The sequence below is a fragment of the Microtus pennsylvanicus genome, chromosome 5, assembly GCF_037038515.1.
Source record: "Microtus pennsylvanicus isolate mMicPen1 chromosome 5, mMicPen1.hap1, whole genome shotgun sequence".
Classification (NCBI taxonomy): Eukaryota; Metazoa; Chordata; class Mammalia; order Rodentia; family Cricetidae; genus Microtus; species Microtus pennsylvanicus.
Window position 1 is genome coordinate 81,454,533 of NC_134583.1, and position 139,823 is coordinate 81,594,355.

Below are 139,823 nucleotides of genomic sequence, written 5' to 3' on the forward strand. Positions count from 1 at the left end.
AGCAGAATACAGGTGACTCCTGGGCCAGTCAGGAGTCACCCCAATTCCCCTGAGTGGTTTATTCCACTGTGGCCAGTGGCCCCTGGCTGGGCTGGAGTCGGGAAGAGCAGGAACTATTTCTCTTCCTCAAAAGCAGGCACCCTTAGGTGTCCTCTTAGGTTCAGAGACTAGTGAAAATGCTCACACAAGGCTGCGACCAAAAGAGAAACCAAGGCTCAGGTAGATGGGAACCTTTACTTACAGAAAAGCAACAGAGTCAGAGCCCCACCAGGGGCCGGGGCATCAGCGGGGTGCTTTGGGGCAGGAGCACAATCACTGGGTGGAGAAGCATCAGGAGGTGCGAGGATCAAAGAAGCTGGTGGGGGTCGCTGTGAAGACAGAAGTGTCAGGGTGAAAGGGACAGAGGACTGGTGTGCTGGACAGGAAGGCAAGCCCTGTACGCAGACCTGGAGGTAGCCTCAAGAGAGGGTGCACAGCTGGGTAGGTTTCTGGGACTGGCGGGAAGTGAGGGATGTGGGGAAATGGGGGGAGGGTGGCGTGGGGACAGGGAAGGGCGGGAGAGATGGGCAGGGCAGGGCAGGGTAGGGCAGGGCAGGGCAGGGCAGGGCAGGGCAGGGCAGAGCAAGCCTGTGGCCTTTGAGCTAGCCAGTCATTGTTTAGGCAGAACACACTTACCCCAGTCAGTGGCAGGAGTGTGTGTGTGTGTGAGGGGGTCGGGACGACAGTCACTGGGGGGCCTGGGACGGCACGCCCTCCGCCTTTTGTGGGTCCTCTTTCTCTTTTATGGTCAATGGCTTCCCTGATGGCTCTGTGCCCGCTGCTGCCGTTGCAGCTGCAGTGGACACAACCACTGTCGCTGGGGTGGGACCCTTATGCTCCCCCTTGGAGGCCCGGTAGTTGTTCCCCCAGGCAGCGGGCATCTCGGTGCCATGCTTGCGGTTCATCGGGTAGGCGCCCATGGCTGCCAGGATGCTGCGGTGGCGCTCGGGGTCCATCTCCGTGTAGTACATCTCCAGGGTCAGCGGGGTGCAAATCTTGTGCTGCAAAGGCATATTCCGGACCGGTAAGGGGCCAGGGATCATAGTGAAAGAGGAAGACGAGGAGGAGGAGGAAGAGGAGGAGGAGGAGGAGGACAAGGAGGAGGAGGACGAGGAGGAGGACGAGGAGGAGGACGAGGACGAGGAGGACGAGGAGGACGAGGAGGAGGACGAGGAGGACGAGGACGAGGAGAAGGGTCATAATTAAAAACCCACAAAGGCAACTTTGGCTTCGGGTCACAGGGTCAGAGCCTGAGGTTCTTTGGAGAAGCGGGTGGTGTGAATTGGGGCCTTTGCCCGTGAGGAGTCTCTTAGAACCATGCTGTGTGGGAAAGGCAGAAAACAGATTGGTTTGGGGACCATGTCTGTAATGCCGGCACTGGGAAGGCTGAGACAAGAGGATTGAAGTGAATCAGAGGCTAGTATGGGCTACATAGTGAATTCCAGAACAGATGAAGCTAAAACTTTATGTCTTTTCTTCCCCCCACAAAAAAGCCAGCCAGACTTCAGTACCCCTGTGAACTCCATCCCAGAGACCAGAGGATTAAGGGAAAAAGAGGAGACTACTTCTAAAATATGAAGCACTTTAAAAATATTAAAAAAAAATTTAACTGTCATTAATGGAGTTGAGATTTTTAAAGTGGAAGGAAATATTTGTTAAATATGCAGAAAGCATTAATGCCCATAATACATTTGAAAGCCTCCTGCATCCAGCAGTGGTGGCACATGCCTTTAATTCCAGCACTTGGGAAGCAGACACAGGCGGATCTCTGTGAGTTCGAAGCCAGCATGGTCTACAAGAGCTAGTTCCAGGACAGGGCTGTTACACAGACAAACCCTGTCTCAAAAAACCAAAACTAAAACTACTCCCTCCCAAAAAAAGGCCTCTCGAATGGGCATACACTCCTTTCATCCCAGCACTTTGGAGACAAGATATTTCTGTGAGTTCCAGGCCAGCCAGGGCTACACAGTGAGACCCTGTCTCAGGAAAAGAAAAAGAAGGAGAAGAAGAGGAAGAGGAAGAGGAAGAAGAAGAAGAAGAAGAAGAAGAAGAAGAAGAAGAAGAAGAAGAAGAAGAAGCCAAAGAAACAAACCTCTTGAAGTCTAGGGAAATGACTAAGGACTAAAGGGCTCAGTAGAGAAACCTGCTGAATGCAGGCAGGTCTCCTCCCCAGGAGCTGGAGGGCACCAGGGCACTGAAGAGTTCTGCTAGCACCTCCTACTTCAGTTTAGATTAAAACACAAACACAAACAAACAAAAACCCTTCTCTCTTTTCCGTTTTTGAGTTTCGTTTTGTGTGTCTGTAATTGTGCTTGAGTTGGCCAGAGGAAGTCTCCTTGAGATGGGGTCTCTCACTGAACCTGGATCAAGCCTTAGCAACTGTCCTGTTTTTGTCACCCCACGGTGCTGGGGTACAGGCAGTCACATCTGGCCTTCTCTATGGGTTCTCATGCTTATACAGTATGGCCCATATTGAGCCATTTCTGCAGCCCTAAAACAACCTTTGCCTGGGAAAGTTTCAAAAGATGGGCTCTCAGTATATTCTAGGAAGTAAGGGAATTAATCACACAGGGTCAGCCTTGTCATTTAGAAGAAAACCTAGGGGTGGGAGATGGGAAGCATCCATTGTTGCTGCTGCCCCAGAAAGCCCTCCACATCCTGCCCTGGGCCTTGGTCCCTCAGGCTTACCCGAAGCAGGAAGCCATCGGGGCAGGAGAACTGGTCATACCAAATGGCCTTGTACATGATCAGCACACAGCCCATGAGAGCCATGACGAAGGCGATCATCCTTGCAGTCGGCACCTGGCAGAGGGAAAGGAGCAGAGCTTAGTGCAGGTGAGCTATGGCCAGGCCAGCCTCCCTGAGGGGACAGTCCCTAAGAACTGGAGATGGGCACAATACCGCTGCCCCTACCTACATCTTGTCTCCTTCCTTGAGGTCAGCTCCGGGACCAAAAGTCCAGGAACTGTTTTTTTTTGTTTTTTTTTTTTTTTGGCAGGCCCCAATTTGCTGGGATTCTGTAAACATCTATGATCAAGTAAACTAACTGCTTTGGCCAGTTAAATTGCATGCAGCCAATTGATCCAGAAGTTACTACTGGTTTGCCCTGCCCATGTGGCCTACAGAAGCTGGTGGTTGTCACAGCAGGAGGACTGGATGCAGGAAGCAGTGTGTGTGTGTGTGTGTGTGTGTGTGTGTGTGTGTGTATGAGTGAGGTAGGAGCATTAGTACCACCCCGGGTGAATACAAACAAAGGCCTCAGCACCTTTGATGGGCACAACCACTGAAAAAGCTACAGGAAAGGGCAGGTGTTGCTTCTGCAAATGAAAAAGCACTAGAAATAGTCAGCTAAAAGTGATTATTAAAACCATCATTGGCGTGGTTAAAAGAAGACAAAGAGGAGACATTTTCCAGATAAAAGGTAAAGCTCCCATCTGTTCCATAAAAAGCCTGCAGAGAGGTAGACAATGACGGGCTGGGAGACAGGCACTTCCCATGGGAAATGTCTCCCAGGAGCTCAGGCTGCTCAGAAGAAGGCTGGGTAAGGAAGGACAGCTAGCTAGTGGCCAGCCAGCACTAGAGGCGACATCTGAGTAGGATTGATCCCTTTTGTCCCTAGGAGACCCAAGTAGGACTCAGTCAGGCAAACACGCCTGAATTGCTCGCCTGGCCTCTCCCCTGCTCTAACTTCCCTTAGGGAGAGGTGATATACTTACTTTGCGTCCTTCCTCTGGGTGGCCACAGGCCAGCCTTTGACCCTCCAAATCTCCAAACTTCTTTGTCTGGTCTGAGGAGGAAAGCTGATATTCTGTCTGTGTTTTGATGAGCACCTGAAGGAAGAGATGGTCATGATATCGTTGGACAGCTGGTGGGGACCCAGGAGAGCCCTGAACTGAGGGGGTTGGGAGCTGGGGAGACAGCACTGACCATCGGTCTGTACTGTTTGGTGGCCAGTAATCTGTAGCATCTCAAAGCTGAAGCTAAAAGGTGAACACTGAAGGTCTGACGGCGACCACACCTGTTCAAGGCCTAGCCAGGCTCAGGGTGCTGGCTCTCTGGCGGGAACTTCTCCTACTGCTCCATAATCTGGTTCCTCTCCTTCAGGAGGTTTGACCTGACTCCTATGACAGCTTCTAGAGTCTGGAGTCCCCAGCCACATGGGACTCAGACGTGGACAACTCTAGACTGTGTTCTTGAGGGGCGAAGGATAGATCTGTTCTCAGCATTCACTGTTAGAGTAAGTGCAGCTAAAACTGACCCAGATCACTGGGGAGCTGCCCTGGGTTCCTGAAGGGCCAGACTAGGCCAGCCTTGGGCCACTTTTTGCTTCTCGCTGACTTCTACTAAAAGTCACCAAGCCCCTCAGTCACCTGCCTAAGAAGCCTTTTTGTGTGTGTGTGTGTGCCCTAACCTAGAGTCCTGTCCAGAAGAAAAGAATGATGTCCTAGTTAATGTCCTATTGCTGTGATGAAACACCAAGACCGAAAACCAGATGGGGAAGAGTTTATTTGGATTACACTTCCACATCATTGTCTGCATTGTATGAATCAGCACAGGGACTCAAACAACTGGAACCTGGAGGCAGGAGCTGATGCAGAGGCCATGGAGGAGTGCTGCTTACTGGCTTGCTCCTCATGATTTCTTATTAGAACCCAGGACCGGAAGCCCAGGGATGGGAGCATCCACAATGGGCTTGGTCAGCCTCATCAGTCCAGTCGTGAATTAAGAAAATGCTCTGTAAACCAGGCAGTGGTGGCACATGCTTTTAATCCCAGCACTCGGGAGGCAGAGGCAGGAGGATCTCTGTGAGTTCAAGGCCAACCTGGTCTACAAGAGCTAGTTCCAGGACAGGCTCCAAAGCTACAGAGAAACCCTGTCTCGAAAAACCAAAAAAATAAATAAATAAAAATAAATCAATTTAAAAAGCTCTGTAGGCTTGGCTACAGCCAGATCTTAGGAAGGCAGTTTCTCAGTTGAAGTTTCCTCCTCTCATAACTATAGCTGGTGCCAGTGTCACATAAAACTAGCCTGCACAACTGGTAACTGCAGCTTGCTGGTCTTGTTAGATTACATCACAGTCTGAGTGTTTCAATTCCGAGGAATCCAGTGGTCAGTTTACCCTGGTTCAGATGGGCAGGGGCTCTGGATGTGAGAGCCCTAACAGGGAGGTCCCTATTGCCCACGGTCAGTTTGGATTTCTGCCCAGCTTGGCTATCCTCAGGGCACTTTGGGGGAGGTGACATTGACATAAACCTTACCCATCCCTTTTCGTCCCTAGGCAAGCTGAGAAGAACTGCACCGCCTCAGGCTACTCACCTGGTCAGAGAATGAGGGCTGAAGCTGGCTGACATCTAGGGGGCTGATCAGAGGGACACTGTCCATGGCAGCCCCTTCGTGGCCTCCCATTTCCTTGCCTGACTTCCCAGAGAAGCTGCAGCCCAGCTTCACCATGGCGGGTGGCGGTCCTTGTCCCAGCCTAGAAAGAGAATTCGAGTCACCACTTACCAATCATGCAATGGACAATCATACATCTAGTTCCGGAGTAAGGACTCAGAATGCCCCAAGGCTTCTCATGCAAAATCCAGGGATGTGCTGGAAGAGGTCCAGCTCTTGGTTACACATTCCCTCCTAGCCCCTCAGCAGTGCAGAATGGAGACCTCCGACCAGAGAATATTTCAAAATAGAACCACGATATCGTCCTCCGGCCAGCCTGCTCGGGCATGTGCATATTCCACCAGAAGGAAAGGATTCAGGGAGGAGGTGGGAGAACTGGACTTAGCAAAAGGCCCAGGGCAATGTGAATCTGTTAACTGTTGGTACTTTAAAACAAAACACAACAAAGATGTCTATCCCATGCAATATGGGACATGTCACTGTTAATTGCCATTGGTTCTCTATATGAACTTCTAAGGAAGGTGACAAAAGTATACAGTTCTGGTGGTGCAGGAAGACCAGCCCTTTGCAGGGCTGAGAGCCCATCCTGCCAGTCAGGCAGCCATGGCAGTCTGGAGGAGGGTGCAAGTCCCACTGACTCTGGTAAGTCAAGAGTAAAAATGTTCAAGGATGGAGAGATGGCTCAGCAGTTAAGAAGTTAAGAGTGCTTAATGCTCTTGCGGAGGACCGAGGTTGGGCTTCCAGCATCCACATAAAATGCCTTCACAGCCTCCTGTAACTCTGGCTCCAGGGGATCTGCTGCCCTCTTCTGGCCTCCACAGGCTTCTGCATGCATGTGTTGCACACACATACACAGATATATACATGTAGACATGATAAATATTTCTTTAGAAAAGGAGTATATACTCTTGTAGTGGCATTTTATTTGTATTTTAATAGATAAAGCTTGCCTAAAGATCAGAAAAGTAAAACAGCCATACTGGCCAGCCTTACAGAACAGGCAGCAATGACACACACCTTCAATCCCAGTAGGTACAGTATCTTGCCATAGAAACCAGGAGGTAGCGGTGCACACCCTTAATCCCACAACTAGAGAGGATTATAAAATGGGAGGAGACAGCTATTACACTCAGTCACATTCTGAGGTTTCCTGGAAGGCAGGATCGCCATTTTCAGACTGAAGTCGAGGTAAGAGGCAGTGGCTGGCTGTTTTGCTTTCCTGACCTTGAGGTTGAACCCCGATTTCTGTTTCTGAGTTTTTATTAATCATGCTTCACACTCTCATCTTGTGGTTCCTCTCAGAGGGGGAAGGGACCTCTAAGATGACATATGGAAAACAAAACACATTATTATTTAAACCGTCTCGGAGCTGTGTGTGATGGTGCTTGCTTTTAATCCCAGCTTTTGGAAGGCGAAGGCAGGCAGCTCTCTGAGTTTGAGACCAGCCTGCTCTATATAGCGAGTTCCAGCTAGTGATGCACAGTGAGACCCTAGCTCAAAAAAAGAAAATAAAATACTACAAAACAAAACAACTCCCCCATCTCACATAGAACTTCAATCTCAGATAAAATCATGCCAATATAACCATTTTAAAAAGGAAATACTGCCAGTGTGTTGCAAAATTTCCAGAGAAAGAACAAAAGAGCCTTTATCGGCTCCTGAGGCTACCCCTCTTGCCTCCCGCCTACAGCTCTCAAGCACATTAGGAGGAGGAACTCCCAGGTCAGTCCCATCCACGGACAGCAGAGACCTTAAGTGAAACTTGAGCAAGCCGAGTTCAGCAAAACAGAAAGATCACCAAGGCTGTGTTTATTCTGGGTGTGAAATTTTGAAAGCAGTTCCATGAGGCTGGGAGACAGCTCAGTGGGGAAAGTGCTTGCTGTGCCAGCTGAGGACCTGGTTCAGATCCCAGCACCACACAGAAGCTGGGCCATGGCTTGCTTCTGCAACCACAGGGCTGGGGGGAAATGGGCAGAGAGGTACGGAATTTGGTGGCTCACAGCCGATTGCCAGCATAGCAGAAATGGAGAGGATGAAGCTCAATGAGAGATCCTGTCTCAAAGCTAGGTGCAGACGCACAGAGAAGACACCCAAAGTGAGCTACGTTCACACAGATGAGTGTACCCGAACACACAAGCACGCATCACAAACACACACACACACAAACACCCCACACCACACACACATACACTACATACACAACAATACACCACATACACACACATACACCACACTATACACACATACACACCACACACACCACACCACACATCACACCACACACACATACACACCACACACACATAAACACCACACACACTACATGTACACACACCACACACACAAAGCACACACACCATACCCACACATACACACCACACACATCACATACACACATACCACACCCACACACCACACCACACACACCACACCACACACACACCACACCACACACACCACACACATACACACCACATACCCCATACCCATCCCCACCTCCACACATACACAAATATACACCACAAACATGGCACACACACATACACTACATACACAACATGCACACACATACACACAAAAATACACCATTCATACCACACACACATACACACCACACACATACACATCACACCACACACACTACACATACACACACTGCACCACACACACATACCACATACACACACTACACACACATACCATACAACCACACACACACCACACAGACACATACACCACACATCCCACACACATATACCACATACACACACGCACATATACATACACCACACACACATACACCACACACACCACACATACAAATACACATACTACACACATGTACACACATACACCACACACACACACAAACCCAACAGATTAATGAAGGTAAGTTTTGTTGTTATTTTGTTTATTTTTTGTTTTGTCTTTTGAGCTAGGCTGGCCTTGAATTCCTGATCCTCCTGCCTCAGATTCCTGAGTCCAGGATTACAGGTGTGCATCATCACCTTGAATCTGGAATCTGGGTCTTCTGTTTTGGCGACCATGGAGACGTAGATGGCCTAGACTGATGTGGTGGTTTGCCCAACAATGGCCTGCTCATATATTTGAATGCTTAGTCACTAAGCAGTGTCACGATAGGAGGTGTGACCTTGTTAATGAGAAGGTGTGTCACTAGGGGTAGCCAGCCCCCCCTAACCCCCACACCCCCGCCTGTGGATCAGCTACTTCTGTCTGCCATGCCAGGCCCCCCTTTATGATGATAATAGACTAAACATCTTAACTGTAAATAAGCCCCCCATTAGTTTATTTTATAAGAGTTGCCTTGGTCATGGTTCTGCTTCACAGCCGTAGAAGAGTGGCTAACCCAGCTGATGAAGTTCCAGAAACTGCGGTCCTGAGTACTCAGCCAGCACACTTTTACCAGGCAAAGAAACCAGGACAGAGGTTCAGAAAGTAATACAGATTATTCGTGGATGAAATAGCTTTTGTATTTAAACGCAAAAACAAATTCTCCACATATTAAGTATAAAAATTGAAAGCGTCCAGGGTCAGTGAGACGGATCAGTGGGTAAGAGTACTTGCTGCCAAGCCTGAAAACCCGAGTTCAATCCCCAGAACTCACGTGGTGAAAGGAGAGAACTGCCTCGTGCGGGTGTGCTGTGACCTCCTCACCTATGCTGTGACTTAAGGCCACTCACTCACACGCAGTCAGTAGGCGCGATAAAGACTTTGAAGGGTTCAGCGGTTAAGAGCACTGGCTGCTCTTCCACAGGACCGCTGTTCAGTTCCCACCACCCACACAGCAGCTCACAGCTGTCTGTAACTCCAGGCCCAGGGGCTCCATGGCCTGTTCTGAACTCCAAGGGCACCAGAAATACATGTGGCACACACACAAATATACATGTAAAACACTCATACACACAGAAATTTTTAAAAGTCCAGTTAAATTTGAGTTCTTAGAAAGCAGATATACTTCTATATGTCGGTGGCAAAAATATTTTTGAGAAAAAAAAGTGTGTTAAAAATTTTTATTTTTAATGATGTGTTTCTATGTGTGTAATTTCTTCTATTATGTTTTGCCTGCACGTATGTCTATGCCCACTTGCAGAGGTCAGAAGAAGGTGCCACATCCCCCGGAACTGGAGTATTATGTGTGTCTGTTCATGCAGCTGTCCTCAGAAGTCGGTGTCAGATCCTCTGAAGCTGAGGTTACAGGGAGCTAGGAGTTGCGTGGTGTGGATGCGCAGAATACAACTTAGGTCCTCTGTGCCCTCAACCCCTGAACCATCTCCCCAACCCAGTTTTTTATTTTTTTTATAATAAAGTTGGGTCTCAGTATATAGCCCTCTATAGTTCAAGGCTGGCCTTGAACTTAAGATCATCCTGCCTCAGCTTCTCCGGGTGTGAGCCAGGTAAGGTTCTATTTAAACAGTTCCAAAGTCCAGGACAGAGATGGTGTGCAGTTGCTCCATATGGAAGGTCACGAAATAGTGACAGGGACCCAAGGAACATCTGAAATCCTTCCTCAGGTAGGGAAGCCTCTATAGTGCAGATTTGTGGAGGTCTTTATGCTTAAATCCCCTGACTGTATTTGTAGAATTAACAACTTACAATCAAAATTCTAACAAATTTATGAACTTGAAACATCAAAATTGCATGTACAAGGTAGAAAGATAGGAACACACAAGATGTCTTGACAAAGGAAGTCTGTCTGCTGGGTGTCTGCCTTGAACACAGCAGTGTACACTGGTGGTGTTGATGCCTTGCGGAGAGAAACCCATTTGACACATTCTATAATTCAGACCTCAGTTAACAGCAGAGAGGCTGGTTGTGTCTTAATAATTAAGGCTACTTGGAGTGAAGCAGATCCCATCACTCCAGACATATCTGAACACACAATATGCACACACACAGGTGCCCACGCAATGCACACATGAACACAAGAACAAAGCACTTCAGAGACAATGCAGGAGAATATTTCCAACTCCAGGAAGAGAAAGAATTTGCCAGCAACGCTCAGATTTCACCAGACTTCCTTTTATAGAAGAAAATCTCAATCAATTACCTTCCATGTTGAAATAAAAAACCCTTGCCTAGCCGGGCGGTGGTGGCGCACGCCTTTAATCCCAGCACTCGGGAGGCAGAGGCAGGTGGATCTCTGGGAGTTTGAGGCCAGCCTGGTCTACAAGAGCTAGTTCCAGGACAGGCACCAAAGCTACAGAGAAACCCTGTCTCGAAAAAACCAAAAAACCAGACAAAACAAAACCCTTGCCTATCAAGACAAGACCTTCAAAGAAGGTAAACAGAAACTCTGAGAGATATTTGCAACACACAAGTGACAAGAGGTTGTTGAGGGTTAACTGATGACCTCACAGAAAGGACACTGAGTTTTAACTCTTAGTACCTGTGAAAGAGATTTTATTTGAAACAGTCCTTATCGTTGTAATGGAGTTAAGATGAGGTCATATTAGAATAGAGAGGGGGCGGGTTTATTCCACCGTGGGCATCCTTATAAGAGGGCTTGGACCTCAGAGGAACGCCTTCTGCAGATGGAGGCAGGCTGTTAATTACACAGCTGCTACCCAAACACTGCTCAGGACAGCAGAGACTGGAAGGAGCACAGGAAAACCCTCTCCGTGAAGCTTCATCTAAAGCACGGCTCTGCTGAAATCTGATTATGGACTTCTTGCCTCCAGGATGGTAAAGTTGGGGTTCGTTTGGACAGTCACCCTTGGAAGGCCAGCTGACCTCTGCAGCCCTGCAGATGGCCACTGCTTCTCCTTCTCTATTGGCTGGGCCCCATAGATGTGACAGGCCCTGAGGAACACAGAGAAGATGGTATTTCAAAGCTGTCCAGTGTTAGGGACAGCTGGGGGCAGAACTTCCCAGGGCAAGAAAGTAGAGAAGGAAGGCTGGGTAGGGGGTGAGGGAGGTATGGCTATTTGGAGGAGGACAGGAAGCGGCATCAACACTCCCTCCCCCATCTCAGCAGACCCTCTAAGACCCTGCTCTCTTTGACGTGTGTTACACCTGTGACCTTCTGCCTGGCCCAGCCTTTACAGAAACCACGCAGTTGCCAATAAAGAGCCTCTTTAAGAGGTGGATTCGGCCCTAGGGAGGAAGCGGGCTCTACGTTGGCCAGAGAACGTGGGCAATCGGATGGCTTGGGGGCAACCTGTTAGGCATTGCGATAGAGACGGACCGGAAATTATTATGAAGAAGATAAACGGCGGGCCAGGTGATACGCGGAGGTAAAATAGCCAGGAAAACGGGAATCGACAGAAGATGGCGTCCTCCCCACTCATCCAAGTCTCTACGACGGTCCACAAGACTCCCCGCCCTCACCTCGAGCTCCGCCTTCGGTTGCCACGGTGACACAGCTGCTGGCTATTTACGTCACCCCGGGTTCCCATGGCAACGGAGGCAGCCCCCCCCCCCCGCCCCCGAGTTCCACGTCAAGTTTCTAGTCCTCCACCGCCACAGTCAGAACATCGCAAACGAAGGGCTCTGTGTGGAAAACTCTCCCCTCCTCTCAGCACACAAGAAGAGTCCACCCTGGATCTTGGGGGCACCGCTGGGAAGATGGCAGGGATCATAAAGCTTTAGAACTGAGAAGGCGCCCCAACATCGTTCACCAGTCCTTCTCTATCCTACTCTGTCATTTTGTCTCCTGAGGGTTTGCTGCTCATTCGCAGGGCCCTCGTGGAGGTGGGGCTGGGCATCTCTGGTCACGATCTGGGGTTTGTGAACAGACAAGATGTTGACGGACAAATAAATGAAGGCGGATGCGGACTCTTAATTGACAGCCCATAAAAGCTGGGCCAGAGGTCACAAGACTCGCTTGCTCACGCACTCTTTCATGCTGCGTCACGAGAAGTGCACACTGGTGCGGACTCGTGCCCTCCCTCCCCCGCCTCACCACCACGGCCCTGCGGCAGAGCCCACCCTGGTCTGCTTGCATCGCAGCCTTGTGGGTAGTCGTTTGCCTCTAGTTTTAAGGGTTGTTGTTCTGCGGGGCTCAAGCAAAGGGGGACGAAGAGGAGGTGCACGGTTGATTTTGGCTTCCTACACTCACCAGCCACCTGTGGCCCAGCATCCGGAACCGGGCCGCGGCAGGTGGTTTGAGACAAGTGGCTGCCCTATCTCCTACCCTCCTCGAACCTTCACGCAGCGATCCCCATCATGCCCTCCCATGCGCAGACAGCTAAACACTCAATACTCTGGTCAACGCCCCTTCTGCTGACCCCTCTCTCCCCATCTGGCTGTTTTCCCCCTTTCTTCACCCTACCCCCACAGACAACCCGAACAGGAGCTAGGATTTGTGCCCCTGGGCCAGCTTGACGATGTACAGCTCCCACTGGCTCTTCCGGACCTGCAGAGGTGGAGCCAGACCACAGGGAGGGGGTCTGCAGTCACCTTGGACTGGGTGGGCTGAGGTTCAGCTGTCCCACTGCCTCTGCTACCCTACTATGCCCACGACTGGGAATTCCAGCCTCGTATGAGGTTTGTGCTGGCTGAGCAGCCATAATTCTTTCTAATGTCCAGGTTGCCATTGGCCTGTAAAGGTTTCTCGACATACCTCGAGGTCTAGGGACCACTCCACCTCAAGGCAGCAGAGCTTCCCCCAACTGTCCTGAGAGGTCTAATGACCATCCTCCACCCGAGCCAGCAGGGCCAGCCTGATTTCTAGTGGAGACCTCAGGGAGGAGATGGTTGTGCTCCACCGCTCTGGCAGCCATCAGGTTAGCTAAATTATTCCCACATAGACTCTCAACCCCTCCACCTGTATCTTTGCACATACATTCCACACGCGCACACTCGCACACTCTTGCACCCGCCTCCCCCCCATCCTCGCACCTCTCACATCCCTGTACCCTTGAACACCCACGCACACATTCTGGCCCCCTAGTCCCCATTCCAAAAGAAGAAACGTGGAAATGGCTCACAGGCAGTTGCTGCAGGACGCAGTCGCGGGAGGACAGGGATGCGGTGTGGATGCGGAGGATGCAGTTCCAGACGCTTCGCCACCAGGCGGGGCTGGCAAGGGGCTGGAGCCTGAGAACGAGGCTGTGGTTGCCATGGAGATGCAGGCTGGAGGAGGGACCACTGTGGCTCAGGTAGCCTCACACCCCCTCCCACAGCAGGTCTCTGCACTGTCTCTCATCAGCCACACACCTGACACACACATTTCACATACACTTCACATACCTGATAAACACTTCACCCCTCCCCATATCACATATGGCTAAGGCACACTTCACACACATTTTCACCCCTGACACGCACAGCATGTAGAATCATACACCACGCCAGCTCTCACACTTCATCACTTCACTGTACAGACGCCAAACCTAGGAGCCCTGGCTGCTCCTCCAGTTAGGATTCCCGGGTTTAAGCAGGAGCCAGATCCTTTCCCTGACATCTCACAGTAGAACCTGGGGTCAGGATAGCTGAGGTTGGCTTCTCTCCTAGAGGGTACTCCTCTAGGTGCCAGCATCTGAATTCCTGGGCTGGAAGCTTTCCTAGGATTGGCTCTGTCTATCTTGGTCACTGTTGTTTGTGGCATGCCGGTATGCAGGTGGCACGGACAGACGTTTGGTTGAGTGTATGCCATGCTTCCCACAGGCCATCTGTAGCGGACATGTTCCTCCAGGTCTTACACTCAGCAGTGCTGGTGAACAGTGGTGAGTCATGGCATGGAGAGGTGTCTGGGTTGTTCTCTTTTGTGTCTGTTGCTCGAAATGTAACAATATTCCTGGCCAAGTCTTTATAAGAAGTGTGCTTTTATTGCTCGGGTAGATGCTGGAAAGTGCCACTGTTGTGAACAGCCAATGTGGGTGCTGGGAACTGAACTCTGGCTCTCTCCAAGAGCATCAAGTGCCATCTCTCCAGGCCCAGTACTGTTTTACATTCCTGTCAGCTGCATAGAGGAGCCCTAGCTCTCCACAGTCACCAGCATTTGTTATTATCTGGTAATAACAAACTGGCCATAACAAACTATGGATGGTAAGTCTTACCATTTTGGAGGCCAAAGCTCTGAGATCCAGGTGCTAGTGCAGGTCCTGCTGATATCGTGCTCCTAGACTTGTGTAGACAGGGTCTCTTCCAGAGTCTTCTAATTTCTTCTTAATAGGACACCAAACAGACTGAATTAGGGCTTACCCAAATTACCCCCTTTTAAATTAACTACTTATCCACCTCTGCCTTCTTTTCCTCTTTATCTCCCTGTTCCTCTTTCTCTTCTCCTTCTTGAGACAGCATCTCATGCAGCCTTGGTTGCCCTTGAATTCTCTGTATAGCCTAGAATGACAACGAATTCCTGGTGGTCTTGACTCCACTTCTTGAGTGCTGGGATTAGAGATGTGCACCACCGTACCCATTTATGTAGTCCTCAGAAAAGGGCTCAGGGCTCTCTGCGCATGCCTGGCAAGCATTCTACCAACTGAGCTACTTCCTTGTACGGGTCAGTGTTCTCTACAGGAACATAACTGGGAGAATGAATAGACATGTATATATGTGATCTCTTACATTGGCTTAGCGTATGTGATCCTGGTCGTCCAACAATGACTGTCTCACATTGGAGGCTGAGAATCCAGTGATTTTTCAATCCATAAGGCTAGATGTCCCAGCAGTCCCAAGTTGGCCCCAGAAGCCTTGGGGATTCCTGAAAAGCCGCTGATGTCCGGTCTATGTTGGAATCCAGAAGTTAATGCCATAGCAACAGGATAAATGAACTTGTCATTGAGAGTGAGAGCAAACAAGCAAAAGGCTAGCTTCTCTCTTCCATGTCCTTTTATCTGGATTGCCTTCGAGATCTAGGATTTTTCTTCTTGTACTCAGTAGCTTGGGTAATAATCGATCCCAGATGCAGCCAAGTTGACAACCAAGATTATTCATCATAATTCTCTACTCTTATGCTGGCTAGATTTATGTCAACTTGACACAAACTATAGTCATCTAAGAGGAGGAAACAACTGAGAAAATGCCTCCATAAGATTGGGCGGTGGCCAGCATGTAGAGCATTTTCTTCATTAGTGATTGATTGGGGGGGGGGGGTGTCCAGCACATTGTGGGTGGAGTCACCCCTGAGCTGGTGATCTTGGGTTCTAAAAGAAAATAGACTGAGAAAGCCATGTGGAGTAAGCCAGTAAGCAGCACCCCTCCATGGCCTCTGCCTCAGTTCCTGCCTCCAGGTTCCTGTCCTGTTTGAGTTTCTGTCCTGACTTCCTTCTGTGATGGAAGCATAAGTCCAATAAACCCTTTCTGTTGGAGCCTTCCGACGAGTCAGTCAATCTGAGTACCTGGAAGGGGGCAGGTGCGAGGGTTGGAGAAAAGGCAGGTGAAAGAAACTGAGGCAGAAACACAGGATAGATCCGGGAGGTCTTTTGGCCAATACCAAACAGCCCAGAGTTTATTTCAGAACTTGCTTTTATACAGTTAAGAGCAGAAAGCAGAACAAAGAGCCGTACGGTCAGTTAACCACCTCCCTGTACTGTCCTTGGGAGAAAGTACAAGCGGGCTCGCTGTCTAACGGGTGAGTCCTGCCAGCAGCAAGCAGTTTCCTTTTCTATCTATATGTGCCTTTGGCTGGCATACACCAGCCTGTGTCTTAATAGATAATGTATTCCCCCCCTCCCCAGTGGGCTCAATCAGAACTTTCTTCCAGCCCTCAAGGAGACTGAAACAAGCAAGCTTAAACTCAAATGATTCATAAGCAGAATAGACTCTGGATGGAAACCGAGTCCCTTGTGGGCCACCACACCTTTCCTCCCCATCTTGTTTTTTGATCATGGTGTTTCATCACAGCAAGAGAAGCCCTAACTAAGACAGCCCTTAACAGTCTTTTAAAAAGATCCTGTCTACAACTACAGACACAGTCTAAATGATTAGAACTTCAGTGTGGACTTTAGGGGAGACCCAGTCCACCAAACAGGCATGCACGGTGCACTTCGCACCTTGTACGTATTGCTCTGGTGGCTGAAGCTTGGCATCTTCTCATGGGGCCATTAGTCATTTGTGTGTCTTTAGTGAAAGATCAATTCAGATATTCTAAATGTTTTTCAAGCAGGCTATTTGTCTTCTTGTTATTGAGTTCCTAAGAGGTTTTTTTTTTTTTTAAACAGTTTCATTGACCATTGTTAGGCTATGCAAAAATCTAGAAATAATTTTGGGCACACACACACACACACAAAATCCCGCCAAATAAATAGTAGTGGGAATGTAGCAACAATATGTAAATTTGATACTTTTTCCATAATATGAGATTAGCAACGTTTCAAAGGGCACGTCTTGTGTCAGGGTAGGTTTTGCTCACTGGCAAAACCCTTTTGAGCCATCAGAGTGCCTGGCAGCTCCATAGGCTCTGGCCAGAAACCTTTGAGATTGTCAAGGGAGGTGCTCCGATGGCAGTCCAGGGCTATGCTGCGCCCCGTCCATTTCAGCTGGGAAAGCATCGTCCAGCTCGTAGCCCGCAGATTTAATGGAACTAGTAGCATTAATCTACTGTCCTCTAAAACCAGATGCATGAAACAACTAAAATTTATTATGAAAATCCCAGGTAGTATAAACTATACATAACCAAATTTGAAAAATTATATTTATACACTGAGTTTCATTACCCATATAAATAGGAATTCCTTGCACTCCTACAGTATGGTTTCTAATTTCCTTGCCCTCTATCTCAGGCATAGAAGGTCATTAGTTGGCATGCCTTTCTTGCTAGGATTAGTTGATGACCAAAGGTGATGATTAATTCCTTGTACCCATTTCTGCCCTCAACCTCCTGATATAAAAAACTATTAATGAGTGGGTATGCATCCTAAAGATTTATAGTATCCTCGTTGGTATAGTGGTGAGTATAAAAAAAAAATAAAGATTTATAGTAGAGCTGATTGATTGTTTTTCATGTATAAAAGTTTAGGTTTGTGATTCCTTTAAGCTTTCTTACGTTCAAGATAAGTTATAAAGTGATTGGCCCTTTCTTTGTAACCACAAAATACAGTCTACCAGTAAAAGAATACCTTGATTGTTCATAGTCTGTTAATCTATAACAAGTTGCTTGGGGATGAATGTACATGGGTTCTTGGGATAATTTGTTTTTCACCTGTAATACGTAAAATGTTTATTTGTGTTATGGGAAATGGAAAGCATGTTGTTTCCTACTTGTATTCATTGTAATCATTCACTTGGAAAATAGAATGTAACCACACTGTAATTTTTATATGGCCTGGAAGATTTTGCTGGGGTATATAAACTGTAAGGGAAAGAATAAAGACAGAATTAGAAGGAGTTAGAAGGAAAACATCAGGAATGAGAGAATTAGGAGGAGAACATCAAGAGAGAAGAAATACATCAAGAGATATAGAAGGGACATTTCTGGATAAAGGAGAAAGGAGAATAAAGAATAACAAAGAAAGAGACCATCAAGAGCATGTGTGAGTGTCTTTCCACTAAGTTCTTCACAGACTCCATGAATTTCCCTTTGAGCCCTGCGCTGCTGGAGGCTGGCCCCAGGCAGCAAAAGGTAAACAAGAGAATTCACTGATCACAACAGGAATATCTCTGTCTCCCCAACTTACTCTTTTGTTAATTGGAGAATTATGAATATAAGCCCAGTAAGCATGTTTAGTCTCTGTTACCTGGACAGTTACCACAGACAGCACAGCAAGGAACAAAGTTGTCACATTCAAAGGTTTCCTAGCCAACCAAATTACCGCATCTCCTTCAGTCAATTTCTTAAGCTGTCCCCATGTAGGAAAATCAGCTGTCTGCTTTAAGGACTTTCTGTATCTCTTTCTTCCACAACTTTCCATCTCCTGCAGAAACATAAGCATACCCTTGGCCCCATCTTAACACCTTTTCTGGTTGTCATTCTGCTGTTAAAGCATCTGTGTAGTATACAAGCTTACTCCATTCAGCAATTTTTTTATGGTTCAATGCTTTTTGGTAACTGTTGTCCCTGTTTCATTAGAATTCAACAACTGGTCACTGTTGTCCCTGTTTCATTAGAATTCAACAATTTAGAGTTAGTAAAGCATTATGTAAAGTATCTCTGGGAGTCCTCATATCCCCCTCATGTTTTATTAGCATCTCTTTAGAGTGTGAGTGATTAGATATTTTAACAATTGTTTGTCCTGTAGGATTATATGGTATTTCTGCAATGTGCTTTATGTTATGACATGTAAAAATTTGTTTCATTTTACTGGAAACATAAGCAGGGGCATTATCAGCTTTAATTTTTATCAGTGTATTATAGCCATTGTACCTAATAAATGTATAATTATACAATCAGCCTTTTTAGAACTTAAGGCAGATGTCCATTGCAATCCAGAGTATGTATTAATAGTATAATGCATATATTTTAACTTTAAAAAGTTTGTTACATGTAATACATCCATTTGTCAAGCTTTATTTTTGAGCATCCTTAGGATTACTTCCTGTAGGTAAAGGAATTTGATTATATAAAGAACAAGTAGGACAGTTTTAAAAATAATTTTTTAGCTTGTCATCAGGTTATGAAATAATTTTAAGCCTTTATTATTAACATTATGCTTTAAATGAAATTTTGAAGCTTTTAATACAGTTTTATTAATACTCAATCAACCTCTTTATTTCCTTTTGTTAATGGCTCAGGCAATCCAGCATGGGGCTGAATGGGAGTAAGATAAAGTGGGCAATCCCTTTCCCAGACTGCCTGTTGTAGTTCTATAAATAACAAAGTTAATTCTGAATTATCAAGAATAAATTCCTTCTGCATATTGAGAATCAGTAATTATATTAAGATATCCATTTGGGCACCAGATATCAGGTGTTCTGTGTTGTGTGGGTTGGCTGAAGAAAGGTCGCTCCAAGATGAATTCCTTAGGCCTGTGTGGCGACAGGGAGGGACAGTGTCTGATGAACTGAGCCTCAAACAGCCGTTCAAAGGCATATTATTGATTATCACACAAAGTTGCTTTCTTTTTGGTTAAACAAGTTCCTTATACCAAAGTCCCTGATCTAATCCGTTCATCTTTTCTGAATGAAAACATCGCATCCCCACCATTTTAGTCTTTACTGTGTTCCATGTGCAGTGCCCAATTATCCAAGAGCCTCAGGTGTGCCAGAAGAGTCTTGTGGTCAAAGCCACACAAGGGCTGTAAAGCTCCCTCAGAGAAACAATTCTATAAACCATGGAAAATAATCACTGTTTTCACCATGATTTCTTCAAAATACATCTAGAAAACAACTATTTGTTCTAATGCTTACCCTAGATACAGCGACTCTGCTAGATCCCTATAACAGAGAGAAAGATGGGAGAGGGAGGGAGGGAGAGAGGGAGAGAGGGAGAAAGGAGAGGAAGAGAGATAACTGAGAACGGCATGGGCCTTATAAACCTCAAAGTCTACCCCCAGTAACGCCAGTAACAAAGCCACACCTCCTAATCCTTCCTAAACAGTTCCACAAACTGGGCCCAGAGTATTAAAATATGTAAGGCTGTGCAGGGGATATTCTCATTGAAATCACCACACAAGATAACCTTGGATTCACAGAGGGAGTGTTGGACCATGGTAGGATGGTGTACGTCTTCTTTCAAGGCTGCTGCCTGTCCCCATTACTTTGAGGAGGATTGTTATAAAAGTATTTCTGGTACTGTGTATTTCAGTACTTTCTCAATACTGTCTCTTTTTTTTATTAATTTATTTATTTATTAAAGATTTCTGTCTCTTCCCCGCCACCGCCTCCCATTTCCCTCCCCCTCCCCCAATTAAGTCTCCCCCCAGCCCGAAAAGCAATCAGGGTTCCCTGTCCTGTGGGAAGTCCAAGGAACCCCCACCTCCATCCAGGTCTAGTAAGTTGAGCATCCAAACTGCCTAGGCTCCCACAAAGCCAGTGCGTGCAGTCTGATCCTAATACTGTCTCTTTGAATTTCAACCATTTCCTTAGTTTTGGGTCTCCCGGAAGCTCTGGCTATCTGCAGTGACTGCCTGTCCCCACCAGGGGGAGACCAGCTCCCTGAGCCCTGACTGTAGTTGCCTCTTTGAAAGTGACTCATTTATTTAGGGTTTGCCTCCCCAAAGTGCAATTGTTTCTTGGAGTGACAACTGCTCTATCTTGAAGTCCCAAAGGAAAGGGGTGAGGCCAAGAAGCCTCGAAGAGCTTGGTGTTTTTATGATCTTTACTCTGTTCTATAGAATCCCACCCTGGGCCAGCTCTGGGGACACTTGGGTATTGTCGTTGTTGGTCTGAAGCTTAGCCCCGTAGAGGGTCGAGGGGTAACAGAGCCAAGTGCCTACGCATGCAGAAGACTTCGGCTATGGTGACCAGGGAACAGGAGCTAGTGGTCCCGTGGCGGGTGGTCCAGTGCTAAAATGGGCAGGTCATGGTAGAACTGCCAGGTGAGAGATCCAAAGTCTCCTGGTGGCTCAGTCTGTGTTCACTGCTCAAGTCATATTGTGGGGCAGGATCACCTACTGCCCAGTGATTGCTGGTTGCTGGCCCCTGACCTCTGATCAGACACACCCATGTAGGGGCAATAAAACCCTAAGCAGCCAGGGTTGGGAGAAAGAGGACCAGGCACCTGGAGACTGGGATCTGCAGCTTCTCCACTCGCCTAGAGCTTCTTGGCACCGAGAGGGAGCACCAGTCATGAAGAGGTGATGTCATGGCCCCCAGGCTCTAACTTTCCTATCCTTAAAAGTTGGCAGTAGGGCACTGGCCAGGGTGGGCCTGAATGTGTGGTTAGGGTCACCCTGAGTCTGAGTTCAGGTGTTCTGACTTAGAGATAAGCCCTGGGGGTTAGTCTATCCCCATTTGAAGCCTGATTCCAGAGGAGTATCTTAGGGGAAGAAGGGAAGGAAGGAGGGATGGGAGGGAAAGTCCCCCCCTTACTGCAAAACACCCACTCTGGGTCTGCAATCCAGGGTTGATCTCTAAGAGCATCCCAAGTGGCCTCCAGATAGGCATGAGGGTGAGTTGTCCTATGGGGACCCTGAGCCAGTAGACCATTCAATCCTAAAGGACCCCTATGAAGAGGCAACAATTCCAGGCTGTGATGGCCCAAAAGAAAGGGGACAGTGGCAGGGTAGGGGAGGCAGGGGAATATGTAGCAGCCTTTGAGGGCTGGTGGGAGTAGAGGCAGGAATCAGACAACCTGATTGTTGGTCACCCTGGAGCTAGGGTTTCATTCCCAATGAGACCTAGGGCCCCTGTAGAACAAGAATCATCACGGAGGCAGAGGACAGAGAGGACAAAAGCTAGGGTGAGGTTCTCCATGTTCATCTCTCTGCCCAGCATAAGAATAGGCCTCTGTCTAGCAGTTCTGAGGTGAGACAGGGCTACTCAACCCTATGTGGCCAGATCCTCACCTGCTGTCCTTTATCCCTATCACAAAGTGCTGAATTGCAGAGAAGAGGAAAGGTTTCTCTTCTCTTCTCTTCTCTTCTCTTCTCTTCTCTTCTCTTCTCTTCTCTTCTCTTCTCTTCTCTTCTCTTCTCTTCTCTTCTCTCCTCTCCTCTCCTCTCCTCTCCTCTCCTCTTCTCTCCTCTCCTCTCCCCTCCCTTTTCTTCTCCCCTCTTCTCCCCCTTCCCTTCCTTTCCCTTCCCTTTCCCCCCTCTTTTCCCTTTCTTTCCTTACCTTTCTTTCATTTTTTCTTTCGAGACAGGGTTTCTCTGTGTAATCCTGGCTGTCCTGGAACTCACTCTGTAGACCAGGTTGGCCTTGAACTCACAGAGATCCACCTGCCTTTGCCTCCCAAGTGTTGGGATTAAAGGCATGTGCTACCACTGCCTGGCTGAGAGGTTTCTTTGAGGCTTTAGTACACACAAAGACAGACACACAGAGACACAGACACACACATGCATGTATACATATGCATACCATATAACACAAACACATGCATACTTCACACAAATGAATACCTTTCTACAACTACATGTTCAAAAATACCTGCCATTCCTTCTGTTTGTATGGTGGGGCTGGGGCTACTGGCCACTGGGAGCCTACTAGAAGTTACCCTATTCCCAAGACCATGGGTCACGGATTCTCAGGAGTACTGTGATACATATGGTATTGTGCTAGGGCCTCCATCCATTCTGCTAATGTTGTCATGCATACGTGTATGCAGGCCCATGTGTGTGTCTGTATGGCCTCTGGAATCCTCGGCACTGACTGGCAGTGTCCTGTCACATAGGATGTGCCTAGAGCATGTGGTGTCTTGTGGAGAACTTGGCATCGAGACAGAGCAGGTGTGCCCTGAGCATCTTGTTTGCTTATTCTGCCTGCCTTTCCTGTGAAATCAATCAAGAGCTAATGGATCAGCAGGGACCTCCCCTTGATCCTTCTGCCCAAGACACATGCCACTGGCCCCAGCAGGTCTTGACTGGCTCATCAGGAGCTGAGGTGACTCTTCACCACCTCACATTTTCTCTCTGGTCCCCCAGGTTTCTCCTGGCCACCTGTATGGTGGCTGTGCTGCTGCAGGAAGCCGGTGCAATCCCAGCACGCCAGGTATATGGGGCTCCTCTACCTGGCCTCATCCCTGGCTGCCCACCTCTGCCCCAGTTAGTGGGGATTATTGGAAAGGACCTCTTTTCCTCTACCCCACGCTAGGCAAGGAGAGGGGAGGCAGGGTAGAGCCACATGGCTAATGTGGTAGCAACATCGTGTGAGTACTAAGGAGGGGGCCTCAGGAAGAGAAGGGCATGGGCCCTTCTGGGGTCTAGTGGGAAAATCTCCATGACACCCAGGTCACCAGGTGAGGATATGGGCTTCCATAATATCCAGGTGACCTGAAGGACATGGGTCTCAATCATACCCACATAACCACATGGGGATGTGAGCCTCCATGACACCCAGGTGACCCCAGGATGAGTGAACATGGTCCTCCATGGCACTCATGTTACCAGGCGGGGACATGAGTTCCTATGACACTCAGGTGGCCCCAGGGTGGGAGGGTTTGGGCTTCATGACACAAATGATTACAGGTGAGGACATGGACCATCTAGGATGACCCTGTGTGAGGTGGGTCTTCTCCACACTGACCCTGGCATACTCACCGAGGGCATGGTCTAGCCTGGTGACAGAGGGCCCAGAAGGAAATGAACTGAGCTTGCCCCGTGCCAAGCAAACTCGGCCTGCGCACATGGCAACAGAAGAGGTTGAGGGAGGGCCACCCTTTACAGCCAACCTCAGCTTCTTGGAGCTGGGCACTTCCCCAAGGTCGCCCTTTGCCTCACTTCTCTCCTGTTACTTTGTCTCATAAGGTGTTACGTTCAGAGGCGCCAACTACCTTCTGGGCCATTAGCCAGGTCGGGGAGGGGGAAGCACAGCCTTAATTGGTGCAAAAGTCCAGGGTGTAGTGAGGGTGCAGAGTCCGAAGTGAGTTCCGGGTACCTGCTGAAGGATTCTCCTTTCTTCAGGCCAGGCATTCAGGTAGACTGGTCATTTAGGGACAGGCTGGTGTTCTAAATCCCCTACCTGCAATCCTGATATCCACAGTGACCCTTATCCCTTAGAGTTAAACACTGGTTGAGAGGAAGCCCTGCCTGTGGGTGGGCCTCAGGGTGGCCTCTCCCTGGGTGTCCTCCAACCTTGGACTACTAACTGGAAAAATCCCCACCCATGACCTACTCTCCTAGGTCCCGGTCAAGACCAAAGGCAAACATGTGATCCTTGAACAGGAAACAGAGAAGTAAGTGCTCCAGAAGGCAATGTGGGCTGATGCACTGGGGGATGGAGAACATGGCAGTTCAGAAGCTTCGAGAAGGAGTTGATACTCAAACCCTACAGATCCCTCCTTGGGAGTCCCCCCCTCCAGGAGCCCCAGGTCATCTCCCAGGGACCCCTGGGCATCTCCCAGACTCAGCTCTCCCTGAAGCCTGCAACGGACTAAGTTTTAGAACAGCACAATATCCTTGAGGACCCTGCCCAGGGAAGGCTCTGACCCCCTCAGACCTCACCCCTGCACCTACTGCATTAGAGACACTGGGGGCGCAAAGCCATGTACCAGGTCTTACAGGGCAGTTGATGAAGTGGGTGGGTATGGAGTGGCTTCTAGACCCGGCAGCTGCCTGGGGGCAGAGAATGTTTTCTCAAGTGTCTAACTTTTCCCACCTGTGCGTGAACCTTACCCTACTCATGCTGGCAGGGCGTTGGGTACCAAAGCCATGGAGGCCCTGGAGAAGGACAACCAGTTGGGGGCACTGCTGCCTGTGCCCAAGCAGAAGCTTGCAGCCGCTGAGGAAAAGCTTGCAGGTCAGAGTGGGACCAAGGCCACCTCATGGGGTCCAACTGTACAGGAGGCTAGTGGGGAGGAACTTGTGAGGGAGACTGAGGCCACACCTACTTCTGCCTCTTCCCAGATGCCATGACCTTGGTGGAGACTGTAGAAAAAGACCTCCTGAGCCATCTTCGGAACCCTCTTCACGGCCCAGAACCGGATCTTGACAGCCTCCTCCATCCGAAGTATGAGGAGGTCCAGGATGAAGCGGTGCCCCGGATGTTGCTCAAGATACATCGTCAGGTGCTCCAGGGGCCAGAGAAGGACCTTGACCACATCTCTCACTCTCTGGAGGACTCCAGCAAACCCTAACCACTCTCCCACTCCTGTCATGAGGCCCAGGCTGTTATGACCACTGACTTCCCCCAGCTAGCAAAAATAAACACCTGCAAACAGGGTGAAGCCATGAGCATCTTTGAGGCCAGCAATCCCGGGGCACAGCAGCTAGGCCCAGGAGGAAGAGGTATCACTGCCAAATATGGCTCATCCAAAGCTTCGTAGGCACAAGGTCTAGCTGACCCTCAGCTCATGAATAGTTCTCCTTGGGTCCATCTTTCCACAGGTAGGGATGAAGTGATAAGCATGTCAAGTGTGGGGACCAGTAAGCAGTTGTAGACTCAGCAGGGAAATGAAACCTATCCTGGAATTCCCGCTGAAGAAGCTGAGAAAGGACATGTTTATGAAGGCGTGGGAGGTTGGGTGAATGTTCAGGTACATAGGCACATAGTTTCACATGTGTATAGGTACACACATGCAGAAATGCATAGCTAAATGTGCAGACACATAGGTACACACATGAATAGGTCTGTAGTTACAAAGATGTATGCAGGCGGTGCACAGGTGTATAGTTACACAGGCACATAGGTACAGAGTTGACAGGTACATAGGTTTGCGTATACACAGGTATAGAGCTGTGTAGCTATGCGTGTGCTTGGGGACATAGGCAGATAGATACACGGGTAAACAGGTGGACACACATGGAGGTGCTCAGAAGAGTGAGTCAGAGCTCAGACTTCCTGTCCTAGTTTTCTGGATCTTTCTGGGGTGCCTGTCCTCATGGCCTTGCTCAGGCCTCAGCACCTAAGATGAACTACCTCACACGTGGCATACAGATACTGGGGTAACTACCAATCCTACCCTTGCAGTGGAAGGCACTAGGGGCCACAGAGCCACACATTCATCAGCCCCAGTAGCTCAGGCAGAACAGACAGCTTAAGAGAGGTCATCAGCTCTCCATCCCAATGCACCCAAGCCCCATGCAGCTGTGTAGGTCACCTATCAATCTCACGCACCCTAGAGCTTCATGGATGTTTCATGTCCCCAGGACATGAGTGGGAGGAGCGAGGGTTCGTGTGCACCCAGACCTCTAAGCCCCACGAAGCAGGAGCCAATGCTCCATCTCAGCGATGAACCAGGGGTCTTTATATTACTTGAGTCTACTGCCCCCACATTGCAGAGGAGTACACATTGTAGATGAATCTAGGCCCCCACAATACAGTCAAGTCCAGGGTCCTGAAGATGAATAACATTGCTCTGACAGCTGGACGATGGTGGCGCATGCCTTTAATCCCAGCACTCGGGAGGCAGAGACAGGCAGATCTCTGTGAGTTCGAGGCCAGCCTGGTCTACAAAAGCTAGTTCCAGGACAGGCCTCAAAGCCAAAGAGAAACCCTGTCTCGAAAAAACAAAACAAAACAAAACAAAAAACAAGAAACAAAAAACAAAAACACACAAAAAAAACCACACACAAAAAAAACCCCATTGCTTTGATAGTGACCTCAAGGGGCAGCCCTCATCTCCAGGTGCGCTGCCTGCCATCCTAATAAGAATCTGAATCGAAATGAATCTATTTATAGTCCCTAATCAGCAGAGCAGAGGTGCCCAAATCCTATCCAGGTCCCAGGTAGAACCAAATCCCACATAAGGACACCCAAGTGCTCTCCTTTCTTTCTTTATCACTTCTGGCCCCTAGCCTAATCTAGAGATTCAGGTGCAGGTGGTCAGGAAGCAGTGCCCAGTGAGTCTCTGCCCAGTGCCCGTGAGGTCAGACCCATGGTCAAGATTTGAGCTGTTCCGTTTTCACATCCCTGAATCTAAGCAGAGGACCTGCAGATGCTGGGGTTCCAAGAGCCCAGTGTTGTATTGGGACCAAAAGTATCTACTGACCCAGGGTAGTGCTATGGCCAGGTTTCTTTCTAGCTTTGCCCGAGCCAGGAACCTCTGTGGGCATTTCCTCCTAGAGGGGAACTGGGGCTGGAGATAGCTCAAAAGTTAACAGCGCTTGGGCATCATAGGGACTGTCTACTCACCTGCTCAACTTTTGGTTGTTTGCAACTTTTGGCCAGTACAGAAGAAGCTGCTATGAACATTCCCCAATAGTCTGCAGACATGTGGTGTAGACACATCCAGGTTTTCACAAGGGAAACTGTTTCAGGCCCTTCTAAGTTCCTCCCCTCCAACCTTGCTATTTCTGTGTGCGATTCTGAGCCCCAATTGATCCTTTACCACCCGGGACAACTGAAGAGTCAAAGTTAGGAGCAGCCAGGTTGCATCTGAGTTCCTGGACTTAATAGCTGCTCAGGCATAGGTAGTGGGTGCTCAGCCTGCCAAGTATAAGCATGGTGGGCTCCGTCCACACCCAGACCTCTCTGACCTTGAACCAGGAAGGTCAGCATGACCCTCCCTAGCAGCTGAGCAGTTACGTCTGGGCGTCAACATCCTTCCATTTAAAGTGTCCAGTCCAACTCTGCCACTTTGCCCTCTGGCCTAGAGTTCAGAGATTGGCCCTAGTCACGAATCAACTGTGTGTTGCAACCCAAGTGAGGAATTCAGAAACTCCCAATTCCCACAAGCATCGTGTGCAGCCGCCTCCAGTCCCCTGCTGTGCAGCCCACCCAACATCAACTACACCTTAGCCCTTCGTCTAGACCCAGGCCACAGCCACAGACCCAATTCAGCTCTCAGGTTCCTACCCAGGCCTAGCTCCTGTCCAGCTCCCAGCCCTCAAGCAACCTCCAAGCTTCATATTCCATACGGATTTTCCACCTGAGGACGCAACAAAGATGGGTGGGTAGCGGGTGCTTATTTGGAAGTTAATGGCCTCCCTGGAACTGACCACAAGACAAGTTCATGAGTACAAAACCTTTAAAGATTGACAGTGACTTCTCTCCCCACCCCCTCAATTTCACATATCAGGGGAGGGGGAAAATCTCTGTCAGGGTCAGCAGAGTCTCTCAAGATCTGGGGTCCAGGTCTGAGTGCTGTCAAAGGGTACCGGTGGTCTCTATGAGGGTCCGAGGTCAAGCGTTCCCTTCTTGAGGATGATGTTTCCATAGAGTGCCGTCTCCCTGCCAGAGGGTCAGGGTGCTGAAACTCTAACTTTGCCCCTTTCTACTTCTATCCCTCCTGCTCAACAATGTTCAGGAACTCTGCAGCACAAGTCCCTCCTGTCTTCCTGGGCAGAGCAGAGGTAGAGGCAGTTCCCGGGGCCTGGATAAGGACTTGCCCAAGTCACCTGGACGCGGTAGAAACTCACCCGGTTGCGACCACAGCAAAAGCTTTTTTTGCACGTTCATAAAACTCAAATCTCTCTATCTTCATCAGAGCTTTCTGGAAGATAAAATGGCACGGTTGGAGGGACCTTGCCCGAAAGTCCTCTGGGTGGCTTCCTGAGTTGAGTACTCCACCAGGAAATAGCTAGGAGGTAGCAGCAATGGAACCCTGTCCTTCTAGGTTCTATTCCTCTGGGAGGAGGAGGAAGCAGAAGAGGCTTGAGTGGAGAGGGAGGATGCTCAAAGGGAGGTGGCCACAGGCTCAGATACACCTCTGGCATCTGTACCCCCATGATTGACTTTTCCTGAGCCTCTAGGAGACAGAGGGGCCCATTCTCGGGGCTGCACTCACCTTGCAGCCAGCTGTGAGCAGAAGGGATTCATAGAGGTTCCATATTGGGGTCTGCAGGCCCCTCTCCTTGTCACTGGGCACCAGCTCCATCACAGCAGCCTGGGGAGACAGGGATCAGCTCTGTGGCCCCAGGCACCTCCAGGGTTCCCCTGAGACAGGGGGCCCTTTAGGGGTGTGGGGTCATATGAAGTCTGGCAAAGAGGAAACTGAGGCTCAGCTCAGCGCACAGCTTTTGCTCCTCACCGGGCTTTCCACATAGGTATCCAGGGGCAGCAGCTTCAGCACAGCCTCCAGGAGCTGTGGGATGGCCAGGCCTAGGAGGACACGGAGCTGGGGTCAGGCCTCTGTTCTCATCATGACCTGTAACCCCGCCTGTCTCAAACTTTCATTTTGGGTCACAGTAAGCAACCAGTTAACAGGAATGAGGGGCCAGGACAGAGAGGGCACAGAACCAGGACCGGGTCTATCTACAGTGCTCACCATCTGCTCGGATCTCTACGGGCCCACACTGGCAGATGGAGGAAGTTGGGAAGTTTGCATCTGCAAGAACTGAAGGGAGAGAAGGTGGTGTGGTTCTCCCTCCCAGATGATCCCCTCACGTATCGCACCCACACATCCTTGTGCATTATCAACACAGCCCACCATCTGGGATGTCCAGATGCCCGGTCAGTATATCCTTCCCACTCCAGTTAGTGGGGACAGATCATGGGTTACTCCATTAGCTCCCTTCAGAGCAGCAGAAAAAAAGACACTATATAAAGGAGGCAATGAAACCAGTGACTGGGAGGAGGAACCAATATTCTCACCCCAGCCTTTGGCGGTCGGGTCTTGTCCTAGGGCACCAGGCCAGGGCCAGAGAATCCAGCAGACCTCAGGGCAGCCTGGGAGACCACGTGGGAGGTCTGGGAACTATCTTGCTGCTGAATTTGGAACCTGGTTTGCCCTTTCCAGAATTCTGCGGCCTGAGCCAATGGTAGGCTTCAATTCAGCCTTTTTTCTGAAGCAACCGGATGCTTCCTGTTCTGAAGAGCAAGGTGACGTAGTGTCCCAGGCATTCCTGGACTCTGCCGGTCAAGGGCTCCCCGTGCAGACCGCACCGCTGCTAGAGGCCACGCTGCCGGCTTGTCTTTCTACAAGCTCACCTATCTCGTCTCCGTGACCCATCCGAGCAAGTGCGAATAGCAGCTCCGGCGACAGCACCTTCGGGATGCCCTTGAGCATAACCATGGCCGCAGAACTGGCGGAGTTGGGGGCAGGGCGGTGCCACACGGATAGGGGCGGTGCCAGAGGAGAGGTGGATCCAACCGCTGGATAGCTGTGTCTGGCCCTGGGTAACGACGCAAAACTCTGAGGCCTGGCAGATTGTGGGAAAGTTCAGAGAGCAAATCCGTGTGGGGAGGATAAAAATGCCAGAGAAGCACCCTTGGCCCTAGGATATCTGGTGCCCCAGCTCAGACGGCTCTGATATGGCCACTGCTGCCCAACTTGGTGGCAGTGATGAGTGAAGGGTGAGAAATAACATTTCTGCTTCAGTTTGGAGGCAAACCAGGATAAAGGCAAAACCAAATCAAAATTCCCAAATTGTACTGGGGCCAGAAACCAAATAGTTTAAAGAAGCTGAGAGCTTCATCAGGGTTTGAGGGAGCTCCTTTTGGGGACAATCTGCATACACTCCATTTGTCTCGAACTCTCTGAAGCCAAGGGTATGGTGGGTTCCTGTCCCGCCAGGGTGGAACCAGTGAGTTTAGCGCACGCGTGTGCGTACACACACACACACACACACACACACACACACACACACACATACACACGTCTGGGTGTGCTATGTTAGGCCCAGTGTTGAAACAGAATCTCCCACCGAACATCTTAAACACTGTTTCAGTTTTCAGGACAAATAACTGAGGTGTATGCTGAGAGCAGGAACGAAAATTAAACCAGCGAGAGGTTGGAGAGATGGCTCAGTCGGTAAGAGCATAGGTTGCTCTTCCATAGGACTGGGGTTTGGGGGCTCACAACTATTTGTAACTCCAATTCCAAGGGTTTTATCGGCCTCTTCTGGCCTCTGAGTCATCAGGCACACATGTGGTACACAGACATAATTGTAGGGACACCATTCATATGTATTTTTAAAGTTAAAAACAATTAGCTAATAAACCAATTAACTCGATTTCAAGGTTTCTCCTGTCGAGTGGTCACCTCCTTGGGCCAATCAATGGCTAACACACACTTCTCTGAGTGCCCAGGTTTAATAAGTGAACATTAGGACTGGAGAGATGGTTGAATGGCTAAGAGCACCAGCTGCCCTTCCTGGACCTGGGTTTAATCCCCAACACCACAACTATCTGAAACCCTAGTCCCAGGGAATCCAATGTCCTCTTCTAGGGGGAGAGTGGGCTTTGCCAGGAGAAAGGCCCTGAGACTTGGGTTCCAGAATAGGGAGCTTTGGTTGAGAGACAGTGTGGAGTGATCGCACCAGTTACCATGGTCTGGGCTGTGTATTAACTTCATAAAACAAACTTTGAATACTTGGAAATAATGTATGTTTTAATCTAGAGTTCAGATAGGTCTCAACTCTCACCCCTCCCACCCTTTGTTTGTTTGTGTCAGGATCTCACTATGTAGCCCCAGCTGGCCAGAAACTTGCTATGTAGATCAGGGTGGCCTTGAACTCAGCGATCTGCTGGCCTTGCTGCCTGAGCGCTGGCTGGGACTAAAGACCTCCCCTCTCCCCGCACTAGGTGCCTTTTATGCAGATGCCCAGAGGCTCAGAACTGGAGAGTGCTCCCGTGCAGATCTCCATTCTCACACTGGCAGGGGCTGGAGAGCAGCCCTGATGTTATATTGCCACAGGAAATAGATGGCCATTTCCCCACACTGAAGCTCTGGGCAAAGCAAACGTCAGGGCTAGTGCAGGTCACTGTCCTACTGTCTGTCCATTTCAGCCCGGACAGTGAGAACCTGGACACTGTCAATATGTATGACCTGGCTGGGGATGGTGGCTTACAACTCTAGTCACAGTTATCATGAAGGCTGGAACAGGACTGTCCACAAGCTCAAGACAAATATATAGTGAGCAATATATTAAGATGGCTTAAAAAAATATATTACATAACTGTGAGAATGGCAAATCCCCACATCAGCATAAAACATCAGGCTTTTTCTGTTTGTTTTGTTTCAGTTTGTTTTTTTCAAGACAGGGTTTCTCTGTGTAGCCCCAGTTGTGCTGGAACTCAGTCTGTAGACCAGGCTGGCCTTGAACTCACAGAGACACATCTGCCTTTGCCTCCTGAGTGCTGGGATTAAAGGCCTGCACCACCACTGCCCAGCAAACACCAGGCTTTAAACAAATGTACCACATCATGAATGAACTCAGACAGTATTTGTCTTAGTTTAGGCTTCAACATGCTTCAACTTAAAGGCTTGTTGTTCTGGCCTCTGTAGTTCTAGAAGTTGAAGCAAGGCAGATGTGCTGTCTGGTGAAGACAGACTTCCTGGCTCGCCTTCTCATTTCATCTTCACAGGGAAGGGGTTGCAGGCACTCCCTTGGGGCCTTACAGACCCTCGTATGAGCTCCACTCACCTAGCATTCTAAGCCCACCACTTTTAGGATTTTAACACAAGAGCTCTGGTGGGGGATGCTGTTCATAGCCTTGTGCAAGTGAAATAAAGACAAAAGAACAAATACTCTTAATTCCACTCATGAGGAACCTGGAGTCATCACATTCTCATAGAAAGTAAAAATGCTGGTGTAATGGTCTGTCCTGTCCCTTTAAAAGATAAGCCCTGCCCCCTCTTTCCCCGCTCCCCACAGGCTTTCCTTTCCCTCTTTCTCCAGAAGAGGCAGTTTCTGCCTCTCTCCCTTCTTCCCACCTCTCCCCTTCCCGTTTTTCTCTCTCTGCCTTCCCGTCTCTCCCCTTCCCTTCCATAACCCACTAAACAAATATCCAACCTCACACTGCATGGTGTGCCTATCTGTCTCTGTCTCTTACCAGCCATGCAGCTCCCTGCCTGGGACCACAGCTCCTTGTGGCCCGCTGTCCACTGCAGCCACTCGGGGGAACCTGCGGTGTTTTATTTTTACCATAACAACTGGTGCCAGGGGCTGGGGGTGGGGTAGGGAGTCAGTGTCTAATGGAGACAGTTTTAGCTTGGGAAGATGAGGTTCTGGAAACTAATGGGGGGATGGCTGCACACGGATATGAAAGTGCTTGATGGTGTACTCAGATGTGGTTAAGATGGTAAAGTTAAAAACGCACAAATAGCCGCCAGGTGGTGGTGGTGCACGCCTTTAATCTCAGCACTCAGGAGGCAGAGGCAGGCAGATCTCTGTGAGTTCAAGGCCCATTCTATATTGTAAGTTCCAGGCAGCCAGGGCTACGTAGTGAGATGCCATCTATAAGAAAATAACAGCAATACGAATTAGAAAACACATTCATGCCGGACGGTGGTGGCACACGCCTTTAATCCCAGCACTCGGGAGGCAGAGGCAGGTGGATCTCTGTGAGTTCGAGACCAGCCTGGTCTACAAGAGCTAGTTCCAGGACAGGCTCCAAAACTACAGAGAAACCCTGTCTCGAAAAACCAAAAAAAAAAAAAAAAAAAAAAAAGAAAAAGAAAAAAAAGAAAACACATTCATTCTCCAGAGACAACTATAGGTGAGCTGAAACTGAACTGACATAGTCGCTTTAATTGAATTATTGTGCACTTGGAATCAGCAGACAGGGCAGGGTCACTTCCCACTTGAAGCCACATCCTGAGCCGTGCACTGTTGACACTGTTGACAGCGCACAGGGGTATGTATGGGTGGCCCAAGCATGCACCTGCCTCTGAAGTGAAGTAAAAAAAAAATAAAAAAATAAGAAATCAAGACACCTTGAATGCTTCCCAGATTTCTGATTTAGACTGTGAGAGATTGACTTCCAACACTGGGGAAGGCTGCAGGCCACACCACGGGTACCTGAGCTGTGGTTACAGCTCCGAAGGCTTTGGTAGGAACTGTGGCCTACACTACCCATTAGGACAATTTATTTGCCTTTCAATTGACAGGCTAAGCTTTCCTCTCCAACATGGCACAAGGCTCAGCTGCCAGTTCTCAGTGGTCTTTGAAGTTGGCCTTCCTTTTCTCCACAAATGCAGACATTCCTTCTCTCCGGTCATCCTGGAAGGAAAAGGAAGAAGGGAGGTGAAGTCTGCATCTTCCTATTGGGCCCCGTGGATGACGCCTGCATCTCCAAGGTTCTCTTATGTTCTCCTCCTTGCCTGTTTGCCAAGCTCATCGACAGGGCAGTGATTCTGCAATGGGCCCACCTGCTGCCCATGAAAGATGGTATTCTCCACACACAGTGCTATGCTTAGGGACAGGGAGGTGTATACCACACAGGACACAGTCCTTCAGGAGGCATGACAAGAGCACCAGTAAACCCATGTCCATAGCCCCTCTGGATTGGGCAGGGCGTGAGCTGGGACTCTTGGGACTCTTTCACAGAACTGTGGGGCAGCAACAGAACTTTGCTTTACACCTGCCTCTTCCTTAGCCTGTGGATGCACGATGTGCACACTTCTTCACTTCTTCCTCAGGGGCCCGAACCATTTAAAATCTTTTTTTAATTTTTTTTAAATTTATTTAACTTTATTTTATGTGCATTGGTATGAAGGTATCTGATCCCCTGGAACTGGACTTACAGACAGTTGTAAGCTGCCATGTGGGTGCTGGGATTTGAACCTGGGTCCTCTGGAAGACCAGCCAGTGCTCTTAACCACTGAGCCATCTCTCAGCCTCCTCTTTTTTTTTTTAATTTTTAAGTGTGTGTGTGTGTGTGTGCGTGTGTGTGCGCACGCGTGTGCTCGTGCATGCACGCAGACAAGTGCAGGTGCGGCACAGAGATCAAAGGTGTGATATTCTGGAGCTGGAGTGGCAGGTGATGGTGAGCCAGCTGATGTTCATGTTAGGAAGTAAACTCAGGTGCTCTGGAAGAACAGTACATGCTCTTAACTGCTGAGCCAACTCCCCAGCTCCTTAAATGCATGCGTGTGTGTGTGCGTGTGTGTTAATAAAACACTTAGCGCTGGGACAGTGGTGCAATGGATAGCGCATCTGATAATCAGAAGATTCTTGATTCTTTCTTTTTATTTTTGGTTTTTCAAGACAGGGCTTCTTTGTATAACAGTCCTAGCTGTCCTAGAACTGGCTCTTGTAGACCAGGCTGGCCTTGAACTAACAGAGATCCACCTGCCTCTGCCTCCCACGTGCTGGGATTAAAGGAATGCACCACCACTACCTGGTTAATCAGAAGATTCTTTAAAACATCTAGACATGACCTTCTGATAAGAGGTAAACTGTAGCCAAGCAGGGTACCACACTCCTTTAATCTCAGCATTCAGGAGGCCGGGGCAGGCAGAGCTCTGTGAGTTCAAGACCAGTCTGGTTTATATAGTGAGTTGCAAGCGGTCAGGACTACATAATGAGACCTTGTCTCAAAGTAAGCAAACAAGGAAAATAAAAAATAGGGGTTGGTGGTAGACAGCAGTTAAAAGCACTGCTACTCTTGAAATGGGATCTGGATTTGGTTCCCAACACTTACACAGTGGCTCACAACAGTCTCTAACTTCAGTTTAAGGTGCCCTAGTGCCCTTTTCTGGTTTCTGCATGCACCAGACATGCATACAGCGTATTTACATACACGTAGGGAAAATGCTTATACATATAGGATAAGCAATATTTAGAGATGGTTTCTCTGTGGCAAAGGCTGGTCTCAAACTCCTGGACTCAAGCAATTCTCCTTGTCCCCTGGCTCCTAAGTGTTGGGACTACTGTGCCCAGCTATGAACTCCACTTTAATACAGAAGCTGCTGTTCAGTGGTGTAATGCAAGGGCCCCTTTGCAGAGCTACATTCTCCACTGCTTCTGCAACAGAAATGAAGTGGAATGCTAAGCAGAATACTTGGTACTCACAGTGGCAAAGGTTGAATAGAAGAGCTTCTTCTCCAGCTTATTCCCTTCTGTTAAGGTCATTTCGAAGGCTGAAAAAGAAATCCTGAGGTCACAAACTAAAATGCTGAATGTGGGGGTACCCATGTCGGACTGTGACCCATAGAAAATGAAGTGTGGAATGTGGGGGTACCCATGTCAGACTGTGACCCATAGAAACCAAAATGCTGAATATGGGGGTACCCATGTTGGATTGACTGTGACCCGTAGAAAATGAAGTGTGGAATGTGGGGGTACCCATGTTGGATTGTGACCCATAGAAACTGAAATGCTGAATGTGGGGGTACCCACGTCGGACTGACTGTGATCTGTAGAAACTGAAATGCTGAATGTGGGGGTACCCATGTCGGACTGTGACCCATAGAAACTAAAATGCTGACTGTGGGGGTACCCATGTCGGACTATGACCCATAGAAACTGAAATGCTGACTGTGGGGGTACCCATGTCGGACTGTGACCCATAGAAACTGAAATGCTGACTGTGGGGGTCCCCACGTCGGACTGACTGACCCGTAGAAAGGGCTACAGGCTGTGTGGCCTCCATGCTGATTTAGCTCTCCTCACTTTTCAAGTGCACCACCCGTGCTGAGGTAGCCGCGGAAACAAACTGCTCTCCTAAGCCTCCCAAACACCTTGGTGGCGTCCAGAGTCCTCAGAAGGCAGAAGCACCAGAACTGAACAAAGGACAAACAGCAGGATCTGTCCAGCTATGAGGACCCGAGGTAGCTGATAAAGCTGAACACAGAAGCCCAGGAAGCACGACAAGCAGAGAGAATGGCTAGGTAGCAGGGACAGCACCTGCCTGGGCTTCTGTGCCAGCACAGGACTCAGATGCTCCCTGCATGCTCCACACACAGCTGCCTCTATAAACATCAGTGCATCTGCTCATGGCCAGCAGCAACCCTGAAGGGCTGCTGTCCACTCTGGAGGCAGCACAACCTCCACATCTTTTGCCCCCAAGCCGATTCTACAGAGCAGAGACATAGTAAATGCTGAGATAAACTATTACATTAAGACTCCATTCCTGGGGCTGGAGAGCTAATGCAGTGGCTCAGAGCACTTGAACTCTTGCAGAGAGAGCTGGCGTTCCCTTCCTGGAACCCACAGGGAGGTAAGGACACAACTGTCTGTAACTCTACTTCCAAGAGATCCCTTGTCCTCCACTGCACCATGCAAACATGATGTTCATACCCATATGTACCCAAACACTCACACACATAAAATAAAAATCAATAAAATATCTAAAATAACCACAAAAACTCAGGTTGTTGTACCTATTTGACAAGCTGGGTATCCCACAAACCCTTGTGACTAAGGCTCTGCGAGATCTGACGCCCTCTGCTGGCCTCTGTGATGGGGACCAGTATGTTCAGGCTCTGCGAGATCTGACGCCCTCTGCTGGCCTCTGTGATGGGGACCATTAGGTTTAGGGGAGAAATTAACTGTGGTAAGCTTGTAAAAACAAAATTACTTTTTAACTTGTATAAGCCATGAGGAAGTTGCTCCTACCTCAAATATACTCTGTCAGGTGGCCCGAGGTGGCCACTTCCTGGTGCAGTTGGACTATTCTTAAAAACTTGCTGAGCCGGGCGATGGTGGCGCACGCCTTTAATCCCAGCACTCGGGAGGCAGAGGCAGGCGGATCTCTGTGAGTTCGAGACCAGCCTGGTCTACAGAGCTAGTTCCAGGACAGGCTCCAAAGCCACAGAGAAACCCTGTCTCGAAAAACCAAAAAAAAAAAACAAAAAAAAAACAAAAAAACTTGCTGATTGTTGCAAAAAATATTTCACTGCCTCACAGGCTAACTGTTCAGTTCTGCTTTTGTATGAAATGCTTGCTTGCTTGGAAGGCTGAGGCACCCGTCTGTCTGTTACACAATCAGGCCTTACCTAGAGAATTCTCTCAGGTTGGGTCCTAGACAATCTCTTTTTGATACAAAGTCTCTAATTTACTAAAACCGAAACTTGAGTCAGACTGGTGACTCTCTGAACAACCCCAGAGCCACAAAAGCCTCCACACGCGAAAGGTACACATACCCACACACACATACACACATGTATATAGTCTCATACACATGCTAATAAATAACGTAAACAAGACTCCAAGCTTGGTGTAGTGATACATGCCTACAATCCCAGCAATGAAGCAGGCGGATCCAGAGTCTGAGGACAGCTTCAGTTATAGAGGGAGACCCTGCCTCAAAATCCAAACAAAGGGCTCTGCCACAGGGCTCGGTGGATAAAGCCATCGTCGCCAAGCCTAACAACAGCTGGAATTCAATCTCTGGAACCCATATGGTGGCAGAGACAACTGATTCCTCATGTTAGTCCCTGACCTCTACATGTGCACTGAGGGATGACCTCCTTAATAAATCAAAACGTGAAATAAAGAGGTAAATAAATGGGTACATCTAAAGAGAGGAAGAAAAGGACGAGGCAGCTCTGAGGAAGGCCGGTCAGGCCAGCTTCAGGAGCTGAGGGAACTGATGAAGATTCTTCATGTGAGCTGCGCTACTGCAGACAGCAGCGACAGCCCCTTTGCATAACCAGAGCATAGGTGAGGAGGGAACCCATTCAATCCAGGCCCCCAGAGACAACTTTCCCTTGAACCAGTGACTTCCTATGGCTCCATTCTTGGTCTTCCCTCTGTACCTGACGCTGCATTGCCAATATGTCTTAGGCCTGGCCCCAGTCTTGGGTCCTGGTATAAAAAGATACTCAGAGTATCTTGACAGAGATTTGAATGACCAAAACCTGGAACACTATGGCAAACTGCAATCCTGAGAACTTTCCCTTTGCTGCCTGGGACAAGGTCGGGAAATTTGGAACCTCCCAGCTTCATCTATGCAATTCTGAGGACCCTCCCACTTGCTGCCTGGGACAAAGTGGGGTGATTTGGGACCTCCTAGCTTCATCTGTGCAGTTCTGAGGATCCCTCCCACTCGCTCTTCCCAGAAGACTCCTACCTGCATTCACAGATTCTTTTGCCATGGCTACTATAATTTTGGAATTGCCGGCGATTTTTTCTGCACATTTGATTGCCTCTTCAACCAGTGTTTCAACAGGAAAAATCTTGCTTACAAGACCTAAAAATAGGAAAAGTATGACTAGCACACAGAAACATCATTGTCCACTTCCTTTGGAGCCCAGTGACACTGAAAGGCCAGTTCTGAGTCCTAAACACGGGACGGCTATCCCTAGCAGTGGGTGACTGGGCTCTCCATGGCCAGATTCCAGTCCCTGAACTCTTAAGTTGCTCAGGTCATGTTCTCTACAAGAGAACCTGAGGTCTATGGTCACTGCCAAGGGCAAGGGAAAAGACTGGCCTTTAAGGGTCTTCGAGGGCAGTGGGAAGAGAAGTTATTGTTTCTTTCTTTCTTCCTTTCTTTTTTTGGGGGGGGGGGGCTTTTCGAGACAGGGTTTCTCTGTAGCTTTGGAGCCTGTCCTGGAACTAGCTCCTGTAGACCAGGTTGGTCTTGAACTCACAGAGATCCACCTGCTTCTGCCTCCCAAGTGCTGGGATTAAAGGCACGCGCCACCGCTGCCTGGCGAAGTTATTATTTCTTTTTTTTAAAAAATATTTATTTATTTATTATGTATACAATATTCTGTCTGTGTATATGCCTACAGGCCAGAAGAGGGTACCAGACATCATCACAAATGGTTGTGAGCCACTATGTGGTTGCTGGGGGATTGAACTCGGGACCTCTGGAATAACAGGCAATGCTCTTAACCACTGAGCCATCTCTCCAGCCCCGAAGTTATTATTTCTAACCTGAACATATGTTGCCACTCTCTTGTGCATAACATATTTCAAGATATAAAACTCAGTGCCAGAACCTTAGGGCTCCAATGCCAGGTACCCATGGGGACACCAGATGTAGCCCGAGCCTCCCCCAACTCACAACATCAGATTACCCACCTGCTTGCTTAGCATCCTGGGCTGAAATGCGGTCACCAGTGAGGACCATCTCCATTGCTAATGACTTGCCAACTGCACGAGTGAGTCTCTGAGTGCCCCCTGCACCTATAGGGAGAGATTTGTGGTCTCAGCTGGCTCTTCGTCATGAGCCATTGAGAAGAAACCCAGGTCTGGGAAGCAGCTCAGTGACAGAAGGTTTAGCATGCATGAGACCCTGGGTTCTTTCTCAGCATCAAAAAGGAAGAAAGAAAAACCACATTGGCTCTTTTCCTACAACCCTGGATGGTTCTAGGTTTCCCTGAAAACACGTGCTAGACCAGATCCCAGTATCAGCCTCCTTCTTTGCAGACCTGAACAAATACACTGAACTCACTGCTCAGGATCTCAGAACAAGCCTGGTCAAGCCCAGAGAGCAGTAGAGGCCTCCTCTGAGCATGGCCTCTTCCCTTGGGGCTCAAATCCATTCTCTTTGAGGGTTCACCTTCTACCAGGTCTGTCAGGTGGCCCCTGAAGAGCAATGGGATTGTTTTCTTACAACATCTCAAGGCTTTCCCAGACAGCGGGGACTTTGCTACAGTCTGATAGGGACTCAGGAAGGCCACCTGACCTGCTACGCCAGTGACACAGGAGTGGACAGAGCCAGAGTCATATGGGACAGAGTTTTTGATGCAAGCCCATGGCTAATCACCTCTGTTCCAAGCTTCAGGTATATAAAACTCTTAAAGGTATATGAATCACGAGCAGAAAGAACCGCCGTGGCTAAAAGCCAGTGTCAACTGTGTGTGATATTGTCAGATTTAGGATGAGAATATTCATAAGAGCTGGGCACGTCTGAGGCTTGCAGGCTGTGCTGAGCTTCATGGGCTCTGTCCTTCAGGTGCTGGTTGGCAGAGAGAAAACTGAACAGACAAGAGTCGTCCATCTGGGGCCTGTGGTTGGATGCAGCCACGGGGCTGAGTCTCAGGCTTGCCTTGTTACAGCTGACACATTCTCACCTGGGATGGTCCCCAGCAGGATTTCTGGCTGTCCAAACTGGGCTTTCTCACCGGCATAGATGATATCACACATCATGGCAAGTTCACAGCCCCCACCAAGCTGAAAAAAAAAAAGTTCAAAAAAAGCAGGTGGATTTTACCAGAGGAACCAAGGCAGAAAGTCACTCTATTGGCTTAAATAACTTTTCAAAATCCATGAAATAGTCAGATAACAGCAAATGTTAACCTAGCAGAAGGAAACTAGATTAAAGTGGTAGAATAAATAGAAGAGAGATATTGCTTAACAGGGACTTGTAGACTTTTATAAAAAGGGCCAGGCAGTAAATATTTTTGGCTTTGTGGTGAATAACTCAGCATATCATAGTTGACTCAAAAAAAAAAAAATCAGCTAGAGAAGACAGGGGCATGAATGTGTGTGGTTGACCAACTCCTAGGGATGGGTTTCATTAAATAATCAGCGTGTGTAATAAATCACACGGTGTTTCCATGGGTTAAACTAGCCCTGCATGTCTCAATGGCCTAGTGAAGCAGGAACCCTAGTGGGCATAGAGTACTCACACATGTAGTATCGCATTCTGCAGCAATTAAACAGAAACAGAAAAGCTCATTCACACATCTGGGAATTAGTCAGTGAGACTCCATCAAACAAAGCAGTTCCCGAAAGACACCGTGGGCCTTTCAAAGACACAGGTCTCTGCTATACTTGACTTGCACAAGCCCAGCTCCGTCCGCCCTGCACAGGAGACCTCTGGGACTACTAACACTTACAGCATAACCATTGACAGCTGCAATGACCGGCTTCCTGACCCGGGTGATCTGGTCCCAGTGGCTCAGGAACTTGCTGGAATAACAGTCCTGGAGTGTCCGGTTCTGCATTTCCTTGATGTCCGCTCCAGCTAGAGGCAGAAGTGAGGTTTCAATTACCAGACGTCAGAGAACTTCTCAGTCCTGTATTCTGATGTGCCAGCCCTGGGGGCATTTCCCATAACAGTGGGAACAGCTAATACATGGACTAACAACTCACCAAGCTATCTGTTATGAGAAGGTGACACTGGGGGCTGTGGTGGGCAATGGATGCTGGATACACTCGGAGGAAAACGGGCTTATGCCAGTGATTTCACCTGGCCAGTAAGGACCTGAGCATACCTGAGTGTTCAAAATAGAGACCTGCTCTTCTACCCAGCCTACTTAATATGTAGTATATCCTAAGCCACCCCTCCCAACACAGAGATACTGGTCCATCTTGCCGCTTGCCACAGGCCACAGCATCCCCCTACCCTCTACCACCACGGCTGCCCAGCATACCTGCAAATGCCTTCTCCCCACCAGTGAGCACAATGGCCCCCACAGCAGGATCCTCCTCGAAGGTCTCCAGCGCTTGGTTGAGCTCCTCCATCAGGCCATTGCAAAGTGCATTGAGCGCTTTGGGGCGGTTTAACTGGATCAGCCCCACACTGCTGTTCTTTCCTTTTTTTTCTGTGACGATGTACTGAAAATTAGCACCTAGATCAAGAGGACAAAAGAGAATTGCCATCATAAAGATATTAAAGGCACTGTGGTGGCTAATCTTGGTTGTCAACTTGACCACATCTGGAATCAACTAGAACCCAAGCAGCATTGGAAGTGAGAAGACCCAACTCTAAATCTGGGCCACACTTCCTGGTGGCAGCCTACATAAAAGGACATAGAAGAAAGCTTTTGTTTTTGCCTTTCTGGCCCTCACCCTCAATGACAAGCTCATCCAATCTAACGGCTTTCCTTCTGCAGTTTTTGAACCTACTTCTTTGGAATTACAATGTACACTGAAGACCCTCAGCTCTCTAGGACTTCCCTGGGCTCCAAAACCAGATTGGGTCTGCTAAAATCTGCAGTCTCTTGGACTGAAGGCCTCCTGAATCCTTAGTCTTTCGCTCAGGAGACAGCCATTGTTGGACTGCTCAGACTACCACCTATAAGCCACTCGAATATCCCCCTTTAATAATTATGTATATTATATGTTAGCAAATATAATATATATTCATCCTATCCGTTCTGCTCTTTCACTGAACCCTGACTGATACAGGTGTAGACAGGGAACTCTATATCATACAGCCTCAGCTCTGGCTGTGATCTACCCAGGCATGGTGGCAGTGGCACAAATCTTTAATCCTAGCACTCAGGGTAGCAGATGCAGGGGTATCTTTCTGAGTTCCAGGCTAGCCTGATCTAGTTCCAGGTCAACTAGAGAGCTACATAGTAAGATCCTGTCTCCAAAAAAAAAAAAAAAAAAAAAAAACAACAAAAACAAAGCAAAACAACAAAACAAACAAAAAAAGAAAATAACAAAAGAGAAATCCCTTGCACAGAGCACAGTCCGCCCCTCCCCCCAAATGCCACCACTTCCCAGACCATGACACCGGGTGAGAGCAGAACAGAGGTGGATGTAAAGCACCATTAGGTGACCTAAAGGAACAGCCAATTCAGACTTGGGTGGGATGTGCAGTCCCTGGACTTACAGGGAGGAAGATTAGCCTGATAGTGAGGGTCCATGTTCTGCGTGTTTTATTTCTTAACACAGGGCTTGTCTTGCAAATTTGGGGTAACTTAAGTGTGAGGTGCACTGTTGAATGGTAGGATGCCTGCCATTTAGGGGAGCCAGGACATGTTGAGGTGCAGAAGCCAGGGCATAGCCAAGAATTTCTGGTAACACAAGAGCACTAGATGAATGTAGTGATATATTATTTGTAGTTTGATAAATAAAGCTTGACTGAAGACCAGAGGCAAAGCTAAAGCCACTAGAGGTCAGGCAATGGTGACACCCAATTTTAATCCCAGGATTTGGGAGTCAGCCGGGTCTCTGTGAGTTCAAGGCCAAGATCAGGGTAGAAACAAATCAGGTGGTGCCGGCTCACACCTTTAATCCCAGCTCTAGGGAGTCACACACCTTTAATCCTAGTATTAAAGGGACTATAAAATGGGAGGAGACAGAGGCTTAGTCTGCTCTATCTACCGTTGCCCAGTCTTGGTAGAGGTTAGATTTCTCTAGAGGCTTGACTGCTTTTCTGATCTTTTGGATTGGACCTCAATTTCTGTCTCTTGGTTTTTTTATTCATGTTACAGACGTCTGCAGAAGAGTCCAGCCCAGGAGAGAGAAGGGAGGAACTACCAGCTGGCTGGGGAGGAAAGTGGGTGTGTCAGTATGGGTTGCGCTGATTGGACGGCGTGAAGGACAGGCTCGGGAGAGGGCAGTGGACCGAGGAGGGACTGGACAGGAGGCACTGTAGACAAACTTTTCCCAATACTCTGGCTGTCTTGCTTAACCTACCTTCACATTGTCTTAAAGCTACCTAAATGCACATGGGTTTCACAACCAACATGCATGCTCCCAACAGGCCGCTTGTTAAAGTTCTGGGTTGAGAAGCTGCCAATACACCCGGGGCCCTCTCATCAGGCACGGCTTCTAGGTGCCAAGCTCGGGTTGGGCTTATAAAGTGAGACTAAGGTCAGATTGGAGGGGTATGTAATTGGGTAGGGGTCAGGCGAGCAGTGTAGGTGGGGGCTCCGAAGGAGCTTCCAGCTAGGAATCTGGGTTTAGGTGTGGGGTCTAGGTATTTCAGAGTCATGCTCTGGGAATGCACGCTTGTGGAAGTGGAAGTCAGACAAAAAATCTGGAGTCAGGAGCAAAGTTCTAGGATCAAGTGAGGGTACATGCAGGCTGGGGTTTAGAAGCCAGCCGAAGGCTGCGGGTGGAGAGTCCACCCAAAGTGGGGTGACAGATTCCGCCGGTGTCCCCACTCACCCGAAGCGAAGCGCCGAAGTTCTGGGCAGCGGACCGAGGACAACAGCGAGCTGCAGGCTCGGGGAAGCAGAACACGCAGAGCAGCCATGGCGAACACACACTAGCCTGGCGGCAGAATCGTCCCGCCTGCAGAATCGCTCCGCCCCAGATCCCAGGCTAGACGAGACGGAAGCCGAAGGGACTGACGGGCGACCGGGGCGGGGTGATGCAGTGGGCGGGGCGGGGGTGGTCGCCTTGAGTAGGCTGCTAATTGCACGCGTTGGTGGTGTGTCATGGCTGGTGCACAATACCAGGAAAGAGGCTGGAAGAGGCAGCTGTGCCTTTTCCCCTGCGCTGGCCGGGTGCTGTAGGTTTTGATCGCTGGAAGGCGCGATTGTAGACGTAGCCGTAGAGCGTAAAGAGGAGAGGCGTTTTGTTCAGCTTTGCGACAGGGTCTCAATACATAGCTTTAGCCATCTCTTGCTCTCACAGAGACTCCTCTGCCTCTGTCTCTCAAGTGCTGGGATTAAAGGCATGCGCAACCACACCCCGCTCGAGAGGCATTCTTGGCAGCTAACTAGCTTCATAACATTGAGGTTTTTACTACAAGATGAGACGATTTCCATATACTTAAAAGAAAGCCGAGGTTTTGCTCATGTAGATAATCTTAAATTATAACTTTGAAATGTTTAACAAGTATTATTCTGGCCTTTATTTGTATTCTTACCCTGCTCCTGCAAACGCTAGATTAGAGATAAATGACAGTACCTTCAGACAAAAACAAAATTTATAATTTAAATGACAGTACCTACAGATAAAAACAAAATTTAAAATTTAAAGAAAACAATTCCAAACCAAACTAAAGTCAGCAAGCTTTATTTCAAGACTAAGGTAGAATATAAGCAGAAACAGATCACCAACAAACCTTTGCTGATGAGGGGCTCTATATTATTAACATGAAATGGCTCAAACACAGGGTTTATCTAGCAACCCAGGGCTGGTGGTGAGGTCAGGTGACTACCATTCTCTGAGTTTAGGGACAAAAGAAGAAGCAACTGAAGAGTAGGAGTATTGTATTTGTCAGCGTTCTCTAGAAGAGCAGAACTGATAGAATATATGTATATATATATATATATGTATATACACATATGTACGTACACACATATACGACTAGAGTGACTTACAAGCTGTGGTTCAGTTAGTACAACAATGGCTGTCTCCTGATGAAAAGTCCAAGAATCCAATAATTGTTCAGTCCACAAGGCTGGAGGGCTCAGCTGGTCTTCAGCACAGTCAGAATCCAGAAGAAGTAGGTTCTAATATCAGGGAAGGAATGCCTCAGCAGCAGGATATATGAACTGGCCAGTGAGAATGAGGTTGAGCGGGCAAAAAGCAAAAGTTTTCTTCTATGTCCTTTATATAGGCTGCCACAAGAGGATGTGGCCCAGATTTAGGGTTGTCTTCCTACTTCAAATGATCCAGTCAAGAAAAGTCTCTCACAGATGTACCCTGTGATGTAGTCACATTGGCAAACGAGAATAGCTGCCACAAGTATCAACTGGATTTCACGAGAAACTTCTGTTTCAAAGAAAACCATCAAGATTGGAGACACAAGACACAAGAGGGATGAGAGAAAAATTCTCTGCAAGTCTTACATCTGGTAAAGGTTTTGTACCTAGAATTTATAACATCCTATCCAACCCAATAGTAAGAGGTAGCTAAACTACAAAGACCAAAGGACGAACATGCTTTTCTTCGAGAAAGATGTAATGTCTGAGGGACATGAGAAGATACTCAACATCAATAATCTTTAGAGAAATACAAATCAAACCCACTTCTTACCTATAAGGCTGACTAAAAAGGCTGTCAACAGTGAGTGTGGGAAAGCATGCTGAAGAGTTGGAGCCTTCAACATGGGTGGTGTTGGGGGAAATTTTCTGGAATAAATACTTGGACACCAATGGAGGCGGAGGGGAGGAGATGTTGCCAGTGGACTGAAGCCAGGACAACTCCTGAAAGCCTTTGAGCCAAGGTCTAGTTTGTATTCTCATTTTATACTCTAAGATCACAAGGTGGGTGGGCGAACAAGCGAGGTTTTCCTGATGCTTAGGTGGCAGCCAGCAGGTTGTCAAGGGGAATGACGCATTGTTACAGCTGTTTCTCTAGGTCATTCTGTTTCAGAAAGCAACTGAAGTCATGCTGTCAAGTAGGCAATACTGGTAATGCTTTGAGTAAATCACTAAATAAATCAATACATCTTTAATAATTGATCTTTCCTACTTTATTTGACTCCAGTGGCGGGAGTACAAATTGGTGTGGTCACTTTGCCTTTGTGAGATGTGTGTGTACATGCTGGAGATTGAACTCTGGCCTTGCACTACACAGTCACAGCCCCCAGCCCTAAGAATGGCCACTTTGGAAAACAGCTTGCCATTGTCTCAAAAGTTAAGCCAGGGTTTTTTATATAACCCTTGCTGGCCCGGAGTCTGTCTATGTTATGAGGGTGGATTTTTCTCTCCCTCCTGCCAGCTCCACAGGGAGACATTATTAATTATAAAAGCTTGGTTGATAGCTTAGGCTTATTACTAACTAGCTTTTACAACTTAAATTAACCCATTCATTACTTTTACTCTGTACTGCCCATGTTGTTTTCCCCTCTGTCTCTCTAGCGACTCTGTCTTCTTTTTCCCAGCTTCCTCTGTGCCTGGAAATCCTGCCTAGCCATGGGCCATTCAGCTTTTTATTAAACCAATCACGGTGACATTTCTTCACACCGTGCAAAGAAATATTTCACAGCATTTTTTGTCTCACAAATGCTGGCATTAAAGGCATGTGGCACCACACTGGGCTAATGGGTGCCTTTCAACATGTTAGAATATACTGCGGGGACTGAGGGGATAGGTCAGTGGTATCATTCTTGCCTAGCATGCACAAAGACTTGAATCCCACCCTCAGTATGGCATAGATATGATGAAAGGGGGTAAGTACCGATACACGATGTAACGTGGAAAAACCTTGAATGCATCATGATCAGCGACAGCCACACACAACGACTTCATCCTGTTTCTTTATATGAACCGTCCGGAATAGGGTGATGGAAACATTTTGAACTTGGTGGCGGCTGCACAACTCTGCCAGTGTGCTGAAAGCCGCGGGCTCATACACGTCACGTGGGTGAAGGACACACAAATTCTATACCGATAAGGCTTTCTTTACAACAAAATGAACACGCCTAATTATCATCTGTGGTGTCACGCATGGCTCTCCTGCCTTCAGACAAGCAAGTGACTGTATCTGCCTGAGCATGTGACTACCCCAGCTGGAGGACAGCCTTATTGATTCAGACCGTGGTGCTCCATCTAGTGGACAAGAAACGCTACTGTCCTTGCCCTGCACCTCTGGAGGCCCCATGTGTTACTACCGGACATTTCCTTGAACATCTCCACCACAATTTTCCTGTATCCCAAGGAAATTAATGTAGGAATTGGTAAGTAAAAGTAGATGTATCTGCAGACCCTGCCTCTCCTGTAGCAGGGTTACAATTATACAGGAAAGGCCAAGCATGTGGGGCACACAGTAACACCACTAGGGAAGTTCAGGAAGGAGGGGTCAGGAGTTCAAGACCAGTCTTGCCTACATAGCAAGTTTGAGGCCAGCCTGGACTATATGAGCCCTCTACCCTTTAGTCCCTCCTAAACAAAAAAATAATTTATGGAAAAGATGAAAGAGAAGCCTAAAAACATTAACACTAACTGAGACAGATTAAGCTATTCAGTCTGTGATTGACAGGAAGGGCACCTGGGTCCCAGGCTGTTCCCTGTTAACACAATTCTTAAAGATCTTTTATCTGTCAACAGCTTCAGACATATAGATGATGTGTCTTGATGATATCAATCCCCATCTTTCCCACTCCTTCAAGCATTTTCAACACATTCCCCCTCCCTTTCATGGCCCCGCCTTCATTTTGTAATCTGCTGTGTTCAATTAGTACTGCCTGTTAGAATGCTGATAGATCTTGGCTTGATCTTGTAGGGGTCATCATTGCTGCAGCATGTTCATGAATACAGAGTCCCTGTCATGTCCAGAGGACAGTATTTCATAGCTCTCCTCTCCATCCTCTGGTTCTTACATGTTTTTAAAAATTTTTATTAGCTTTTAATTTTTGTGTGCATCTATACCATGTATGCATGGGTGCCCAGAGGCTGGAAGGGTGAGTTGCATCCCTGAATCTAGAATTACAGATGCTTGTGAACCACCTAATGTGGGTGCTGAACTGGGCACTGAAATCCAGTCCTCTGTGAGCACAATGTGTGATCTGTCCACCCAGAGCTCTTACATTCTTCCCCTCCCCTCTCCTTGATGTGCCCTGAGCCTTGGGGGTGGGGTGGAGGCTACAGATGCCCCACTCGCTCTTGGCACCTACTCTTAGCCCCTGGGCTAGTTGTGAGTCTCTATTCATTGCTGCCAACTGCAGAAGAATCTCTGGTCAAGGTTGAGAGCAGCACTAACCTGTGGGTAAAATCATAAACATAAGCCAGGTGGTGGCGGTGCACACCTTTAATCCCAGCATTCAGGAGACCGAGGCAGGTGGATCTCTGAGTTTGAGATCAACCTGGTCTACAGAATGAGTTTCAGGACAGTCAGGGCAACACAGAGAAACCCTGTCTCAAAAAACAAAAACAGAACAAAACAAAACAAAAAACCCCAAACCAACCAACTAACCAAACAAACAAAAATCCAAAACACCAAAACAAACAAACAAAAAACCCCAAAACCAACCAAAACAAAAAACCAAACCAAACCAAAACCAGAAAATCCCAAACAAATATCAACATTTAGAAGGTAGTTTGACAACTTGACAATTTAAAAAAGGGCAGTAGGTCTCTCCTTTCTACCAGGGCCTATGACCTTCTAAGCTTTAGGTCTGGTTTACTGTAACAAGCATGAATTCCTTCCTCGGGAGCAGGTCTTTAATCTAAATCAGTTGGTTATCTTTATAACCTCTGTGCTCCTGCTGGGCCAGTGCACGCATCTTACTTGGCAGGCCAGAACTGCAGTATGTGGGAACTGACACTAATACCTTTGTGACTTTTCTCCTGCAGCAGCATGCATTGCGACTTTTGGCACTGTGAAAACTGGCCAGTGGGAAGGACATTTTTGTGTCAGATCCAGCTTTGTGTTCTGTGTCCCATGAAGTCAAGTTGTTACCAGAAGTTTTAAGACTGGGTAGAGAAAAATGGTGGGGCATGGTAGAGTTCTTCGTCTCTCGGCCCATTTCTTTGATAGGTGTAGGGTAGGATGTATTTGGTATCTTTTCTTTGGAAGTCAGCTTCAGCACTTAACTTCCAAGATCCTGTTAAACACACTAACTTTGCAAGTGAACAAGGGTGATGTTTTGATAGCTGAGTGACGGGCACGTGCCTTCTGCTCTTTAGACTGGTATAGGATCACGACTTCCATCCGTGTCAGAGCCATCGCCCCTTCCCCCAGCACGTTTTTATTTACCTATACCACATCTACCTGCTCTGGGTGGGTGGATTGAGAGAATGGGACAAAGACATTTTGTCCCTCAGCCTGTGAATGCTGCTCTAGCAGAGCTTGACCAAAGCAGTGTTCTCAGCTTACAGGATCCCTCCCAGTCTTCACGCTTTGAGGAACCATAGGGGTCCAGGACTATACATCTCCTAAGCAGGTTCCACCGTGAGCCTATCTTCCAGTGGAAAGGAGACTAGAGCTCTGGAGCACTCTCTCCTTATACAAGCCAGGAAGGATGTCTCCCGGGAAGGATCTCTCTGGAAGACCACGTGCGTTGGTGGGGATGCTGGCACACATTGCCTAGTGGTAGCCACATCCACACCCCACTTCAGGAGACCGTGGGCGGGCCCAAACAGGAGGGGAACAACTCAGACCTCCAGGAGCTTGAGCGCATCCGGGAGGCCGGAGCCTACGTGGATGACACAGTGCAAACCGCGGGACATCCACCTCCCCGCCACCTCGGGTCTAGTTCCGAATGTTCAGCAGGACTCTCCCGGCCTCGCCTACCTGGCGTCTGGCCCCTCGGGCTCCCCATAGGCCCCGCCCCTCGCCCCACCTCCAGTTCCACGCACACTCTTTCGCTCCTTTTCTACCTAGCTCCACCTTCTTCCCCGCCTCTGGCCCCGCCCCGCCCGCCTCCGCTTGGGTAGCCTAAGGCCACCGGTCGGTGGAGGACCCTGAGCAAGCTATGGCGTCCGGAGGTCCGCGGGTGCTGGTGGTGGGCGGCGGCATCGCGGGGCTTGGCGCTGCACAGAGACTCTGCCGCCACTCTGCTGCTTCACACCTGCGGGTCCTGGAGGCCACCGCCGGCGCCGGGGGCCGCATCCGCTCGGAACGCTGCTTCGGTAACCGCCCTTTGGGTCCCTTGACCGACCTCAGACCCCATCCGACTCATACTGATCCAGGAAGCCTTTTCGGGCTCCTCGGGGAAAGGAACACGCACCCACGTTCACCGGGCCCCGAAACTCAACTGCCCAAAGTTAGAGTACATTCCAGGGAAGGCAACCTAGGGCCCTGCAGTTTTCTTGCTCTGCCCTGGGGGTTCCTCTCGGTTTCTCCTTAAGTGGCCCCTGAAGCGGGTACAGGCCGGCTTGTCCGTCCCCTGGAGTTCCCTAAGCCTGGTCTAACCAATTGGTTCCTTTGGGAACCACTTGACCCTGAGGGACAGGTCCTGATGTACAATGGGTCCGTGTGACTCTCAAGATGTTCTCGAGAGTATGCATGGGAAAGGGTGGGGCTGGTTTTTATAGGGTGGGAACTTCCAGGTAGTTTTTCCTGTGCCTTCCTAGGTGGTGTAGTGGAGCTGGGGGCACACTGGATCCATGGGCCCTCCCAGGGAAATCCTGTTTTCCAGCTGGCTGCGGAGTTCGGGCTCCTGGGGGAGAAAGAATTATCAGAGGAGAACCAGCTGGTGGAGACCGGAGGGCACGTGGCCCTGCCCTCCATGAGCTGTACCAGCTCAGGAGCATCTGTGAGCCTGGAGCTGGTGAGAGAGATGGGCAGTCTGTTTTATGGACTGATAGACCAAACCCGAGAGTTCCTGAATGCACACGAGACCCCGATGGCCAGTGTTGGAGAGTTTCTCAAGAAGGAGCTAAGGCAGCAGGTGGCTAGCTGGACCGAGGATGAGGACACTAAGAAGCTCAAGCTGGCTATCCTGAACACCTTCTTCAACATAGAGTGTTGCGTGAGCGGCACCCACAGCATGGACCTGGTGGCTCTTGCGCCGTTCGGGGAGTATACGGTGCTGCCGGGACTGGATTGCACCTTGGCTGGGTATGGGCCCCAGCCTTGCCAGCTCTGCCCATCTTGTCTGTGCAGAGGCACTAGACTGCAAAAAGGAGGGCAAAAAGGGAGAGAGGAGGCCCGAAGTGGGCAGGTGAGGGCACTGCCCTCCCCGTTCAGAGAAATTGGTTGCTTTTTCTCCTGGTTTTGTTCGTTTAAGCAAGAATGTTTCTAGGGAAGTGAGAGGGAAATGTCTTGATTGTCAATCTCTTCTGATTTCCTGGGGCGCTCATGTGTCAGGTGTTACACAAGGGGCTTCAGGTGCAAAGGAGCCAGCAGGTTCCTCCCCTAGGGCAGCCAGGGCTGTGCCTGTTGCTAGGCTCACAGACCATTTGGTAGGGTTGCCCTTAGCACCGAATCAAGCCCAAGGTTTCAGTTCAGCTGGTAGGCATTTGTGGTTCAGGAAGTGCACGAACATGGGGCTGGTGTGGTAGTAGGGGGTCTGTAACACTCATGTGACCTAGTTTTGTGGCCCTCCTTAGCCAGAAGGTGAATGTTAAGGGTCCTGTGTTTTAAGGGGTTGCCCACTTCCAGGCACTCTGCCCGGCCTCTTTCTGGCTTTTGAATGATGCTCCCACTGAGGGTGGGGGCATCCTGGATGGCTTATTTCTGCAAGGGTTACTCTTCCAGGGCCTGGATCATCACACATCAACTTCTGTCTCTCTTTAGTGGTTACCAAGGACTTACCAACCGCATACTGGCTTCCTTGCCCAAGGATTCGATGGTTTTTAACAAGCCGGTGAAGACCATTCACTGGAATGGGTCCTTCCAGGAAGCTGCTTTTCCAGGGGAGATCTTCCCTGTGTTGGTGGAGTGTGAAGATGGTACCCGCCTGCCTGCCCATCATGTCATCGTCACCGTGCCCTTAGGTAGGACTCACTGTCTATATCCCTGTCTCAGGCACCAGGGCCTCTGGTTTTTCCTGTTCTCCCTTGACTCCGGGTATTTGCTGAGCTGTGGAGTTCATGTTTTCATTCTAGGGAATTTTAGATGGATGGAAGTACTCTTAGCATCTTTTGTAGCGGGTTAGCCCTTCTGCCTCAGCCTCCTGAGTGCTGGAGTTCCAGGCATGAGCTGCCATGCCTGGCTAATCTTTTCTTGTATAAGAGATGTCATTATTAATAAATACTCGCGGAAGTCTAGCAGTTCTCACTTCCGTTTCACGTGGTGTCTACATGGGAATTTCGAAGTGCTCATGTGGCTTCATTTTCATAGGCTGAGGAGTGGTTTGTTCTCGAAGATCTAGACAGACTCTGCTTCTCTCCCCAGGCCCACTGTGTATGGGGAAATTGTCCCTGTCATGTGCCTGGTTGTGGCCTTGCTGGCTTCCCATTGCCCTGATTTCCTTCCTTCCTTTTTTAAGTTTTAATTTTTGTTTTGAGACAGGGTCTCACCGTGTAGCCTTGGATGGCCTGGAACTCACTGTGTAAACCGGGCTGGTGTCAAACTCAGAGATCTACCTGCTTATGCCTTCCAAGTGCTGTGATTAAAGACCTTGTCCTTCCTTACAGGCTTCAAGGAAATGTTGTCTCCTCTGGTTTGACTTAGTTGTTTGTCTGACTGTGCACTATTTTTTTTTCTATTTAGACTCATCTAAGTGTTTTCAGTGGCAGAGTGCTTACATCTGTGAGGCCCCGGGTTCAATTATAGCACAGTAAATGACAAAACAAGACGTCTGGGTGAAATTTGTGTGACGACTTATGCAGACTGACTCCGAGCAGTGTGACTGGCAGTTAGAAGTAGAAGGTCAGGAGTGTGATGTCCTCACAGAGTCCTATTTAACCGTCTCTGTGATGAGGGGGTCTGTAGTATTCCTCCAGTATGGTAGCAGTCAACCTTAGTCCTCATGGTCCAGCCTTTGGAATTTATCTCCAGGAACCTGAATCAAAATATGAGATGTTTAAAAGCCCTTTATATAATCAGGCCAGGTTTCTGTTGATGTAGATTCTAGCTAAAACGTAACTTTATTTTTTGCTTTTTAAAGCAGGGTCTTACAATGTAGCTCTTGCTGTCCTGGAACTCACTATGTAGATCAGGCTGGCCTTGAACTCACAGGCATCCTCCTGCCTCTGCCTCCCGAGTACTGGATTAAATGCTTATACCACAAGACCTATCTTAAGTCACATCCAATTCTGAATTGCAGGTTTTCTCAAAGAACATCAAGATACCTTCTTTGAGCCACCACTGCCTGACAAAAAGGCAGAAGCCATCAGAAAAATAGGCTTTGGTACCAACAACAAAATCTTTTTGGAGTTTGAGGAGCCCTTCTGGGAGCCCGACTGCCAGTTCATCCAGGTGGTGTGGGAGGACACATCACCCCTCCAGGACACAGCCCTCTCTCTCCAAGACACCTGGTTCAAGAAGCTCATTGGCTTTTTGGTTCTGCCTCCTTTTGAGTATGTATGCATCAGGGAGCTTTCGGGAAACTCTCTCCTGCTCACTAGTAGCTTGGTCTGTTGGAGGACCCAGCTGTTTGTGGTTCATTGCCAGTGTTTCTGAGGGTTTAATTGGAGGAGGGACATGAGCTCCCAAAGTGTTGGTTATGTATCTCAGCCTGGCTCCCTGAGAGACAAATGGAGGCCCAGAATGTAATCTTGGATTCCTGGAATTTCCACTCTAAAAAATGTATTGAAATTCTGTAGAAAGTTGTGATTTGTATATGTCGCCAACAGTATAAGAGCTTCATGCTATTGACAGTCTTCAGATATCAGTGGTGATATTGATAAATTTAACTTTTGACATTACTACATGAACCAACATTTTCTGAATGACACACATTGTGGAGAGGTAAAAGCCAGTGACCGAGCTATAGGCTCAGTGAGATCCTGTATACAGTGCACATTTTTTTTTTTCTCTGAGAAAGTATCTCCTCAGTATCATGGTTGGCTAGGTGCCCTCGTAGGTAAAGAAGTGGGTGAAGGAGGTGCTAGGTGAGTTTTCCCAGACTCACGACACCCGAAAAGTTCTTCATGCCTCTTACCATTTCTTCACACAGACAGAAAAATACACCCAAGGCTCAAAATTTAATAAAATCTGTAACTTTTAATATTTCATCAAGGACCTTTTCAAGTGAAATCAGCACTCCCCCCACGTCCCAAAGTGTACGTGGTGGTAGTGAGAGTGGAGCCCACTGGTGTGGCGTGTTGAGGCGTCCATTCTCTGAGGGACAGCTTACCTGCTCTTCTCTGCACGCTGGTACAAGTGACAAAGTGGAAACAGCACGTGCTGCTGAGAGCCTAGGGAGCTCTGGGGGGCTGTTCTGGGTGGTGTTGGCCCTGGCATAGTTGGGCTGTGGCCAGCAGATTCGTTCTTTCTGTGCATACAGGTCTTCACATGTGCTCTGTGGGTTTATTGCTGGGCTCGAGTCAGAGTTTATGGAGACTCTTTCAGATGAAGAAATGCTTCTGTCCCTAACCCAAGTACTCCGGAGAGTGACAGGTATGCCCCCGCCATGTGCTCTTTTTGGCCAGTCTCTGAACGGGAAGTAAACTCAGAACAGAGAAGAATAAATTCTGCTTTGTACATTCCCAAGATAGCCTGCTTCCTGGGCAGTGGGCTAGTAACGGTTTGCAAACACTTCCTAATTTTATTTTCTAAAATCTTCCTCCCAAAACACATGCAGTTGTCCCATGTCAGGTGCCTCCAGGTAGGGAAACTGAGACTCAGTCCATTTTCAGGAGGCTTCTCAGGGTGTTGCTTATGGGCACCAGCTGTCCCTGTGCAGTGCTGGCAGAGTAGCTGAGATAGGATGCTTAGGAAAACACACACTGACGTGGTTTTCTTCCAGGTTAGTGAGAATTCTGGGTTAATATGCTGTATCTCTGTGTTTCAGGAAACCCACAATTGCCAGCAGCCAAGAGCATGCTGAGGTCTCGTTGGCACAGTGCCCCATACACCCGAGGTTCCTATAGCTATGTGGCCGTTGGCAGCACTGGCGATGACCTAGATCTGCTGGCTCAGCCCCTCCCTGCTGATGGAACTGGTACCCAGGTATAGTGGCCTGCCATGGTGTGAGGCACCTGGGAATCCTGCTGCTAACTAAGGCCTAAAGGTGATGTGGTGTGAGTGGTGGGTGAGGCAGGGATCTCAAAGACTCAGCCCTTTCCTTTTGGAAAATGGGAGTAACTTCAAGTTGAATGTGCTGGCATACACTCATAATCTCAGCACTCAGGAGGCAGAGGCAGGAGGATTATTTCAAGTCCACAGCCAGCCTGGTCTATAGAACAAGTCATGGGCCAGCCAAGGCTAGTAAGACTGTGTCTCAACAAAATCAAACCCAAACAGAAAATCTAGGATGTGTTATTCACATCAGAACTGGAATTTTACAGTGCTCACTACATGAATAAAATGAAGCAAAAGTAATTGGTATGGACAACCATCCTCTCCCCAGACTGTGCTTCCAACAAGCACCCTCTCCCTAGACCGTGCTTCCAACAAGCACCCTCTCCCCAGACCGTGCTTCCAACAAGCACCCTCTCCCTAGACCGTGCTTCCAACAAGCACCCTCTCCCCAGACCGTGCTTCCAACAAGCACCCTCTCCCCAGACCGTGCTTCCAACAAGCACCCTCTCCCTAGACCGTGCTTCCAACAAGCACCCTCTCCCCAGACCGTGCTTCCAGCTGCGTTATCTATCTCCTTTTCTTTGTGTTGGCGAGGAAGCCCTGAGCATGCCAGGCAAGCACTCTACCACTTGCCGACACTCCCCCCCCCCACCTCTCCACCTGATTCTAGTATTGAAAGCACATGTTCACACTGTCGCTTTAAGACAGTCAGGTGGTCATGGAGGCACATGCCTCTGTAATACCAGCTAGAAAGATCACTGCAGGTTCTAGGCTAGCCAGAACCACATAGTGAGACCACGTTTCAAAAGTCATCAGCTGTAGAGAAGTAGGTAGGAGCAGTTGGTGTCCCCCGCCCCCGCCCCAGCAGGGTCTGCCCACTGTCCCCTAATTACTGAGTATGCTTCCATGCAGAGATGTCAGTGCGTATCTCCAAGATGGCTTCCCAGTGCCACTGTTCAGTTTCCCAGGTGTCTCAGGGGCCGTCAGCTTGCTCACTGTCACGTCACTTTAGTTGCAGGCAGTGACTTCTCACTACTGCATGGTGCATCCGGGGTAGCCCCACTCTCCCGTGGTAGTTCAGCAGCTTCAGGGCCTTACCAGCCGGGCATCATTGGTCCTCACATCTGCCTGGCATGGGCAGTTACGTCTTCGGCACGTCTGCAGACGGACGGGCGGGGGCTCTTGTTTTCTGTGGATGTCTTCACAGCTGCCCCACTTTGCATCCCTGTTCGAATCTGGTCTTTTCCCGCAGCTCCAGGTACTCTTCGCTGGGGAAGCCACCCATCGGACATTTTATTCCACCACACACGGGGCCCTCCTGTCCGGCTGGAGGGAAGCCGATCGCCTCCTTGGTCTGTGGGACTCACAGGTGCAGAAGCACCGGCCCAGGCTGTGAGTGTCTGCTGCTCTGCTCTATCAGGCGGGCTGACCAAACTCCCCTGTCTGTTGGATACATGATTTTCAGTTTGGCTTTGAGGTTTTGGGATCTTACTGGTAGCTTTAACTTTGGGAAAGTGGTCTCGTTTCTCCTATCTATTGTTGGAGTCTGGGTTGGTCTGCTCATGGATGCCTCACTGTGTTGTTGCGCACATAAAGCTGCTAATACCGTAACCCCTGTGTCTACAGTCCTCCTCATACTGCATCCAGTTCTCATCCTGTTCCCACCCAGGTCCAGATCCTGTCTGCTCCTTTTATCCCCAGCTCACGGCCTTCCCCTTTGGGTTCTTTGGGCCTTAGGGTCTGGGGTTACCCTCTGTACTGTTTTTGAAGGCGTTCCCACCGCTGTTGTCCAGGACCACAGTATGGCTAATGAACCTCCCTTTGATCATTAATGGATCCATGTCCATGTCAGGTACCATAGAGGGGCAGGCGGGCAGGATGAACTGAGAAGACTGGGTGGGGCAGGGTGAGGCATTTTATCCTGGCCTGGCTTGGGGATTTTTGGAGGTGAAGAAAAAAAAAAAGGTTAAAGATTATTGAGGGAGCAGGTTGGCCAAACTCAGGGAGGGTACTGGGGACACAGAATATGGAGATACGGTTAGGAAGGGTGTTAGGGAGTCAGGAGTATTGGGGTAGATATGGGGAGTGCCTTGGGGAGCTAGGCAATGTCGGGTAGGACTCTTGGGCACTTTGCAGCCTGTCTCAGTGCATCCTCCCAGCAGCTCCAGAGGACAGGTCCGTTGCTCCTGCTTACAGAGAAGACAGAACACTCAGGCGTATTAACTCCCCATGCTGCATCTGCCCCAAGAGCTTGCACACCTCTGCATGGTGGAGCTGGAGAGGCTGGTGCACTCTGTGGTGGTGCTCCAGAGGGAGCTATAGGAGCTTGTGGAGACTCTTGCCCCTCCCTTGCACAGCATGGCACTGTCACTGGCCCCAGGCTCCAGAAGGGCTCAGTGCGACCCCTCTTGGTTGCATCAGTCAGACTTCCATTTCCAAAACAACTCCTGGCTTGCCTGTCTGTGCACAGTCCAGTCCAGCTCTCTGCTGGGCTCCTCGTCCTTCAGATCTTCAAGGTCTGCCATTCCTCCGTCACTCCGGTCTGTCAGGAAGCATGTCACATCATCAGGAACACTTCCTGCTTTCTATCACTGGACTGTCCTTCATGGGATACCACGGAAAAAAGCCAGACTCCAGTAATTTTTTTTTTTCAAGGGCAAAGCTCTTTACTGTTGACCCTCAGGGAGGCATTCAGTTTTCAGAGACAAACCCAGGTGACATTGTGGGAGAAACAGGCTTGCCAAGGAGAGAGGCCAGGAAGATTTGAGCTGCTGGGGATGGGGCTCTGCCATGGTGGAGAATTGGCCTGACATGCCTAGAGCTTTAAATTTAGAATGTGGACACATTTCCCCCCCTTTTTCTTTTGATACAATATTTTACGTGGTAGTCCAGGATGGCCTTGAACTTTCTATTCTGCCTTAATCCCATAAGTGCTAGAATTACAGAGGTGTGTGTATGTGTGTGGATGGTTGGGGGATGGAGGGGTACTGGGGATTAAACCCAAGTCTTCCTACATTTGCAACCTTTATAATATCGTTACATGTCAGCCCTTTTATTTTGAGATAGGGCCTCTTTTAGGGTAGCACCCTCCATCATGAGCTGGTATCGCTGGCCTGTTCCACTAGGAGCAGCTACATTGACATTTAGTCTTGCATTAAGAAGAATGCTTCACTTCCGTTGTCTTAATAGGGCTGTAGTCAGTACTTAAACAGTTAAACTTGGAAATGAAGGCATTACAGACAGAAAGTAAAACACTTGAAAGTTCTAAGAAAGACCCAAGAACTGATAGGGACAACTAAATTTCATTACATTGATTTATATGAGGGAAAAATAAGACTTTATCTTTAGACAGGGTCTTGTGTAGCCCAGGCTGACCTTGAACTCGTGACCTCTGACTTCCATCCGGGCTAGTCATACCTGGCTGAGACTTCTAATTTCAAGTTTTCTTTTTAGTGTTTGTAAGGACATGCTCCAAAGTGAGATATTGTTTCAAAGGAAAAAAAAATGTGTCCAGATTTTAAGTTTAAATTCCTAGGCTTCTCAGGCCAGTTTCCCACCGCAGAGGAACCCATCCCTACTGCCAGCAGCTCAAATCCTCCTGGCTTTTCAAAAACCTAGAGTTTTGGGCATGCTAGGCAAGCTGTCATCCTCCTTGCTATATCCTCAAGCCTGAAACATTTGGACTGTAGTGCAAAGTCTCCAGATTGGGGCCGAAGTGATGGCTTGGAGGTTCAAAATGCTTGCTGCTATTACAGAGGGCTGAAGTTCGGTTCCCAGCACCCAGTCAAACGACTCAAAACCACCTGTAATTCAAGGTCCAGGGGATCCACTGTCTTCTGGCTACTGGGGTTACCTACGTACGTGTAGTATACACAGACACTTCAAATAAATATAAACAAAATTCAGTCCTTGTTGTTTTTCCGGTCTCACCACATAGCTCTGGCTGACCTGGAATCCACTATGTAGAGCAGGATGGACTTAAGCTCCCTGCTTGCCTCTTCCTCTTCCGTGCCGGGATAAAAGATGTGCGCCACCCCAACTGATATAAAAACAAGTACTACAAAAACGCAATAAGGTCTCTTAATAAAAAAAAAAAAACTTCAAGTTACGCAAAAGAACCTCGTGTAACCTCGGGAATCTTGAGAATGGGGCCTCACGGGGCCGCCGAAGTTACACCGGTCCCGCCCACTCAGGGCTACAATTCAAGCACATGCGCAACCGCGCGCGGAACCCTAGAGCGCCGGAACTCCTGAGAGCATATCCAGGCTCTCGCAGTGTCGGTCCGTCAAGGAGCGCTTCCGTCGCCAGCGCTATCAGAGCTATGAGGCTTTGGCCGCAGGCATGGGGTGCCGTGGGGGCCGCTTGGCGCGAGTACTTTCCTCTGCAAGGTCACGAAGTGGCACGCTGGTTCCCCGGCCACATGGCCAAGGGTGAGACCAGCGGGAGGCGCGGGCGGCCCGGGCGCCGGCCCTGGAAGCTCCTTTGGTTGCCTGCCTGGCCTCGGGTTGGAGAGTTGTTCCACGCTTGATGCTTTCAATCGCACTGAGTGGTGAAGGCACACGCAAGCCGGTCCACCGGAGTCATGGCTGAGTTTAGAGGTCACGACCTGGCCCCAGACACCTGGCATAGTGCATCGCTGGGCTCCTGGTTGCTGTGGTCTTGCTGCCGCTGCCATGCGAAGTGGTAGTGTGGCTGGAAGGCGCCAGGAGTGTGACCGGGAGGGCGGCAGTTGTGGGGCGGAGCCTCTTTTTTTTTTCTCTTTTGGTTAATGTGTTGAGGTCATTAACTCAGCAAAGTATCAAGGGCCTCCAGATCAACACCCAAGACCCTCATATGTGAAGTGTTCTGCTGCTCAGACCCACCCAGGGCACCCCAAAGCTCATAATGCTGCCTCCTATATAGCCCTGTGTGCCCTGATGTGTTCTCAGATGTATTTCCTTAGGATCACTTAAATCTGCCTCCGTGGGCTGTTCCCTTAGTGCCCTTCTACCTTCCAGGACTAAAGAAGATGCAGAGCAGTCTGAAGCAGGTGGATTGTGTTATCGAGGTTCATGACGCCCGGATATCCTTTCATGCTGTAGGAGGGCACCTCTGCTAGGCTGTAGAGGCAGCAGGAAGCTTTCCTGCTCTCGCTCGGTCTCCTTTGGACAATCTAGACTGTTCTGCTTCTGGTCCAGTCATATGTCTCCAACTGCCGACAGCTTCTTTTGTAATCACTAGCACCTAAAGCTTTGTTTTCCAACTCATTACACATCAGGATTCCTGGGAAGCTTTTGCACTAATCTCTAGCTCTCCTGTTTAGATCAGAATCTCTGGGGTGGGGGTCTAGGCTGTGCGCTTTTATTTTTAAGTTTCTGCCTGATACATTATTTGTCTCAGCCTCTGGCTGGTTCACTTTGATATTTTTAGGGGTAAGTTATGAAACCTGAGATTAAATGGTCTTACCAACCTGGGCGTTCCTCCTGTCCTTAAGTGAGAATTGATTGGCAAGTCGTTGTCATGTCCATTGACACTTGCTTCTCAGACCATTTTGTTGCATTTAAGCTGTGTTTAGTTTCTGTGATGCAGTTATTGGCATGTGGGTTCTTCCTCATCCTACTTATTCAGCCTGAGAAGAGCCTGGGGATGCCAGACCAATGGGCCCAGACCCACAGAACAGCTGGTGGTGGGTGTGGGGACCTGCTGCTACTGGTGGGAGTCCCTGGAAACAGGAATGGAAAATGAGGGACTGCTTCAGCTTTCAGAGTTGGAACTTTAGCAATAGTACATCTGGTGTATTTGTTATAGGCTGTGAATCCTATTAATTCACTTAATGTCACATACTGCCAGGTGTGATGTTATTATTATTATTACTATTATTATCATTTTGAGACAGGGTCTTGCATTATAGCCTTGACTGGCCTGGACCCACTGTGTAGACCAGGATGGCCTGGAACTCACATAGATCTGCTTGCTGGGATTAAAGATGTGCACTTCTAATCCTGGCTATGTTTGATTATTAAAAAGATAAAACATTGTTTTTTTCAGCATATATGATGAGAGGACTGATGTCTTTTAGTCTCTGGAACAATTCAGCTGCATCTACGATGTGGCAGCAGGTCTGTGCTGGATAGTGGTTTCTGTAGCATTTTAGGGGAGGAGCCGGGAGACTTGGGTTTGTGAATGGACTAATCAGCTGTGAGAGGAGGACCATTTGGCTGGAGATAGCAGCTTCCCCGGGTGCCCAGATGGGGCAGGTGGAGGCCTTGGGACGCTTGTACTAGATCCTCCCAGGAAGGCCAAAGGGGCAGAGTGTAAAGGTAAGAAGCCCCATCTTGCCTATGTTAATGCCACATGTTGTAGCCCCATTCAGCCTGGGGTAGCTGAGGATAGTTGGAAGCGGCATCTTCAGGAGCCAGAATAGGTGGTGCTCAAGGTAATTTAGTTAGTGCTTCTTAGGAATCACATTTTCTTAAATATTCAGGTCATTTTCATTTTAAACTTAAATTCCTTGGCATCTAATCAGTGAATTTTCTTAAAATTTTTATTTTATTCTTCCCACCATCTGTTTGGGAAGTCAGGTGACAATGGCCTGCCTGATCAGCTTCTGAAACTCTTCATAAACCACAAGGGCAGCATCAGGTTGGCCCTCCTATGTCTGGGGGCAGGAAGATGGGTTGTTTGTTTGTTGCTCTGAGATGGGGCTTCTTCTTTGGCTTTAGCTCCTGGCCGGATAATCGCTGGTAAAGCTCAGTAGGGATTTTGCCTTAACATCAGCACATCCCACTTTCAGGTCGAAACCCTCTGTTCCAGGAGCTACTTGGTCTGAAGCCTCATTTGCTTGTCCTTAACAAAATGGACTTGGCGGATCTTACAGAGCAGCAGGTGAGTGCCTCCGCACCGATGTCAGCAGCAGTGTGACAGAGCCACTGACACAGGACTCCTGGTATGGCCTGGGTAGGCTCTGCTTTAAAACAACTCCTGGCTTTGCAGGAGGTATCACCTGGCCTGGCTTCTGGGCAACAGCTGTTCCCCTCAAACATGAACTTATGGCCCAAATGCTGAAGATGGACACACCATCTGGGTTGGTGTGCTGCAGGAGCCCTGGTGACCACCATAGCTGCTTTGTGCCTCGAGTCTTTCTGACGGATGCTCTGCCTCCTATGTTCCCCATGGTAGCCTTTGGCCACGTGTGACTGCCGAAGCAAAGAGACTGATTATATTTTACTTAGCTTTAATGAGTTGGGAGATCCACAAGGCTAATGCTTGTAGTCCTGGCCATCTGTGGTGTAGCCCAGAGTTCCCTTGTGGTGGCTGCAGTACCCCCAGCTGACTGTACTCAGCCTGACCCCAGGTTTTCTCCTGCTAGTTGTTTTCTGCATACCCTGTGATCCAGAAACTGGAAGGGCTCAGTGTGGGACTGGGATGTGAAAATTCCAAAGTACCTAACAGTTTCTCTAAACCTTCCTGATGCTGGGACCTTTCAATACAATTCCTCATGTTGTGACCTCCAGCCATAACATTTTTTTCATTGCTACTTCGTAACTGTAATTTTGCTACTGTTATGAATCAGAGTGCAAATATCTGTGTTTTCCGATGATCTTAGGTGTCCCCTATGAAAGGGCTGATCAACTTCTGAAGGGATTGTGGCTCCATAGGTTAAGCACCACTGCTCAAAAACCAGGCAGATTTGGGTCCCAGGGCAGTTTATTTTCTTCGTGGCCTAGAAGTAGGCAGTGATGGGAGGAAATATTATTTGAAGTCTTGACTCTACTTTAATGGCTATGTTGTCTAATTCTTTGGAAAGAGGAATGTCAGGATCTTGAATTCAAACCAGTGTTTTAAAAGTTGTTAATGATGCAGACATTTTTCCTTTACTGAAGAGCAAGAGAACTTATATGGAAGATGTCTAAGATGGTGGATGTCTATTGGCAGCACCGGCCGCGAGGCCTGGGGAACTGACTACGCGCTTCACTTGCTGAACAAGCTTCTGGGTTTTGCCCCATTTGGTTGTTTATCTTCAAGTGCCTTCTCCTGTTTTTATTAGTGAAGACTTGATCTGTTAAGAGATAGCATCGGTGTTTTAATTGCTAGCCTTTACAGACTGATGGTGGACACTGCCCTCTACTGGGCAGGCATAGGAAGTGAGACTAGTGCCAGGCTTCTGAAGGACTTGGGCTTCACCCCTCCCCCCTCCGTGGCCTATACCAGGGGGACATATGAGTGAATCTTTGCAGAGTATTTCTCTGTCATGACTAGTAGCTTTTTCCCCCATCAAAGATTTATTTTCTGTGCATAAGTATTTTGCCTGTATGTGTGTATGTGAAACACATGTGTACCTAGTGTGCACAGGGGCCAAAAGAGGGTGTTGGATCCCCTGGAATTGGAGTTATGAATTGTGTGGGTGCTGGAAACTAAACTTGCAAGAGCAGCAAATGCCCTTAACCTTTCCACCATCTTTCCAGCCCCCAGGCAAATATCTTAATTATATGATACATAGTATGGTAACAATAACCGAAAAAGCTGACTGCATCCATGAATTACTTTTTGTTTATTTAAGCATTGATTATATTTTGTGGTCAGTAATGACTAAGCACAATGCTGATTTTCTACATGTATTGATAAATGTGAATATAAATAAAATATGTATACTGATTATACTAAATATTAAGTTTAATGATTTTGTCAGCTTTAGTTTACTTTTGGGCTTATGGTAATACATATTCTCTATAGTCAGATTGGGTTCAATACTATTTCAGTTTAAAATGGACTCTCATGTTTGGCGTGGTGGCACACCTTTTATTCTAAAATGTGGGAGACAGAAGTAGGCAGATCTCTATGAGTTCCAGGACAGCCAAGGCTACATAGTGAAAGTCTGTCTCAATTTGCCCTCCTCCCCGAAAGGGGAGATACGATAGAGCCCACGAAAGTGATGGGATTCCTCAGAGAAGCTCAGTGCTGAGGCTTCAGAGTGACTTGGTTCAGTCCCATCTTATCTTCAGAAGGATTGGAGTCCCTATGAACAGGCTGTGTCCCCTGTCTGCACCCTGGCAGAGCCTGAGGTTCACAAACCGCACAGCTATGTCTGCCCTAGGGCTCTTCCCACCTGCTTTGCAAGGGTCTCTTTAGAGCCCCTTGTCCTCAGAGTCGCGGCTCTGCACTGTGCTTGCTGACACCCACTTTTTGTTGCCCCGCTCCTAGAGTTGAAGCTGTCTCTGAGCAGACGAAAGCACCTGCACTGTCCTTTCAAGCTTAGGTTCATCCTTAAGTTTTTATTTATTTTCGAGGCAGTCTCACTCTGTAGTCCTTGCTGGTCTGGAACTTGCTGTATCGATTCAAGGGTGGCCTCAAACTCACAGAGACCCACCTGTGTCTGCCTGCTGCGTGCCAAAATTAAAGGAAAGTGGCACCCGGCTCAACCAGATTCCTTTTTAAAAAACTTGTTTTTTTTTTTTTACATTTATTACTTATTAACTCTCTGCATGTGTGGATATGTATGTTCCATGGCATGCGTTTGGGGGTCCAAGGACAACTTGGGGATGTTGTTTCTTTTTTTTTCTATTGTTTAGGTCTCTGGGATGGAACTCAGGTTGGCATCCAGCACCTTACCAGCTGAACTGTCTCACTGTCCCCAAGCTCAGATTCTTGAGTTTTAGTAGTACATCATCTTTCTCTCTCTCCCCCCTCCTCTTCCTTCTCCTCCTCTTCCTTCTCCTCCTCTTCCTCCTCCTCCTCCTCTCTCTCTGTCTCTCTCTCTCTCTCTCTCTCTCTCTCTCTCTCTCTCTCTCTGTGTATATGTGTGTATGTATATATTTGTATTTGTTGTTTGTTTGTTAATCTTTATTTTTATTTATGTGGGCATTTTGCCTGCATCTGTGTCTGTGCCTGTGGAAGCCAGAAGATGATACTTAATCACCTGGGACTGGAGTTATGCCATGTAGGTGCTGGGAATCAAACCTGGTCCTTTGAAGAGTTGTCAGTGCTCTTAACTGAGCTGTCTCTCTAGTGGTGATATGTACACACATAAGCATACAAACACTTAACTACTTGTCTGCATGCACTCGCAAGCGTGTGTGCGTACGTGTGTGCCTGCACAGACACACAGACACATTTTAAAAATCTTATTTTAGATAGGGTCTTTCTGTGTAGTATTGAGTTTAAAGGTTTGTACCACCATGCCTGGCATATGATTCATATTTTAATTTAGTATTTAAGATAGAAATGTCTCTTTCAGAGAATTGCTCAACATTTAGAAGGAAAAGGCCTGAAGAATGTCATTTTTACAAACTGTATCAAGGATGAAAACATCAAGCTGGTGAGCCTCTGTACATGTTGGTTGATAAATAATGGGGATAAAATCCTGGAATTGGCTTTAGCTGCCTGGGGGTGCATGGTCTCCTGGGCTGCCTGTCTCCTGTGTGGATGCACTCCTGTGTGAGTTCTGAGGGAGTATTCTGGGCTTATAAGTAATAAGAGTCTCTTGCAGAACTGTTGTAAGGAGGAGCGGTGGGGCCACTTCCCGCCACCCGGCTAGCTTTACCCAAAATAATTACACAGAAACTGTATTCTTTTAAGCACTGCCTGGCCCGTTATCTGTAGCCTCTTATTGGCTAATTCTCTCATCTCGATTAACCCATTTCTAATAATCTGTGTAGCATCACGAGATGGTGTCTTACCAGGAAGGATTCTAGCCTACATCCATCTGGGGTCGGAGAATTATGGCGACTGCCTGACTCGGCTTCTTTCTCCTAGCATTCTGTTCTGTTTACTCCGCCTACCTAATTTTCTGTCCTATCAGGGCCAAAGCAGTTTCTTTATTAACCAATGAAAGTAACTCCTCCATCACAGAACCCAGTAACTCGTTTTCGCAGTTGTTTTGATGGAACCCCATGAGTTGATGTGTGCACCGTCTAGTAAGTAGTTACAGTTGCTGTAGAGGCCCCCCTGAGGTAGCCACCCTGCTATTTCATGGTGTGTGTGGTCAGTTGGGTTGGGAGTGGGTGGGTGACTCCAGTTAGCTGTGGCTCAGGTGGACAGTTGGATACCTGTTATCTGGATGCCTAAGTTTTCATCTCAGCGAGGTGTGGATGAGATCTTGACCCTCCTAATCAAGGGCTAAGTGTAGAGACAGGGTCCCTGACTCTGTTAGTTAAGTGAGTCAGTGAGGAATGTATGACCAGAAGATGTGGTTGTTTGTTGCAGATAATCCCAAAAGTCACGGAACTGATCAAGTGCAGCTACCGCTACCATCGAGCAGAGGTTGGTTGGATGTAGAGCTGGGGGTGGGTATGTGGAGTTACTGAGTCCCTTCCTGCCTGTCCATTCTGAGCCTTCTTTAATACAGAGAACTGGGCTGTGTCCCAGCCAGGACCCAGGCTTTGTTTTTACTTTCTTTAATGCAAAAGAATGGGCCAACCCTGTTGGTCAGCATGGGGCCTTTGCGTTGATATCCCCTTCCCCTGGGCTGTGGGTTTCACAGCCTAGGTGGGATGAAGTTGAAACTCTTCTGTCTCCCCAGAATCTGGAGTACTGCATCATGGTGGTCGGTGTCCCTAATGTAGGCAAATCCTCTCTCATCAACTCCCTGAGACGACAGCACCTCAGGTCAGGTAGGCAGTCCCTGGTTGCTGGCTTCCACTCCTGGAAGGCAGTGTGGGAAAGCATGGCCAGCGCTCTGTTGCTTGGAGGCATTCCTTCCGTAGCTCGTGCCCTGTTTGCTGAAAGGACAGTTAATGGCTTGAAGGAGGTCTGTGTAGCGAACAGCCATTTGTTACACAGTGTGTTCTTACCAAGCTTTCATGCACTCTTGGCTTTTATGCATTTTGGACTTTGGGATAAATTTATATCCACTTCATTTTTCACACCAACAGTACAGTGTTTATTCAAGAATGTTTACAAATCCAGATGTGTTGGTACACACCTTTAATCCCAGCACTTGGGAGGCAGAGGCAGAGGCAGGTGGCTCTCTGATTTTGAGGTCAGCCTGATCTGCAGAGAGATGTCCAGGACAGCCAGGTTACAACAAAGTGTGGTGGCACACACCTTCAATCCCAGCACTTGAGAGATAGAGGCAGGAGGATTTCTGTGAATTCAAGGCTAGGATGGTTTATAGAGCAAGTTTTAGATTAACCAAGGCCACAATAGTGATTCTGTCTCCGAAAGACAAAACAAAACTGTGAAACAGCAACAACACCCATTTGTACCGTAAAGGTTGAGAGTTTGAAATCATGTTGTACTTTTATTTTAGGAAGGGGGTATTTGGGACATTAACTGGTGGAGGGGTGTCACAATCATCTAATTTTTTTAGCTTTATTTTCCTTTAAAGTGTCTATCTTCTTTGTTTGGGGTGTTAAGTTGTTTATAGGGTTGAATAGGCATCCCTATTAGCCAAAATTTAAATTACCTGAGACTGAAGCTTCAAACATATCATCCTGTTCTTCCCCAGTGCCTGTCAGCCCTCTTCTATTTCTGTCCAGCTGTGTCAGTGAGGAATGCTGGAGCCAGGCAATGGTGGAGCACACATTTAATCCCAGCACTTGGGAGGCAGAGGCAGGCAGATCTTTGTGAGTTTGAGGCCAGCCTGGTCTACAAAGTCGGTTCTAGGACAGCCAGAGCTGTAACACAGAGAAACCCTGTCTTAAAAAACAAACAAAACAAAATAAAACAAAAAGCCCCCCAAATTCTGGAACTGACTTGTCTCGCTTCATCTACTGTTCTAGGTTTGTCCACATTGGAACTGTTAGCAGTTCCCTCCTCCTTAGGTCCAAGTTATTCCGCTGTCTGTATCTCATCCCTCTGGTCATCTGTGATGGACACTTTGATCCTTTTGCCCCTGTGGTGGTTGGCAGTGAATAGGTAGCCTCTCTGGGGTGCCCTGGGCTGGGTCCCATGCCAGGCAGCCACAGTGCCAGAATCAAGGGTGGCGCTGGCCTGCCTGCTCTGGAGTAGGTGAGTCCAGGAGAGGTTTTGAGGTGGAGGAGCAGGTCTGGTGTGACCTTTGTATCAGGGGGAACCTTTCTACACTGGGAAGTGAGCTCTGGACTTTTGTTGACCCTTGGTCACTGTGCCTAGCTTTGAAAACCCTTGCCATGTGTTCTTTGGTACTCAGGAAGGAACAGATTATAAATTGGCAACTTATTGATCTCTGGTTTCCATTCTGCTTGCTGGATATGTTGGCTAAATACATTTTATTACTTGCTCTGTTGCTATGTATAAATATTTGATGGCCTCTCTTTTGTCTTTTCAGGAAAAGCTGCCAGAGTGGGTGGTGAGCCAGGAATCACCAGAGCTGTGACATCCAGAATCCAGGTAGGGCCCTTGATTGCTAAGCCCAGAGCCCTGCCCAGAGCTGTGCTGGTTCTACTGAGCCTGGCACCCCTGAGTGCAGCATTGGCACTGCTTCTGACCCCCATCCTTGCCCTCCTCTCCTGTTAGGGCCACTGCTGCTATATTCTGTGCAGATCTTTCAGGGAGGCAGCCTTTTTACCTCACCTGCCAGAGCCACACTCACGTATTCCCTTGTGCTTTCCATGGACCTTGGGCTTTTATTTATTCTTCAACTTAAGCAGAAATTATACCCAATGGGGACCCTAAACCTTGGTACAGAAGACAATGTATGTGGTGGGTTTATCCAGAGGCCTGCTGCAGCGTCTCTGGCAATGGTTTGACTGCCGGGCAGAGCTGCCTGCTTCATCCACCTTTTGCTGCACAGGTATGTGAGCGTCCCCTGATGTTCCTGCTGGATACTCCTGGGGTGCTGGCTCCTCGGATTGAGAGTGTGGAGACAGGCCTGAAGCTGGCCCTGTGTGGTGAGCCCCTGCTAGGGATGGGTGACTTTGACTGTCCCCTAGGCAGGTGGAATCATTACTTCCTCCACCCTTCCTGCTACCAGATGCTTTACACGGCTTTGAGAGGGAGACTAGCCCACAGCATACATGTGCTGGCTGCCATTCTGCTCTGTAACGTGATGGCAACAAGTCACATGGCCAAAGCAGGAAGGCCACAACTGTGAGCCATGCTGCAGGGAGGTTCCCTAGTAGCTTGAGGTTTTTTGCCTTCAACTGGGAGACACTTGGGCTTGGTGGAGCACAGATGTTCGCTGTTCCATGGGCTTTCCTTAGCTGCTTGTCTTCCAGGAACTGTGTTGGACCATCTTGTTGGAGAAGAGACCATGGCCGATTACCTCCTTTACACCCTCAACAGGCATGGGCTATTTGGGTGAGTAGCAGTGGGTTGTGGGGGCTGCAGCTCTTCTTATCTAGGTATGGTTTTAAAAGTAAGTCATTAAAGTATTATATAATCTTATGTTATTACAAGTATGTGATTTGGTAAGCTTTGAAATATGACCGTATCATATTGTCATACAAGATGGTGGACATTCTGCTGGGTGTGGTGATATATGTCCCAAATCCCAGTACTTGTGAGGCTGAAATAGGATCATAAGTTTGAGACCAGCCTTGGCTACATAGTAAGACCCTTCCTTAATCTTAATCCCTTGTGGGTGGACAGGAAGTAGATAAACATTCTGTCAACGAAATTGTGCAGAACACATCCTCTCTCCTGGCTTCCTCTACCGGGCTTGATTGTTCTGAGTTATCCACGCTCTGCATTCCTTTTGGTGCTTGAACTCATTGTGTATCACCAGACATCCTGCCCTTGGTTTATCTGTTCACCCTGGTGGACATGGAGTGTGTGTAGTTCTTGGCTGTCACAATCAAGGCCACTTTTTAAAGGTGAGCTTTAGCTTCCTAAGAACTACCAAGCTGGTTTTCAGGGCAATTTTACTGTGCCATACACCACCTAGTAGAGAACGGGGGTCCAGGCTGTTCTGAGTCCTCTTTACATGTGTGGCCAGTCTTTTATTTTATTATTATTGGATTTAATATTTTATTTACTGTTTATGAATTTTGCCTGCATGCATGTTTGTGCACCACATACATGTGGTGCCCGTGGAGGAAGGCATCAGGTTTCCTAGAACTGGCATTAAAGATAGATGTGAGCAGTCATATGCATGCTGCGATTCTAACCCAGGTCCTCTGCGAGAGCTGTAAGTGCTCTTAGCCACTGGGCCATTTCTCAGCCCTGGCCAGTTTTAATTTTAACCTCACAGGTTGCAGCGTTTGATGTATATTCCTACTAGGTGATGCTGACCGTCCTTTCCTGTGTCCATTGGCCATCAGTGTGTCTTCTCTGGGAAAATGTCTGTTCAAATCTTTTTCTCATTTAAAAATTTTGTTTTAGGTGCATGGGTGTTTTGCCTGCATATATCTCTGTGCACTGTTGCATGAGTGGTGTCCATGGAGGCCAGAAAGGGTGTCCACTCCCCTGAAACTGGTGTTTCTGATGGCTGTGAGCTGTTATGTGGACACTGGGAATTGAACACAGGTTCTCTGGAAAAGCAATAAGTGCTCATAATCACTCAACCATTGCCCCAGACCCCCTTCCCTTTTTGGTTTTGTTTTTTGAGATAGGGTATCTCTACATAGTCCTGACTGTCCTGAAACTCACTACATACACCAGAGAGGCCTCAAACACACAAAGATCTGCTTGCCTCTACCTCCTGCATGCTGAGATTAAAGACGTGCTCCACCATCCTCATCCTCTTCCTTTTGTTCTTTTTGTGCTGGGATTGAATACAGTAAGCACCTGCTCTACTGCTGAGCTGCATCCCAGTCCATTTTCTTATTTTTATTTTATTTTTGGTTTTTTGAGACAGGGTTTCTCTGTAGCTTTGGAGCCTATCCTGGAACTAGCTCTTGTAGACCAGGCTGGCCTTGAACTCACAGAGATCCACCTACCTCTGCGCAGACCCCCCCCCCGCCCCAAGTGCTGAGACTAAAGGTGTGCGCCACCACTGCCCAGCCCATTTTCTTATTTTTAAGTTGCACTTCTTTACCTATTCTGAGGGACAAGTCTAGGCCTTGTCTTTTTCCGTTAACACCGTGTTTTAGGGGGTAGTTTTGGAAGTTTATAATAGTGGTGCTTCATATCTAGAAATATGCCTAGCCTGAAGTCATAGAAGTTTGCTTTCTTCTTGCAGAGTGACAGCTTAGATTTTACTCTTAGCTATATGGCCCTCTCCTGATGTGTATTAGCATTTGCTTTGGGTATGGTGCAACTGTGAAGTTCTTATTTTGCACACGGATGACCAGTTGTCCAGGAACATTTGTTGAAGACTTTCCCCACTAATTGTTCTTCTGCCTTTGCTGAGAATCCATGTCGTCTGTCTGTCTGTCTGTGGACTCTTCTGTCCTGTTCTGTCTTGGTGATGGTACCTTTGGTGGAGCTCAGCCTCACTCTTCTTTGAAGTTGTTTTGTCTGTTTTATTTCCTCCATGTTCACATAGGAACTTTACAAATTTCTCAGCTTCTCCAAAAGACCTATTTTTACAGGTGAAGTACTCAGCGGTAAAACACTGGCCTGGCAGTTGCAAGCCCATAGGTTCAATCCTTAACACTACCAAAAAATCAAAACCAACCAAAGCTGAACATTGCTTTCCTTGGGAATGCCAATTCCATTAAATTTATTTGTCAGTTTGGAGAAAACATGACAATATCATAACACTATTGGATACTGCATCTCATGAAGATAGTGACTGCATCCGTCTGTTTAGCTCATTATTAGTTTTCAGCAGACAGATCTTTTACATCTTTCATATACTTAATGCTTTCATGCTCTCATATATGGCATTGTTATTAATTTTAATATTGTAATTGGTATTGATAGTTTATGAAAATAGTTGAATATTGCGGTTGAGTCCTAGAATTCACTTGATTTTTTTTAACTAGATAATCATGTTATTTACAAATAAGGATTTTTTTCTTTTCTTTGAAGATTCGGGTTCTTTTCCTTTTTTTGCCTCTACATCTTAGTGTTGAGTGGAGTGATGAACACGGGCTTCCTCTTGTCTCTGTATTAGCAGAAGAATGTATAGTCCTACCCTCGGGTAGGATGCTAGCTGGGGTGTTTCACAGATGTCTTCCCAGGGTGAGGATGTCAGTCTGACTGGAGGCGTATTGCTTTTATTTCTGAAAGGGTCAGCTTAGTTGGTGTTCTCTGTTTTCTTTATTTTGCCAAGCCCTATTCTCTTGGCTCTGCTGCCTTAGTGCTGGGATCACAGCAGGCCTCACCACACCTGGCTTGGCTTCCTTGCTTCTTCCCTCCCTGGCATCTTTCACACGCAGAGCAAGGACTCTGGTATTGGACTGTGCTCCAGACTTTAGTTCACTTGAGACGGGCTCATCATGTAACACAGGCTGTTCTCAAACTTGTGCTCCTCCTGCCTCAGTCCTAGGAATGACTGCGCGTCATGCCCAGCTTCAGCTTCACTGATTTCTGTTCCGTCTTCACGCTGTCCTCATCTCTATGTTGCTAGTTACCTGTGCATCTATGTTGTGACTCACTAGGCAGAGCCACGACTGGACCTGCTACTGCCCGCTGGCGTTGGCAGCTCCAGTTTTCTGTACTTGGAGGATGTTGCTAGGACGCTACCACTGTGGAGTCCTTTCTAGCTTGTTACCTGTGACTTTTTGTGAACGGGGTTCCCAGAGCATCTCAGCTGTCACCTTGCAACAGCCAGGTCCCATTTCTCTCACTCTCCCGTGTCCACCATCACCATATGCTACCTTTGCGTGTTCCATGAACCCCAGAGACATTGCTGTGATCTCTTGCTATGTAGATAGCTGTCATTATAAGAAGAGAGAGCCTTGCATACTGAGCTAGCACGTTACATACACAGTGTTGGCTGTCTTTGTGGGAACCCAAAGAAGTTTATACTTGTGTTTCCTGAACATGAGATTTTCTTCAATATTTACTGTAGTGAAGGTCAGCACCAAATTTTCACATGACTGAATTTCACCTGTGCCATGGTGCACAGAGGCCAATGTGACCTCTCACCTCTGTGCTGGTGCAGGTGTCTGTGACCTCTCACCTCTGGTGGTGGTGCAGGTGTCTGTGACCTCTCACCTCTGTGCTGGTGCAGGTGTCTGTGACCTCTCACCTCTGGTGGTGGTGCAGGTGTCTGTGACCTCTCACTTCTGTGCTGGTGCAGGTGTCTGTGACCTCTCACCTCTGTGCTGGTGCAGGTGTCTGTAACCTCTCACCTCTGTGCTGGTGCAGGTGTCTGTGACCTCTCACTTCTGTGCTGGTGCAGGTGTCTGTGACCTCTCACCTCTGTGCTGGTGCAGGTGTCTGTGACCTCTCACCTCTGTGCTGGTGCAGGTGTCTGTGACCTCTCACTTCTGTGCTGGTGCAGGTGTCTGTGACCTCTCACCTCTGTGGTGAGGCAGGTGTCTGTGACCTCTCACCTCTGTGCTGGTGCAGGTGTCTGTGACCTCTCACCTCTGTGGTGAGGCAGGTGTCTGTGACCTCTCACCTCTGTGGTGAGGCAGGTGTCTGTGACCTCTCACCTCTGTGGTGGGGCTGGTGTCTGTGACCTCTCACCTCTGTGCTGGTGCAGGTGTCTGATTCACTAGTAACCAGGCCCCTGTGCAGTGCTCAGGATACTTTATTTCTGGCCTGCATTTGTAGTGTCTGTCAGCCTCTTCTCTGACTGATGTCTGTCTGTCGCTCGTCCATTGTTCCTCAGAGCTTTCCCTTAGTGAAGTGCACTTCAGGCCTTTTCACAGGGGCTTTGCCACAGCTTTGTGATGTTCAGTACGCAGTTATACGGACTGACGTGCTATTGTGCTTACCGTTTACATCCAGTCATTGATGGGTCAGCACAAGCTGGCTGACTGACCTCAGTTTTGCTCTGTTCTGCTTTGAAGGCCTGGTCACTTTTGACTGGATGCCAGTCAAAAATTTGAATTTAACCTTGTTGGGCGATAAGCCTTTACTTCTCTGTAAGAATTTCCGAGCCTTATTCTGGAGCAGTAAGCTGCCTGGAAGCAGTCTGGTCCTCTCAGGAGCCGGGGAGCTGGCTCCTCTGAGGCGTGGGTAAGTGGGAATCCTCCTCAGGCGTGGAGCCTCACGGAAGCCTGACCTGTGCTGTGGGCTTGCAGGTACGTGCAGCACTATGGCCTGGCCAGCGCCTGTGACCACATAGAGCAGGTGCTGAAGAGTGTGGCTGTGAAGCTGAGGAAGACGCGGAAAGTGAAAGTGCTCACTGGCACAGGTGGGTGGGGCTGCGCTGACAGCGTGGCCCCTTCCTCTGTCACCTTTCTGCAGGGCAGGAGGAGACACAGAAGGAAACCTGTAGGCAGCTGTCCTGCGATCAGAGCATGGGAAGGGGAACTGTGGGCATTTCTAGGGAGGGAGGACTTTCTAGTATCGGCTTCCGAGGGTGGTCCTAACTCCGGACAGTGCTGGGTGGATGTGGTGCCTGTGTTCTTTCTGAACATGCCTGTTCCTCAGGTTCCACTGATGGGGCCTCTAGTGGTCTCTTAGGGCTGGGCTGCCCTTAGAGGACCCTTTCTCATCTGACCCTCTGTCCTTAGGTAATGTCAATGTTATCCAGCCTGATTATGCCATGGCAGCCCGAGACTTCCTCCGGACCTTCCGCAAAGGGCTACTGGGCCAAGTGATGCTGGACCGTGATCTTTTGCCTGCTTGTTGATGACGCTGAGCCCTGAGCTGGCTTACTGGAGTATAGTCTTCTGCATACTCCATGGAACTGCAGCTGGAGCGTTCCCCTGTCCACAGGCTCTATGTGTGGGTTCCCAAGACTCAGCCCCTAACTCCAAAGGGCACTCTGTTCTTTTATCAGCCTGGTTAGTCCTGGTTACAACCATGGGGTCCCAGGAGTCCTAAATATATGGTTTAGTCAGGAGGTTTTCTCTCAGTCTCAAGGAGAGGTTAATGCTATCTCAGAGGAGTCAAAGCTATAATCTGTAATTTAAAAATTGGGTTAAAAAGACCGCTTTAAAAAAAAATCTTTCTCTGACTGTCTCTCATTTAATTTCATTTTTTTTTTTGTTATTTTGAGACAGTGTTTCATTATGTGATTTGGGCTGGTCTCAAATACACATTTCTCCTGCCCCAGCCTCTGGAGTGCTGGAATTATACAGGCATGTGTCATGACACCAGGTGAAAGGCCCATTTTCTGATAGCTTTTTTTTTTAATTGTGCACTTAGTACTTTAAGCCCATTAGTTAAATCCCCTCCCCCTCCACCAATGAATGCTGGGGATTGGTAGATTAGGGACCGGGGCTCCTAATTCAGAATCTCAAGCGTCTTGAAGTTCTGCAATGAGGAGAAAGCTTGCTACCAGCGGAGGCCTTTATTTCACAATGAACTCTTCACTGATACATGTGTGCACAGATAGCAACAGGAGATTTGGAATAGAAAAGCCCAGGAATGTTCTCTCCCCTTGTTCTTCCAAGCCTGTGCCTCAGGAGACCATCTGCTGTAGGCTCACCTTTGCACAGGTCCCAGCATGGTTGACCTCCGTACACCCATAGGCATCTAAAGGATGTTGCTGCCAGCAGCTTGCTGTCTAGAAAGGAAAAGGGAAGGGCTGGTTGATACAGACAGGAGATGCTGTTGGACCAGCTGGGCTACACCTGCTCAGTACTTCTAGTTTCTTCTGTCCAGTATTGACCTGGCCTTCCTGTAGTTGCCTGAACCAGTGCTTGCATACTCAGCTGGCTCTCTGCTTCTTATGGATAGCTGATAACAGGGGCTAACCGTCCACTGTTGCCCCTTATTGTGGCTGCAGTATGGTAAGCGTCCTGAGATTCTCCCTCAGCGTCTTATGGTTCTCGCTGGCGGAGAAGGTATTCAAAGATGTGTGGCTGTGCCAAGTGCTAAACACCCTGGAGAAGTCAGATTGGTATGCGAAATAATAATTCGAAGGTGATGTTTCCATGATGTCCAGAACCAGCACATGGTACCCTGGTACGTGCAGGTCGGATCCACATAGCCCATCCTCATAGGTATTTGACAAGCCGAAGGGGCTCTAGTGGGTCTTTCTATACCAGACTTGGTGGTACCTGCCTTTGAGGCCCTGAGTGGGCTTGGCCCTTAGCTTGCTGGTCTTAGACTTGAGCTTGGTCTGCAAGAGACAGGCTGGCTGTGCCTAAGAGCACCGGCAGTGTAGATAGAGGATGCAGGGAGCTGCATCCTGCAACTTGTTGGTCAAGAAAATGCCTGGCTAGGGTCCTGCCAATAGCCTTGAAACCTGTACACTAACCAGAAATTTGCCAGGCTAGCATTGTGCATACTGACTGAGCCCAGAGACCTGTCACTCCATAGAGCAAGGATGTGCTGGTGGGCAGCAGGGAGCCAGGCTGCCCAAAGGTAGATCCAGGTGAGGACTGCAGTGCATATCTCTGAGACCACCCTGGACATCAGCTCTGTCCTCAGGATGGATATTAATAGTCAGGAAACTTTAGTAGTGTTAGCCCAAACTCACAACCTACTGAGTCTGGTTTTAGCTTTCCTCTGGCAGCAGTGGGCCCGATGAACCGTTGCCTTCTCCAATGTGCAGGCTGCCAGCTCCCAATTGTGCCATATTCTCTTACCTTCCTGTTCCATCTGTTTCCAAAGGAGGGCATCTCCCAACACAAGATGCTGCTGTCCACTGGCATGGGAATCTTGCAGTTTGGGTCATGTATAAAGACGGCTCCAGCAGGATTGATACTGTGTCCAAGTGACCTTTGCTTGTGAACTTTAAAGTTCAAAGGAAATGGAATGTGTCCGAATTGGAATCCCTACCCTCATCTTAGGGACAGTTAAGTGGTCCTTATGGCCAAGTGGTTCCAAGTGAGGAACGCTTTTGACAGATCTCTTAGGCAGCCTGTGGGGAAGACACACTAGCTTGGCCTTGGCAGCATGTTCAAGGAGGACCACAGTGGTTGTCCTGGGATGAGTATTTTCTGCTCTGGATGTTCCTGAGCTGTGACATCATTAGGACCTGCTCTGGGCAGGTGGTTAGCACCTGACATTTCTCACGCCTCAGTCCAAGTGAATGTTCTCTTCATCAGATTTGTGAAGCCCAGAGGCACATGGTCCATTTCTTCTGCTTCCACGGGAGGCCCAAGGTCTTTTGGGCTTTAGTGGCAGAATCAGACAGGCCCACCTGAGGATGGCCTCTTCCTGGTGGTCAGCGTTATTCATGCTCTTGCGTCTAGGGCAAGCAGACATGGCCCAGTACTTCCTCTGGGGCAGCTCTGGAGAGTGGAGGGCAGCCTGCCTCTCTGGCTGTGGAAGATTGGGAGATCGGGATGGGCAAGAGAGTTGACAGTGTCCACAAATTGCAAGAAAGCTTGTGGGTTCAGAATTCCCAGGCCGTCACCTGGGCTGGGGAACCATAGTCAGCAAAGGAAGTAACCCTTTGAGCTGGAAAACACTAGGATAGTCCCTCGGGCCCCCGATGACCAGGCAAGGAACCAGATCTGGCATGGAGCTCAGCCCGATCTAGGGCCAAAGCAATTCTAAGGCACCAAGGGTGCCCCCTAGAAGCAGGCAGATACGTGGGCTGGGAGTGGACTCAGAGCCCGAAGTCCAGGCCCAGTAGCTGTAGACTCCTCGATCAGTTCCATTGCCTCCAGTTGCCCCATTCTCATCTTCCTCCAGGCCTAATTCTCCAGGCCCCGAGGTCCTCCTCCAGCCAGAGCCGGTGGCAATGCCCGCAGCCACACCTGCTGCAGCCCCTGCGGCTGCCCCTGCAGCGGCCACACGCAGAGAGGAGCCGTAGCGGGGCGCCGGCCTTACGCGCACTCTCGATGCCCCACGCGCGCCTCCGCGTACCCCGCGGGCGCTGCCTCTAGCTCCTCCGCGGCCGCCCTTGGCCGAACAGCTGTCACAGAGGAAGGCGGCGGCCAGCAGCAGAGCCCAGCACGTGGCAGCAGTCCAGTTCATCCTACTGGGCAGAATCTACAAGAAGAGGATGGAAGGGGCTTCAGCTTCTGATAAGGGGTGGCGCTTGGTTTAGAGCCTGGGCAAGGGGGTATCATGGCCAGGGAATAGGCCCATCCGGTCCTGAGAACACCGACATCAGCCTGAAGGCAGAACAAGCCTCTGATTTTGTGATAATTTGACAGAGGGCTCGCAGCATTTTGGAGGACAGTGGGCTCAGAGCTGGGGAAGGGACTCTTTTAATCTCCAGCATCAGGACTTTGGTTTGGGGTTCTTGCTATGTAACCAGGTAGAGATGGGGTGGGGTGAAGGTGCTCAACAGCAGGGCGACCGTTTTACTGTTGTGGTAGGGTGGAGATGGGGGTTTGATGAGCTTCCTCAGTGGGGCTCAGGCCTTGGGGGCGGGGGCACAAATCCCCCCCCCCCCACACCGCCCTGCACACGGGTCTCTGTAAGGGCTGGGGATGGATCAGTGTAGGGAGGATGCTAGTTTGGAATCGAGAGCCCTCACCACACTCAGATTAGGGGTAGAATGGACGGCCTTGTGTCTTGCTCTGGTTTTCTAGATCTCCTGACGAGCCTCTCAGCCAGAGGCTGCGTCTGCAAGCACTGCCGCTGCTGCTGGTGGGGGAGCAGAAGCCAGACCCGCGATTCCTTGCAGCGCAAACAACCAGTACTGGGCGAAACGCCCGGCAGGCCCGGACTCTAAGTAAAAAGTCTTTCCCTTCTCTGCCCCAGCTCCACCCTTCCCGGATTTGCTTAGGTCCGTTGTCCGGGCAGGTCACTGATCAGGATGGGTTCGGACTGGCTGTGGACCAGCAGTTGAGTGGTGGCTCCATCCTTCTCAGGTCCTCTCTCCCCGCCCCCAACTTCCTCCCTCCCAAGCCTCACTGGGTTCATCAATCTCCCCGACTTACTGGTCACAGGCCAAGGTCGGAACAGCGGAACAGTGCATAGGGGCCGTGGCCCCAAGCGGAAAGGTGAGGCGGCGAGGACCCTCTTCCTAAAGCAGAGCTCAAACATTAGAGGCTTTTCTGAAGCCTCCGCCCGAACATTAGGGGCGGGCTGCCTTGGAAGCTCAGCCCCGGGAGACGCGAAGGAGGAGGTGCGGCAGGCTCAGAAAGGCACAGCCCCAGCCCTTCTGTTGCCCGGCCCCCATCCTAGCTGCGCTGCATATTGCTTCCTCCCACCTCATCTCCCCCATCCTCCAGCCCTGCCCAACCTCTCATTTCCCTGTGTCCACTAGCCCCACCACCCACGACATCCAGTGCATTCTTGTCCCTGTCTGTCCAGCATCTTTGCTCATGGCCTCTCCCTCTCTGGTTTTCTCTACCTGCCCATCTCATGAATTTCCCACCACCATTCCCATTCCTCTGATGTAATCCTAGCCCCACCTATCCCTCTTCTCCAGCCGAAAGGACCACTGCCATGTCCTTCTAGGTGTGTAGGGTTCCCGGCAAGCATTGGAATGTGCCCAGCACCCTGCCAGATGACCCTCCAGGCAGGGATACACAGTTATGAGTACCCCAACAACACTAGAATCCCTGCTGATCTGAACCTTTCCTGAAACCTTCTGGAAATAGGCCCCTGGAGAGCCAGCCCTCCTTTGTTTTCAAGCTGACTTTTGCCGTGCCCTCCCTGCCTTTGTAGGGTAAGTGTAATCTCAGCTCCAGACAACCACGCGAGTTTTCATGTGCCCTGTCTGTCCAGCATCTTTGCTCATGGCCTCTTGCTTTCCAAGGCCCAAGATTACAGTCTGAGCTGCTGGGTCAGCCCTTTCCTGGCTGAGGCTTAGTATGGAGCCTCCTGGGAATCTGAGATGGACCCAGTGGGTAGGGGCAGGACCTGGAGAGGAAGGGAAGTGGTCCTGGTAATCTGGGCTCAGCAATACCTGGTTAGTGTATGGAGCACCTCCCATTGAAGCTAGTGTGGTTCTGAACTTTCATGTGCAGTTGAAAGACCGCTAGCCCAGAGGCTGGCCGATGCCCCCTTTTAGCTCAGGCAGGGAGAGCTTCCAGGCGCTCCTTCCTTCCCCTACTACATGTTAAAGTGTGAAGGACAAACACTATTTGTTAGACAATCAAGGCCGTCTGCAGCACACAAGAACAAGGCTAAGGTATAAAAACAGAAAAAAGAGAGAGAGAGAGAGGTTTGAGGACCCAGAAGAAAACTTAAAACACACACACACACGCTCATAATGACCAGAGCAGCCAATGTTGGTAACTAAGAAAAGGATGCTGTAAAACAGAAATAAAATAGGATAAAACAGGAATAAAATGAAAGAAATTTTTAGATCAAAACATTTTGTTCCCCTCAAAAGAAGAGGGGAGTTGAGTTTACAAAGGTATCCTATAAAAGATGAAGACTGTGAGAGGAAAGGTCACCAGCCCAGGGGTACAGTTTTGGGTTCTGACACTTGAGGGTTGTTCCAAAGATGAGAGTAGAGAAGAAAGAGGGTCAGAGGCACAGTAGGAAACACAGAGGAGAGGCAGCTTCCTACTGGACTAGGCTGCAAGATGCGCACAGAGGCAAGAATAGCATTTAGGACTCGATATTTGAATAGACACGGGAGCTCTTAAAATATTAGCAAAAAATCCTACCGGGCATAGAAAGTGTTATCACAGAGTCAGAATCTGCCAACACATGCTCCTACTTGTGGACTAAGTAAGAAAATGACCTTAATTGTTTCAGAAGGGGAAGACAAAGCATTTGATTTCAGTCAACACCCCTCTACATTGGTGGGGGAGCCCAGAAAACTAGTCACGCAAGTGAATTATTTACCTGAGAAAGACTGTCTTAAACCCTGCAGCAAATATGTATCATCTAGAGCCTTCAGGCATGAACCACCATGTTTGTACTGGGCATAGAATCCAGAGCCTCAGGCATGAACCACCATGTGTGGTTATGTGGTACCGGAGGGTAGAATCCAGAGTCTCAGGCATGAACCACCATGTGTGGTTATGTGGTAGTGAGGGTAGAATCTAGAGTCTTGAGGCATGAACCACCATGTGTGGTTGGTTATGTGGTACCAGGGGTAGAATCCAGAGCCTCAGGCATGAACCACCATGTGTGGTTATGTGGTACCGGGGGTAGAATCCAGAGCCTCAGGCATGAACCATCAAGTGTGGTTAATGTGGTAGTGAGGGTAGAATCTAGAGTCTTCAGGCATGAACCACCATGTGTGGTTGGTTATGTGGTACCAGGGGTAGAATCCAGAGCCTCAGGCATGAACCACCATGTGTGGTTATGTGGTACCGGGGGTAGAATCCAGAACTTTGTGCATGTGAAATGAGCACTTTACAAAAAGAGCTGCATCCCTTGCCCTAAACTGGTTGTGCTGATTGAAAAAGTATAGAGGAGTTAAACAAACAAACAATACATCAGGGGCTGGAGAGATGGCTCAGTGATTAAAAATGTTTTCCTACTCTCAGAGACAACCAAGCTTAGTTTCCAGCACCCACATTGGGCGGCTCACAACTACCTCTGAATTTAGTTCCAGAGTGACCAGTGCACATAAACTTACAAAGGCACATACGCATCAAAAGAGATCTTAAAAATACACTATTGGAGCTGGAGAGATGGCTCAGTAGTTAGGAACATTGGCTGCTCAACCATGAGGACCAGAGCTTAGACCCCAGAACCCACATCAGGTAGCTTACTATCTCCTGTAACTCCAGCTCTGAGAGACCTGACACCTTCTCCTGGCCTCCTTGGGCTTTTGTGCACATACGTGTACATGTGCACACACATGCATGCACACACACAGCACAAACAAGTCATCCTAAGGAAAGTGGGAAAATGTACTGATTTTAAAATAGAGGACAGGATTCTGTCCTTTCGGGGGTCACTCATATGGAGAGCAGAGAAAGATGTTGACCTAAGCTGACCTGCTGCTCTACTGTGGCAATTTGGGCTCATATCACCCGGCGAGAATGGCGGCTGTGTCCTGTTATGTCTTCATTTTATTATCTTGGTGGTGTTTGCACAGTGACCAGAGCTTTTCTCAGCTGCCCTGTTCCCTAGGACAGGGCAGACTGCAAAGTTTCTGCCAGCTGGCCCTACTTTTCTGTATCTTCAATGCCTGGTTGTGGGGCAGGGAAGTCCTTTGGGGATGCAGCCTTTTGAACAGGTTCTACCCTCCAATGCCTGTGATTTCCCACAACTCAGTTCCCTATATAATGATATGCAAGTGCTCCTGCCTCATCTAGGAAGTCTTGCTGCCGCTTCCTTGATTGAAGGCTCCACCCCATAAGTAACTGCCACTTCTCTCTTTAACTTAAAGTGACTCTGTACTGTGTAGTCTTTCCTCTGTAGCTAGACCAGCTCTCCAGGTTGACAGTCCATGGTCCAGGCCAACCTTCCTTGGAGTTCTTGGAGATGGGATAATGCCAACCCTTTGACTCCTACCGCTGCATCATGTTGCACACGCTGCTTGGGCCCTGTAGTTCCCAATCTGAATTAGACTTCAGTTCTGCTTAGTCCTGACAGTGTTCATCAGTGCTGGACTCTTTCTTTCTCCATTCCCCTACTTCTGCTTCTGGGAGTATTCCCAGCGTGGAGATGGTCTTTCTCCATGCGTGCCTAAATTATTGTTCTTAGACAACTCCATACTGAAACTCCAGTGCCTGCCTGCTGACCTCTACCACGGGTGACTATTTCCCAGCTGTCCTTTTCTGTTCCTAGAGGCGCCAGTTACAGAGTGCTGCCTGTCCATCTTCTCTGGACACTGCTGAGAACCTCATTCACTTTTGACTCACATGTTCTTGGAAGATTCCATTTCTTGCCTGGAACTTACTATTTAGACCAGAATAACCTCAAATTCATGGAGATCCACTTGCTTCTGTCTCTTAGGTTCTGGGATGAAAGGTGTGCCACCATGTCCAGACTGGCCTATGGAATTAATGCCGCCACAAGAGTCAGATCTGTTCAGCACTTGTCAGCCCTCTCCAGGATGTCTTTTAGAGGTACTTATTAGAAGTTGAGTTGTCCCATTTGTATATTGAATTCTAATTCCAAGCACCTCAGAATGTGGCTGTATTTTATAACAAGATCTTTACAGAAGTAACAAGTGCACAATCCAAGGATATTAGGTCATTGTGCAGAGGCAGGGGGACCACTGTGTAAGAGCATAGGAGGTATGACATCCTTACAGCAAGAAAAGAAGCCTCAGAAGACCCCAGTTATTAAGATAAAATGAAAAATTATTTCTGTTGTTTAAATCACTTTGTCTATGGCATTTTAAAAATTTGTGCTAGCAAGTTAATAAAGAATCTAAGAGATTCTGAAGATGACAAGGAAAGACCTGGAACACCCAAGATAACTTCTAGAAGGCCAAGGAAGAGGGGCTCATGCAAGATACTAAAGCTTCGGTTGGAGAGCTGGCTCAGCAGTTAGCAGCATTTGATGCTCTTGCAGAGGACCTTGCTTCATTTCCCAGCACCCATGTGCTTGCTCACAACCATCTCTATCCCCAGTTTCAGGGGATCTATTGCCCTCTTCTGGCCTCTATGGGCACCAAGCACTCACATGGTGCATATTAACACATGCAGGCAAAGCACTCATACACATAAAATAGAAGTAAATAGATCTTAAAGGTATTAGGAATCTGCATATGGCAGCAGAAAGGAACAGTCCAATCTGAGTAAGGGACAGACAGACAGTTCAGGAGACCCAGGGCACCACTCATCGACAGACAGACAGACAGTTCAAGAGACCCAGGACACCAGTTCAGGAGACCCAGGGCACCACTCATGCACAGACAGACAGACAGACAGACAGTTCAGAAGATCCAGGACACTCATGGACAGACAGACAGTGCAGGAGACAGGCACTCATTGACAGACAGACAGTGCAGGAGACCCAGGGCACCACTCATGCACAGACAGACAGACAAACAGTTCAGAAGACCCAGGACACTCACGGACAGACAGACAGTGCAGGAGACAGGCACTCATTGACAGACAGACAGACATTTCAGGAGACCCAGGACACTCATGGACAGACAGACAGTGCAGGAGACAGGCACTCATTGACAGACAGACAGACATTTCAGGAGACCCAGGGCACCACTCATGCACAGACAGACAGTTCAGGAGATCCAGGGCACTCATGGACAGACAGACAGACAGTTCAGGAGACCCAGGGCACTCATGGACAGACAGACAGACAGTTCAGGAGACCTAGGGCACTCATGGACAGACATACCAGTTCAGGAGACCCAGGGCACCACTCAGGGACAGACAGACAGTTCAGGAGAACCACACTCATGGATTCCTTGCCCACTGTGTCTCTTCATCTGTATCCCTTGTGAATCTTTTTTAAATTTTTTTAACATTTATTTATTTATTATGTATACAATATTCTGTCTGTGTGTATGCCTGCAGGCCAGAAGAGGGCACCATGTGGTTGCTGGGAATTGAACTCAGAACCTTTGGAAGAGCAGACAATGCTCTTAACCTTTGAGCCATCTCTCCAGGCCCCTTGTGATTCTTTTATGCCATCTGTGTGTGTGTGTTCATGAGTGTACAGGTGCACATGTGTGTGGCTGCATGTGGAGGCCAGACAAAACCTCAGGCTTTTGTTCTTCAGGGGCAGTCATCTTGTGTTTTTGGGACAGGGTCTCTCATTTTCCTGGAGCTTGCCAAACAGGCTGAGCTGGCTGACTAGTGAGGCCCAGGCACGTGCCTGTCTCTGCTTTCCCAGCAGCAAGACTACAAGCACGTAGTACCATGCCTGGCCCTGTCTTTTCAATGTGGGTTTTGGGGATTAAATTTATGTGTTTATGTCCGCAAGGCAAGCGCCTTACTAAGCACCCTCATCAGTCCTGGTATGGTTCTCTTAGTAAGCTGGCACATGTAAGCAAATGTTCTCCAGAGTTTAGTGAGCTCTTCTCGCAAATTAGAAGATCCCATGTAAGGGATTATGCAAAGCTCCATTGATAGCTGCTTCGCGAGAAATAAAGGTGAACTCCTTGGGCTTGGAGCTGGCTTCTGAATTAGGCCTGACTGTCTGGGCATGCAGCTAAGATCTGTGGGAACTGAGCTATCTCCAAGCAGTCAGTGTCAGAGTTGAACTGAATCAGAAGACCCTACCTTGTATTAGCTGCAGAAATGCTTGATTGGTGAATGGGGACACTACCCGACACATTTGGTCCCAATGTGCTTTGTGATGATGGATGACTGTGAAAATGAGTTTTTTTTCCTACACAAAGAAAATTCTAGAATGAACAAAATGAAACCAAGCCCTCAGAATATTAGACATAGTTGGAGAGAGACTTGGGAACCCGGAAGACTGGAAGAAAAATGTCCAGAAAAGGGAGTATATAGTTCAGAATGTGAGGAGACAGAGGGGCTATAGTAAGAAAATCTGACACACACATGCAGTTTTGGAGCAAACAAAGAGGAGAATAAAGCAGATGCAGCATTTAAGGAAGTTATGCCTGATATGTTTTAAAAAAACTGATGGCAATGTTAGCCATGAGTTCTGGAAGCATTACAGACCCAAAGATGCAAATACAAAGAGATACACACCGAACACAGTTGCAAGTCAAACAAGAAAAGCTCAATGATTATAAACAAGTTATCCACAAAGTATAAAAATGGTTGACAGCGGAGTTCTCAATAGAGAGCAGTTGTTGTAGCAGAAGCATGGTCTGTGCAGTCTCTGCCTGGATCCCAGGCAGAAGGATGGTCAGGAGCAGAGAGTAGACTAAAATCAGCACTGAAAGTGTGCTTCACATGGATTCTGAAAGGAAGGTGATGCGACTGTATTAAATCAAAGCAGAATTCGAGCTTTAAGTGTTGAGGCAGACAGATGTGCCAGAGAGGTGTTCCCTCAAGAAGGGTTTCATTTGTGAAGCTGACAACACAATCCTAAATATGAATGCACCTTGTAGTGACTTCAGAAGTACAAGGTAAAACAGTAAGACACAGCCATAACTGCAACACAGAATATTTACACAGACTTGAAGGATCTGTTAAATTCTCCCAAAGATACACATGAAGCTCATCAGTCTAGGTGGCTGTCATGAAGGAAAAGGACAACCACAAAGCCAAGAAAGAACTTGGCCTGGCTAACAATGACAGCCACCAGGAAGAGAGATGCTTACATTACTGTGTCTGCCTCATGCCCCACAAAAGAAAGAAAAGGCAGGCACACACATGCCATTACCCACCAGACATACCGAGCTTTGTGCAAAAAGATGTAATAAGCCATCCTTGTTTCTGAGAAAAGGGAGCATCGGCACGTTCAGTAATGCTGTCTGGACTTGCTGGAACCCTTCCACCTGACCAGGAGCTGGGACCTTATGTGATGAAGGCCAATCCCAGGGCTTCAGAAGTGGGGTGTTCAAGGCTGGTCAAGGAAAGGACATAAAGTCCAGATCCTAGGTGATCAGGGAAGTGACAGCAGTCAGGGAGTTTCCTTTGGGTTCTGCACAGATTTTTCAGAACAAAGGACTTGCCTGGGCTGCTAACAAGAACAGCTGTCCATGGTTCAGGGCTGAGTTTTCTAGATGAGTCTGTAGGTCTTGGTTACCTCTTTTTATTGTTTGTTGCTGGATGATGGTCACATTGTGTCCTTGGGTACTCTGAACTGTGGGAAAGGACGGACTTGTCTTCACTGATGAGGAAGAGCACAGCAGGACCCAGCAACTGGCATTCAGGAGAACCTGGGGGTCTGGAGGAGCTTGGTAAGTGCCTCCCTGATGTCACGGTTCCTCAGGCAGTAGATTATAGGGTTCAGCAGGGGAGTCACTACCGAGTAGATCACCGATACCAGCTTGTTGAGGTCGAAGGAGCTTATGGCGTGAGGCCGGGCATACATGAAGGTGGTGGTGGTGTAGAAGATTAAGACCACCACCAAGTGGGAGGCACATGTGGAGAAAGCCTTCCTGCGGCCCGCTCCTCCTGGAATCCTCAGCACAGTGGCAAGGATGCGGGCGTAGGAGATGGAAGTCACTGTCAGAGAGGTTGCGAGGACGGCCAGGGCTGCCACAAAGTCCAGCATTTCGATGGCAGCGGTGTCTGAGCAGGACAGTTGCAGCAGAGGTGAGACATCACAGAAGAAGTGGTTGAGGACATTGGGGCCACAGAACCTGAGGCGGGAGATGAGAGCTGTGGACACAAAGGAGGCCAAGAAACCCCCAAGCCAGGCACTGATGGCCAGATGCAGGCACAGCCTTGAATCCATAATGACCGGGTAGTGCAGCGGGCGGCAGATGGCCACGTACCGGTCACAGGCCATGGTAGTCAGTAAGAAGCATTCAGAGGAGCCCAGTGAGAGAAAAAGGAACAGCTGGGTGAGGCACCCTGAGAAGGAGATGGCTTTTGCCCCTGCCAGGAGGCCAGCCAGCAGCTTGGGCACTGTGACTGTGGTGTAGAGGGTTTCCAGCACAGACAGATTGGCCAGGAAGAAGTACATGGGCATGTGTAGCTGCCGGCTAGCACTGATGGTGCCCACAATGACCACATTCTCTAGGATAGTCACCACATAGATGGTCAGGAACAACCCAAAGAGCAGCCCTTGTAGGTGGCACAGCTCTGGGAAACCCAGAAGAATGAACTCTGTCACCAACGTGTTGCTGTGGTTGCTCATGGTCCTTTCTGGCTGGGAGGCCACTTCTGAGCACCTTGGAACAGCGGGGACTCAAGTGCCCTGTGTGATGGCCCCGGCCACTGTTCCATTGATCAAAGCTGTTGGAGGCTCTGCAACCCCTGCTAGGGTCTCAAAGGCAAGGGCTGCTACACTGTCCCAGGACCGAGGGACGGCTCTGTGGAGGCTCCCAGGGCTGATCAGCCTTGTTGGCAGGGAGAGGTCAGACAAGTAGAGAGGACTCTCACTGCGTACGTTCAGGATCTGCTGCGGTACGTACCTGTCGTATTCAGCATGGAGCTCACTTTCATGTTTACTAAGAACTGACAGTTGAGCGATGGCCTGGGGTCCGTGAACATCAGTGTGAGCAGGAACACCCCTCTTACATTTTTGTGAATATGTGCCACCCTCCTTGACCTGATACACAAGTACACACTTTCCAGGTGCGCACACACACTCCCTTCAGGTATGTGCATGCATACACAGGCACACATGTACACATATGCTTATACCATGTAACATGCACACATACAGTTCCAAGAAAGCTTACTTTGCCTTAAATGTTGCTCAGAGGTGACAGGGCCCGGATTTTGTCTGAAGACTCAGGTACCTTGGCGAGTTGATGCTGTTTTCTGGGGCCAGGAGATCCCTTAGGCCCCAGGAAGGTCAGACTGAAAGGCTACAGCTCCCCTAGTGACAGGACTACCAAATGGAGAGGAGAAGAGAGCAGAGCGTTGCAGAGGAGATGGCTCACCTTGCTTTGTAATGGTGTCTCCCTTCCTTTCTTCTCCCCTCCCCTAGACAGTCTCTGTAGCCCAGGCCAGCCGCAAACTCAGTATCTTCCTGCACCAGCCTCCTGAGTACTGGGGCTACAGGTGTGTGAGTCTGTCTGACTTCACCCCCACATTTATTTGATGCTCTAACACGGCCCAGACTCTGCTTAGCCAGAATTCATTTTTTCCCCCAAGGAGCAAACTTACTGTTGGGGACTGAGTGGAAGGTGCCGTCACCAATCTTCAAGGGAAATAAGCAGTTTGGGAATTTGTGGGTGATAGCTCTTGAGCTAGGTGTCTGAGAGCAGATGGGGTGACCTGGAGCAGAAGCCAGGCTGGGGTCCCCTTGTAGTAGTTTCCTTGGTCCATCTTGGAAGGGGTCCTTCGGTCACATCAGGCACCAGGCTGTCTGGTTCTGGACAGGCAGCGAAGGTTGGTGGCCGAGCACAGTCCTAGGCACACTCCACAAGCAGCGCTCGCCACAGTTGGTTCTTACCTCTCGGGTTGGGCACTTGGCTCTTCTGGTGAGGTGAACTCCCTGGCACCAGGCGGTGGTCCCTGGTGAGAGCAGAAGCTGTTAGTCTGCACTAGAGCCTGGAGTCTGAGGGAGGCTCCAAGGCTCAAGGTGTGTGGGACTCCTGATTGGTGGGATGAGCTGAGTAGGGGAGGAGCCCAAGGTCGGTCTCCAGTCTCCGTTCAGGCCTCGGAAAGGGAGTGGGTCAGCCAAACAAGAAGGGGTACTGCTTTCAAATTGATGGTGGAAACCTGTCAGCCTGATTCTACACATGCTGGTGACGGGGTACCTGAGTACTGTCTAAGCCAGGCTGCCTGGGACAGTGTGGTGCCACTGCTGCCTCTGGGCTGAGGCCTTTCCAGTTCCCAGATCTGGTAGCGTGTACTGGCCAGGCGGTGGCAGCAGTTGAGGGGCTCCTGGAAGGTGTTGTTTTCCCTGAACCCTTTGTCTCAAGGTCTCATCGAGCCAGGCAGGGTTCCTGCAGCGTCTCTGCGTGCCTCTTGCTGCAGGTGTGGAAGAAGTTCTCTTCTTCTCACAGGGCCTGCCGCTTTGGGTCTCCTTGATCGTTATACACTCCTCAGTGGCCTTGCTCTCCGCGGTCCTGAGGACTGTAATTGTTCTCAGGACAATTTGTTGGGTTCTGTGGAGATTCCTGTGGGCCCAAGGGGGACTGTGCTCAGCTGGGAAGCCTTCCTTCTCCTCAGCACCAGGCTTCCCACAGGTAGTCTACCCCAGAGAAGTCTGAGAATCAAGGCACTTTCCCGTCAGATTTCAGAGCGCCCCTTTCATTTTGTTTAACCCACTTGTTCATTTTATAAAGCCATAGGAAGAACACTCAACACAAGAGGAGAAAAGTACAAAGTGACCCAAGCTCCCAGCCCCAGACCCCCTCCCTTCAGAGGGGAGTTCACTGCTTAGCATAGCTGACCAGTTGACAGCACATGACTTTGCTTGAGTGCCAGTGGGTGTTACTCTGTGTTGCCTTCCAGTTCCTGCTTTTCCTTACCAAGATTCCTGTCCTTTTGTGAGGGCCAATCACTTCACTTTACCTAGTGTGCTGTCCGAGGTATGACCGTCATACGTTCGGGTTGTTCCAGGCTGTTACTGTCGGGGACAGCACTAGCTGGCATTCCAGGGCATAGATCCTGTTTGCTGTCTGAATGTTGCTCTTGGATCCAATCTGAGTTGAACTTTGTCTCAAATTTTGCCAAGAAAATAATGCCAGAGTCTTTTCTCAAAGTGACCACATTTGTAGTAGTGACCACATTAGACCACACATATACAATTGGTCCTTGTCCTGGTAGCATGGCCAAATTCGGAATCTTTGTCCAGTGAGTGGGTATGAAGTATCTCATTGTTTTGGCACTGAAGAGCTGGCCCAATGGTTAAGAGCACTTGTTGTGCCTGCAGAGGACCTAGGTTCGATCCTCAGCACCTACATAGTGCTTCACAACAGTAACTCCAGTTCCAGGGAATCAAATGTTCACAACTGACCTCCCTGGGAACCAGGCACACATGTTGTGCATACACACACATGAAGGAAAGAAAGTCTTATATGCAAAATAAAGCTAAGAAAGCTGGATGCCTCAACAGTCAAAGTAGTTCCACAATAGCTGTTTCTCATTCTGTGTGTGTGTATGTATGTGTGTGTGTGTGTGTGTGTGTGTGTGTGTGTGTGTGTGTGTGTGTGTGTGCGTGTGTGTGTATGTGTGTGTGTAAACTGGTAGTTAGTCTACAAGGCAGGGTGCCTTAGTAGTCCCAGTTTGGTCCTGGAAACTCAAAAGGTTTTTGGAGAGCTGCTGGTTCCTATGTCATGATAACAGCTTGGATGATACTGGTTCTGCTGTCAGTGAAGGAATCAGCAGTAGCAGCAACAGGGAAAATCAACTTGTGCCAAGAGGAAGATCAAGCAAGTGAAAAGTAAGATGCTCTTCTTCTGCCCCACCCTTTTAATCTGGGCCAGAATGTGGCTTCCAAAATAGAAGTGGGCCTTCTTGTATCAATCAAGGCTATCAGGACAGTTCTTGAGGCAACTCTCCTACTCAGGTGATTCTAATTTGTGACAAACTGATTTTTAAAACAGCCATAGAATTGACATTGAAGGTCAATATTGCCTCGGAATTGAGTATTTAGCATGGTTTGGGAAGCGGCTGTTGGTAGCAGCGTTTTTCCTTGGTTAAAACATTCTATCCTGCAATCAAGCTCATTAAGACAGGAAATGAAGAATTCAAAATAGCTTCAGGAAATCCCTGAAACTGACCAGATTTACTAGGCCCCTCCTTTCCCAAGAGTATGAGCAAAGTAAAGACTGCTGAGAGACTCGGACAAACCAAACTGTTAAGAGGACTCTTAGACAAGCCGGGAAGCCTAGAAGTGTAGACCAGCAGAGCAACCTGAAAGCATCAGAGAGCGGCTAAACTGCTTTGTGGAAGAGGCTCAGACCAACTGTGCTACCTGGAAAGGATGCTCCAGCCTGCTGAGCTGTTGCAGGCTGTACAGTGTGCTCCATGTTTCCAGCTTTTGTGAGCTGTCATTCACGCTGTAATGGGCCTTGGTGATGAAGCTGTCTTTGAGTAATTTCCGTTCCTCTAAGTAACCATTCCCCCATATTCCTGTAAGTAATTCCAATAAAATCCGTTGGTTTATCAAGTTGGACTTTGGTCTATTATGGGCTCCTTTTCTCAAGTAAGCAGACATCTGTGTTACATCTCCCCAGGAAAAGTCTGTCACAACAAGACCTACACAAAATCCCAGCATAGATGGGGGAGGGGCTCATGAAGTTCATCTGTAGCTCAGGAACAGTTGATTGCTTCTGGGGAAAGGAGAGTCAGTTTTCTCCAGCGACGCAGGCTCTGAGGGACTACCCATGCTCTAGGGATTGTTCTATGCCCATGTACACACAGACAACATTAAACGGATTCAGTGGGTATTACAAAAGTACACAATATTGGGAGGGAAGAATGGTGGGGGGAGGATAGGAGAGGGAGCAGAAGGGAGGGAATGGGGGGTGGATTTCCTTCTCACTGGCAAAGATCGCTAAGACTGAATGCAAAAGGGTAGAAAATTATATGCAGTGCGATTACGAGTCCGAAATAAGCAGAAGCAACTGTACTCAAGGCTGCAAAATAGAATTCAGGGAAAACTCAGCCAGAAGAGTTAAAGAACACAACTACATATTAGTAAATGGAGAAATCCTTCAAGAAGATAAAGCAAATATTTCCCCCTGAACATTGGAACACCAAATGTTTATCAAGTTTCGTAAAGTGAATATTATTGGACCTAAGGGACAAACAATCCAAGAAGCAATAATGGAAGTGGCTTCACTACACTAATGTCATCAGTACATAGATTTCTTGGGCAAAAAAGTCAATAAAGAAATCACATTGAGCCTATAATTCGCGATCCTAGAGAAGCTAAATAAGAAGGTGAATCCAAAGAAAAACATATAGGCATCCTCCTGAATATTAACCTTCATCAGGCGATGAAAGGAGACAGAGACAGAGACCCACATTGGAGCACCGGACTGAAATCTCAAGGTCCAAATCAGGAGCAGAAGGAGAGAGAGCACGAGCAAGGAACTCAGGATGGCGAGGGGTGCACCCACACACTGAGAAAATGGGGATGTTCTATCAGGAACCCACTAAGGCCAGCTGGCCTGGGTCTGAAAAAGCATGGGATAAAACCGGACTTGCTGAACATAGTGGACAATGAGGACTACTGAGAACTCAAGAACAATGTCAATGGGTTTTTTATCCTACTGCATGTACTGGCTTTGGGCGAGCCTAGGCAGTTTGGATGCTCACCTTACTAGACCTGGATGGAGGTGGGTGGTCTTTGGACTTCCCACAGGTCAGGGAACCCTGATTGCTCTTCGAGCTGATGAGGGAGGAGGACTTGATCGGGGGAGGGGGAGGGAAATGGGAGGCAGTGGCGGGAAGGAGGCAGAAATCTTTAATAAATAAATAAATTAAAAAAAACCCCACATAATTGAACTGCACCACCCACCAAAAGGATGTAAGAGGTATCTGGAGAATGTTCCTCCCAACAGCTGTGAATATTCATTCTTCTTAGCAGCCCATTTGTCATGATTGCTTTAGTTTGTGACTTTATTAGAAAGTCTTTATGCCTACATTTATTAAAAAAGATAACTTGTCTGGATAGCGCTCACACTTAGGACTTGAGCTATAGCCACTCACTCTTTTCTGATTTTTAGAATTTCTGCTGAGGGGTCTGGTAGCGTTCTGACGGGCTTGCCTTTGTGAGCTGGCATTATCTTGAAGCTTTTCATACTATTTCTTTGTTTTGTAGTCTTGGCATTTTAACTATGACGTAGAGAGTTCTTTTTTGTCTCATCTATTCATGATTTGAAATGTCTCCTATACTTGAATGTCTATATCTTACTCTAAATTTTGAAAAATTTATTTTATCATTTTACTAAATAAGTTTCTATGCCAATTATTATTATTATTATATTTCTTTTTCAAGGCAAGTTTCTTTGTATAACTGCCCTTGCACTCACAAAGACCTGCCTATCTCTGTTTCCCAAGTGCTGGGATTAAAGGCATGCACCACCATGCCTGCTCTAGTTGTCGTTGTCATTATTATTATTACTATTATTATTATTTTTAAAATATTTATTTATTTATTATGTATACAATATTCTGTCTGTGTGTATGCCTGCAGGCCAGGAGAGGGCACGAGACCTCATTACAGATGGTTGTGAGTCACCATGTGGTTGCTGGGAATTGAACTCAGGACCTTTGGAAGAGCAGGCAATGCTCTTAACCGCTGAGCCATCTCTCCAGCCCCTGCTGTCATTATTATTAATAATAAAAATACTAATTTCATCCCCAAGCCTGAGGTTATAGGCAAAGGTCCCTATATCTAGCTTATGTGGGCCTGGAGATTGAGTCTGGGCTTTATACATGCTAGAGAAGCACTTTGTTCCTTGAGCTACATTCTCAGTTCATATTTCAGCAGCCAGAAGAATTTTAGATTTGGTCTCTTGAGCATGTCTTAGAGTTCCTGAAAGTTATGTTAATATTTATTTCCTTAAAAATTTTAAATTTAAATTTTTAGTGTGTGTGGGCTCACGGGTGCACGTGCCCACAGAACTTGTGGAGATCAGAGGAAACCTTGTGGGAGTCAGTTATCTCCTTCCAATATGTGGACTTCTGGAATTGAGCTCAGATAATCAGGCTTGGTGGTAGGTACCTTTACCTTCTGAGCAATTTCACAGATGCTATTTTTCTTTGTCATTATCTTTCTTTTCCTTTTGTCATTCATTTGAATATAATATTTCTTTGGCTTTAACCTCAGTCCTTGTCTTAGTTACCATTTCTACTGCTGTCAATAGACAAAATGACTATTATGACTTCTTTTACTGCTTTATTAAAAAATAAAACTCAACTCAGGAGTTAAATATTAGAGAAATAAACCTGAGAGACCCACGGGGCAGCGAGGGAGAAACAATCACCCATTCTCTTATCCACCTTCTTTATACATCTCCTCAGCCCCCCACTTCTAACTTCTCAGTCTGCCAGAAAACTCAATGATTTACTCCATCCAGCTTAGTGTGAATTCCACTCTTCGAACCAAGGTTCAACTTTATTGGCAGTCTTGGAGTGGCAACACAAACAAATCTCCCCCAACATTTCCCCTTTTTGTCTAAAAAAAGGGAAGGGTTTTAACTTTAACATAGTAAAACTATATGCGATAAGAAATACCAGTCCATTAGTATTTTGCAAATTCAAAGAAAATACTGCATTATCTATTCTGTCTTGGTGAGTCCAAAGTTTTGTACCTGATTTACTTTCTGTCATAACTTTGGAAAACTTTGATTATATCTAATATTCAACCCCATCAGAGACCCAAGAATGATATAGTATTACCTGAGTAAACAGAAAGTGCAGAGCAAGCAGCTTCCAAAATCCAGAAACAACAGAGATATCTGGCTGCCTGGACAATCACCCCAAGGTTCCTTTGCAACATTGGTGCATCCATCTTTGGCCTATGGGCATAGATAGACTTTTCTGTGAAGCAGGCATTCTGAAGGACTGTCCCACCTTGTCTTGGCAAAGTTTAGCAGTTGTCTTCTTTTGTGTCCTGTTTGTCCTATTTGAACAACATTCTTTCCACAATAGGGCAAGGACAGTTTCTTTGCCCCATGGCTAACGTTGTGACAAATGAAGGCAAATTTTATATGGAGGTTCTTTGATGACCATCATCTTCTTTTGAAGTAAATTGATGCTGCCAGGAGTAGATGTGTCTCACTGTCATGAAAAGCCTTGTTATTAAAAAAATTTTTTTGTTTGTTTTCTGAGACAGAAGTTCTCTTTGAAACAGTCCTGGCTGTCCTGGAATGCACTCTGTAGACCAAGCTGGCCCCAAGCTCACGGGGATTCACCTGCCTCTGCCTCCTGAGTGCTGGGATTAAAAGCATGCACCACCCCTGCCTGACTTTATTAAAAATTTTAAAATATCATATTCTGTAGGTCTCTGAAGTGCTTAAAGACCATATATCTACTTAAAATATATCTGTTTGACTTTGAAAACATACCTAATACGACTAAAAGTTTGATTGTTGTAGATGACTATTAACCTATCTTTCTTTATTATCCTTAATAGCTTTCAAGGATTAAAAATTTATATTACATTTTTAAATGGGAAGTATAGGCACAATGTCATAAGCAAGAATAGAAACATATATATTATAACAAAATAACCTTAAATTTGTATCAATATACAAAAATATCTCAAAAAGTAGAAACACACACATACATATATACACACATGTATATAGATATGTAGAATAACAAAAACAACCTTAAATCTGTATCAATATAAAAATCTAAACCAATGTAAACTATTTGAGATAGGTAGTTGCTTTTTTAGTTTGAAAGTGGATTCAATATTCTACCCTTTTATCCTATCATTTTTTTGTATTTCCCTCTTTTCTTTTTAGAATGATATCCCAAAATTTAATCTCCTTTGTTTAGTTTCTTACCTGACTAAGACCAATAACAACTTGTAATCAGCTCCCCTAAATGATGGAGGAAGGTCATTGGTTAAATAAAGGAACTGTCTTGGCCCTGATAGGAGAAAATTAGGTAGGCGGATTAAACAGAACAGAATGCTGGGAGGAAGAGGAAGTGAGCTCAGACGCCATGCTCCCCTCTCCAGGGCAGACGCGATGAAGCTCCAACCCAGGATGGACATAGGCTAGAATCTTCCTGGTAAGCACACCTTGGGGTGCTACACACATTATTGGAAATGGGCTAGTCCAGGTGCGAGAGATAGCCGAGAAGAGGCTAGATATAATGGGCCAAGCAGTGTTTAAATGAATACAGTTTGTGTGTTGTTATTTCGGGATATAAGCTAGCCAGGCGGCCATGAGCTGGGCTGTGGGAAGAGGCCTGCAGCTCTTACTACACCTAAATGATGACAAATATTCACCAAACAACCAAAAGCCACCTACCCCGTATCTTAAGAATGTGTGCATCGTGTTTCTAAAATTACTTCCTGTTGTCTTTAGGGGGCCTTGAAAGATTTAAGATAAAGATCAAGTCTTGGGAAAGCTAGCTATTGTCCAGCCTTGGTGTGATAGGAAAGTGCAAGGCTTATCTGAAGTCCTGGCAGGAGGAGTCTATGATCCTGGTCCATCTTAGGTAATCACCTTGAAATTGTCTTGAGCAGTTTGTAGTCCAAAGCTGGTCTTTGGGTGGTGTTTGTTAGCTTAGGGTCATTACCACAATCTAGGTGGAATTATCATTGTGGGACCCCATCATCCAACTGGAGATTTCAGAGATCACTATTAGAAATGGTCACAGTTCCCTGCAGAAAGTTTAACATTTTAAATGTCATATGTAGCAGATTCAACTGTCTCGAGGGAATGTGTAAGAGCACCAATCACAGTCAGGAAAATCAGAGTTTCCCACTGCCAGTGTGTCCTTAAGCCATAGAGGTGCCTGCAGCATGGTCCCTGGCACTTCCTGTGAAAGGCTGGGTGAGTCATGAGAAAAGAACTTAGGGTATGTGTGTGGCATGAATCCTGAAAGTTGACAGGGGAAAAATAAACCAAGGCCACACGGAAGCAACACCCAAAGTTCTGAGCTGTTTGTGCTGAGAAACCTTCCTTCTGCTTCTTCATCCTTGAGATGCCAATGATGTCATCATGGTGGGAACAGCATATGCAGCCTAACAGAAGGCAGTCCCGTGTTTCTCCAGACCAGGCAGCTTCTGTTGTGGGTGCCAATTGATGGGGCCTTGGAGAGATTTTGCATCTATTTTTTTAATGAGCTACCAATTAGGGCGTCCAGGGTCCTGTGTAGAGGTTGCATCCCCAGGGCACTGAGACTTTTGATTGTGGTCCATTGAGGTCTACATATCTCCTGAACAGCTGTCAAGCACTCGATGTCCTGGGATCTCAAAGCTGTAGGGAAGACATGGACTGCCATGACAAGGGTATTCACACTACCTCCAAGGTCCAACTGCAAGCAGCTTAGTCCCTGCCGCTGAGATCCTGACACCATGTGATCAACCCATACAACTCTGTGGCTGTAAGCCTCATGCTGGTTCCAGGCACCCTAAGGGAGTTCCAGAGGTATAGGCCTTGAGGGAGGGGGGCTCAATGTTGATGTTCCCAGAGCTCAGAGTTGGGCCATGTCCCATGCCACATGGTCATCAGGGGCAGCTCCTTGCCTGGATCACATGAGCGGAGGTATTCTCTGCTCAGAGGAGTAGCCCCGTGTGGATGAGGAAAACCAATCTGGATTGCTGTGTGCTGCAACAGCCTTTCTAGAAGGTTGTAGGGATGCTAGAAGAGGGACAACTCACAAGCTGTTTCCCAGCCTGCATGGGTATGCAGGATGTCACTGCCCTACTTACACAGAGGGAAACTGAGGCACAGAAAATCTCCCAGTGGCACCCAGAATCTGGTGGGCAGGTAAACTGCACCGTGTGTGCATAGATCTGGCCACTGCTCCACGGATGTGTGGGCACCTGGCCTGGATTTCAGTGCCAGCAGAGAGCCAATGTGGGCGAGAAGTGTGGTACGTACGCCCAAGGGCAGGAGGTCCACCCTCGGGGCTCTTCTAAGCCTCCAGGGCCTGGCTCTTGCCAGCTACATAATTGGCAAACCTGTCCTCACAGGCCTGGATTGGGGAGATGCAGAAATAGCCAAGCTCAGGAAACTTTTTCTGCCAGGGCCAGGGCTGACCTGGCCCTTATGGGCAGGTAGAGGTACCTGCCACCTTGTAAGATACTTTTGTTGGCTGGGCTGGAGAGGATCACAGCAGCCTCTGCATGGGATCTGGCCACTACCTGGCTGTCTGCTGGAAGAGGTTGGTACAGATAGTATCTGCTCAGGCCTGGTCCCTGGAAGAGCTATGTGGCTGCTGTTTGAAGTGAGGCTGGAGCCCACGGAGCAGAGCATCCGGGGCTTAGCTGCTCCCTCTCATGGTCCTTCATGCACCAAGTCTGACCTGAGTGGAGCTAGGAGTGGTCACTCTCCGGTGACCATAGCCAGGGCTGCTTGAGCAGGGTAGTCTTGTGCCCCTGGGGCCGGGCAGTCTGCCAAAGGGTTAAACTCAAATGCCAAGTAGGGAGCACATCCCAGTATCTTTACTGGAGGCCAAATCTGCTGTTGGCCACAGCAATGGGTGGCCAATGCAGGAGGAATTTAACTGCTCCTTAAATGTCCAGACTGGCTTGTGTCAATAGCAGGTGAGCAGCAGTGTCGAGTTTACAGGAAACCCCAGTACAAGTCAGAGGTCAGCTAGGCTGGGACTGCTCTCTGTGCACTTGGCCCGGGTGTATCGGTGCTCAGAGTGTTTGGCGTTGCTGATGATAACCTTTCTATACTCAGGATGCTGAGGGGGGCATGCTGAAGACCTGGCTGGTTAATCCTGCATCTCTTATTTCCATGGGGACTGAAGCCAACCCTGAGCTAACTTGGACAAGGGAGTTCTTATGCTTGCAGGCCCATCCCTGACCCCTCAGGAAGAGGCCACTTTACTGTATATGGGTAGTCATATTACCTCTGGACCCACATGCACCATGCATTAGGTGATGGCCCCCACTCTGGCTTGGCACCAAGATCTGCAACTTCAAACTTGTCTTCTGAGCCTCAGGGAACATCTACCAGCTGCAGCTGTGTGGGGTGATGACTGGGGTGACTCTAAAGTCTGGGTGTCCTCTGGCACAGGTAAGTAACCCTCCCTTATCCACATGTGGCCCTAGGGTGGGAGGGAAAGGAGAAGACCTGAGACCTATCGTTACATGAAGGGTATAGGAAGAAGCAGGAGGCTGTAGGGCAAATGTCACACTGAAGAGTGTCACCTTCCAGGTGGAGCAGAGGTTGTCAGTGTCTGTTTTTTCCCCTTGATTATGATTGGTAACTGTGAAAAACATTTTTTCTAAATGAGAAGCTCGTCTGAATTTGGACTAAGAGAGGATAACAGTGTCATGGAGGTCAAGGCTGCCTCCCTGAGCAGGTCAGATGCCACTGGCAGGATGGAGGTACCCGAGAGCTTGCTGGAGTCTTGTTCAGGGAGGCAACTGGGATTTCTCTTGAACAAGCATCTGGAACAGGCCTAAGGTGGTACATGCTGTTTTGGTTGCAGACTTGGATTGATTAAGGACAGCTGTGTAGGGCTGCTGTGACTCTGGGGACAGGACTGCAGGCAAGGCACCCAAGGTGCCTTCAGGTCTTCTGGGTGAGGGACTGCTGGTTTGTCATCAGTTAGAGGTTAAGTATTGGGATGTAGGGCGTGGTGGTCCAGGAGGTGGGGCATGGGTCAGAAGGGCAGCTTAGGTAAATGCATGTGAGTGTGCATGTCTGTCTAGTGTGCATGTCTGTCTAGTGTGCATGTCTGTCTAGTGTGCATGTCTGTCTAGTGTGCATGTCTGTCTAGTGTGCATGTGAGTGTGCATGTCTGTCTAGTGTGCATGTCTGTCTAGTGTGCATGTCTGTCTAGTGTGCATGTCTGTATAGTGTGCATGTGAGTGTGCATGTCTGTCTAGTGTGCATGTCTGTCTAGTGTGCATGTCTGTCTAGTGTGCATGTCTGTCTAGTGTGCATGTCTGTCTAGTGTGCATGTGAGTGTGCATGTCTGTATAGTGTGCATGTCTGTCTAGTGTGCATGCCTGTATAGTGTGCATTTGTGCATGGCTAGGAGGAGGGAGAAATGCCAGGAAGATGCCTCTGGGCTCTGTGCCAGAAGATTGGTCAGCCCAGGAGCAACTGGCTCTGGGAAGGAGTTAGGGGAATGTGCTGATACCCTGGGCTTTTTGGGCTGCAGGACCCATCAGACACCTATTTTATCCACCAACACATCCATGCACACTGTAGCGCCCAGGCCTATCCATCAGCTTCTGGCTAGGAGAAGTGAGAGCGACAGCTCAAAAATGAGTTATTTATGTCATTCATTTAATTGTGTGTGTGTGTGTGTGTGTTCATGGGTCAGTTTTCTCTTTCCACCATGTGGGTCCTGGTGATTGAACTCAGGTAGTCAGGCTTGGCAGCAGGTGCCTTTACCCACTGAGCCATTTCACAGCTCAGAGTGACAGCTTTTTAAATACAAATTTGGGGAAACCTGGTTCATTCCTTTCTCAGCTAGCAGTTTGAGGTTAGAGCCTGAGGCAAGGAGGAGCTAGAGGAGAAGGAGGAAAAGAAGAGGAGAAGGTTGTTTATGGGTTCTACTACTGAACTTGTTGTTGTCTTTGTGGGTCATTTCCACGGTGCCATAGGTGCATTCTCCAGGGGCCTCGTCTGCTGGATGGAAACGCTGAAGATCCAGGCATTCACGACTTCACTTGTGGAAACCCAACAGTTCTTGTCTTTTTTAGGTTCCTTGACTCTGGACTTAGGACTTCTCTTCCCCAGGGGACAAACATTGTAGGATGAGGACACGGGGTCCCCTTCTCCCCTAGGGGACAATGAGCAGATGGCACGCACACCTGACTGAGGGGCTTCCTGCTGCATGGACATGGTTTCTGCTGCCTATCCAGTTACTCCTAAGGTGGAACTGGGCTTGCCTGGGTCCTGGGCTTGTAGGACTAGGTGAGTAGACTCCACAGAGAACAGAAAAGAGTCAGTCCCTCACTTCCTGAGCCCTCTTCTTGTCAGCTTGGTAGTTCATGTCCCCCAGATACTCAATGGCTTGGGGCACTGGCCAGAACCTGTCCATATCGGGACCGTTCATCTTGCTGGGCTTCCCTGGGCCACGGAGCCTGCGTGCTGGACTCTTCCTCCTTTTCCTGGTCATGTATCTGCTCACAGTAGCTGGAAACTTAGCCATCATCTCCTTGGTAGGGGCCCACAGATGCCTGCAGACACCCATGTACTTCTTCCTCTGCAACCTCTCCTTCCTGGAGATTTGGTTTACCACAGCCTGTGTGCCCAAGACCCTGGCTACCTTTGCTCCCCCGGGTGGAGCCATCTCCTTGGCTGGCTGTGCCACACAGATGTACTTCGTCTTTTCGCTGGGCTGCACTGAGTACTTCCTGCTGGCTGTGATGGCTTATGACCGCTATTTGGCCATCTGCCTGCCTCTACGTTATGGTGGCATCATGACACCCGGGCTGGCGACACGATTGGCCCTTGGATCCTGGCTGTGTGGCTTTTCTGCCATCACGGTGCCTGCTGCCCTCATTGCCCGCCTCTCCTTCTGTGGCTCACGGGTCATCAACCATTTTTTCTGTGACATCTCACCTTGGATAGTGCTGTCCTGCACTGACACGCAGGTGGTGGAGCTGGTGTCCTTTGGTATTGCCTTCTGTGTCATTCTGGGCTCGTGTGGTATCACACTGGTCTCCTATGCCTACATCATCACGACCATCATCAAGATTCCCTCTGCTCAGGGCCGGCGCCGTGCCTTCTCCACCTGCTCCTCCCACCTTACAGTGGTCCTGATTTGGTACGGCTCCACTATCTTCTTGCATGTGAGGACCTCGGTAGAGAGCTCCTTGGACCTCACCAAGGCTATCACAGTGCTCAACACCATTGTCACACCAGTGTTGAACCCTTTCATATATACCCTGAGGAACAAGGATGTGAAGGAGGCTCTGCGCAGGACAGTGCGGGGAAAGTAAGCCCCCGCCCACGTGCATTTCCCCCAGAGGCTGCTCTGCAGGACTGGCCTCAGCTGCCCTGTGGGCCAGTGCCAGGGTTCAGCACTTCTCTCTGCATGGCTCAGAACAACACCCACCCTAGTTCCTGCTATCATGACTTTGTCTCATAATGTTTGCTGTTCCCCCCTGGTTTTAGGAAGATTCTGGAAAGGAAACAGGGTGCTGGGTCCCTAGGAATTCTCCAAATGATATAATATTGGATGCTATGCACCAGTTCTGGCCAGACCCTCTACTAGGTCTGCATCTTGGTCCAATAGACTCTTCACCACCCTATAGATGTCACCCAGACATACCGGGAGTCTCCAAGAAGGATATGCTAGGCTATCAGGAGTCCACGAAGACAGAGGTTAACTATGGTGGCAAAGTGAACAAAAACAAAAATAAAAACCAAAAAAAGAAGCACAGATGTCTCAGAAGCTGGCATCCTTCAAGGGCTCTGTGGGGTCACACTAGGGTCTCAGAGCATGTCCACCACACATTTCTGGGTCCTTAGCTGTTGGAAGTGGAGGTACAGGAAGGGGCCAGAGGGGTCATGGGGCCTTGGATACCCATGTCTTTTCAGGTTCTTGCTGGAATTGGGAAAAGAACTGGGGTAATTCTCTAGTACATTGGTACTTACTCTTGGAGCAGCATGGAAGGGATCTGTCACATGACTATTCTGAACCTGTGTCTCCATTCATTGATGGGATCATGACAGTACTGTCTCAAGGAAGCCTTGCGAGTATGAATGACTTAGTGTGTCCAGAGTGCTTAGAGCAGGGCCCAGAAAAATTCCATTAATATTGTTTCATAATTTATTAGATAAAACAATATAGACTGTTCTGTCTGCTTGTTTGGAGACATTGATTCATGTGTCTCAGGCTGGCTTCAAACTAGCTATGTAATGTAGCAGGAGACTGCTCGTTCATTCCTGGCCACCCAGACCAGAATAACCACACAGAAACCATATTAATCACAACACTGCTTAGCCTATTAGCTCAGGCTTCTTATTAACTAACTCTTACATCTTAAATTAACCCATTTCTATTAATCTATGTATTGGTACAAGGCTGTGGCTTACTGGTAAGGATCTAGCATCTGCCTCTTTCTGTAGCTACATGGTGTCTCCTTCTGTCTACTATCTATCTCCGCCTACTATCTATCTATCTATCTATCTATCTATCTATCTATCTATCTATCTATCTATCTATCTATCATCTATCTATCTATCTCTTCTAGCCTGGCTATATTCCACCCTGCTATAGGCTGAAGCAGCTTCTTTATTAACCAATGGTAATAAAATATTAATAGCATACAGAGGGGAATCCCACATCAGTATAACTGAGGATGACCCTGAACTTCTGATTCTCCTGCCTCCACCTCCCAAATGCTGTGATTACAGGCGTGTACCACCAACCCTCAGTTTTCTGGGGCTGGGACTTGAACCAGGGCTTCATGAAAGCTAGATTAGCCCTCTCCTGACCAAGTTATCCCCCAGCTTTCACACTGTCCTCTTAGCTTCCTCCCTTTAACTTAGACAACCAACAGCACCTGTGATCGCTACCTCATTCACCTTGATCTCTCAGGCCCTAGGGACCCCAGAGAGAACTGGACTCCTTAGGTGGCCCGTATTGAAAATCAGTGGCTGGTCATTTGGATTTGGAGAGGCCCCAGTGGCTCTGAGAGAGTCTGTACTTTGGTTACTTCAGATCTTTGGTCAGATCATCTCTTGTTCGGGTTGAGACATCAGCTGCCTGAGCCTGCCTGGCTTGGCTACAGGCTGAATCAGGGCTGCTGTTGTAGGTCCAAGCTCAACACGCAACTTACTCTAGCTGTCCAGGAGGAATTGTTGGGTAATAGGGTGATGCACCCTTGTAGACCCTTCCTATCCTCTCCGATATCACTGGGGCTGATCACAGGCTGCCTCATTTGACACTCCTCTGGCCCCATGTCCTAACCTTTATTACTTCCCTGTTCTGTCCAAGCCAACGCCAAGGCCTATATGATCCACTTTTTGACTTTTGTCTTCACTGTCTTCCAGAAGGGAAGCTCAAGTAGTGCTTAGAATCTCTTCTCTGCAGTGACCCCTGGATGCAGGCACCACCAGCTGATAATCCCCTATCATCCAAGGACTGGAGCCAGAGGACACATTGACCCTCAGGCTTGCACATGCAACTGGACTTGAACACTCAGCCAGCTCCGTTGTTGACAATTGTATATTCCATGTTTGTGGTTACTTTCCAAATAATGAATTAAAGAGCATCAGGTTCAGTCATTCATGTCTGATGGAGAAGTCAGAATCACACTATACCGTGTGGTTTCATGACCTCCAGCCGCTCCTGGGGGATACTGGTGGTGGCAGGGATAGAGGGGTTGTGCTCAGTATCTGTGCTCTGCCGTGCAACATCCTCTTTGCTGCTGGCTAACCAGACACTCACTCTGAGATCCCTAGTGATGTGTCTGAGGTCAGGGACCCCTTAGACTCCTCCTCTGTCATTCTGACATGCCACTGCATTCACGGATGTTTTTACCAATTCCTCTCCTCCACTGAGACCACTAGGGTGGTGGGTGGCCCTGAGAAAGAGAGACAAAGTAGGTGACTGGGGAGGCCGGAGGTGACCAGTGCCTTCCCGGTCACCTTACTTTGGGTCAAGGTGACAGATGTAGCCTTGGGTGGAAGAGCCCACTCTTGGGCTTAACCTGGCAGGGGTCATCTAGTACCTCTCAGTTTTTTTTAATGTCCCAGATTCTTATGAACTGTGACAGGAGGTGATGCCGGGCAGCACTCAGGGTTTTGAATGGGCCCTGCAGTGTGTGCAGAATGGTAAGTTCTGGGGACCCCAGATCTCCCTGGGACCTGCAGCTCTGTGCTTCCTGGGTCTCACCTTTCCCAAGAAAGCTAGCATCTCCTGGAAATTCAACATCCAACACAGAATTTACTTCCTAGGCTTAGAAACTAGACAAGTTTTGAATTCTGAAAGGGAATACCTATTATTTTCTTGTGACTGATTTTCTCCATATGATGAGGGTATTAGTTGGGGAGGGGGAGAGTCTCTAAAGCAGATGTTCTCAATCTGTGGGTCACGACCCCTTTGGCAGTCAAACGATCCTTTCACAGGGGTCACATGTCAGATATCCTGAATATCGGATATTTTAGTTACAATTCATAACAGTAGCAAAATTACAGTTATGAAGTAGCAATGAAAATTTATGGTTGGGGGTCACCACAGCATGAGGAACTGTTTTAAAGGGTTATGGCATTAGGAAGGTTGAGAACCACTGCTCTAAAGGAACAGAGTTGACAGAACGAACGCACACATACACACGCATGCACACACGCACACATGCACGCACACAACGCACATTCCCCCCCCCCCCAAGGGATTTAGGGAGTGGCTTGAAGCTCCACATTACAGTCCTTCACCAAATGAGTCCAGGGCAGGAACTCAACACAGGAACTGGAGGCAGGAACTAAAGTAGAAGCCATGGAGGAGTGTCGTTTACTGGATTGCTCGTCCTCACTTGCTCCGTTTGTTTTCTTATTCACCCTAGGCTGACTTGCCCAGTGGTGACATCACCCATAATGAACTGGAATCTCCCACATCAATCCTTAATCAAGAAAATGTCTTATGGACTTTTCTATAGGCAGTCTGGATGAAGGCATTGCTTCAGTTTGAGTTTCTCTTTCCAGATAACTCTATTTTATATCAGGCTGGAAAAAAAATCCGGCCAGTACAAAGAAGAAATCTGATAGCTGTCTGTAGTCAGAGACTGCTTGTTAATTTCCCAGCTGCCCAGACCCAAAATAACCAAACAGAAATTGTATTAATTAAAGCACTGCCTGGCCTATTACCTTATGTACATTTCTAGCTAACTATTTCATCTTAAATTAACCCATTTCTTAATCTGTGTATTGCCACAGATTAATCACACAGATTCTATTAATCTGTGTATTTCTATTAATCTGTGTATTGTGTATTGTAGCTTACTGGTAAAGTTCTTTCTGGTGTCTAGTGTTGGTCTCCTCTGGTGGCTATGTGGCTTCTCTCTAACTCTGCCTACTCTCTCTCTATATTTTTTCCATCCCTGGCTATATTCTGTTAAGTCACTGGCCCAAAACAGCTTTAACCAATGGCAATAAAACATATTCATAGCATATGAATCCCACATCAGCTGTGCTGTTCAGGCCAGCAGGTAGGAGCCATATTGTGATTGACAGTTTGCATTTACTGATCTCCCTTGGTTGTCCATTCATTTGTTCATTCATTCATTCATTCATTCATTCATTCATTCATTCATTCATATATTCATGCTTACTTATACTTTTTGGTTTAATTTTTTTGAGAAAGGGTCTCATTACATAGCCCTGGCTACCCCCAGACTCACAGAGGTTCATTAGCCTCTGATTCTCATGTGCTGGGATCAAAGATGTGTACCACCACACCTAGCCCTCCCACCATTTTCAACTTTGAAGCACTTGTTTTTTTACTAATATGTATTTTTTGTTTCTGATGAACAATAATGTGTGCAATGTTGAAGCTCAGACTAATACTTCCATGACATGTTTACATTTGAAAATGAGCAAGATATGCCAATAGCCTGTGGGGAATTTATGTGTCTATGCCCGTGGGAACTACTTATCTGTAGTACCCGCTCACAAAGTCCTAGTCAGGTTGAGTGCTCAGGTGATACTGGTCAGGCAGAGTGAGCTGGGAAATGCCTTCTCTGCCAGCCTTAGATTTCAAGGAACTGTGTAACTTTAACATATTTGGCAGAATTCACTAAGGAACCTGGCTAGGTCTGGAGCTTTCTCTTTTAAAAGATTGTTATTTGATTCAGTTTTTCCATGTGAAACTTTTAAAGAATTCGAGAAACCCTAATTGATTTGCCTCATTACGGAGGCATGCATGTTCATGCGTGTTAGTGATTTAGTATGTGTTTAGATGGTTCCTAGGCATTTCTTTATTCATTCATAAAAATGCAATCACAATGCTAGAATGTCGTACCCTTTTGGAAAATATTTATTTTTTTTCCAGTATAGATACTTCCTAGACCAAGGATCCTGAGAACAGGTCAGTCAACCATTATCACTGTCATCCAATCATCTTCCAGCTCAATAAGTCAGCTACTCATCCATCCACCTACCCAGTTACCTATTTCTCTGTTTACCCCTACACCCATCTATTCACTCACCAACCCACCCATCCACTCATCCATCCATCATCCATCCATCCATCCATCATCCATCCATCCATCATCCATCCATCATCCATCCATCCATCCTTCATCCATCCATCCATCATCCATCCATCCACCCATCATCCATCCATCCTCATCCATCCATCCATCATCCATCCATCCATCCATCATCCATCCATCCACCCATCATCCATCCACCCACCCATCCATCCATCCACCCATCCATCCATCCATCCACCCACCCTCCCTCCCAGGTATCCATTCATCTGTCCACCACCCATACCTCTTTCCACCAATCCAACAATCTATAAACTCACCCATAAACATATCCATCTATCCACTTGCCTCCTCATCCATATACATTCACTAATCCATCCATTTACCCATCCTTCCACACACCCACTCATTCATCTGTCATCTAGCTATCTCTTCATCTGTCTATCCTTCATCCATCCACAAATCCACTCACTCATTGAAGGATAAATCTTTGAGGCTCTAGGACAGGGTTGTGGTAAAGAAAGTTTCTTCCTGCTGGACCTATAGAGTCTGGATGCTGTCCATCAGCATCTTTTAGTCTAGCATCATTTCCTTTAAGAGTGCCATAGTCTTCATCTTGACATCATGTGTTTCTTGTCAGTTCTTAGTCTAAAAGGGTATTGTTAGTAGACTACCTTCCCTCCTAAGGTTAATGTGAGATTAGCTTGAGCAAGCACTAATTTTGAGATCTAAGGAAGCTGGGTGCTCTAGTCCAATTTTATTTTGGGTTGGGTCTCTGTTCTTACTTTAATTATTGGTTTCAGTCAATTAGTCAGTCAACAACTCTGTATGTGCCAGGGCTGGGGTTAAGGGAATGGGTTATTATTGCTCTAATTCCATGGTTCTGGTTCTGGGTTCTTGTCATGGATGTGTGGAATAAAAGCTCATGAATCAGTTGAGAATGTGCTTTTGCTCCCATTGAGATACAGAAATATTCATATTTAAGATAAGAACTCATAGAGTCAGATGTATTGGCACATGTCTGTAATTCCAACCCTTAGGGGCTGAAGCAAGAAGATTGTCATAAGTTCCAGGCCAGCCTGGGCTACTTATGAAGACCGTGTCTCAAAACAAAACTAAACAGTGAAACAGGTCAGGATTCATATTAAATGTTAAGTTTTCCATATTTATTCATTGTTTTCTTTATTTCTAGTTATAGGAATGTTCCTTTAGGTTAGTGACCACCTTGCTTTGGGACATTGTTCCTCCCTGGGATAAGGTGGCCTTGGGTTGTTCAGGACTGTGGTTCCTGCTTAGGCTTGTCCAGGTAATCTGCCTGGCTGTGGACACAACCCAGATCTCAGCCCAACAGAAGGCAGAAGTGACTTAGTCATTTATGTGCATGATGGGACCTGGGCAGCACCATTCATTATAGGTAGAAGATCAGGCCAGGTACTCACTCACTCCCAGGCCAACTAAGACTACGTAAGGCCAAGCACACAGGATCACCCTGGGAGAAACTGAACCTATTATGACTTACAGGAAGCAATGAAGGTTTAAACAAAGTGAGTTAGGCATGCTACATCCATTCCAGCGTGGCACAAGGCTGGGGATGTGAGGCAATTCCATGCTAATTAGAATCTGCATACAGTTATGTCAGGAGCAGAATAGTGTTGACCACACCTTCCAAGGAGGCTGCAGGAAGCCACTGTGCAGAGGGTCTGGTTGTGGCTCTGCTGGGGACACCTTCAACTATTAGGGTAAATAAACAGTTTGGATCGCAGATAGTTCCTGACTTCAGCGAGAGCACAAAAGTTCTCAGGTAGATGCCAATATCTGCCTGCTGTTTGCGGACGTTCAAGGGCAGAGTCAAGGGTACAGATCAATATTGTATCTGTATGTTACTTAAGGTGAATTAACTTCATTCCCACTTCTTTTTTTTCATGTTTTTTCACCTCCTAGTAATCATTTTCTGGTATTGTGAGAACTCAGACTAACTGCCAGGTGCTCTTCCTGACTCCCAGCTTAAACTTCTGAGCGGTCTCACTGACTGATGAGCTGAGTTCGTTCTTTGTGCTGTAGAGGATTTTAGAGTTGGCCTGGCGTTGAACCCTTGAACTGGACTGAGTCCATGACCTTCTGCAGGCCACACTAGTGCTGCACTACTACGGTGCATAACCATCCTCCACCCCCTCTTTCTAGATTAAAATCAAGTCGTCTCACAAAGCACTGGGTTTCTTTGTGGTGTTTGTCGTATGCACATGCCTTGCTACCTTGTTCTGCTTTGTATCCCGATTCTCTCCCCTGTCACCTCTGTTCCTCTCTTGTTGGTCCATTTTCTCTCTGGCAAAGAGTAGATGCTTTCATGTAACATGTGTCCAGTTGCTTAACCTCTGCTTATGGCTGTCTTACGATCATGACTTCAGCTCCTTAAGTTTATTTATTTGTTTATTTAAAAATTTTATTTTTAATTTGTTTTTATTTTTTAAGACACACTTTTGTAATTTTACTTATTGGAATTTTGTACATTTTATAGAATTAAGTGGTATGTATTTAAAAGAACCAAGTAGAAATAGGGCTCAGTGGGATATTTTTCCAGCAGATACTCTCAAGAAATAGATATGCACAACGTTTATAAAACCAGAGGAATAGATAGCTAAACATAATTTTCTGGCTTACAAACATGCATCTTATGGAATTTCAGCATGTAAAGAGGACTCTGGCAACAGCAGGACAATAAAAGTCACATCATTAACCATTTACAAGGTCTAGTTTTCCAGCAGTGGTTTTAAGAGAGGGGAAGCCATACGCTAAAATTTTTATTTTATCTTTTTATTTATGTGTCTGTGGGTATTTCCAAACTATATGTGTGTATGTGTGTGTGTGAGAGAGAATGTCCGTGTATGTGTGTGAGTTTGAGTGTGTGTGAGCGAATGTCTCTCTGTGTGTGCATATGTTTGTGTGCATGCATATGTGCGCGCGCACGTGTGTGTGTGTGTGTGTGTGTGTGTGAATGTCCATGCATGTGTAGGTGTTAGAGGAGGCCAGAAGAAAGTTGGATTTCCTGGAGCTGGAGTTACATACAGCTGTGAGCTGCTCACTGTGGGTGCTGGGCACAAAATTCCCATCCTTTGGAAGAGCAACAAACACCCCTAAGCACTTTTCAGTATCTCTGGCCTTTTAAATTGATTTTAATTATTCCAATGATTTTTTTTGCTGACTTGCCCATTCTGGCTTTAACTTTCTCTGTAAACAAGACAGGCATTACACAAATGACGTTGCTGCCTTGGTCTCTGGAGTGGGCAAGATTTTGGGTCTGTATCACCACACTTAGCGAGAACACTCATTTTGTGGCAGAGATTTCAAGTGTGAGTTTGAGGGAACAAAAGCAGGGCCAGGTATTACTTGGGAAATAATCCAGGCTGGCAGAGGAAGACATGGATCTGATGACTCCTGGATCCCAGGGGAGGATATTTTCAACATAGGCTCTGTTAAATATATCCTTCTGGATGGCATCGGTCATGGTAGAGAAAGCATCACAAACCCCTTAACTATATGCTTTAGGAACTGTGAACAGTAGCTGTGACCACTGCCTCCCTCTGTCTTAAGCAGCATTGATATCTGATAGAGCTTATCCGCACAGGGAACTCGGAGACAAGGGCTTGTTTTGAAAAGACAACAATATTATTATTACTCCGGAAGTAATTGCGGGGATTGAATGGATCACTGCTATTCACATTTCTGCAGCACTGAGACTGCTCTTCATGGTGGAACCTTTTCAATCAGGATCAAAGCACAAGGACCTTCAAGGCTCTGAGCCCCTGGGATGTATGGTGTGTCACTTAGGACATGGACAGAGGCTGGGAGACCCAGCTGGGAGGCCATGAGTGCTTCACACTTTGCAGATGGCAAGGACCACTGTAGACTTCAGGGGCCTCCTGACCATTCCCAGAGTTTCCCAATGCAGCTGGAAATGCAAGCAGCTGAAGCCCCATGTGAAGTGACTGGGCAGTGGGATACCTTTGGCCACCTGCTGGCTGACCCTGGCTCCTGGTCCCCTTTATATACTTCATTCCTTTACTAATTTCTCTGCTGCCCAGAAAGTGGGTGCTCTTTAGCCCACAAGGCCAGTGAGAGGCTACAGTTTCTTCCCCAAGTGGTTTATGGGACAAAAGGCACATTAGAAGAGACACCCATTGAAGGGACACCTGCTAAGGGCCAGCCCTCAAGGGGATGCTTGTGTGGGTTTCATACCAAAAGACATCTGCTGAGCACACACCCACTGAAGGAACACTTGCTCAGGGTCACTCTTTGGGGAGACTTTGGCTGAAGGACACTTGCTGAGTAGGCATTTGTTGAGGAGACAATTTTCTCATGAGATGACCTCTAAGGGGATGCTGGCTGAAAAGGAGCAAAGGGGCCCCTGGTTGAACGCCCATCTTCTTTAATGGAGGGGCTTCTGCTGAGGCACCTGCCTGACTGCTAGAGAGCCCTAGCCACACCTAAATCTGCCTGACTTTTGTGCCAGGGAACCTCGACATTCTTGCCGCTGTGACTAACAGGCCCATGTAGGCAGCAGGTGGCAGTAGTTCACCTCTAGGGAGCTGGTGCGGGTGGCTCTGCTCTCTGATCTCTGCTGCCGTCACTCATACAGCCCACGGGAGAACTCTTGTCTCTTCCTTAACCTGCTCCACCCAAGGGGCTGGCAGCCCTGAGTGAGGAATGCTGTTTTTATTGTTACTATTTTATTTTGAACTTTGTTTCTGATAAAAAGTTCACGGGCTTTAGGCAGCGGGGGAATAGCGTGCAAACCTCTGGGTACCCAATCAGATTTACAGTGTGCAAAGATTCCAGCCAACTTCTGTGAGAAGTTTTAAGAGCCAGGGGACTACCCGTTGCTCTCCCTGGGGTCCCATTAAAAAGAAGGTAGGAAGGGCTGTGGGAAGCTGAACAGCCATGGGAACCGGCCACCTTGCCAGACTCTGGGTCCATCAGGAAATGGATTGTTCTGGTTCATTAGCCAAAAAGAATCCTAGGTATTATCACTGGATGGCGAAAACTATTCCAACTAATAACGCTGCGAATTCATCGAGGAATTAATTATTTCAGAGAATTTAATTAATTTAAACAAGTAATTGTGTGTTAGGTAACAAGCCCTCCTGAAGGGAAATGGCAGATTGAGATGAACTCATTAATATAGTGGTTGCTCCTCTCAAAATGCCTCCCAGGGGAGGGGCAGGGAGAAGATGGTGAGCCAAGGGTGTCCTGGCTTGGCAGCCATCTTGTTTCCCGTCTTTGTGGAATTTGCCTCCTGCCACTGGCTACACTGTAGCTCATCTGGACTGTCTGGTGTCACAGAATACAACATGCCCTCATGTGCCTAGAAGCTGGTCTTTCCTGGATGTAACCAGGTCGTGGAAAGACCTCTCCATGCTGCTCTTTGGGATGCTGGGGATTTTCAGTAAGTTTTTTCACAGTCCGTATTTTAAAGGAATCACATACTTTTTCTAGGTGTGTAAACTATTTATGGAAAATAAATAAAAATTTGTAGAACAGTGTCTGAGTTGTAAAGGCAGGATTGGATAAGTATCATAAGCTGAGCAAGGGGAGAGCACCCCACTGAGAACTGGCAGAGCAAGACCCCCAGTCTTCCTTACCCCCGTCTGCATGATCTGCAGGTTCTCTGTGGTGTTCTGTGGGACGGTTCACCACCCCTTACTGCTGGCTGCTTCTGTTGCATAGACACCAATCCACTCGGCTGGGAGCAGCGGCTTGGGTAGAATCTAGCTTCTGCAGCCCCGAGCAGACCAACAGGACTCCGGTGTGGCTATCATACTGCAGTCTCTGTACTGAGCCAGCGAGACAGGAATGGAATCCCCTTGCAGTGGAATCTCAGGGTTTGGGGTCCCAGCATCTGTCCACACATCCCTTTCCACCTACACAGAGCATTACTTTTAGGGCTGGGTCTGGCTGAGAGGAGGAAGGATGGAGACACATTGCTGTGTGGTCCCAACTTGGTGACGGAAGGGTCGTGGTGAATTTTCTTCATTCTGGGGGAAATTCATGACCCTGGCTACTTAGTGGTTTGAGAGCTTATTCTAGGGATACCATCCGTCGGATTTGATGCTGGGCTGCTCTGCAACAATCTTCTATATAAAAATATTCTTTTTGGCAGTAGCCTCCCTTTAATCTGTGCTTACTCATTAGCCACCGTGATCACTGTTACTATGATTCATGCCTACATTAACCATTTTTTATTATGTTGCTGTGCATGGGAGTCTCTGTGGGGAGCAGGCCCGTGAGTCTAGCTCTGGGTTGAGGCCTTTGATATGAAGGGGTCCTGGGCCACAGGTGCCAGAGTCCTGGGTCAGACAAGTACCAGAGCCTCCTCTAGGCAGTGTGAGAAACTCCTGCATATCTCTGTTGCTCAGATATCAGCTTACATACAACATTTTGTGATGGATAGATAAATTCTCTAGTCCTTAAGCGAGCTGGAAGCAAACTAGCTCTACCTGTAGTGCTTTGGAAGTACGGCATGGAAATGTCTCACAAAAGCATTTAAACCCAAGCTTAATGTGACCTAGCAACCCCACAGCCAAGTATTTATTTACTCAGGAAAAATGAAGCTCTGATCCTCTTGTGCAAAGACACTGAGCATGTTTTAAAATTATATATACATATTCTCATATGTCTTTTTTATCTTTTTATTGAGCTCTACTAAAATTACATTTTAACTAACAATAACAAATATGTGTGTTTATGGAGGCCAATGTGTATATCACAGAGTGACAGGTCAGGTTAAGATGTTAGTCATCACGCCCGGAAGGCAAATGTCGTCTACAGCACTTATCCTGTGTCACTCACAACACAGGTGAAACATAGCCTGTTAAGTGAAACATGAAGGACGCTGTGTCAGTCTCTTTGTGTGTGAAGAGGAAGATGGAGGGGGAGAGGCAGGACAGAGCTTGTGGGTTGAGGAAACTTTGTGCCTAGCTAGAGGTAGCCGTAGGATCAAGGGCCATCCGGATCTGACTACAGTGCCCACATGTTTTATGCAGTGACCAGAGTTCATGACACCGTACATTTCACAGAGTGACTCTTATCATATGCCAGTGATACCTTAATAAGGGCTGGGATGGCTTAAGATGTAGCTGCATAAGAGGAAACCCTCCAGCTTCCCGCACATCCGTTGGCCACCACACAGCAGTTTGGCCACATCCTGGCAGTTCTGTCTCTCTGAGCACCAGCAGGGCAGAATGGGCTGCTATCAACTATGGTCTTTCTTTCCCTGCTTTCAGGTTATTTGTGACCCCTTTATCCGTCCAATTAGCCCGTCTCTGCTCCTGGTGAAGTTGGGGTCTAAGCAAATGACAAGAGAACAATGTTGTAAAGGGCAAGTGGAAATGCTCTCAGCTCTGATCTTCTCCCTAAGGCAATCTCTGGACTTCCTGTCGGTCAAGAACATGCTGTGCCTGCACACAGAAACTGGGGTAAGGGACTCAAAGTTTAGAGACCTGAGGAAGCAGGTCTTGGGTCATGTCATGGATCGTGACCTGAGGCTGACCAGAACACTTGAACGTGGAGTTGTGACACCTCCATTGCCACATTAAGGACCGAGGAGCTGAAACCAATTGCCTGTAACTGCTATAGCCAACTCAGAAATCCTCAGTCTTCATCTACTCATGCTGTTCCGTGTCAGACTCACAACTAAGAGGTCCTGTGGGTGGCAGGGTATGAGTCTCCTTTTAGACAAGCAAATCTAATCATCCTGTGTTGATCTCCTCACTCCCGGATCACTCGATTTCTTGGGATGATAATCTTGTAAGAGATACATGTTCTCTTCAAACCTAGCATGCTTTCAAATAAGAGAAAAGGCAAGTTTCACATTAGTGTCCCAACTCATCTGCGGATGGATTTAACACAGAATGTGCTTGGAAGGTTGGAGTGGTGGCTGCCACATCCAGACTCTTTTGGGCTTTGTCTGTGTCATTTGCCTATCATATCCCTGTGGTTCCTCCGCGTTGATGCTTTTATCATCCTTGTTTACAAGTGAAAAATGGAAGCCACTCTAAGGGCTGTCTGAGCAATATACAACAAAGATGAAGATGTTGCAGCTGAATGACAACGGAAGTGACCCAGGCAGGCTGTCTTCCACAGTGCCCTTACACTGTGCTGGGAACAACCAAAGTGTTAAAAGTTCATCAGTAGGCATGTTGGGCTCCTTTTTTTTTGGAATAATCATATAAATTGATCTTCCCCATGCTGAGAAATCTGGAAGATATAATAGCAGCCCTAAAGGCCCAAATTCTCGAAGGCCTCAGAAATTTGCAGTTAGTTCATTCTAAGAGCAAGAATACGAGAGGGAAGCCTAACTGGGAACCCTAAAACCTGGGGTCACTTTCCCCTGGAGGGAACTTCTGACTGCCCGAGACAAGTGGGAAGGGCAGAGAATGGGACTCAGAGCAGGTGATTATCCAGAATTTGGTCTTGACAATGAATGAGGGACATGTACCTAGAAGGAGAGTAAACTGTCATTAGGTCAGTCCTTCAGCTAGGGCCAGCTTTGGGTTACCCGACCTGATGAAAGTCCCTGGGGACTTGGGCCTGTCAGGGATCCATCATAGTCAATGTCCAGGAACCAGGAGGGACCTTCTCTAGAGGATGATAATCAGTTTGGAGTCTCAAATAATCTCTACAATTGAAAATGCATGCTGTCTGTGATATTAGTGGGAGCATGGAGATTGACGAGAGCGGATTGTGCGACTCCCGTGGTGTTAAAGTGTGTGTCTCTGTTTAAGTAAGCCAGCTCTTGAGTTGCTGTTCACAAAGGGTTTGCTGGGGACCAAGAAACATTTTCTGATATTTGTTAAGATTGGCAAGCATTTATGGAGACATTGCCAGCTAAGTCTGGATGTGTCAGTTTAATCAAGAGTGTCCTAAATAAACGCATCACACAATTGAAATGAGCAAGTGTGTCACTTTTCCATCTGGAAGATTCTTGTGTTTGGAAAACTTCTGTCTCCTTAAACAAATGTTATTAAATGAGCCATATCATGGTTTAAGAAATTGCATACAATTTCCTGGTTGCCCTTTCAGAAACTAAATATTTTGATTATCATTGATTTGTAGAAGATTTTGAAGTTAGGGTTTGTTTATATTATTAGGATCAAAGTATATGCATATGTGTATTTGTATGTGCATGTATGTGTCTGTGTATACACATATATTTGCTTATATGTGTATATGTATATGTACTGCATTTTCAATTTTTGAATGGAAATTTCCTAAACGTTTATTAAAGAAAATGTTTTGCCATGTGGTTTATCATAAATGCTCATGCTATGCCAAACCCCATCAGAATAGCCAAAGTGATGAGCAAAGAAGCCACATTGAAAATTAAGAAAGCAGCTGGTGACTGGAACAGTCTCCCACAACGGAGCTAATCAGAGGGTATCTGATACACATGTGTATAACACATGCAGAGGGTTGAATGGACATGTGTAAAACCCATGTGGAGGGTTGAACAGGGAATTGATGAAGAAGTTGGCAGAGCATTGGAAACAAAACCAGAAGTTAAACAAAGTACTTCACACCTTTGGAAATCACAGGACTGAAAGCCATAGAAGCTGAAATAAGGAGCAAAATGGATAGGTTTGACAGAGGGCATAGCTAAGCAGTGAATTCGGGAGGAGGAAGATGGAGGGAAAGGGAGCATCCTGATGGAAGCACAGAGGCACCATGGCAAGAGTCCTGAAGAGGGCCTGAGATAGCTAGCAGCTCAGGCACTTGCTGCCAAGGTTGATGACCTGAGTTTGATCCCTGAAGACCGTGGTAGAAGGGAGAACCTGTTTCTTCAGGTTGTCCTCTGACTTCAGTCACGGTGGCATGGATACATGGTGGCACATGCATCTCTCTCAAATAAATAAATGTAATAAACAGGAGAGAAAAAAAACACAGGAGGTGCCTCCATCACCTCTGTGAGCCCCAGAACACACGTTCTTTTCCTCTTTCATATTTATCCATCCATCTAGCTTCTACAGTTAACCCCTGCCTTGCTTCTGTTTTGTACACCTGTGTTCTCTCATGCTGCATGTACAACTCCAAGTGTGTAGACCTACAGCGAGAACATCTGATTATTTCTCGGGATTCTGTAGACTGATGGGCATTTCCTAGGTTGCCCACTCCTGGCTTCCTCTCTGACATGGCCTCTGTGTATAGGCTGAGGTGGAGACAGCCTAGCTGCCAAGCTGCTTTTTCTCACAGTCTCTCACCTGGACACTTTTGTGGCATGGTAGCCTCGGATCTTCCTAGAGCAGCAGCTCCTAACAGAATGTCACCCAGTGCCATGTCACAGCGTGTCTAAGTCCAGTCCAGAATCCAGTGTGAAGAAGCAGTTTTCACCTCTGGATGTAGGAGTGCCCATGTTATTCCACAGAGGAGTACTGTGTGAGGACAGAGCTCAGGGCCATGTCGGCAACAGCACAGCACTTCCATTTAGGTAATCCCACCTCTGTGGTCAGAGCCGCTTGCTTCCCAGGTTCTTGTGAGTCAAAGCATACCTATGCTTTGCTTGTAGCCTCTTTCCCTTAGTGCTAGGCCTGTGGAGTTGGAGTCTGATATGGGATCCCCCTCTGTATGCTGTGAATATCATTGGTTAATAAAGAATCTGTCTTGGGTCTGTACAGGGAATAGAGGTAGGTGGGGAAACCTAAACTGAATTCTGGGAGAAAGGAGGTAGAGTCAGAGAGAAGCCATGTAGCCCCGCTGGAGACAGATGTGGAACTTTAGCTGGTAAGCCACAGCCATGTGGCGATACACAGATTAATAGAAATGGGTTAAATTAACATGTAAGAGTTAGCAAATAAGAAGCTAGAGTTAATGGGCCAAGCAGTGATTTAATTAATACAGTTTTTGTGTGGTTATTTTGGGGCTGAGCTACCGGGAGGCCGGGAAACCAACACGTGGCCTCATTACAACAAATTGGCATGCCAACGTGGTGGACTAAATCCATGTAAAACCTGAGAGGACTTGAAAAGGAATTCTAGGCAAAAAAACAAAAAAACCCAGAGTTAAGCACAGCTTAGTGCCGTGGTTCCTTTAAGAGAGGTTTTCCTGATTTAGCAGTAGTGATTTAAAAAAAAAGCTGTTTTGAAATGGCTATGGCTTCCTGGGCCATACTTCCAGAATGAACTCTGATGAGGTCCGGCTATGGAGGATTTAAATGGGATTTCTGAGTAGAGTGTGACAACTTCCTTAATGGGAACATAGACTGTCTGTGTGCCTGATAATGGGGCAATGTACATGGCTCTCAGAGGCAGGGAACAGCTCCGCCATGTCAGACTGGGCGGGGCAAGCAGACAGTGCCGTATTTCCTCTAGCAATGGCTCCACTTAAGTTCATAAGAAGGGTTTAGCATTTAAGAAGTACTTCTGGTCAGAAAATAGTTACAGATACACAATAAAGACAGATTCAGATAAAAAAAGACCTCTAAATGGGTCAATGTGTTGGATAAATGTATGGAGGCTTGGGAGAGAGAAGATAAAGAGTCAAACAAAAAAAGAAGAGGTGATGTGGGATTCCCCTCTGTATGCTGTGAATACCATTGGGTAATAAAGAAACTGTCTTGGGCCTGCACAGGGAATAGAGGTAGGTGAGTAAAACTAAACTGAGTGCTGGAAGAAAGGAGGCAGAGTCAGAGAGGAGCCATGTAGCCCCACTGGAGACAGATGCTGGAACTTTAGATGGTAAGCCACAGCCACGTGGCAATACACAGACTAATAGAAATGGGTTAAATTAACATGTAAGAGTTAGCAAATAAGAAGCTAGAGTTAATGGGCCAAGTAGTATTTAATTAATACAGTTTCTGTGTGGTTATTTTGGGGCTGAGCTGCCAGGAGGCTGGGAAAGCAACACGCAGCCTCATTACAACAGTCCATCTCTCAGATGTCACCGTCCTTGACTCAGTTTCCTAGTACTTCATCAATACAATGTGTATCTACTGATACAACTCCAGCCTGACGGGCACTGGCCTGTTCCAGGTTTGGCTGTTCAGATGTTGGCGACCAAGTGTTGGTGCGCAAGGCTGCATAGGATGGATGGCCGCTTGCTTGGGAGTCCAGCAGGACAAGGATCTTGCCCGTCCACATTTGCAGCTGGATCACCTTCTGAAGAGCACTAGCTACATGTGTGTGGCAGAGGGAGTGTCCTTGTCACTCTGTAGATTTGCCCCTGCTTGGCATTTCTTGTCTTTTTGCCTTTGTTGGTCGCAGTAGTTTTTCATAGTTTCTTTTTTATCTCCTCGATGCTCAGTGACTCTTGTGAGTTTGTTGACCTTTAGCCGCCCCCTTTTCTAACTTGCCAGTTTTCTAACAGATCACCCCTGGTAGAGATAACTCTATCTTCATTCATCCTAGATTTTCTTCAGCTCTACATGTAGTTTCTTTTCCAGCTTTGTGCTTGCTCTTAGACTTTAATGGTGTCTGCAGAAGTAGAGATGTTTGTAGTTCTATTTTTGTTAATCTAATTTCTTTTAAGGTCAGTGCAGTGTTTTTTTTTCTTTTCATCTTGTTTTTCATTTTGTTCTTACATCTTGTTTATGCAGCAAACCTCGCTGTGTGCATGAGTGCAGCTAATATACCACTCGGCTAAACTCTGGCATTTGAAATCGAACTTGTTTTCCCTCTGCTCTCACACCCGACCTCCTCTGAGCATGGGGTTCACAATGTCATGTTTCTGCACCATAGCAGCACCACCTCACTAGTTTCTGACTTCCCAGGGTGATTTCTTTCTGTCTCCAGAGCTTTTCCTTGTATGTAATCCTCTGCATTCCAAATGGGAGTCTGTTAATTCTACTAAGTATCAAATGCCTCCAGGAATCTGTGTATTTGTCTTGGGTCAGTTTTGTAATTCACTGTCAAATATTTCTCCATTCCAACAGTCCAAAAAAATCTGTTCTGGAGAAGAACGGTCAGATAATGTCTATTTTCCACTCATTTTTCAAAGGGGTTGTTCTGTTGGTATTCTTACAGACATCCTGCGAGGTTCAGGTCTCCAAGAGCCTCACTCATACTTGAGAGGTCAGCCTGTAATCCAAGCCACTGTGGTTTCTCATGGTGGTTTTAACTTGTGGTTCTCTGACGACTAGAGATGTTCATCATATTATCATGTGCTTATCCCTCATGTCTCTATGCTCTTTGTAAAAGGCTCATTCAAATTGTCCATTTAAAAATGCTTGGATAACTATATGTTTTTCCTTGGGTTCACCTTCTTACTTAGCTTCTTTAGGTTCACCAATTGTAGACTCCGTGATCCTTATTTATGGCTAGAAACCAATTATGAGTAAGTACATCCCATGTTCATCTTTTTGGGTCTGGGTTACCTCACTCAGGATAGTGTTTTCTATTTCCATCCATTTGCATGCAAAATTTGAGAAGTCATTGTTTTCTACCACAGCGTAGTATTCTAATGTGTATATATTCCACACTTTCTTCATCCATTCTTCCATTGAAGGGCATCTAGGTTGTTTCCAGGTTCTGGCTATTACAAATAATACTGCTATGAACATAGTTGAACAAATGTTTTTGTCATATGATAGGGCATCTCTTGGGTATATTCCCAGGAGTGGTATTGCTGGGTCCAGGGGTAGGTTGATCCCGAATTTCCTGAGAAACCGAAATACTGATTTCCAAAGTGGTTGCACAAGATTGCATTGCCACCAGCAATGGATGAGGGTACCCCTTCCTCCACAGCCTCTCCAGCAAAGGCTATCATTGGAGTTTTTTATTTTAGCCATTCTGACAGATGTAAGATGAGATCTCAAAGTTGTTTTGATTTGCATTTCCCTGATCGCTAAGGAGGTTGAGCATGACCTTAAGTGTCTTTTGGCCATCTGAACTTCTTCTGTTGAGAATTCTCTGTTCAGTTCAGTGCCCCATTTTTAATTGGGTTAATTAGCATTTTAAAGTCTAGTTTCCTGAGTTCTCTATATATTTTGGAGATCAGACCTTTGTCTGTTGCGGGGTTGGTGAAGATCTTCTCCCAGTCAGTATCCTCTTGGCTATGGGAAGTAGACAAAATTGCCGGGGAGAAAATTGGGATCTTGGGGGTGGGGTGGGATGGGGGCAAGGGGAGATGGGGAGAGAAAAGGGAGAAGGGGAGAATGGGGGAACTTGGGGAAAAAGGATGATTGGGATAAAGGAAGGTTGGATAGGGGAGCACAGAAGCACAATTCTTAGTTAAGGGAGCCACCTTAGGGTTGGCAAGAGACTTGAACCTAGAGTGGCTCCCAGGAGCCCAAGGCGATGTCCCCAGTTAGTTCCTTGGGCAGCTGAGGATAGGGAACCTGAAATGACCCTATCCTATAGCAATACTGACGAATATCTTGCATATCACCATAGAACCTTCATCTGGTGATGGATGGAGATAGAGACAGAGACCCATACTGGAGCACTGGACTGAGCTCCCAAGCTTGGTCCCAATGAGGAGCAGAAGGAGGGAGAACATGAGCAAAGAAGTCGGTACCACGAGGGGTGCACCCACCCACTGAGACAGTGGAGCTGATCTATTGGGAGCTCACCAAGGCCAGCTGCACTGGGACTGAAAAAGCATGGGATAAAACCGGAATCTCTGAACATGGCGAACAATGAGGGCTGATGAGAAGCCAAGGACATTGGCATGGGGTTTTGATCCTACTTAATGTGCTGGCTTTGTGGGAGCCTAGCCAGTTTGGATGTTCACCTTCCTAGATATGGACGGAGGGGGGAGGACCTTGGACTTTCCACAGGGCAGGGAACCCTGACTGCTCTTTGGACTGGAGAGGGAGGGAGAGAGGAGGAGGGGGAGGGGAAGAAGGGTGATAGGAGGGGGAGAAGGATGGGAGGAGGGGGAGGGAAATGGGAGGCTGGGAGGAGGCAGAAACTTGTTTTTTTCCTTTTCTCAATAAAAAAAAAATAAAATAAAAATGCTTGGATTATTTGTATATAATTGAATTTTGCTTGTTTTCTATTGGAAGTTTAGATTTTACACTTAGGTCTATAATCATATTTTAAAAAATTAAAAAGACTTAAAAATATATGTGCATATGCATGAATCTTTGTGTTTGTGTGTGTGTTTGCATATCAGTACATTGCTCACAGGGGCCAGAAGCTAGAATTAGAAGTGGTGGTGAGTCACCTGACACGGGTGCTGGGAACTGAAGTGGGTCCTGCTGAGCCATTTCTTCAATTTCCTTCCCTAGTCTAATCTTTTTTTTGAGATAGGGTCTTATGATATAACCCAGACTGGCCTGGAACTCACTATAATGCCCAAGCTGACCTTAAACTAATAGCCCTCCTCCTACCTCAGCCTCCCAAGTGCTGGGGTGAATACAGCTGCTGACTGTTTTGGGTGCTTTACTACAGAGATGCACCCCAACCCTGTGATCTATTTTAAGTTTGCTTCCACAGGTGATGTGAGGTATCAACGCCAATTTTTTTTGAAATCTGAGTGTTGATTTTTCCAGCATAATTTGTTGGAAAAAGAAGTTTTTTTCTGGGGCTGGAGAGATGGCTCAGCGGTTAAGAGCATTGCGTGCTCTTCCAAAGGACCTGAGTTCGATTCCCAGCAACCACATGGTGGCTCACAACCATCTGTAATGGGGTCTGGTGCCCTCTTCTAGCCTGTAGGCATATATGCAAACAGAATATTGTATCCATAATAAATAAATAAATAAATATTTAAAAAAAAAAGAAGTTTTTTTCTATGCCGAATGCCTTTGAACCTCTGTCTAAGCTAATTGGCTTTGTCACTGTGGTCTGTTTGTGCAGTCTCTGCATGATTGTGGTTCATTTGTCTTCCTTGAGACCTCACTGCCTGCCTGGGCCATCAGCTTCCCAAAACGTCTTAGAATGGTTGTAAAAGTCATCTGACTTTGTTGTTGCTTTTCAGGTTGTTTTCAGCATCCCAGGTCCTCTGCTTTCCATAAGATCTTTACGGGGAAGACTGAGGGGCCCCTGGCAGTGGCACCAGGATTTATCTCTACTGCATATAATGCCTTTTTGGGATTCTATGCTCTTTGGATGTATACCTTGATCAGCCTAGGTATAGTTGGGAGGGCCTTGAACCTTCCACAAAGCAATGTGCCTTACCCTTTCTGAGGATGGGATGGAGGTGGGGTGGAGTGTGTGTGGAGGGAATGGGAGGAGGGAAGGGAGTAGGAACTTGGATTGGTATTTCTTAAAAAATCTAAAAAAAAAATCTTTAGGGGGTTTCTGAGAGAAGTCTGATGAGGTTTTGATTGACATTGTGATTATGCCAGAGACTAAGGTAGTATCGTGATAATAAGAGACTTTGAATCATGAACATGACTTATTGCTCCGTTCCTGCAGGTCTTTTTTAAACTTTGCTGAGAAAGTTAAAGAATCACATGAAATTAAATTTAATAAAGAAATTGAAAATAAGTTATACACAAATTAATCTACGAAATAGGTTTCATTATAGTTTTTGAATGTCTTTTGTGAGATTTATGCTTAGCTACTCAATGATTTTGGTTCTACTTACAATATTTAAAAATTTCCTATTGCTTGTTGGTGATATGTGGACATATTTGGGCCTTGAGCATCTGCCTTGTATCCTGAACAGTCTGTTATCACTATGAGCTTATTTTAGATTCTGTTAGAGTGTCTGCATGGCTGATTATGTCAGCTGTGACAAGGGATTGTACCTCTTTATTTTCTATCAGAATTCCTTTCCTTGCCTTACTGGACTGTTGCATCCTTTGGTGTTGTGTTGAAGTGGTGGGGTACACAGCCATGCTTTGCTCGTGACTTTGGGTGAAAGTCTGGACTCGACTCTTAAGTGTGAAGTCAATTGGGCTTCCTATAGGAAGAACATCTCGTGAGGTCTTACTTTGCAGAGAGCTATTTTTTTTCTCCCAGGGACAGAGTTTACATTTTCTCTGTCTTTATGCATCTAATGAGACAATCAAAGCATTTGTCTTTTAAAATTTGCTGCTTTGATGAATTGTACTGATTATTTCCGAGATTTAACTTATTTTAAACTATGTGTCTATATGTGTAGGTATGTAGACAGAAGTTTCTGTCCTGCCTGGTCCTGCAGCTGTTCAATCCCAAAGAAAAACACAGAGGCTTATATTAATTATAAAAATATAAATTTATAATATAATTATAAATTATAATTATATTAGCTCAGGCTTTTTATTAACTAGCTCTTTTTTTTTTTTTGGTTTTTCGAGACAGGGTTTCTCTGTGGCTTTGGAGCCTGTCCTGGAACTAGCTCTGTAGACCAGGCTGGTCTCGAACTCACAGAGATCCGCCTACCTCTGCCTCCCGAGTGCTGGGATTAAAGGCGTGTGCCACCATCGCCCGGCCTTAACTAGCTCTTACAACTTAAATTGACCCATAATTTTTGTCTATGATTAGCCATGTGGGTTGGTACTTTTTCTCAGTAAGACATTCTCATCTTGTTTCCTCTGCATCTGGCTGGTGGCTGACTCTCTGCCTTTCCTCTTCCCAGAATTCTCCCAGTCTGGTTGCCCTGCCTATACTTCCTGCCTGGCTACTGGCCAATCAGCATTTTATTAAACCAATATGAGTGACAAGAACATTATCCCCCAGCATGGGTATGTGTGAATAAAGATGCCTTTGGAAGCCAAAAGAGGATGCTGATTCTGGAACCCCTAGAGCTTTTGCTATGGGCAATTGTGAGCCACCCCTTGTAGGTGAGGGGAGCTGAACTTTGGTCTTCTGCAAGAGCAGTGAGTACTCTTAACCAATGAGCCACCTCTCTAATCCCCAAGACATGATTCCTTTCTCCTCTCTCTGTCCCTCCCTCCCCTCCCTCCCTGCCTTTCATTTCTTTTCCTCCCCTCCCTCCCATTCTTTTTTTCTTTTCTTTTCTTTTCTTTTCTTCTCTCTCTCCTCCCTCCCCTCCCTTCTTGCCTTTCTTTTCTTTTCCTCCCCTCCCCTCCCTTCCTTTTTTCTTTTCTTCTTTCTCTCTGTCTCTGTTTCTCTCTCTCTCCTCCCTCCCTCCTCCCTTCAGTCCTTCCTTCTTTCTTTCCTTCCTTTTTTTTCTTTTTGAGACAGGAAGTCACAATTTAGCCAAAGCTGGCCTGGACTCACCAGGCAGAACTCACAGAGATCTGCCTGCCTCTTCCTCCTAAGTGCTGGAATCAAAGTATACAGCACCATGTATGTCTACTGATTGAGTTTTAAATGTTAATTCAACCTTGCATTCCCAGTGAAAACTTCACTTGGTCTGGATGTATTATGCTTTGTTTCTACCTATGGATTTTACAGACTAAAATTTACCCAGAAATCTATAGCTATGAAAAATATGGTTTATGTTTACTTTGCAATTCTGTTGCTTTCGAATCAAAGCAATGTCTCCTCAGGATGACTGGGGAAGCATTTAATTCAATTATCTCAAAAGATTGGTGTGTTATTATTTCTTGGGTGCTTTGTAGGATTAACCAGCAAAGCTGCCTCTCCTGAAGTATTTTCTTAGGAGTAAATGAATTTGCTTACAAATTTAAGAGATTTATATTTTATATTTGTGTCTTCAAGCAGTTTGCCTACTTAATCTAAGTTATCAGTTTATTGGCATAAGGTCCTTTATAATATTTCCTTAGAATCCCTCTAAAATTCATGGGGTCTGTGGTGATGTCACTATGACAACCTCATCCCTAGTCATTTGTTTATGATTTCACTTTTTTCCTGATCATCCTGGCTAGAGATTTATTGGTGTCCCTGACATTATCAATGAACATGTTATTTGTCCTAACTAATTTGGTATATTGCCATTTCTGTTTTATATTTAACTATTTTATGCTCCGTTAATACTTTATTTTTCTCATCAATTGTTTATTGTTAGATTTCTTAGAGTGGAGGCTATGCTCACTGGTTTAAGGCCTCTGCTTTCTATAGGTTGCATTCTATAAGTCTGTGGTGTTATGACTCTTCCTTTAGGCACTGCTTTTGCAACATCTCATTAAAATTTTTGAAAAGACTTAATGCTTTTTCCTTTATGTGTATGGTTGCTTTTGCCTGCCTGCATGTCTGCACCATGTGCATGCATTATCCTGCATTCTGCACCATTACCCATGGATGCCAGAAGAAAGAGGGCATCAGATCCCCTGGAATTGGAGTTACAGATGATTGTGACTGCCTTGTGTATGCTAGGAATTGAACCAGAGTCCTCTGGAAGAGCAGACAGTGGTCTTAACTGCTGAGCCTTCTCTCTAGCCTCACATCTCATAATATTTATTTATTTATTTATTTGGTTTTTCGAGACAGGGTTTCTCTGTGGCTTTGGAGCCTGTCCTGGAACTAGCTCTGTAGACCAGGCTGGTCTCGAACTCACAGAGATCCGCCTGTCTCTGCCTCCCGAGTGCTGGGATTAAAGGCGTGCGCCACCATCGCCCGGCTCATAATATTTATGTATTTATTTATTTTCACTTTCCTTGATTCTTTGTGGATTTCGCATCATGCATTCTGATCCCACTTATCTCTCCTGTCCCCTCACATCTGCCCTCTGCTTTTGCAACCTTCCCCCACAAATCAAAACCAAATTTAAAAAAAACCCCAAAACCGAACAAAACAACAAAACAAACAAAAAATGAAAGAATCTTGTCATGGAAACTGTAGTGTGGTCCATTGAGTCACACACAGTGTCCCCTTTAGTCCATTCATCTTACTTGCAAGTGTTCATTGCCAGGAGTCATCGATCTGACTTGAGGCCTCTGGTTTCTGCTACACCATGGGTAGTGAGCTCTCACTGGGGCTCCTCTTGGATACCCTGTTGATGTTCTGTGTCATGGAGATCCTGTTGTTTTTTAGATCCGTAGGCTCATCTTCTTCATGTGCTTCATTTCTAAAAACTGTAATCTCAAAATGTCCTAATTTCTCTTTTTACTTCTTCTTTCTTAAAAATGTATTGCTTCTGAATACTTGTAAAATTTTTAGAAAGAGTTAACACTCATTGATTTTTTTAAAAGTTTGATTCTATGGTGGTCAGAAAATACACCATGGACTACTTCTAATTATTTTATATTTGGGATTTATTCCACAGTTTAGAATATGAATTTATCTTGGTAAATGTCCCATGTACATCACAAAAGAATATGTAGCTATCATTAGGAGGGAAGATGAACAAGATCCAACTCCTATAGACCCTGCCAGCCAGACACCCTAGACATCTACCCTGCATGTGGCAAAAGGCTAGTTAAGTGACTTAATGTTCTAACTAGCGATCCTAAGTTTTCCTGGATCCTGGCTCTCTGCTTTTGGGGTTTATTTGGGTCAGGGTTTGGCTTTGCTAGGTTCTAGGGTGAAGAAGGAGCTGATTAGATGTGTCCAGGTAGCAACCCGGCTCCTCCATGCTCTAAGAAGCTTCCAGGATAATCAGCTACCCCTGCCATTCACCTCCATGCTCTAAGAAGATTCCAGGATAGCCAGCTATCATTCCCCAGTCCCTCTTCTCCTTCTATACCATGGGCTCCCACCACCCATTTCCCCATCCTCATCGGGCTCTACTTTCTGTTGGGCATAGCCATCCTGGAGAGCACATAAACAGAAAGGGTGCTGCCAGAGGAGCTCAGAAGCTCTGACAGTCTGGGAGACCTGATACTCACTGGAATCAGGCTGATTTATGGGTTACATCTTATCATGCCACCTGGAGACAAGTTGGTGGTAGGCGATCTAAAGGAAGGATCCTCAGGTATGGGTAACTAGGGGCAACAGAAGCAGATGGACCAGACTGATACCCAGTGAGTGCTGTATGCCCTGTGGGGAACCCAAGGGGAGAGCTGGGGTAACTGGTCTTGGTAAGAATTGTAGGGCTCATCCTATGAACAATCAGAGGCCCAATAGTACATGGTGGGTTACGTTGTGGGGATGACTAAGCTGCTGAGGAGCAGGACTTTCAACCCAGTGGTGGTTTGGGTTGAGAAGAAGGTGGCTGAGAAGAGGGTCTCTCAGAGGGGCCCAGCCTATGGAGTGTCATTGACTGAGAAAGACCAGGATCTGTGAGCACAAGGTAGGGGTTCAGTGTTCTGGAGATCAGTAATGGTTGGTGATCATCGTTTGAGGTTCTGTAGCTGAAGAATTGTAGGTCGGGACAGAGTCTGGTTCCAGAGTGGGTCTGGGTTATGATTGACAGGTTGTTTCCAGGAGCCCTTAGCTTCCCAGGGTCTGTCATGACCCTGTCCTTTCATCTTCAGTTGCTTCCTGAACCACCAGGGAATGAACTAGCATCGTCATCTCCCTAACCAGGGCTCCCTACCACCCCTTGCTGAGTTGACTCTTTTATTTTTTAAAATTGTTTTTATTGAGCTATATATTTTTTTCCTCTCCCCTTCCTTTCTACCCATCCCATGCTCCCCATGCTCCCAATTTACTCAAGAGTCTAATTCTTGAGCAATTCTTGTCTAATTCTTGGTGTATTATTACTATAACTTAATTCCATTTTCTTTTTATGTTGAGACAAGGTCTCATTGTGTAACCCTAATAGTCTGGAACTCACTTTGCAGCCCAGGCTGGTCTTGAACTCCCAGTGATCCACTTGCCTCTGCCTGCCGAGTGTTGGGATTAAAGGTGTCCATTACCAAGTCTGGCTCATACTTTTTAACGTTTTCTCCCTTTCAACAGTCAACCACTGACGCCTCTGCATCTTTCTCTCCAGTTCTGTCTTCCTTCAGCACTCTCTCCTTAGCTTATCTCTTGCTTCCTTTCCTCTCCTCTCCTCTCCTCTCCTCTCCTCTCCTCTCCTCTCCTCGCCTCGCCTCGCCTCGCCTCGCCTCGCCTCGCCTCGCCTCGCCTCGCCTCTCCTCTCCTCTCCTCTCCTCTCCTCTCCTCTCCTCTCCTCTCCTCTCCTCTCCTCTCCTCTCATCTCCTCTCCTCTCTTCCCCTTCCCTCCCTTCTCCTTACAAGTGTTTTTCTAGAATAAAAAGTTGACCATGTCCCTGCTCTGCATCTCAGAGTGTTTTGGTGACTCTGTATTCAGTGAGAGATTAGGTCAGCCCTAGGGAATCTAAAGACTTTGGTCAGTCTAAGCCCTTGGACTTGAGCCTGAACCTTGGGTCTGAGCCTGAGCCTTTTGCCTCTGAGATTGGCATTGTCCCCTCTTTGGGCCTGTAGGCTTCCATATTCAGTTGTACTGTTTCACAAATACCTGTCCATCCTCAAGAACACATGTCCCCACATGGTCCTGGCACCCAGAAGAGCCTGCTGAAGGCAGGCACCAGGCTCTGGCTTTCAGTGTTGGACTGGGCTGTAGGCTGCCTGATTCTCTGGTGTCTGTGGGGTTGGGCAACACATAGATAGGGCAGATACTGCATATACTTTATTATTAGTACAATGGTGAATCGGCAGGCTGGTTTCTACTATGCGTGTTTGGAAGGCAAGTTTACAGGTATTGGGAAGAGGGTGTGCTTGTCAGTTTTGATCTAGAGTCATTCATTTATCAGTCTGTAGGGCAAGACGCTTGTGCATGGATATGTAAGACAGGGCCCTGGCCTCCCTATTGCAAATACAGAGCTGGATCTTTCACTAGCCAGGTGGCGACCAGCAATAGACCTTGGGTTAGCATATGCATAGAGCTCCTAATTTGCCTGGCTTTGATCCCCCTTCCTCTTCTCTTGTTCAAATTTCCCTTATAGACAAGTGACACCCCAGATCCTCAGGCCATGTATCACCTCCAGAACTACCAAGACCACCTCCCCAGGATGTGGAAGACTCTGTTGTCATATACCTACACTCTATGTGTCTGTGACCCTGTGAGTCCCCTGCTCCAGGACTTGGCCATCTTTTAACATACCTGTTAGCTTAGCGCAGTACCTAGGTCTCAACGGAAGCTTTGATATGTCTGTGTGCTTTATAATGGTCTTGAGAGTGATACACAGGGCTTTTACACTTCTGTAGTACAGGTTTCCGTGGCCTTGCAAATGCTGCTGGGAATCATTATCAGATAAAAACCCACAGAATGTCACACAGCTCCTGACCCACATACGACTGAGTTGAGGACTGGGGTAGGGCGGTATGAGTCCTCAGAACCCTTGGTCCCTTTAGAAACAAGGTAGCATTGGAAGGTACACTGCCTGGAGTCCTTTGCACATCTGGTGGGAATCTGGAGCAGTATGGCAGATGTGATCTGGGGTCCTCACTGCCCATCACCCTCAAGAGGAACAGACCAAGGTCTCCTCCAACAGAGACTGGGATGCTGGGATCCTTGGTCTGTAACTGTCATGGACACTAATGGCTGAACCCTGGCTGGAGTCAGGGTCTTCTGAAGACACCTGCCCTGTAGCAGGCAGCCCAGCTCTTTCAGGACAGAAGGTGCCTGTGGTCTGTTGGGTGGTGGGCTTCAGGAATGGTCTGAAGGTCAGGATACTGAGTTCAGATCTCTGTGAGAAGGTCCTTGCCCAACTCGTGCCTTTTGTCAGTGTCCAGAGGTGTGTATCCTGGGTCCCCTTCCTGCCTTCGTTTTCACTCTGTAGGTGACTGGTGGAGCTGGAGAGTGGCTAGCGCTCATCAGGCAGCTGACAGGCTGCCTCTGCTTAGCGGTATTCTCAGTCTCTCGGGGTCTACCTGCTTTATCTTCTTTCCTAAGCTGTTTGTTCCCCTCTCTTATTACCCTCTGCAACCTTGAGGCCTCTTCTTCTGGAAGACAAGCCTCCCAGCAGAAGCCACTGGTATTGGGTTATATATGTGGGCGTCAAGGCTGCTGTTGCTTGTTGCATCCCTTGTATGGGATGTAGAGCTAGAAGTTCTGTGTGTGCTGACTTCTTCCTCTGGAATCTGGTGCGTCATGGTCTGCTCTGATCTCCTCAGGTGACAGAGGCTGCAGCTATAGGTTGACCACGGTTGGTTGGTTGGAAAGAGCCCTCACACGAGGGCAGACTTCGCATGGGTCCAGGCAAGGGCTCCTGAGAGGGTCCTGGCCTGGGACCTGGGAGCCATGGTGTGGCAGCTGGCTGTGTAGACCTAAGCAGGATTCAGGGACTGATGGGAGGGCGTGCCAAACTGTCTGCTCATCCAACTCGGTTCTGGTGAGCTGGTTAGCAGGCTCATGTCTGGAGAAGCATGATTCCTCCTAGGAGGAGGCTCCCAGAGCCTGGGCTAGTCTCTGCAGCAGCTTGCGCAATGCCTGCTTGACCTCCTGGTTCCGCAGGCAGTAGATGACCGGGTTGATGAGGGGTGTGAGGACTGTGTAGACAACTGACACAAGCTTGTTGTAGTCAAAAGAGTAAATGGCCCGTGGCCGGGCATAGATGAAGAGGGAGGCCGAGTAGAAGATGACCACCACGGCCAGGTGCGAGGCGCAGGTGGAGAAGGCCTTCTGCCTGCCCCCGGCGGAGGACATGCGCAACACGGTGCTGAGGATGGCTGTGTAGGAGAAGACAGTTAACACCAGGGGCCCCAACAGGATGAGCAGTGCCAGGAGGAAGTCGACGAGCTCTGCCACGGACATGTCAGAGCAGGCGAGGTTCAGTAGCGGGGACACATCGCAGAAGAAGTGGTTCATGATGTTGGGGCCGCAGTAACCCAGGCGGGAAATGAAGAAGACCTTCCCTAGGGAGATGGTGAAGCCAGAGAACCAGGAACCACCAGCCAGGAGGCTGCAGAGACCAGGGCTCATGATGGCTGGGTAGCGAAGGGGGTTGCAGACGGCCACATAGCGGTCATAGGCCATGACCCCCAAGAGCGAGCACTCGGTGCAGGCCAGTGCCAAGAAGAAGTAGAGTTGTGCCATGCAGCCTGTGAAAGAGATGCGCTGGAACCTGGGTGAGAGCAGACTGAGCAGCATTTTGGGGACGGTGACGGAGATGTACCAAACCTCTAGGAAGGACAGGTTGCTGAGGAAGAGGTACATAGGTTTGTGCAGCGAGGGGCTGGCGTAGATTACTGTGATGATGACCAAGTTCTCTGTCACGGTCAGCATGTAAGCCAGCAGGAAGAGCCATAGAAGGCCGAGGTGGAGCCCCAGGGAGCCTGGAAATCCTACCAGGATGAACTCGGTCACATCTGAGCTGTTGTTTCTGGCAGACATGGTGACCACAATGCCACCTGAGGGAGCAGAGGGAGAAGAATGAGGTGTGGGAGAGGCCAGCAACCTCCTGAGCTGAGTTCCCTTGGGTACAGAAGAGACCTCATCCTCATATGCCACGGTCCCCCACCATTACTGCCTACAGCTTGGCTCACACAGGCTGTAGCAACCAGGCTTGCTTCTTAGGGCTGACAGTTCAGCTCAGCAAGTATCAGACAAACACCGTCCATCCTGGAGGGTATATCCCGGCACTGTGAGGCTGTCTCTCAGGCTTGGCTATAGGAAGAAGCAAATAACAATTGGGATGGTGGCCTTGGACACTTTCCAGCTCTAGGATGACTCTTCTGGGCTCAGGACACATCCCCTGAGTTAGGGAGAGGCTATGGCTGGAGCCACTTTAGGCCCAGGAATTAGTGAACAGAGGCCAGCAGTATCAGAAGGGACTGAGGCTGTTTTAGAGCAAGTGGCCGGACTTGAGGAAAGGTAACAGGAGAGAATCCCGGGGTCACCAGAAGGCATATGCGGTCAGTAGTAAGAGCAAGGCCTAGCCGGAGTGCTGGTGACTCAGCAAGGTTTACCCCGTGGGATTCAGCTCCGCCTTGCAGCACTGCTGGGCTCAGAGACCCTGCAGAGGGTGGAATTGCTAAAGACAGTCACATTGAAGATAGACATAGGCTTCCTTTTGTGCCTTGCTGAGGAGTGGGATCTCCCCTCTTAGCTGGCTCAGGGGCTTTCCAGGCTAGGCTAGGCCTCCTGAAACGTGGGTGCATTTAGTCACCATTTGCACTTACAGGCAAATCCATGTATTTGGGGCTGGGGAGACGGTTCCATGCAAAGTGCTTGTTGTTCAAGCATGAGATTCTGAGTCCGGATTCCCAGAACTCATGCAAAACTGGACACGATAGCATGTACCTGTGATCCCAGCGTCCTCACAGAGAGATGGAAGGCAGAGATAGGAGACTCCCTAGAAGCTCACAGAGCAGCTGGCCTGGCCTGTGCAGTAGTGAAAAAGAACCCTGACTAAACGAGGTGGAAGGAGAAGACTGGCATCTGAGGCTGTGCCCTGGTGTTTACATATGTGCCACAGCATGTATGTGCCTCTGTACTCACACACAGGAACACGCACACACACGGGTTAAAACACAAACACATAAATAAACCTATTCACTTGGAGTGGCTGGAAAAATTTCTGCTTGTTTCCATGGTTACTGTCCTGGCTGTCCTTGGTACATCCTCACTTGACTACACAGGGAAGTCCAGCTAGTTTGCTGAGCACACTGGCTCATTTCACAGAGAACACATCAGACCAGGTGTAGCCGAGGACCAACTGCCAGGCTTTTCTCCATATTCCTTTTGTCTCTAGGGTGCTGTTAAGAAACACAGCCGGTGACCAGCGCAGAATGCAGCCGCCACCTGCTCTGCAGTCCCCAGGTGTCCCAGGAAGATATTCTCAGACTAGGGACCAAGCTAAGCCTCAGGACAGAGCCCAGAGTAGAGAAGATGCTGCTGTTGGGGCCTCTGACACTAGTCAGCAAACAGATCCTCTCAGGGCAGCTACTCTGTCCTCCATCCCGTGGAACGGCCTTTGGAGTCAAAATGCATGGGCTCCTGGGAGGGTGGCTTCCTAGGTACCCTCCATACTGCTCTAAGAATTCAGAGCCTCTAACATATCTATTGGCGTGCAGTTTCTCTTCCAGAGACCACAGATGTAGCAGAATACTAGGACACGAGCTGGGCTCACATGTCACCCTTTTCTTGGGCTGTGACTTTGGACAGCACACCTACACACAAGCCCCATACTCTTCTGTCAATCAGGGCTATGGTGGAATCCTCACTGGGAGACCTGGAAAAGCCATAGTAGACACCTCCTGCTACAGCTGCTCACAGAATAGGTGGAAGGCACGCTCTAGGAATAGGGAATCCCATAGGTTATCTGCTCTGCTGGCTCCTTGGAGCAGGGAAGGTCAGGATGGTTGGTAGGTACCTGTCCTGAGCTGGCTGGATAGGACAAGTTCACTGCCAGTATGGGTACAAAGGGTACCATGTGATGGAAAGGCCTGGGTAGGTCTAAGCAGGGTCAGACCTGATCATCTGAGGTTTATGAATGTCAGGTACTGTGGTCTGGTTTGGTACAGAGATCCTTTGTTTGCATAGCTGGATCACTGATACTGCTATTTCTGACGGACCTGACTGGGAGCTGAGCTAGGAAAAGCCCAGGTCTTTCCCTGATGCAGCCCTGTGACCCACAACAACTGCTTTCTGCTGATATCTATTGCCCATCTGCTATGGGCATGGGCCAAATACCTCATTCTCCCAGCTAGTTCTTTCTCTGAGAGAAGGAGCAGCTGTCGCTTTATGTGACAGCAGCAAGTCTAAGCTTCTGCCTCGTGGACAGGAGCAGACAAACCGGAGGCTCCTGGGGACGCAGGGCTGCTGGGGAGCCTGGAGCTGTCGAGCTTCCTGCCCTGGATTTGGAGACGCCATGGACAGGTACCCAGGAAGTTCACATGTCCCTGCTCCTCCTAACTCAACACCTAATAGAGCAACCCTATAGTTAACTTAGGTTCACTGACAGGGCATCTAGTCTTTGTGCCACATGCACACATACAGAACACAAGGCTTCACAAGGATAGCAGACTCCTGCCACATAGACAGGCATGGCCCTAGGAAAATCTACTTCTGGCATGTACAGATATCCCAGGGAACAAACACCAAGCTCCCAGCCTCAACACACCCTCCTATTGCCCATAGAAGTCAGTGGATAAACACAGCTTTGAAACAGTGATAATCTTAAAAACACAGACATGTTGCTCCCTCACATGAGCATCTGCTTAAGGGGATCATGGTCACCATAATCAGCCCCAGGCTTACCGCTCAGCTAGGCTACAGCTCAGACTCATACAGACATGAGCAGGCACCCCCCCCATATGTGAATACAGGTGTGTAATCAGGGTGAGGCATATACAAATGCATGAGGCATCCGTACAGGCTCATGCAGATGCACACACAGACACATACAGGTACACATGCAAGTGTACACATAGACAGATGCACACAGATGTATATACAGATGCTCACAGACACATGCAGGTGGACACTCAGCACATATGTAAGTAGACACATACACATGGCAATGCACAGGCACACCCAGATTTCATGTGCATACACAGGGGTGCACATAGACATATGAACACATGCACTTGAAAACCCACTCTCCCCAAGCTCTCACCTGCGTGGGGGTTGTTAGGTGATGGATCTGGGGGTTTGAGTCTGTTCTGACTGCCAGCCACTAAGAAGGAGCCAAGGGCTTCATGGCTTCGTTCAGGATCTCCTGAAAAGTCAGTGCTGCTTCTTGGACCTTACCCTTGAAGGTGCAGAGGGCCTCAGCGTGAGAGATCATGGCTCATGGTATTGGAGGGAGATGGAGACCAGGACTGTGGCAGAGATGACTGGGTGTCCGACTGTAGGCTCCCAGGACCCCCTGGATGTTATGTGAAACCTCCTTCCAGGAGAGGGAGGTGGGTTTTGCCATTGGAGTGTGTTCAGCTTCTCCGTCACTGTCTAGGTCTGTTGCAACAAGATCAGAACATGGGAGAAACAACCCCAGAGTTTCACTGCACAGGAGACCCCAGGCAATAAAAGGGACCCCTCACATCAGAGACAACTGTCCCTTTCCAGAGGCGAAACAGGAGCTCCTCCAGCATTCTGTCACTCCATAAGAGTGGGAATCGGGACACTGTGTTCTCAGGTCCCACCCAGCCCTACACCCTCAGCGTGGGGAAGGCAGCTGAGAGCTGGGAAGCTGCAGCCTTGCTCTATCTTGCTTCAGCCAAGTTTCCAAGGGTGTGTGTGTGTGTGTGTGTGTGTGTGTGTGTGTGTGTGTGTGAAGCCCTTACAGCTCCTGGCAGAGCAGCTCACAGGAGAGGGCTTGCCTAACTGGAGTTGTGCAGAGGGCTGGAACTGGGAGGAAGGAGCAGAGACCACGCCCTCTGCCCATCCCTGGGTGCTTTCTCTCACCTTATCCCCATGTGGTCCTCTGAGATCATGCTTGTCAGCCAGACTGGCTGTACTAGGAGGAGATGGACGCTTGCCCCAACCAGAGACCTCAGAGGGCAGGGAAGGCATGCAAGGTATTGCCATGACATGGGCAAACAGCCCACTTAACACCTTGTATGGGACCTAAAGAGCAAATCACCGGTGGTGGGTGTCCCTGGGCCTTTTGCCCCTATGCCCAACTTCAGTCTCATCAGGATCCTGGGTTTAGAGTCCCTCTTACCTGCCTGTTCAGAGCTGTTATGTCTCATCACCACTTCCTGATCCCCGGGCAGTCTCTTTTGAGGATTAGTGGGTGGGATCAGCTCTTAAGGTAGACACAGGACCTTCTGCCCTAGCACAGGCACTGGCACCGGCACCGTGGGAGGACCACATTCATGTCTCTGCCCTTGCTGAGGCCTGTGGTGCGCTATCTCTGCCATTTGAACATGATAGGTATGGCAGGTATCTTTCCAAGTGTGCCCCATGGGGAGGTTTGGCTTGAAGCTCCATGACGATGTTGTCTGCAAGTGAAAGGGACAGAGGGTAATGGGTAGTGAGGGGAAGGTGTCTGGCCCTGACAAGGGAGCTTCAGCGCTGGCATGTCCAGGCAGAAGAGAGGCCATTCCCATTGCAGAGGGTATTGACCAGCTTCCTGTGGCTAGGGTTCCTGCCACTCATCTCATAGTCCTGAGTCTGATTGCTGATGCAGTCCAGACCCCGGGGACTGCCTAGGCCCAGCATTCTTGGCTCCATGATGCCTGCCTCAAAAATCATCTTACAAATGCTAGTTTGTGCGGTTCCAGATTCCAGATCCAGTACATTCTTGGTTTCTTCAGGGATCTCAAGTATGGGGATGAGATGTCATAGGGTTTGATAAAGGGCAGCTTTATGGTGGTGGTGGTGTGGGGGTGGGGGGCGGTGGTACAAGGAGGGGCTGTTTGGAGTGAGGCCTGAAAGTGTAGAGACTAGGGTCCTGCCTAATCCTCAGCCCATTCTCCACCATGGAAGTCCTTCTCACTGAGAACTTAGGACTGGGGGTACAACCTCCAGTGATCTATTGCCCCTTTCCCACCATTGTCCCAGCCTATACCAATATGCCTTCTCCTTCTTAACCAATCCCATTTCTCAGAAAGAAGCCACAAGGTGGGGAGCAACTTCCTGATTTCAGTGACCTTATCTGTGCCAACAGGCCCCCTGAGGCCCCCTGCAGCTTTGCACGGTGCCCTGGTCCTTCCCGGCTTTCTCTAGCGCCCAAACTTTTCCTCTGCTCTCTTTGCCCACAGTTCTTTCTTGGCTCCTAATGTCAGTACGAAAACAGCTCTCCCCTTCTGTCTGAGGAGTAGGCTGTGAAGCCCCAGCTCCAAGATCTGTCTTCTCTCTGTCTTGGTCCCTTTTGGGAGTCTACACTTGCATGTTCTTCTTCATGCCCATGGCAGGGGAATACCCAGGAAGGCAAGGAGAGGCCCACCCCAATCGGTTCTCTGTTACTTGCTCTTTCTACTCCTGGGAAGACCCCAGTGAACACACCAAATCTCAAACAAACTTCCACACCTAGCTCCTTAGGCAGGGAGGTTATTCCTGTACATGTAAATTCTTATGTGTATTGTATGTGGATCCTGTGCCTCCCGTAGTTCTACATCTTTGTAAGTTTTTAAGACTGAGACTTGCAGCCCACCACCTTGATGTATTTCCATATTTACTTACATCCCCTTTAATGTCTCTCAGCTTTCTGGATAAAGATGTTCCACATATTTCATGAGTCCAGTTCCCACACACTGGCTATTTTTGTTGCTTCTACAAGTGGACCCGTTGGAACGCATTTTCTGAGTGGCTCAGGGGAAGATGCAAAGCTGGCTCCCATTGCCTGGATTTCTATAGGCTGAGCACTGCTATGACATCTAGCGTTCATGCATGTCCTCCTGACATTTCTGGTGGTGACTCACGGCCTAACGCCATGGCATGTGTTTTGTTCATCTTCCTGTGCAGGTTTCCAGCTCCCGATGCAGAGTCAGTCAGATCTGGAGGAGCAAGGAGCGCATATTCATGTGGGTGGGCATGATGATGCCCGCTGTTTGAGCGAGGGGCTTCCCTCTGCCCTCTGGTTTGCAAACACCTGATTATGTTTATTTGTGAGCATAAATGGCCATTGAATTTTATTTATTCTTTGCCCCTCTTAATATGGTAACATGATTTTCCTGTGTGGCTTTTCCAGCATGGCATTCCCAAATGCTGGTCAGAGCAAGCAGCTGGGGCGTCGCTGCTTTGTGGTTCTGGGTCTGGAGTTTCCTCTCTTTCAAACAGCTTTAAGCAGGCATGGCTGATGTTTGATAAGCACACACAGAGTGCACAGTTTAGTGAGCTTGACTCAGGAACACACCCACGAACTCCTCACTGCCGTCAGACAGTGAGTGGCTCAGGGCTGCACACTTTCCTCTTTTCTCCCCCAGGAGACCACTGGTGCTTCCTAGTACTAAAGCTTAATTTGTATTTCCTGGAACTGCAATAAGTCCAGTGTGGGTGAAACCACGAAGCCCGAGGCTTTGATTATCTGTATTGCACACACCTGCAGCACACTGGAAACCTTCATGACTATTTTCCATTGCAATCGGTGGGTGATTAACTCTTATACCAATGGGTAGACACTGGAGATGTCTCAGTTACTGGCAGTTATGAGCAATTCGGTCATGAACACTCATGTATTGTCTTTCCATACCTCCAATGTTTTAATTTTATACCCCAATGTTTTAATTTATTTTATGTAAACACCTAAAAGTAAAATAATATGACAGGCGGTAGGTGTATGTTTAGCTTATGCAGCTCCCTGCCGTCTTCCCTTAAGGCACTCAAGGCGAATGATGGTGAAGATGAAATACACTAATCTGGGGATGTAGCTAATGCAATGCCTGGAGAGGAAGCCACAGCTTTGGGGTCTTCATCTGAACAGAAGGCAAGAGTAAGAAGCAGAGATTCTGTCTTAAGAAAGTAGGAAGAGCAGAGCAGATCCAATTTAAGCCATAGGAAGAAAGAAATAAAAAAAAAACAAATGTTAGCAAAATATAGATTATCAACAAGCCTGGAGGTCAACTGGATAAAATGTCAATAAAACAAAGTCTGCTTTACTAAGACTAGCTAAGATAAAAGAGAAAGCCCACAAATTATCAGTGAGAGTTG

General features: G+C 47.8%; 10 protein-coding genes across 14 annotated transcripts; 4 read left to right on the forward strand and 6 right to left on the reverse strand.

Annotated features, from left to right (window-relative positions):
• Positions 1-215: 215 nt before the first annotated feature.
• On the reverse strand, positions 216-13,521 carry Caly (calcyon neuron specific vesicular protein). Of its 3 annotated transcripts, XR_012910621.1 has the most exons (6): positions 13,383-13,521; positions 5,356-5,515; positions 3,756-3,869; positions 2,728-2,841; positions 676-1,040; positions 216-368 (listed from the first exon to the last, which is right to left on the reverse strand). XR_012910621.1 is itself a non-coding variant. In XM_075972674.1 (5 exons), exons 1-5 carry the CDS (start codon positions 13,514-13,516, stop codon positions 726-728), a joined length of 837 nt encoding a protein of 278 aa, XP_075828789.1. In that variant the 5' UTR covers positions 13,517-13,521; the 3' UTR covers positions 216-725. The 3 variants fall into 3 exon arrangements, 2 of the variants coding, with proteins under 2 accessions (XP_075828789.1, XP_075828790.1); XM_075972674.1 differs by having other exon boundaries at positions 216-1,040; XM_075972675.1 differs by lacking the exon at positions 13,383-13,521 and adding an exon at positions 13,016-13,190 and having other exon boundaries at positions 216-1,040.
• Positions 13,522-20,921: 7,400 nt separating this feature from the next.
• Prap1 (proline rich acidic protein 1) lies at positions 20,922-25,096 on the forward strand. The gene is made up of 5 exons (XM_075972677.1): positions 20,922-21,071; positions 22,857-22,923; positions 24,054-24,106; positions 24,563-24,669; positions 24,777-25,096. The coding sequence occupies exons 1-5, from the start codon at positions 21,064-21,066 to the stop codon at positions 25,004-25,006; spliced, it is 465 nt and encodes a 154-aa protein (XP_075828792.1). The 5' UTR covers positions 20,922-21,063; the 3' UTR covers positions 25,007-25,096.
• A 2,724-nt stretch (positions 25,097-27,820) lies between these two features.
• Fuom (fucose mutarotase) lies at positions 27,821-29,895 on the reverse strand. 2 transcript variants are annotated; one of them, XM_075972682.1, is made up of 6 exons: positions 29,740-29,895; positions 29,078-29,146; positions 28,841-28,911; positions 28,598-28,696; positions 28,230-28,303; positions 27,821-28,041 (listed from the first exon to the last, which is right to left on the reverse strand). In XM_075972682.1, the coding sequence occupies exons 1-6, from the start codon at positions 29,822-29,824 to the stop codon at positions 27,978-27,980; spliced, it is 462 nt and encodes a 153-aa protein (XP_075828797.1). In that variant the 5' UTR covers positions 29,825-29,895; the 3' UTR covers positions 27,821-27,977. The 2 variants fall into 2 exon arrangements, with proteins under 2 accessions (XP_075828797.1, XP_075828798.1); XM_075972683.1 differs by lacking the exon at positions 29,078-29,146 and having other exon boundaries at positions 29,740-29,877.
• A 3,358-nt stretch (positions 29,896-33,253) lies between these two features.
• Positions 33,254-44,777, reverse strand: Echs1 (enoyl-CoA hydratase, short chain 1). The gene is made up of 8 exons (XM_075972681.1): positions 44,280-44,777; positions 41,807-42,004; positions 41,270-41,397; positions 40,502-40,601; positions 39,507-39,611; positions 38,551-38,670; positions 35,550-35,617; positions 33,254-33,755 (listed from the first exon to the last, which is right to left on the reverse strand). The coding sequence occupies exons 1-8, from the start codon at positions 44,365-44,367 to the stop codon at positions 33,690-33,692; spliced, it is 873 nt and encodes a 290-aa protein (XP_075828796.1). The 5' UTR covers positions 44,368-44,777; the 3' UTR covers positions 33,254-33,689.
• A 5,643-nt stretch (positions 44,778-50,420) lies between these two features.
• On the forward strand, positions 50,421-57,251 carry Paox (polyamine oxidase). Of its 2 annotated transcripts, XM_075972684.1 has the most exons (7): positions 50,421-50,638; positions 51,083-51,569; positions 52,248-52,447; positions 53,722-53,974; positions 54,904-55,016; positions 55,411-55,568; positions 56,893-57,251. In XM_075972684.1, exons 1-7 carry the CDS (start codon positions 50,482-50,484, stop codon positions 57,034-57,036), a joined length of 1,512 nt encoding a protein of 503 aa, XP_075828799.1. In that variant the 5' UTR covers positions 50,421-50,481; the 3' UTR covers positions 57,037-57,251. The 2 variants fall into 2 exon arrangements, with proteins under 2 accessions (XP_075828799.1, XP_075828800.1); XM_075972685.1 differs by lacking the exon at positions 55,411-55,568 and having other exon boundaries at positions 56,893-57,238.
• A 2,661-nt stretch (positions 57,252-59,912) lies between these two features.
• Positions 59,913-75,500, forward strand: Mtg1 (mitochondrial ribosome associated GTPase 1). The gene is made up of 11 exons (XM_075972686.1): positions 59,913-60,070; positions 60,638-60,702; positions 62,400-62,504; positions 65,854-65,934; positions 66,822-66,878; positions 67,138-67,228; positions 68,866-68,927; positions 69,331-69,427; positions 69,755-69,836; positions 74,621-74,733; positions 75,056-75,500. The coding sequence occupies exons 1-11, from the start codon at positions 59,962-59,964 to the stop codon at positions 75,172-75,174; spliced, it is 981 nt and encodes a 326-aa protein (XP_075828801.1). The 5' UTR covers positions 59,913-59,961; the 3' UTR covers positions 75,175-75,500.
• Positions 75,501-75,822: 322 nt separating this feature from the next.
• Positions 75,823-79,472, reverse strand: Sprn (shadow of prion protein). Its single transcript, XM_075972688.1, has 2 exons — positions 79,334-79,472; positions 75,823-78,434 (listed from the first exon to the last, which is right to left on the reverse strand). The coding sequence occupies exon 2, from the start codon at positions 78,417-78,419 to the stop codon at positions 77,976-77,978; it is 444 nt and encodes a 147-aa protein (XP_075828803.1). The 5' UTR covers positions 78,420-78,434; positions 79,334-79,472; the 3' UTR covers positions 75,823-77,975.
• A 7,602-nt stretch (positions 79,473-87,074) lies between these two features.
• LOC142851352 (olfactory receptor 226-like) lies at positions 87,075-88,010 on the reverse strand. Its single transcript, XM_075975210.1, has one exon. It carries the CDS (start codon positions 88,008-88,010, stop codon positions 87,075-87,077), a length of 936 nt encoding a protein of 311 aa, XP_075831325.1.
• Positions 88,011-101,432: 13,422 nt separating this feature from the next.
• LOC142850997 (olfactory receptor 287) lies at positions 101,433-102,386 on the forward strand. The gene has a single exon (XM_075974888.1). The coding sequence runs from the start codon at positions 101,433-101,435 to the stop codon at positions 102,384-102,386; it is 954 nt and encodes a 317-aa protein (XP_075831003.1).
• Positions 102,387-131,663: 29,277 nt separating this feature from the next.
• On the reverse strand, positions 131,664-132,620 carry LOC142850998 (olfactory receptor 226-like). Its single transcript, XM_075974889.1, has one exon. It carries the CDS (start codon positions 132,618-132,620, stop codon positions 131,664-131,666), a length of 957 nt encoding a protein of 318 aa, XP_075831004.1.
• Positions 132,621-139,823: the final 7,203 nt, after the last annotated feature.

Bases quoted from the DNA above. Each gene is read 5' to 3' on its own strand.
- Caly (XM_075972674.1), bottom strand. From the start codon at position 13,516: ATGGCAACCACAGCCTCGTTCTCAGGCTCCAGCCCCTTGCCAGCCCCG. The intron at 3,870-5,355 runs GTGAGTAGCCTG...CTCTTCCTTCAG, and splicing joins AGCCCTCATTCTCTGACCAG to GTGCTCATCAAAACACAGAC. The intron at 2,842-3,755 runs GTAAGTATATCA...TCCCTCTGCCAG, and splicing joins ACCCAGAGGAAGGACGCAAA to GTGCCGACTGCAAGGATGAT.
- Prap1 (XM_075972677.1), top strand. The intron at 22,924-24,053 runs GTATATGGGGCT...CTACTCTCCTAG, and splicing joins GTGCAATCCCAGCACGCCAG to GTCCCGGTCAAGACCAAAGG. The intron at 24,107-24,562 runs GTAAGTGCTCCA...TCATGCTGGCAG, and splicing joins CTTGAACAGGAAACAGAGAA to GGCGTTGGGTACCAAAGCCA.
- Fuom (XM_075972682.1), bottom strand. From the start codon at position 29,824: ATGGTTATGCTCAAGGGCATCCCGAAGGTGCTGTCGCCGGAGCTGCTA. The intron at 29,147-29,739 runs GTGAGCTTGTAG...CTCTCCCTTCAG, and splicing joins GGGTCACGGAGACGAGATAG to TTCTTGCAGATGCAAACTTC. The intron at 28,304-28,597 runs GTGAGTGCAGCC...TTTATCTTCCAG, and splicing joins TGCTCACAGCTGGCTGCAAG to AAAGCTCTGATGAAGATAGA.
- Echs1 (XM_075972681.1), bottom strand. From the start codon at position 44,367: ATGGCTGCTCTGCGTGTTCTGCTTCCCCGAGCCTGCAGCTCGCTGTTG. The intron at 41,398-41,806 runs GTATGCTGGGCA...TTCTGCCTCTAG, and splicing joins TGGGGAGAAGGCATTTGCAG to CTGGAGCGGACATCAAGGAA. The intron at 39,612-40,501 runs GTGAGAATGTGT...CTCTCCCTATAG, and splicing joins CCTGCTGGGGACCATCCCAG to GTGCAGGGGGCACTCAGAGA.
- Paox (XM_075972684.1), top strand. From the start codon at position 50,482: ATGGCGTCCGGAGGTCCGCGGGTGCTGGTGGTGGGCGGCGGCATCGCG. The intron at 55,017-55,410 runs GTATGCCCCCGC...TCTGTGTTTCAG, and splicing joins AGTACTCCGGAGAGTGACAG to GAAACCCACAATTGCCAGCA. The intron at 55,569-56,892 runs GTATAGTGGCCT...CTTTTCCCGCAG, and splicing joins CTGATGGAACTGGTACCCAG to CTCCAGGTACTCTTCGCTGG.
- Mtg1 (XM_075972686.1), top strand. From the start codon at position 59,962: ATGAGGCTTTGGCCGCAGGCATGGGGTGCCGTGGGGGCCGCTTGGCGC. The intron at 60,703-62,399 runs ATATCCTTTCAT...TAACATCAGCAC, and splicing joins TCGAGGTTCATGACGCCCGG to ATCCCACTTTCAGGTCGAAA. The intron at 66,879-67,137 runs GTTGGTTGGATG...CTGTCTCCCCAG, and splicing joins ACCGCTACCATCGAGCAGAG to AATCTGGAGTACTGCATCAT.
- Sprn (XM_075972688.1), bottom strand. From the start codon at position 78,419: ATGAACTGGACTGCTGCCACGTGCTGGGCTCTGCTGCTGGCCGCCGCC.
- LOC142851352 (XM_075975210.1), bottom strand. From the start codon at position 88,010: ATGAGCAACCACAGCAACACGTTGGTGACAGAGTTCATTCTTCTGGGT.
- LOC142850997 (XM_075974888.1), top strand. From the start codon at position 101,433: ATGTCCCCCAGATACTCAATGGCTTGGGGCACTGGCCAGAACCTGTCC.
- LOC142850998 (XM_075974889.1), bottom strand. From the start codon at position 132,620: ATGTCTGCCAGAAACAACAGCTCAGATGTGACCGAGTTCATCCTGGTA.